This window comes from Dendrobates tinctorius, unplaced genomic scaffold, assembly GCF_039654945.1.
Source record: "Dendrobates tinctorius isolate UK_male_01 unplaced genomic scaffold, ASM3965494v1 ptg000397l, whole genome shotgun sequence".
Taxonomy (NCBI): Eukaryota; Metazoa; Chordata; class Amphibia; order Anura; family Dendrobatidae; genus Dendrobates; species Dendrobates tinctorius.
Window position 1 is genome coordinate 1,955,332 of NW_027362063.1, and position 144,179 is coordinate 2,099,510.

At 44.9% G+C, this 144,179-nt stretch overlaps 2 protein-coding genes across 6 annotated transcripts; both read right to left on the reverse strand.

Annotated features, from left to right (window-relative positions):
- Positions 1–11,719: 11,719 nt before the first annotated feature.
- On the reverse strand, positions 11,720–112,217 carry SPECC1L (sperm antigen with calponin homology and coiled-coil domains 1 like). 5 transcript variants are annotated; one of them, XM_073563769.1, is made up of 17 exons: positions 112,062–112,217; positions 85,026–85,203; positions 50,742–50,886; positions 48,824–50,403; positions 48,530–48,737; positions 46,534–46,607; positions 46,139–46,314; positions 45,883–46,049; positions 45,680–45,789; positions 43,725–43,815; positions 24,436–24,522; positions 23,752–23,911; positions 22,979–23,053; positions 22,596–22,698; positions 14,085–14,201; positions 13,901–13,960; positions 11,720–13,820 (listed from the first exon to the last, which is right to left on the reverse strand). In XM_073563769.1, exons 2-17 carry the CDS (start codon positions 85,164–85,166, stop codon positions 13,731–13,733), a joined length of 3,384 nt encoding a protein of 1,127 aa, XP_073419870.1. In that variant the 5' UTR covers positions 85,167–85,203; positions 112,062–112,217; the 3' UTR covers positions 11,720–13,730. The 5 variants fall into 5 exon arrangements, with proteins under 5 accessions (XP_073419870.1, XP_073419868.1, XP_073419867.1 ...); XM_073563767.1 differs by lacking the exon at positions 112,062–112,217 and adding an exon at positions 88,400–88,533 and having other exon boundaries at positions 22,979–23,047; XM_073563766.1 differs by lacking the exon at positions 112,062–112,217 and adding an exon at positions 88,400–88,533.
- A 10,653-nt stretch (positions 112,218–122,870) lies between these two features.
- On the reverse strand, positions 122,871–131,181 carry LOC141076340 (uncharacterized). Its single transcript, XM_073563756.1, has 3 exons — positions 130,859–131,181; positions 129,663–130,748; positions 122,871–122,937 (listed from the first exon to the last, which is right to left on the reverse strand). Exons 2-3 carry the CDS (start codon positions 130,511–130,513, stop codon positions 122,871–122,873), a joined length of 918 nt encoding a protein of 305 aa, XP_073419857.1. The 5' UTR covers positions 130,514–130,748; positions 130,859–131,181.
- Positions 131,182–144,179: the final 12,998 nt, after the last annotated feature.

The window sequence follows — 144,179 nt, forward strand, 5'->3', positions numbered from 1 at the left end:
TTGCTCTACATACCGTACCAGAATTAATCAAATCCTACAGTGACCTCCATATGACAGCAGTCTATAGCCCCATATTTGTCTTCTGCTGAACGGTTTTAAACTGATCACATGTCTGACAGCACAATACATTTATATGTAAGGCTACTTTTACACTAACCGCTTTTTTTGCGGCCCTTTCTTGCGGATCGCAGTTTTTCATTTCCATAGTACTGGGGAAAAAAAACAACGTTTTGCAAAACCAGAAGTTTGATTTTGCGGCCCCATTGATTTTCAATGGGGGCCGTGTCCGTACACCGTGAAAAAGATCAAGCAAGCTTGATCTTTTATCACGGCCGCAAATACGACCCTCACAGCTGTACTGCACACCATGGAATTTTTGCAGGCCGATTTTGCGGCCCCATAGTAATCTAATGGGGCCGCAAAATCGGCCCACAAAAACACAGTAAGTGTAAAAGCAGCCTAATTCTGCTTCAGAATTATTTACTAAAATATATATATGTCAGGAGAGCTCACTGCTCTTTATTTAAGGATGTGGTCTAAAAGCATAAAGTCTCTGACACTGGTGGAGATTGCTGATCTCTGCACTTGGCTGTTAGCATGAATCCCTTAGATGACAGAAACATCCCATGCCATTCAACTCTTTCTGGCTCCAGTCTTGGGGCCAGGGAAGAACAGGGTACACTTGTCTGATAAGGACTGGAGTATCCCTTTAAAGGGTAAACGTTTTAATTTATATTTCAGAACTCAATAGTACACGTAGAAATAAGAAACTTTGAAATATATCATCAGAGAAATCTGCTTCTTTCTCTGCCAGGACTGATCATTCAATCTCAAAATTTTCAATTCTCGGGTATAATCTGTATACAGTGATGACAGATTATTACATTACTGAGATAGGAGCTGGTAGTTACTACTGATAAGATTCTATGTAGAGGGGATGAAGAGGGAAGAGCTCTGCCTCTATGTCAGTAAAGTAATAATCTGTCTTCAGTGAAAACAGATTTTACCCATGCATTGACAATTTAGAGAATGATCGATCAGTCCAGGAGAAAGTAGCAGATTTCTCTGATATATTAGAAAGTTTGTTATTTTCAAACGTATTATTGATTTCTGAAATAATAAAACAATGGTTTCACATTGGGCAAAGATTTTGTTAAGTGATTCAACAATTCATGCACATTTAAACAATGCAATATTTCTATTTGTGATTTAAAAGTGGAGTTTATCGGTCATTAGAATCACTAATATTATATCTCCTACCACATTAATTTATCTGGTGAATGTAATAATCAGCTCTAGTTTATTACCTTTTATTTTTAAAGGGTTTTTGACATAGGATTATCAATTGTTTAAAAATAATCTGTTCAATACAACATACATTACCACATTATCACTAGATAGAGGACCAATTACCCATTATTTGCTCTAGATAGCACAGCAAATCGCACAGTACAAGCCTTACTCCTGCGTCTATATGGATGCCTTTGTTACCAGAATGTTATGCCTGGGTTTAGGGCTTCCCTGCCCATAAACAGAGCTTCTTAGCAGCTCAGAAGCAACTGTCTCTTTGATACCTCAGAAACAAAACTCTATAAATCTTCTTCCATACAATGATTTTGGGAGTCAAAATCAACAAAGGTGTGGAGACACGAGGGTCAGTGGGTGCTCTCGTACGCGGGTCTGGCTGTCTTTAGAAAGTCCGCATGGACCAGGGCTCATTTCACTGAACTCCCATACTCCTTCCCCGTGGGAATACTACACAGACAACACAACACAGTGTGGCAATACTTTATTGTATCACCAACAGTCAAAACATAGTACACTCCCAGCAAGTAGATAAGATAGTACAAATGACAGTCTCATCCTTCTGCTGGCTCGCAAGGGATTAGAACATCTGTGATTTTGGGCATCCAGGGCCAACTACTCTAACCAGTAGAAATCTGCATTTGGCGGACACCTAGAGAGATGAGATAGCGGCAAGCTTAGGAAGATGACCGAATACAATGAGGTATGTGGCCAGGTGACATGACAATCCTAGCTTGGGTTCTCCAAATGTCTTTGTGAGATCAGTGATGGGCAATGGAGCAGATCTGTATTCCACCAGTTGGTGACATGGTTTCTTGGCTGCAGTCCTGTAGAGTCTCACTGGAAAAAAAGGCAGATCCCCCTTTTATACTCCACAGCTCTTATTCAGAGCATTCTTCCACAGAATTGGGGGAAGGTAGGAGAAGGTAATCCCTCATTGTTCGAGTATTCAATTAACCTGCATATTTTATCCTCCACGGTTTGTAGAATAATAAACTGCAGGTAATCAGCAGGCATTCAACAAATCAAAATACAAGAGTCAATGTACAGGCTCATATGAATGGCCCATGTCCCTTGATCTACTGGCATAAGAATAAATGCTGTGTCGTCACATTCCTCCCCCTCTTTAATTAGCCTCGGAGTTTGCAGGACCCTGTAGATGGTCACTGTTAACGGTACCAGATGTGAAAGGTAGGGATGAGCGAATAGCTTCGGATAAGAGCTTATCCGAATAGCTATAGTGCTTACCGAATAGCTGAATTGGGAACCCGGATACCTGGAGCGCTCACAATCAGCTGTTCGACTCTGCAGCTGCATGTGTCGCGGCTGTTTCACTGTCACAACACATGTATGGAGAGCCCAACAAACAGGCTCTCCATGCATGGGTTGTGACTGTCACACAGCTGCGACACATGCAGCTACGGAGCTGAACAGCTGAACTTCAGGAGCCCTCCAGGTATCCAAGTTCCCAATGCAGCTATTCGGTAAGCTCTGAGAAAAGGACTCTGTATTCAGTTCGGCGGGACGGGGGTCTGTTCCTCTTGGGGAGTCCTTCATTTCCTTCCCATGTTCCCCGGTTTGACCTGGGAAACTTCACACATAACCAATGAGAACCAAACTCGTATCCATTGTGTCAAAACACGTTGTCCTTTACATCTCACGGATTCTGGAAGCTGATGAAGGCAAATGGTGCTGCACCATTTTCCCCACGATTCTTTAGCTCGATAGTAAGTATCCACCCGTACCAATGGAACAACTCCAGCTTCGTCAGCCGTACATTGGCTGGTAATTTGACCATGTAAATACGGCCATTCCCAGAGTACTGACCGTCAGAGAGATAGCCACTTGGTGACCTGGTAAATTGTGTTCTAGGGGAACAATATCTGTTCTGACCAGGGTTATGGAAGACCCAGTGTCCCAAGGTTCCTAGGCATCATTGACCTTGACAGGCTGGATGTGGCTATGGAGGTTGGCTGGTGTCGGGTGGTCTATCTGCCATATAGTGTAGACAGGGTATATCAGGATATATCAGGATGAAAATGATGAAATGGTAAGACAGGATGTTGAGAAGGCCAAACTTTTAAATTCCTATTTTGCATCTATTTTCTCTCAGAAAGGAAATGTAACATCAACTGTTCTTCACTGTCCTATTAAGGAAATAGAAGAATCCACAATATCTATAAACAGAAAGTTAGTGAGGAAACACTTAGCTAACCTAAATGAATTCAAGTCTCCAGGTCCAGATGAATTACACCCCAGAGTTCTGAAGGAGATAGCAGAAGAAATTTTTGAACCCCTCTCCATAATCTCTGAAAATTCTTGGAGAACAGGAGAAGTCCCAGAAGACTGGAGAAGAGCAAATGTTGTTCCTATCTTCAAAAAGGGGAAGAAGGTGGAACCAGGCAACTATAGGCCGGTGAGTCTGACTTCTATACCAGGAAAGATCTTTGAGCAAATTATTAAACAACATGTAATTACCTGGACAAGAATGAAGTGATTAATAAGTCATGTCAGACTAACTTAATTTCCTTCTATGACAGAATCACTGATTGGGTGGATCAGGGAAATGCTGTAGATATAGTATATCTTGACTTCAGCAAAGCATTTGACAAAGTATCTCACACAATCCTTATTGAAAAATGGCTAAGTATGGAATGGAAAAGGCAACTGTTAGGTGGATTCATAACTAGCTTAGTGATCGGACCCAAAGAGTGGTCGTAAATGGCTGCACATCCAGTTGGAAGAATGTCTCAAGTCAGGTACCACAGGGCTCTGTCCTGGGCCCTGTATTGTTCAACATCTTTATCAACAAATAGATGAAGGAATTGAGTGTAAACTGATTAAATTTGCTGATGACACAAAGCTAGGAGGGATAGCTAATACTAGAGGAGAGGATTCAAAAAGATATAAATAAACTGTGAGCAGCAACTAACAGAATGGTTTTTAAACAGGGAAAAATGCAAAGTACTACATCTTGGCAATAAAAAAAGCATATACAAAATGGGAGGAATAGGGCTAAGCAACAGCACATGTGAAAAAGACTTGGGTATACTAATTGATCACAGACTGAATATGAGTCAACAGTGTGATGCAGCAGCAAAAAAGGCAAATGCAATTCTAGGATGTATAAACAGTAGTATACAGTCTAGATCACGTGAAGTCATTATTGCCCTCTACTCCTCCTTGGTCAGACCTCATCTGGAATACTGTGTCCAGTTTTGGGCACCACATTTTAAAAAAGACATCAACAAACTGGAGCAAGTTCAGAAAAGAGCGACCAAAATGGTGACCGGTCTGCAAACCCTGTCTTATGAGGAAAGGTTGCAGGATTTGGGAATGTTTAGCTTGCAGAAGAGAAGACTGAGAGGAGACTTAATAGCTGTCTGCAAATATCTCAAGGGCTGTCACATTGTAGAAGGATCATCTTTATTGTCATTTGCACAAGGAAAGACTAGAAGCAATGGGATGAAACTGAATGGGAGGAGACACAGATTAGATATTAGAAAAAACTTTTTGACAGAGTGATCAATGAGTGGAACAGGTTGCCACGAGAGGTGGTGAGTTCTCCTTCAATAGATGTCTGTTCAGCCTCTGTTTGAAGACATCTGTCTGGGATGATTTAGCGAATCCTGCTTTGAGCAGATGGCCCAGGAGGTACCTTCCAACTCTACGATTCTATGACTTAATCCGCTGGTGTATCCTGGGGGTAGCGTCCCTCAAACCCTGATGGTTCATTTTGGCAGATGTTGACAGACTGGGCTGGCAGATGGGCCCCAGGCATGGTGCCCCAAACCTGGAGACAATTCTTGGCCATGTGTCCAAGGTGCCCGCACGTATAAAAGCACCGTGGGTTGGGCAAATCACTGGTCCTGTTAGTAAAACTTTGTCCTGGTGGGGTTTGTTTGATAGTGGGATAGTCCAGTTTGAATGGCTGCTGGCTGCTCGAATTCTTGGTTGAAAGGTCTCCTTGGATCTTGCATATCGGGTCTTCACCGGGGTCAAGTGGCTGTAAACTCATTGGCCAATTGGGCTGCTTGCCCTGTGGTGTTAGTTTTCCAGGCGGCTACCCACTCGTATTTCCGTATTTCTAGGGCAATTTTCTCCATAAGTTGCTTGAGCGTGAACATGTCCCGGAGGGCAGAAGCAGAGAGGGTAGCCCGACCATCAAGCAAGTGGTTGCAGTGCCATCGGAGTTGATTGCCAAGTTCTACATAGGAGACAAAGTCCAGAACTTGGTGCAATATCTCTTAGGGCCGATCGTAAAAAGGGTCCAACAAGGTGTCCTTAATAGTCCAATAGTTCAGGCAGTCTCAAGGTCCACACCGGTGAGGCAAGGTCTCAAGGTCCAAGCGACCGGACAGCTTCCTGTGCCTTACCAAACTGGTCCACAGAAATTCGCCCAATCAGCTGTGGGCACCTGGTGCATCACCATCAGGGGCTCAAAGTTTTGCTGATATCCCTCAACCTCTGTGTTGGACTCGTTATATACTGGCACATCTCTGTAGCAGAGATGATTTCCTTGGTGGTGGACCATCATGGTGGTAGGGGCCGGTGCTGGCGGTAGGGGAACTGGAATTACCAAAACTGATTCCATAACACTCCCAGCTTGAGGTCTCAATAACGATCAACAACTTCTGGATTGCTTCTGCTTGGGACTGGGTAATTGAATATAGTCAGCCAGTGGATCCTTGATTTGGCAAGCAGTTCAATTCCTCTTGGTCAACATCATCGTCCTCCACGATGTTCTGGGCATCCCAAACGACCAATTCCTGGATCAAATCTGACCTGGTGTTCGTGGCACATATTCGATCCATCGTAGCTGGCACAGCTACTGTAGTTGCAGTTTCCTTTTGAGGCTGTATATCCACTCTGGTCGTCTTCCCAAGGTCGAGCTGGTGCTGTTGGATATGGTGGCGTCTGAAACCTGCTGTGCATGCCTCACCGGTGTGGACCCCTTGGACAGTGTCTAGGAACACCATTCCCCCGTGCAGCTAACCACATCAGCCAGGCTGAGTAGTACCCCACTGATGCCACCAAGCATGGATATATGCGGGTCAGTGGGTGCACTCATTCGCTGGCCTTGCTGTCTTTGAAAGACCGCATGGGCCAGGGCTCATCCCACTGAACGCCCGCACTCCTTCCCTATGGGCAGAATACTACTTGGCAAAAAGAAAATCGCACTCACCAAATGCTGCAAAATACGTATCCTTTATTCCATTCAGAACGGCAGGGAGAGGGCAAGGAAGTAATGCAGGACAATGGCCTTTCACGCTGTCAAAGCGCTTCTATGGGTCCAAATCATGCAGTGACCTACTGCCACTTTGTTATAATAGGATGCGTACGTAACATCCGTCACTGCATTCTTTGTGTGCAAATTTAAACAACTTTAAAAATATACTCACAGGAATACAGACATATCTAGTCTGTCATTAAGTCCCAAAGGACCTTGGCCATCATGTTTTAATAATTCATTGTAATTGCCGCCTTGCGCAGGATATGTCACCTTTTCAATTCCGGGTCGGCATTATGGCAACGAATACATTTGATGAGTCAGGGGGATCCTTTTCCAGGAAGAATTGATTTAAAATGCTCTCTGAACCGCACAAAGAGAGGTCTTGTTTTCTCTATGTAGAATCTACATGGGCAATAAATTACATGTATTTTGTCTTACATATTATAAAATCATTGTCATGAATAGGGCATAGACTGGGCAATTCAGATGACAAATTTGTAACACTATTTATGACACGAGTATACGAGATGGGACTTATGTATGATTTAATGGATTTTTTCTTTGATTTGTATTTGTCTCATTCATTACCCACTATTTGACTGAATCACTTATTCTTAACCCTAAGCTTTTTTTATTGCAATGATTGGACAAATATATGATTCTCTGTTATTAATTGCATTTATGTATAAATTAACTTGTGTTTTCCTCCCCATCGGTAGTCTTCTATACTGGACCTAATTTTTTTAATAGTATGTACGGTATGTTAGATGAACCTTAATAAAAATAATTGACAATTTTAATAGTTTTTATGACTCCTGGTATTAAAAATCATTTAGGTTTTACACATGTTCTTATGGTATCTCGCTACTGACTTCAGGCTACTTTAAGTACCGTATATAACATGCAAATAGCCTCTTCAGAAAGGAAGAGGATCTGAACTTTGGAGCCACCTATTATTGAGGGTAACAATCTCAAAAGACAAAATGGACCCTTTAAGAAAATTTGCCACTAGACGTTTCATAAGCTAAATCTGACAATCCAGTTGTAGACGTGTTTTGGGGTACATTGCAGTAGAAAATGTCCACAAATTACAGGTTGTCCATCATTATTGAGCAGCACTGATTAGAATATATGATCAGAGATATTTGCCATGGATGTCACCAATTGGCATCCAGGAGCAAAAAATAGAAGTGACAATCTTATCTTGTCACTTCCATTTTTTGCTCCTGGATGCTAATTGGTGACATCCATGGCAAATATCTCTGATCATGTGTTTTGGGGTGTTTGCCACTCATCAGTGCAAAGCAGGTGGTCTGAAGAGGGAATGTTTTTCCTGGTGAATGCCTAGACAGCATAAGGAGCCTTGCAATGCTCCTCTGGGAATTTAAATATGCAAACACCCTCTTCAGAGAGGAAGAGGACAGGAACTCTAGACCCACCTTGTTGGAGAAAAGCAAATTGCCTCATTATTTGGCATTATTCAACACATCAAGGAGAATTTGTGTAAAGGAATGTGTAAAAATCCATATATGAAGCCTGCATGCTATTAATTTGATAGCCCTGATCAAAACCTCAGGAGCATTAGAATGCTTCCTTCACTTGATGTTCTTCTTGATAGCTGCTGTTTTGTCATTTGTAGCCTTCTATCCGTCAACCAAGCTCATCCTCAAGTCAATTTTTTTTTTTTTAATGCATGCCTTAAATTAAAAAAAAAAGCAGAAATCTACATTTTTTTTAATCCGCTCTGGTTTTCAGCAAGACATACAAAACAACTCTATGAAGCCTGAACGTGCAGGAGATATTATCCATAGAAAGTCCTGGGCAGACTCAATAACCATGTTGACACGTGAAAATGAAGCTTTACGTCTTTATTTTGGAAATGCCCTTTTGCATCGCAAAGCCAATGCATGTTTACATATATCATATGTAATAGATATGTAATTAATAAAATAATAAAACAATGCCTACAATACCTTGCTTGCAGAGAGAAACCTAAACGATGAAACATATACATGGATTTTTGTGAGTACTCACCGTAAAATCCTTTTCTCCGAGACGCTCATTGGGGGACACAGAGACTGTGGGTGTGTGCTTCTGCCGCCTGGAGGCCGACACTAAGTGTACAAAAAAAAAGAGTTAGCTCCTCCTCCGCCGCATACACCCTCGCCCCTAGGCCGGGCGTAACTCAGTTTAGTGCATAAGCAGTAGGAGAACGCGCCTTAAACTCAGGCAAGAAATTATACGTCTGAAAAAGGGACCACCCTGATCCTTACATAAGGATTTGTATAATTCAAAATAAACAGATGCCAACTGGCTAATAGGGTGGGTGCTGTGTCCCCCAATGAGCGTCTCGGAGAAAAGGATTTTACGGTGAGTACTCACAAAAATCCATGTTTCTCCTTCGTCTCATTGGGGGACACAGAGACTGTGGGACGTCCTAAAGCAGTCCTCTGGGCGGGATCTTAGCTCACCCAATCCATGCTAATTTGCGCCCCTGACTAGAGGTGCGCAACTGCTGCCTGGAGAATCTTTCTTCCCAGGCTTGCATCCGAGGATGCCTGGGTATGTACGTTATAATGTTTGACAAACGTATGTAAACTGGACCAGGTAGCTGCTTTGCATACCTGCTCCGCTGAAGCCTGGTGTCGTAGTGCCCATGAGGCACCCACTGCCCGTGCCGAGTGAGCCTTGATCCCTGCCGGAACCGGCGTGCCACTGATTTGATAAGCTTCTTGGACCGTCAGGCGAACCCATCTGGCCAAAGTCGCTCTGGACGCAGCGAGCTCCTTCCGCCGTCCCTCTGGAACCACGAATAGAGAATCTGTCTGGCGGAATGGCGCCGTCCTTGTCACATACCTCCTAAGAGCTCTTACCAGATCCAGGGTGTGCAAAGCCTTCTCTACCCTGTGCACCGGTGCCGGGCAAAACGAAGGTAAGACGATGTCCTCGTTGATATGAAATGCAGACACAACCTTCGGCAAGAAGGGGGGAGCTGGCCTTAAAACTACCTTATCCTTATAAAAGGTTAGGAACGGCGGTTTACAAGATAAGGCCGCCAATTCCGAAACCCGTCTAATAGACGTTATGGCTACTAGAAAAACGACCTTTCTGGACAGGTAAGGCAAGGATACCTCTTGCAATGGTTCGAAAGGGGCCTCCTGAAGGGCTCTGAGCACCAAGTTCAGGTCCCATGATTCCGTCGGCGCCTTATAGGGGGGTACTAAATGTGCGACCCCTTGCATAAACGTCCTAACCTGCCAGACGGAAGCGACTTTTCGTTGGAAAAGTACCGACAGGGCCGAGATTTGTGTTCTGAGGGAACTCGGGGCCAACCCTGCGTCCAGCCCTGCCTGTAGAAAAGCCAGTACGTTGGGGATCGAAAAAACCAGAGGAGCCACTTCACGATCCCTACACCAACGGAAGAAAACTTCCCAAGTTCGATGATACACCCTCGCCGAGGAAGGCTTTCGGGCACTCACCATCGTGGCCGCCACATCGCGTCTGAATCCTGCCTGTGTTAACAGCCAAGATTCAATGGCCACGCCGTCAAACACAGGGCCCCTAAGTTCGGATGGCAGATCGGCCCTTGGGACAGTAAGTCCGGCCGATCTGGAAGACGCCAGGGTACGTCCACCACTAGTTGGACCAGATCTGCGTACCAGGCCCGCCGGGGCCAGTCCGGGGCCAGCAGAATTGCTGGAACCTTCTCTCTCCTTATTTTCCTGATAACTCTTGGAAGCAGCGGCAGCGGGGGGAACAAGTACGGGAGACGAAACTGGCTCCACGGGAGCACCAGCGCGTCTGCTGCGATTGCCTGCGGATCGAGGGATCGAGCAACAAACCTTAGTACTTTGGCATTCTCTCTGGATGCCATAAGGTCCACGTCTGGTGTCCCCCACCGTTGGCAGATCTGCTGAAAGACCTCGGGGTGCAGGGACCATTCCCCTGCCGCGACCCCCTGTCGGCTGAGAAAATCTGCCGCCCAGTTTTCGACTCCTGGGATGTGCACCGCTGAAATTACCACGCGGTTCTTCTCCGCCCAACGTAGTACCAGTCCGACCTCGCGCATGGCTGCCTGGCTGCGCGTGCCCCCTTGATGGTTGACATATGCTACTGCTGTAGCATTGTCCGTCTGGACGCGCACCGGCTGGTGTCTCAAGAAACACTGAAAATGTTGTAGGGCCAATCGTATTGCCCGTATCTCCAGAATGTTGATCGGGAGAACTATCTCCTGAACGGACCACCGCCCCTGGGCTATGTGACTCTGGAAAACTGCTCCCCAACCTTGCAGGCTTGCATCGGTCGCAGCGGGGCCGCGGCCCGCTCCGACACACGCGGCGTGCGGAGCCCGGGTGCAACGCCCTGGCTACCGCTACTCACCAGCGCCAATTTGCGGTGCGCTCCCGGAGCAGACCCATATATTAAATAGGTGAGCAGGACCAATTCGCCGTGCAGGGGGGGGGGGGGGGGGGGGGGGTCTGGCTCTGTCGGTTTTACTCGCGGCCTCTTCCCCTGTACCGGAATCCCCGCTCCTGAGCGCTCTTACCTGCGCCTCCGATTCAACCCCCTGGACTCACAACCAAGGGGTGGACGGGGCCTCCATACACTGCTACTGTAGGAGAGGAACAACGTGGAGGCTGACCACTGGTTCTGCTCACACGCGCCCGATGAAGTCTGTGGGGAAACCGAGTCCTCTAATCAGGACGCGTTGCCCCTCTTTCGTTAAAAAATAGATGTCTGGAAAAAAGTTCCAGATGTGTCCCTCGGTGCGGGAGAGGACACGTGGAGGGTTACTCACACGTGGTCGCCCGTTGGTGATTTGGGGAGATCGGATCCTCTCTATAGGATCCGTCGCCCCTATCTTATCTTCATAGAAAAAAAGGAAGGGAAAAAAAAAAAAAAAAAAAAAAAACTAGTCTGGAACTCCAGACTGCGTGTGCCTCCATCAGACACTAAGCAAAAACTGAGTTACGCCCGGCCTAGGGGCGAGGGTGTATGCGGCGGAGGAGGAGCTAACTCTTTTTTTTTGTACACTTAGTGTCGGCCTCCAGGCGGCAGAAGCACACACCCACAGTCTCTGTGTCCCCCAATGAGACGAAGGAGAAATTATATTGTTACTGCTTCAGTAGGGTTCTATTACCCAGTTGTGGTTAAAGCTTAAGTATCAATGCAACAACGAGCTGCAAAGAAATTTTTATTCATCATGAAGGCAGTCTCTGTTTAAATACTTTGCACTTAACAAACAATAAGAATGGAAGTCATATACAGTAAAGGTTACAAAGACTCATTCTGATTCGCACTTACACACACAAAAAAAAATTTTTGGCAAAATGTTTACTTTCTACAGTTGTGCATGTGAGAAAAGTATGAAGTAACAAAACAAAATAAATTAACCTGGAAAATTTACATTTACATTATAAAATATGCCTATAGTATCCTAAGTAACCTAAATAATGGTATTTAACAATGAATGCCCTATATAACTGACCTCATATTAGATACCTAAGGCTGGCAATCAGAAGGCAAAAACTCCATTACATAATCTGACCTTCACAGCCAATTGGCAAACAACATTCAGAAATATCTGCAAAGTATGTAACTGAAAGTGGCATGGAATGTATACCAGCTAAACATGCTCTATGTCAAGCTTTGTGGACCATCATTCCTAAAGTGAATTGTGATAAATTCCTAATGAAGTAATAAAAGGTTATTAAAGAGTTTGCATCACATTAAGATATTGTAGGGAATAGCTTACTGATCGCTGGTAGTCCAAATTCCGGAACCCCCATCAATCCTGAGAATAGGGCTCATGAGGGTCCCAGTGGTCAGACCCCCAGTGATCAGTGACCTATACATAGGGGATAAATCACAGGATTAGTACAAACTGTTTAATATCCTTGTAGTGCATTGTCTGCAGCAGTTCTCTATTCTGGCTAACAGAGGCTAAACATTTAAAAAAAAAAAAAAAAAGCATTTGTGTTTTGCTAGCATAGCTTATACATACATTATACAAAGTGCTATGGCAGAGCAGACAAGGAATTAAAAATTAAAAAATTAAACACAGCCATGTTATCCAAAACTTGTGAATCTTCTGTGAACTTTTAAGTAAAAGATTTATGTTCTTCCAGTTTAAAAATGCATTGGGAAGCCACTGAAGAATTCTTTTACTTGAGCCAAAGTGGAAGTTGAGTGGAATGACTTTTGAAAACGAGAGATGGTAATGGTAAAAACAAAACCGTTCAACATTGCAAGAAAGATCAAGGGTTCATATAAAAAAGAAAGGCAAATCTACATTTTACAGGATGTTGAAATGCTGCTAAGTCCACATAAAGCATGTGCAGTTGTCCAGAGTAGTGGGAATGCTAGTATTTCATTGTGCATTGGAATGAAAAGCATCCATTTTAATACTAGAACACTGAACAACAAAAAAATTCTGAATATTAATATAACCCTCCCGGGAAAGAACCTGTGGAAGGAAACATGTACCGAGGCTGGTATGCGGCTTGTGAAGACTTTCTTAAACAAAGTTTCTTAAAGAAACATGGGATATGGAGTCTGAGGTTTGTGCAAGACATAGCCTGGGAAGATCTCAGTAGCTATATCCCAAGTGTGGTCAGTCTGCTGGAACGCTGCAAATGAACAGTTTGTCATTCTCAGCTCTGATATGTCCAAAGGCCAAGAGCTGATTGTAGCTAAACATTCGCAAGTATTGTCACTAGTGTTATAGGCACAAAGACCAGGGGACAATCAGGTATCAAAAGGCAACAGTTAAGATGTTTGCACAATGTGTGCTTCAGTGTGTATTCCTTTACTATGTATCTTGGAATTACTTCATTTGTATCTTGATTGTGGTCAGAGCATCTGTAAGGACGCACATTGCTAAGGCACTAGGAGAACATCAGCAAGACTTAAAAAAAAAAAGAAAAAACTCACTGCATTCATCTTGTTGCTTCCACTGCCTTGGCACAAGCTGCATCCTGAGATACTACAATCTGAAAATTAGATGACCCTTAGTTCACAGACGAATGTGTGTGACAGTCTGTCTGGCATATCGGTGAGACTGTGTAAGATGTTAAGCAGTTAAGACACTTCTACCACTCTTCATATGAATGGCAAATCTTGCAGCGACAGCTCCTCAAAAGACATTCCACATGGTAGAGGAGGTCTTGACCGACATAAGCAAGATTTTATTTCAGGTTTCAAAGTATTTGTAGATTGATGTAACATAAGTCATGAGACACTGCCAGTCCGGACGCTCAGTTCGTACCATTTCATTTATGTCCTAGGAAAAGAAAAATTAAATAATGAAATCATGAAGATAATCACCAATAGATTCTTTTAACCAAAGTCTCCAGAGCTCACCAGGGTAGATTTGATGCCCACACTTTCAGCTGCTTGGAATGCCAGGGTGAAATTTCTCCTCTATAAAAGTGAGGGAAAAGAATGATGAACAAGAGACGGTATGCTGAGGCATGACTGTTTTAATGGTGATAGACTGGTATTTTGTTGGACGGTTATAACCCCAATACAGCCGTCGGCTAGTTACCTTGTCTTGGTTGCTCAGTTCCTGGTATGGAATGTGGGCAGGAAGATAGGTGTGCAGTAAAGCACAGAATGCAAGCCCATCATTCCAACTGCTGCTGAAATTTGTGATATCAATATTCTGCAAAACAAAGACTGCGTAAGAATATGCACTATATTGTTCAGTTTATAGGAAAAATCCAGGTATATATGTGCTATTCTACCAGTGTGTACAAGAAAAGAAAAATTAAGAAATCAAATAAACACATTTTGGAAGGCGGATATATTGTGGACACTAAATTACTGGTGTATCCCAATACCTCTCTTTCCTTGCACTACTGCTTCAATGCTGTGAAAGATGCATACATTCAAATATTGGTCCTAATCCTTTTATACTGCGATCTTGGAAGGGCAGGGCTCTCTTTTGTTATTGAGTAATTGGACTTGTGGTAAGCTGTTATACTTGTGTCACAGCACTAAGTGCCAAGAATGATGATTTTGCTAAATGTCACAATCTTTCAGTCCAATTTCTTAAAAGAAAAAAGTGAAATATCCAAGATGTCTGAATCCATTTATTTCACTCTTTTTTTTGCATAAGTACAGTTGAAACCAGACGTTTACATACACTAGATATAAAAAGACACAGCTGAATGTTTTTATCAATATCTGACAAGAAATCAGAATAAACCTTTCCAATTTTAGATCAATTAGGATTATCATAATTATTAATATTTGCCAAATTCCAGAATAATGAGAAAGAGAGAATGTTTAAGGCATTTTTATTACTTACTGCAAAGTCAAAAGTTTACATACACTAAGATTACTATGCCTTTAAACAATTGTTGACTTCCCATATAAAAGATGTCATGTGTTTGGAAGATTCTAAAAGGTTTCCTGGCAACATCTGAGTTAGAGACACACCTGTGGATGTATTTTAATGCACACCTGAAACACACTGCTTCTTTGTGTAGCATCATGGGAAAGTCTAAATCGGCCAAGATATAAGGAAAAGAATTGTGGACTTGCACAAGTCTGGCTCATCCTTGGGTACAATTTCATGAAACCTGAAGGTGCCTCGTTCATCTGTACAAATAATTATGCTCAAGTACAAACAAGATGGGAATGTCCAGCCATCATACGAAGGAGACAGGTTCTGTGTCCCAGAAATGAACGTGCTTTGATCCAACATGTGCATATCAACCCAAGAACAAAAGCAAAAGACCTTGTGAAGAGGATGGCGGAAGCTGGCGAGATTGTGTCAATAACCATAGTGAAATGAGTACTGTATCAACATAGGCTGAAAGGCTACTCTGCCAGGAAGAAGCCATTACTCCAAAACAAACAAAAAAGCCAGATTAATGTTTGCAAATGCACACAGGAACAAAGGGCGTATATTTTGGAAACATCCTGTGATCTGATGAAACTAAAATTGAACTTTTTGGGCACAATGACCATCGTTACAGTTGAAGGAAATAGGGAGAAGCTTGGAAGCCTAAGAACACCATTCCAACTGTGAAACGCGGGGTGGCAGCATCATGTTGTGGGGTTGTATTGCTGCAAGAGGGACTGGCGCACTTCACAAAATAGATTGCATCATGAGAAAAGAAGATTATGTGGCAATACTAAAGCAACATCTCAAGACATCAGCCAGAAAGTTAAGGCTGAGGCGGAAATGGGTCTTCCAAAGGGACAATGACCTGAAGCATACTGCCAAAATGGTAACAAAGTGGCTTAAAGATTATAAAGTCAATGTTTTGGAGTGGCCATGACAAAGATCTGATCTCAAGCCTATTGAAAATTTAAGGGCAAATCTGAAAAGGCAGGTGCGAGCAAGGGGACCTACAAATCTGGATCAGTTACACCAGTTTTATCAGGAGGAATGGGCCCAAATTCCGACCAACTATTGTTAGAAGCTTGTGGAAAGCATTCCAAATGTTTGACCCAAGTCATTCAGTTTAAGAGCAATGGTACCAAATACTAATGAAATGTATGTAAACTTTTGACTTTGTAGTAAGTAAGAAAAATGCCTTAAAACATTCTCTCTCTCTTATTATTCTGGCATTTGGCAAAAAATTACGGTAATCCTAATTGACCTAAAATGGGATAGGTTTATCTTGATTTCAAGTCAGATATTGAGAAAAATATACATATGTGTCTTTTATACAGTGTATGTAAACTTCTAGTTCCAACTGTATATAAGTTACATGAAAAGATAGTATTACTGTATATCATCGTAATACAAAGGAATCTCCTTCTCACTGGAGCAGGAAGTTCCCTCCCGCTGTCCATGTCTTCTCTACCCCCGCCTGTCCTTGGGTCAAATTCATTTCTGGGAAGAAACTAAAATAATACCAATAATAATAAAGAATTCATTTCCTGACTGTAGAACAGCTGTACGTGCTGAGGCGCGCAGACACACACAATAGCTATGACCTGCTTAATCGTGGAGTCCAGCCTGAGCGTCTCATTAACCAGCAGATCCGAGGACACAGAAGGTGCAGAAATTCAGGTTTCACTAATAGTCTCCAACCTCTTGAGATCAAGGATTCTCAGAACTACCTTCCATGTGAGATAATTACAAAGGATTTTTCATTTGCATTTTTACAAATCTGAGTCTAGATTTACAACTCTCCTGTTGGAGTCTATTCACGATTGCTTTGTTCCTACAGGTTTTTTTAATTGCTGTGTATAGGAAAGGCAAAGTTTAGATTTTCTCATGAGCTGTAATCTGTATTCATACTAATAGCAGAGCATACTACAACCATTTGACAGTAAGTTGTAGGTAGCCACATAAAGGCCCACAGCTTGGTTAGGAGTCTAGGAACCAGGGTGGATAAGAATCAATGGTTTTTTTTAAAAAATAAAAAATAAAAAAATCGGAATTTTTTGATTTAAATCGGATTTTTTTTATTTAAATCGGATTTTTTTCAATAAACTGCTTTTTGAGGAAAATATTTTACCATCCAAAGGTTCTTCCATCATGAGATAAAGCTGAGTTGTTTAACTCAGTAGAATAAAGGCTGTATATGTGTAACATTCACAATGCCATGCTCTTCCAGAGGTTTCTGTAGGATTAGTGGGCAGTTTCTCTCCTATATTATCACAGACGCTCGCTTTACTTACGCAGTTCTCAAAACTGAATTTGACTCCGCAGAGGTCCCAGCCTCTTCTTCACGGCAAAAATGTTACAACATGAACAGAGTTGAGAAAAAGACCTTAATCCTATTGTTCTACAAACCTATGAATACAGAATCAACCCCTTCAGTGCCAAGTCCAAGAAGTTAGACAATATGTTTCTGATTGTTTGGAGTGGAATAGATCTGCACAACACAAGAAGAATGTGAATCTAAGTGTGAGGAGGAGGAAGGGCAAGCAGACAAGAAAATGAAAGTGAAACTTTGAGCACAATACTGCAGCATAGCCACAGACAGACAAGTCTGGATCTGTTTGTGTGCACGATCTGAGGTTTATTATATTCTTTCCTTATAATGGCAGCAGGCCGTAAAAGAGACCCAGTTTGGGAATATTTTAATGAAGCTCCTTCGCCTATCGGTAAGGCAGGCATGCGTGCAAAATGCAAACGATGCAACAAAGAGATGCAAGGCCTGGTGGCGCGAATAAGGCAACATCATGAGAAGTGCGGTGATGAAGATGACCAAAGAAACGCTTCTGAACAGGCAGGATCTTCAGGTTGGTAAACATTTTTATTGAATCCTATTTCTAAAGACTGAACGGTCATGTGTGAGAAAAATTATATTTCTTATTATTACTGCATGTTACTGTCATTTGGTACAGTTATGAAGAAAAACAAATATTCCTTTTGGGGCAGGGGCAGTGATGTGTTGTGTACAATAAGCAGAAATTGTATAAACAATAAAATAACAGCATTGACTTTTTTTGTTTAGGGGAATTCATGGATTCTGGAAACTATCCACCTCCAAGATCACCATCATCCTGTTCTACAGTTTCAGTTATCCATCCAGGATAGTGCTTCATTAGCAGCAGCAGCATCATCATCATCAGACACCCACAGCCACATATCACCATCACCCAAAAGGAAGAAAAAACCTTTACCTCCTGGAACCACCATAGATAGGTTTGTGATAAGAACTAGCAGATTAGAAAAAGAGTTGATTGATGAAAAAATTGCCCAGTTTATTTATGCAACGAACTCGTCTTTCCGTCTGACTGAGAACCCACATTTCATTAATATGGTTCAGTCACTGAGACCAGGATACAGTCCACCCAGCAGAGCTGATGTTGCAGGGAAACTGCTGGATCAAGTGTATGACAGAGAAATTGAGCAATGTGCAACAGCTCTGGAGGGTAAAATTGTTAACCTAAGTATTGATGGGTGGAGTAATGTCCACAATGATCCTATTGTATGTGCTTGTATAACAACAGAAGAAGGTAAAGTCTTCCTTGCACAAACAACTGATACGTCAGGAAATGCACACACAGCAGAATACTTACAAGAAGTGGCAGTAAAAGCTATAACGACATGTGAACAAAAATTCAAATGTCTAGTACGCAGTTTGGTCACTGACAATGCTGCAAACGTATCCAAGATGAGAAGAGATTTAGAAGAGCAGGGAGGGAATACAAAGCTGCTAATAACATATGGTTGCAGTGCTCATTTGCTGCACCTCTTAGCCAAAGACTTAAGTGTTCCAGAAATAAAGGCTAATGTTGTTGAAATTGCTAAATACTTCCGTAATAATCATTTTGCTGCAGCAGCTCTGAAAAGGATGGGTGGAACCAAGCTAACGCTCCCACAAGATGTTAGATGGAACTCTGTGGTGGACTGTTCTGAGCAGTATATCAAAAACTGGCCTATTCTGATGACACTTTGTGAAGAAAATCGAGATAAAATAGATGGCACAGTCACGGCCAAAATCCTCAACATTGGGCTTAAGAGAAATGTTGAACATATGCTGAGCTTCCTGAAACCCATCTCTCAAGCTTTAAACAAAATACAGAAAAATAGCTGTTTTATTGCAGATGCTCTTGAAATTTGGAAGGAACTGAGTGAACACTTAAAAACAGAACTACACATGGACAGAATTAAATTACAAGCAGTAAACAAACGAATGGGACAAGCACTGACTCCAGCTCATTTTTTGGCAAATATTGTCAATATCCAATATCAGGGTCAAAACCTAAGTGCTGAGGAAAAGGAGTTAGCTATGACATGGGTATCCAGCAATCATCCATCTTTAATGCCAACTATAATAAACTTCAGAGCTAAGGGGGAACCATTCAAGAAGTATATGTTTGCTGAAGATATTTTAAGGAAGGTCACACCAGTAAACTGGTGGAAGTCACTTAAGCGCTTGGATTTAGAGACTGTTCAAGTAATGATTTCACTTTTAACAGCAGTAGCTTCTTCTGCAGGCGTTGAAAGAATATTCTCTTCCTTTGGACTCATTCATTCTAAATTGAGAAATCGGTTGGGACCCAATAAAGCAGGAAAGCTTGTTTTTCTTTTCCAGATTATGAATAGGAACAAAGAAGAAGATGATGATGAAGATGACGACAAGTGAGCTACAGAGGACAGCAGGGACAGTAGTATTTAAGTTTTTCATGTGTCGGCTGGGCTGACAGTCTAAGTTTCTTAAAATATATATATATTTTGTTTAGCCAAATTAGTTAACAGACATGGATGTTTGTTTAAGCAAATAACTTATGCTGTAATGTTGTTATTGTTTCAGTTGAATAAATCTATTTAAATTGTTATTAAGGTCAGGATTATTTTTCTCCTTCCTAAGTACAACAGAACAGTGGTGTCCAAATATGAATGATTAACCCATTAAACTGGGGAGAAAAAAGTAATATAAAAAGTGATTCTAAAAATCTTCATCTACTTGCATGTTAAAGTAGCAAGAACTAGTTTAGGTAGAAACTTTGATTTAAATCACTGATTTAAATCAAGCCTTACTGACTAGTGATTTAAATCGTGATTTAAATCAGTTAGATTTAAATCAAATCCACCCTGCTAGGAACCTAAACCTCTAAGATATTCTCCAATATGTTGGATCCCAAAGTCATGCCATTGATGGCAAGATTCATAAGATTTAATAGACATTGCTGACACTTTTGGTTAAACCCAGTGTTGTATTTGCCATTCTGAATAAATCTTGTCTGAGCTACAATGTGGGAATATCTAACGACACAAATAGAGAGCAGGATAATAGGGAACAGATTAACTTTTCTCAAACTTTGAGTGGAAAAATTCCAAGGAACATCATCAAATTTCGTAAGTTATATAAGGAAGAGACGCAGACAGACAATTATCTCCGTGTTCACACATTCATAACTCCTTAGGTGAAAGTTGAAAAGACATTGAACCAGAGTGGAAAATCCACTTTAAAAGAGAGCATGAGAGTTAGGGAGTTTCTAGCAGAAGAGCAACCTAACGTGCATAAAAATACATTTTGTTTCCTTAAAGGGGGTTTCTAGGGCTTCGGTTATCTCAATTAGATTGGAGGGGGTCTGACATAGGTATCAATCAGGTTCTGCAACGGCGAAATATAAGGTGCACAAAACCGAATGACCATGGCTCTGTACATGTATAAAGGCTGTTGTCCGGTACTGCAGCACAGCTCCCATACTCTTTAGAAGGAGCTCAGCTGTGGAAACAGAGAATGGCTGCTACAGCGTGTGCAGAGCTGTGCGGCTCTGGCTCTGCACACTGTGTACATCGTACTTTAGTATTTGTACTAAATGGAGCAATGGGACTCGCACATAACTGCTCAATGCAGCGGCTACTTGTGGCCAGGCAGAAACCAGGGGCGAAATCTCCAATTCTAGTAATAGGTAGGGGACCCCGCGTGTAGCCACATGGATTTAATTAGTACCTATTCAGTGGAAAGGTTAAACATTTTCAGAGACTAAAAATGTTCCTTTAATGTGACTATCTGGATAGACATACCATTTATTGTTTGCTATACCAACAACATATGATTTTCCCACAAACTAGGAAAAGCCATAATAACTGCGTTGGTACTAAGACTTCTGGCAAAATCACATAGTACCATGCACTAACAGGGTTAATATAAGATTAATCTATGATAACCACTATTTACACATAACACAATAGAAAACAGCACATAAAATACCTAAAAAAAAATGCAGGTTTAACAAGAGCTGACCAACACATATGCAAGAGTGAATTTCTAAGAAGGAAAAATCGACAAGAACAGATTTGCGCAAATATTCTGGGACACAAAAGAAAAGACCTTGTTCTAGTTTTTACAAGACAATTGCTGGTTTACTCTGCAGGAAAGATCTAGACTTTGACAAGATAATCGTTTACGTTGAGAAAAGAGACCAGAATACATACAGAATTAAGTGCCTTGTAAACCCCAGCGCAGTGCCCACACAGCTAAGCAGGAAAAAGCTTCTCTAATATTTGGCACAAAGCCTTTATTTGCCAGGAAGTCACATTCCCTTTACACCATCAATATGGCTGTTCATGTTATAGCTCATTAATCTATCCTCGTCACACACACACAAAAACGTGTTTTAACTGGCAACAAAAAAATTATTTAGAAAAGATAAAATTCCTCGGGTCTAAAGGGACCAATATTGTGTTACTGTATGTCTATTGTCACATTAGTTTTAAAATATTGTCAAGTAAAAAGTTTAATACAAGTATCCTTCCGTTGGTTACTGAGATTGCAAGGGTAAAGGCCACATGTGCAATATTTTCCTGCTGAAAAATGAACAGCAGCAAAGTCTTCACAAAATCCACATTTTGGTGCGGATTTGCCAAGTTTGCTTGTTGCAGTGCAAAGAGGAAAAAAAAAATCACTGCAGCAAATCCACTGCTAAATGGCGATTTCCACACGGACTGTGTTTGTATCGGAATACTCGACTCGTCCACTTGGTCTCCTACCCCTCAAAAGGATATATGAGATAGTTCGCCAAGGTCAGGAGACCCAAGTATTCCTAGCCAGCCCGGGTTTCAGCGACGTGTGAATCCGGCCTTACAGCAGATTCACTGTGGTCAATTCGACAGCTTAAAAATATGCCATGAAATTAGGATGTTCAGGCCAAAAAAGTATACATAACTAGATTCCAAAGTATTCCAAAAAGCTGATTTGACATTTAGATTAGCAAAATTATTTGAAAATGGGTTATTGGATCGCAAGTGTGCTCAATCGCTGTATCCCAAGGAATGATAAGCCACCCAAAAAATGTGCCACCCTAAAAATCTACTGTTTATATTATGAAAATGAAAAAGTAACAGTCATCCAACCGGCATCTGTGTATTTAAAGAGCATTTGCTAATTCCTTCCTGGTCCTGGACAGATGGAGCAACATGTATCCCGGTAACTATCCTTCATCCGCTCCCAGGAGAAAAAGTGCTGCTTAATAACCCAGGACCTAATTAACCAACCTAACAATCTGCCTACGCTTGTTCAGGGTCAAATCCATATTTACATAATAACCCATGCAGTGCCAACACGGCTGATATGCAAGGTGACAAGTATGAAAGCGAGTCAGTCTTTACTCACCACTCCACCATGCTTACCGGGTATCCTTCAGTTTTCTTCTGACACCATTTCAGCAAAGCATTCCTCTTGGAACCACCATATTCCCTGGCAAGGGCTGACAAAGGGTCCTTCCTTTCATCCCTACATACGATGCAAACCGTAAGTGTAACACACGAGACAGTAAAATATAGAGAAGAAAATAAGAAGCGGAAATGAAAATAAGCGGAGTGCAAAAACAAGAAGCAAAGAAAAGTTATTTAGTTGATACCCCACAGTCTGTATAGAATGTGCGCTAATGATTTGCATTCTGGGACGTGTAGTATTCAGCACCAGGTACTGTATAGGAATCTGATGCAGAAAAAGCTAACTTGCCCAGAACACAGCGGAGCACAGAGTATTGCATTTTAGAAGCTCATCTAACCTGTTAAGGGAGTTTCTGTCGACTGTTTCCAATAGCAATTGTGAATGCATCTCGGGTCTATAATACAGGCTGTAACTCAGGGTCAGTACAAGAGAAGTAAATTCAATTTATTTGCACATTTACTGAAGTTTTTTTATGTAGATATTTAATATATAAACCTGTAAAATAGTGTTCAAAAGGTGAATGCACACTTTAAGCCACGTTCCAATGGGGAGTAATTGATGCAGGTTTGCATTGTGCAGTCCAATGCATGTGAGAAGGGTTTTTACAAAATCACATAGTTTTTGAAAAAAATCTGTGCAGATAAATCCAAAATGATACCCAATCGTGGATTTCCTCAAGAGTGGAAGCACATTTTACCCAGTGCAATGCATAGGGAAAAATCTGCTCCAAGACAATACATTCAACTTGTGGATTTGCTGCAAATTTTAGGCAGTAGTAGAAAATACCTGCAATGAAAATGACCCGAAGCACTTTCATTATTTAATTTTTACATATAGTACCTTATTGAGAATACACAATAAAACATACTAGTCTGCTCGTTTCTAATATCTCATGCGCTCAAATAATAAGTGGAGTCCTGTCGCCCCCAAAAAATCAATAAACATGTAAATAAAAAAGTGAGATTACTCTAACCTGCAGCAGTAAATTAGAAGATTTACACAGACTACATCAAGCATGGTGCAAATGGAAATTAGTCTAAATAATGCACCACTAACATATATACACACATATCTACAGGAGGCGAGAATACTAAGGTCGATTTATTATACCTGATGCGGCTTCGAGCAGTTGGTGTAACAGAAGCAGTGGGAGAGGAAGAAGTAAGAGAAAGTTGTGGTGAAGATGAAGTCATTGACATCAAAGGAGAAGGAGAACCCCCATCTGGCACAGTGATGTCACGTTTCAGTTCCTCACTGCTGCGGCGCGACACTGAAAGAACAAAAATAGTTACTAAAGAAAAAAAAAAAAAAAAGGAAACAGCTTTCGGGATGAGATATGATACTAAGGGGACAATCTGGAGATTTCTCCCAATTTCCAGTGTGACAGCTGACAAACATGCAGATATATTTCACTTTTACAAAGGAACAAGGTGCAACATTAGCAGATAGCATATAGTGCATTTCATTAATATGCCTGCTTTACATTGTAATCAGCGCCACAAGGGATCCCAGACAAGACGAGGAAAGGGACAGGAAATCAGTATGGAAGTTCAGGTCAGACACTTCCTCCCCAATTTTGTTTTTAATATCAGGCCAGGAAGTATAAAAACAAAAGAACAGAGTAAATTAAGAAAAAAATAACTGAACGCTAAAATACGACGTGCAAAGCGTCAGCTATTATGCCATTTATTGGTATCCTGTACACAGTCCCCATTTCCAGTTATGTACTTGGTTTATTTAAAATCTATTTTGATTTTGACATTGATAAATAGGAAACAAGTTTCTTGGCTTTACCAGCAATAGATTTGGTACTGTCCATAGTTGGGACCCTCGGTAAGGAAGATGCGGTTCTGGCACTGGAAGCCGTTCTCAGCAAATGCTCTGCAGACAATAACAGCTTTGGTTACACTTACGTAATGTTTCTACAGTCCTGATCCTCAAGAAAAAAAGGAGATGCAAATGCTGTCAGTAAAATATTTTGCAGTAGAGGTCATTGTGGATTCAGTTATAGGAATAGTTCTTCCCAGGAGAGGGCTAATGATAAGTAGTAATATTAGCTTCTTCTACTGAGAATACAACAATATCAAAACAATTAAAGGTTTCAAATAAAGAAAAAAAATGATAGGATAAGATTCACCAAGAAACGTTAAGCTAAAATATATTTAAAGGGAATCTGTCACACATATTTAGTGATATCATGTAAAGATATCACCAAATTGTGCATCCCATAGGGATTCTATTAGGATTTTTTATTCCCCCTGACCCCACACCTTTGAGGCATAAATACCTTTTTTTATCTTGTTGGAGAAGTATGCAAATCTCCGTGGTCAGTCGCCTTCTCCCAAACTTCATCTGTGAATATCACAGATAATGTTGGTTTCCGCACTTGCGCATTGTAAAGGCCTCCGGCGCCTGCGCAGTATGCTTTGCCCAACTGGGCGAAGCATATAATCGCTACTGTGCATGCGCCAGTATTTTCCAACGCGGTCTATGCACATGCGGGACACATTTCCGGGGCATAGACCGAGCTGGAAAATACCGGCACATGTGCAGTAGCGATTATATGCTTTGCCCACTGTGGGGCAAAGCATACTGCGCAGGCGCCGAAGGCTTTACAATGCGCAAGCACTGAAACCAATGTTATCTGTGATATTCACAGATGAAGTTTACGTTCAGCAAGCCGAGGAGGGGGGTGGGGGGAGAAGGCAACTAAGCCACGCCCATCAGACTGGACCGCGGCGATTTGCATACATCTCCAACAAGATATAAAAGGTATTTATGCCTCAAAGGTGCGGGGTCAGGGGGAATGAAAAATCCTAATAGAATCCTTAGGCTATGTGCACACGGTGCGGATTCTGCTGCGGATCCGCAGCGGTTTTGGCCCTGCGGGTCCGCAGCAGATTTAGGTGCGTTGTACAGTACCATTGTTTTCAATGGTAAACTGAAAAACGATGTGCACATGCTGCGGATTTTTCCGCGGGTTACAATCCGCAGCAAATCAATTCTTTGTGCGGATTCCGCTGCAGTTTCACACCTTATCCATTATGAGGTGTGAAACCGCAGGCTAATCCGCAGATAAACCGCAGGACTTTTGTCCTGCGGATTTACCTGCAGATTTTTCAACAAAATCCGCACAACCTAAAAAACAGGATTTTTTGGGTTGCTTACCGTAAAATCTGTTTCTCGGAGCCTTCATTGGGGGACACAGAGACCATGGGTGTATGCTGCTGCCACTAGGAGGCTGACACTATGCACAAAAAAAGGTTAGCTCCTCCTCCGCAGTGTACACCCCACCGACCGGCAGGAAGTTCCTCAGTTAGTGAGAAAGCAGTAGGAGAAGTAACAGAATAGATTGAAAGCAGAACAAACAACTCAACTGTAACAAACCGACAAACATAAGAACAGGAGTTGTAGAACATGGGAGGGTGCTGTGTCCCCCAATGAAGGCTCCGAGAAACAGATTTTACGGTAAGCAACCCAAAAAATCCTGTTTTCTCGTTCGCCTTATTGGGGGACACAGAGACCATGGGACGTCCCAAAGCAGTCCCTGGGGTGGGAAACAAACTTCCATCAGGCCAGTGGACTCGCCACAGCCTGCAGAATCCTTCTACATAGGCTGGCGTCCGCCGAAGCGTAGGTGTGGACCCTGTAGAATTTCACAAAGGTGTGAACCGATGACCACGTTGCAGCATTGCAAAGCTGCAGCGCGGAAGCTCTGTGGCGCACCGCCCAGGAGGCACCCACCGCCCAGGTAGAGTGCGCTCTGATCCCTGGAGGGGCCACTCGATGCTTGACCCGGTATGCCTCCAAAATTGCCGATCTGATCCAGCGCGCAATAGTGGCCTTTGAGGCTGGGTGATGAACAGAGAGTCTGACTTCCGCAAGGAAGTCGTCCGGGCTAGATAGACTCTCAATGCCCTGAATAGGTCCAGCTTGTCCAAAGACCGCTCCCGAGGGTGAGCTGGGCTCGGGCAGAAGGATGGCAGAACAATGTCCTCATTGAGGTGAAACGAAGATACCACCTTCGGAAGAAAAGAGGGCGGAGGCCGCAGAACTACCTTGTCCTGATGAAGGACCAAAAAAGGAGAGCGGCAAGAAAGTACCGCTAATTCCGACACGCGCCGGATGGAGGTAATGGCCACCAGAAAGGCCACTTTCCAAGAAAGGAGGGAAAGGGAAACGTCCCTGAGAGGTTCAAAAGGAGGACCCTGCAGAACCTGAAGAACCAAATTAAGATCCCAAGGATCCACGGGAGCTCGGTACGGAGGAACCGTGTGAGCCACACCCTGGAGGAAGGTTTAGACCTGGGGCCGGGAGGCCAGCGTTTTCTGAAATAAAATGGACAGTGCCGAAACTTGACCCTTCAAGGAACTGAGAGCAAGCCCCGCATCCAGCCCTGCCTGAAGAAACGCCAGAATAGAAGGGAGCGAAAAAACCAAGGGCGCGATGTCATTGGCCTCACACCAGGAGAAATAGGCTTTCCAAGTACGGTAATAGATCTTCGAAGAAGAAGGCTTTCTGGCGCGGATCATGGTATGAATTACCCGATCAGAGAATCCTGCCCGTCTCAAAACCTCGGTCTCAACAGCCACGCCGTTAAATTGAGCGACCGAGAATTGGGGTGGCAAATCGGGCCTTGAGACAGCAGATCTGCCCGTCGGGAAGCTTCCAGGGGGCGTTCGCGAGAAGGTTGACAATGTCTGCGAATCAAGACCTTCTGGGCCAATTCGGGGCGATGAGGATGACTGGAATCCCCTCTGCTTTGATTTTCTTCAACAACTTGGGAAGAAGAGGCAGAGGAGGGAACAGGTAGGGGAGCACGAACTGTGACCAAGGGACGGCCAGAGCGTCGGCGCCCACTGCCAGAGGGTCCCGAGACCTGGACACGAATTGTGGTACTTTCCTGTTGAGGCGAGATGCCATGAGGTCTACATCCGGGGTTCCCCACCGACGGCAGAGCAGATGAAACACCTCCGGATGTAGGGACCATTACCCTGCCGCGAGACCCTCGCGGCTGAGGAAATCGGCGGCCCAGTTGTCCACGCCGGGAATGTGAACCGCGGAAATCGTTGGAACAAAGGTCTCTGCCCATTGAAGAATTCTGGACACTTCCGCCAGGGCTGAGACACTCCGTGTCCCCCCTTGGCGGTTGATATACGCCACCGCTGTGGCATTGTCTGTCTGAATCCTGACAGGCAGGCCCTTGAGGCGCCTTTCCCAGTGGACGAGAGCTAGATGGATCGCCCGTATCTCTAGGACATTGATCTGCAGAGCTGATTCCTGAGTCGACCATCGACCCTGAACAGTGTGATTGCGGAACACTGCACCCCAGCCGATGAGGCTGGCGTCCGTAGTGACAATCTGCCAGTGAACGGGAAAAGACCGCCCCAAGAGAATGAGAGGAGACGTCAACCACCAGTTGAGAGACCGCCTGATCCGGCAGGAAAGGCGAACCGGACGATCCAGAGACAGAGCCGACCTGTTCCACCTGGACAAAATGGCCTGCTGGAGTGGCCTGGCGTGAAATTGGGCAAAGGGAACTGCCTCTATCGCCGCCACCATCTTCCCCAGGACCCTCATGGCTGACCTGAGGGATGGAAATCGTGTGATCTGTAATGACCGCACGCCCTGCTGCAGGGAAAGAATCTTGTCTTGTGGGAGAAATACCCTTGACCGACGAGTGTCGAACAGAAGGCCCAGAAACACAAGGCGTTGAGTAGGGACCAGACAGGACTTTTCCCGGTTGACGATCCACCCAAAACTGGACAGGGTGTCTAGAACGATCGCCACACTTAGGCGGGCCTGTTGAAAGGAGGGGGCCTTGATCAGGATATCGTCGAGGTACGGAAAAAGAACGAGACCTCTGATCCTCAACAAGGCCATCAACGCCGCCATAATCTTCGTGAAGACTCTGGGAGCGGTGGCGAGCCCGAAAGGAAGCGCGACGAACTGGTAATGTTCGTGAAGAATCGCAAACCGCAGGAACTTCTGATGTCCGGGAAATATGGGCACATGTAGATAGGCATCTTGGATGTCTATGGAACCCATGAATTCCTGCTCCTCCATGGAAGCAATTACCGAGCGAACTGACTCCATCCGGAAGTGGCGAAGGCGAACTCTCTTGTTGAGTAACTTGAGATCCAAGATGGGTCGAACTGTCCCGTCCTTTTTCGGCACCACAAACAGGTTTGAATAAAACCCTGTGAAGCGTTCCGATTCGGGAACGGGCACAATCACCCCGGAATTGAGAAGAGAGGCGATGGCCGAACCGAACCCCGGGACCAAGGCCGGATCCCTCGGCGGACGGGATTGTAAGAAACGATCCCGTGGAAGAGAAATGAACTCTATTTTGTATCCTGTTGATACAACCTCTCTGACCCAAGCTTCCTCTAATGAGGCGAGCCAGACGTCGCTGAAGAAGAGAAGTCGACCTCCCAATTGGAAGGGACCCACGGGAGACCGATGGTAGTCATGCGGACGCAGACCGTCCAGATCTAGATCTGGACGGTCTTCCCTGGGAAGAGTGGGACCGCCAGGACGGAGTGGGCCTGAAGGAAACCTTCTTTCTTTATCGCCTTATTGGGGGACACAGAATACCATGGGTGTATGCTGCTGCTGCTAGGAGGCTGACAATATGCAAAAACCAATGAAATTAGCTCCTCCCCGGCAGTATACACCCACCGACAGGCACCAAGCACCTCAGTTTGTGCTTAGTGTCTGTAGGAGGCGGACCGGGATCTCCCCAGATCCGCATTTTTCTTTTCAGGTTTAGTCTGAACTTTTTAATTTTTCTCTCTTTTGTCTTTTAGGTTATTTTCCATCGGGAAACAGGGTGTAGTTGTCACCCTGATTTCCCATATCATGCGGCTGAGCGAGCAGTGTGGTGTCATCCACATCGCAACTCTCAGTACCGCAGGCAGGACTTTTCCCTTTCGCCTTCCGGTGATAAGGGTTGTGGACAGGTGGCTGGTCCTTGCCGAAGCCACCTCCTCACCCCTCTCTCGGGACAGGGCTGAGAGGAAGACGGCGATCGCAGGTATTTCAAGCCGTCTTCTGCAGGATGCGGGTACAGAGGACTCCCTTCCCCCCAGCGGCCTGCCGTTTCCCCGTGGGCCCCTGTGGTCATCCTCTTCAAGGACGTCAGGTAAGTGCCTGTACGTTCCCTCCGGCCCCGCATAAGCTCCGTGAATGGCAGAAGTTGTACCTTTGTGATTTCAGGTCCACAACTTTTGAATTTCCCGCCCTCTCTGCCTGCCGCACACTCAAGCCGCTTGTTTCTCACTCCCAGGGAGACACTGGGGATTCCTCCAACAGCGTCACAAGCAGGGGAGGCAGACTTCCCAGGGCCACTGTCAGATCAGCTCCGTTATGTCGGCGCTGGCATGGAGCTGCGGCGTCTTCACTTTCACTTTCCCTCACAGTCTCCTCATCGCTGTGCTCCCTCCTCCCTTCCTGAGCGCGCTCTTTTCAGCGCGCCTTTACTAGCCCATCACAGGGCTCCTTTTCGTTTCATATGCCAGCCTCCTCCTTCGGCCATGCCCTCTCCTTCGCTGTTAACCAGTCATGGAGCGGCCGCTAAGCTCCGCCCCCAGCCTCCAGCACAAGGATTTCCTGGTTGTCTCACTCCTTCCTGCGCTGTTTGGGGGACACTTCAGCGTTTTCTGCTGCTCACAGAATCTCGGTAGGCTCTGCTCTGAGGCAAAGATTAGCTCTCCTCGGCAGTTATTCCTTAAATCCTGCGGCCATTCAGTGCAGTCTACTTATGCCCAACCCTTCAGGGGATCTCTGCTTCAGGCCCACCGCTATCTATTACGCCTGTGCGCGCTGTAAAAAGAAGTGGGCATCAGGTCAGTCGTCTCCATTCTGCCCCCCCTGCAGTCCTTCCAATATGTCAGCATCTCAGGAGCGCACAGAGTCCCGGGCGGAGGGCGCTCTTCCCTCCTCTCTCCCCCCGGAGTGGGCCGTTACAATGTCACAGTCTGTGTCTGACTTGACAAAAGTATCACAGTCGCTGGTCCAGGTTTTAGAACGATTACCTCAGCTATCCTCAGCCACCTCTGCCCCGACCACCTCTCGGGGTGAGTCGTCCGCACCTGACCGCGACCTTCAGAGAGACAGACGGGGAAGGTCTTCTAGGAAGCGGGCTCGGTCCACTTCGTCCTCGAGCTCGCAGGGCCCTTCTGCTCCCAGGCCTCCTTCTCCTTCCTCAGATGACAGCCTTCAGTCAGGCGATGATTCTCATTCGGAAGCTATCTCTGAGGGGAACAGCGTTTCTAAAACGCGGGACATGGTTGATAGTCTGCTTGCAGCTATCTTCCAAACACTAAAACTTAAACAGGATGAGGCTCCAGCTCAGGAAAGCTCGGTTGTCCTTAGACGAGCCAGACCTCCGTCCCGAACCTTTCCCAATCACAACGATTTCAATACTACTTTAGCCAAACACTGGGAGCGCCCTGAACAACGTTTCTCAGGCCGCAAGTATTTGGATGTTCTGTACCCCTTTGACGCAGAACTGCTCTCAAAGTGGTCCAAGGCTCCAGAGGTAGATCCTCCAGTATCCCGGATAGCCTCTAAAACGGTGCTCTCTCTTCCAGACGGGGCGTCGCTCAAAGATCCTACTGACAGGCAGATTGAATCTCTGGCTAAGTCTATCTTTGAGGCATCTGGCGCCTCTCTCTGCCCTATTTTCGCATCCGCCTGGGTGGCGAAGGTCATTTCCGCTTGGGCAAAAATCCTTCGCAGAGGCATCTTAGCGTCAGCTCCTCAAGACGAATTGGCAGATCTTGCAGATCAGATTAACCAGGCGGGAAAATACCTTTTGGCCGCCTCCTTGGACGCGGCCGGCTGCGTAGCAAGGGCTAACAGCAACATAGTAGCTGTACGCCGAGTCCTTTGGCTAAAGTCATGGAATGCGGACACTACTTCGAAAAAGTCGCTTACCAATCTGCCATTCCATGGCTCTAGGCTCTTTGGAGCAAAGCTGGATCAGATAATTTCCGATGCCACTGGAGGCAAAAGTACTTCGCTTCCCCAGTCTCAACCAAAACTTCCCCTCAACAGAAGGGGGTTTCGACCATTCAGGCCTTTTCGTCTCTTCTCTGCCACGGAGAGGGCCACTCAACAGGATCGGCCGCCTGCCACCAGGGAGCGGGATCAGAGGAAACCTTCCTACAAACCCGCTCCTCGCTGGAGATCTAGAGGACAATATTCCAGATCTGCAGGAGCCAATTCCGGCAGATTTTCGTCTAAGTGACGGGTCACCCCCACCTGGAATTTCTTCCAGGGTGGGCGGCAGACTTTCCTTTTTCGCGGATGCTTGGCTGTCCGTTGTAGACGACGCTTGGGTCAGAGAACTCGTCGCATCCGGTTACAAAATCGAATTTGCTTCACTCCCGAACAGACGGTTTTTCCGGTCTCGGCCTCCGCGACAGCGGGCCCAGATTCCGGGTTTTCTGCAGGCCATTTCCTCCCTTCTTTCCGCCGGAGTCATTGTTCCCGTTCCCTCAGACGAACGGTTTTCCGGGTTCTACTCCAATCTCTTTGTAGTCCCGAAGAAAGACGGCTCTCTTCGTCCTATTCTGGACCTCAAATTGCTCAATCGCCACGTGAAGATTCTCCATTTCAGGATGGAGTCTCTTCGGTCGGTGATTGCTTCCATGGAGCCCGGGGAATTTCTCTGCTCGGTGGACATTCGGGATGCCTATCTCCACATTCCAATATGTGTGCAACATCAGAAGTATCTTCGATTTGCATTTCAGGGAGACCACTTTCAGTTCACAGCTCTTCCTTTCGGCCTGGCTTCAGCGCCCCGGGTTTTCACGAAGGTGATGGCGACTGTGATGGCCACCCTTCGCTCCAGAGGGATCCTCATCATCCCTTATCTGGACGATCTTTTGATCAAGGGTTCGTCTCGCCAGGACTGTCTCCGGAGCCTTCAGATAACCCTGGACACTCTCAGCCGCCTAGGTTGGCTAGTCAACAAGGAGAAGTCCATTCTGGTCCCCACCCAGCGTCTGACCTTTCTGGGTATGGAATTCGACATGGAGCTAGCCCGTGTTTTTCTTCCAAAGGAAAAATTTACAACTCTGACCAAGTGCATCAAATCTCTCAAGAGGCCTGCTCCCATTCCCATTCGGTTCGGCATGAAGGTCCTGGGGAAGATGGTGGCCTCCATGGAGGCAGTGCCCTTTGCGCAGTACCACCTTCGCCCTCTCCAGCTGTCTCTGCTTTCAGCCTGGGACAAGACCACGATGTCCTTGGACCGTCCTATTCGGCTTCCTCTCAGAGTGAGGCAGTCTCTCACTTGGTGGCTACGGCCAGCGTCAGTTCTCCAAGGGAGGTCCTTCCTTCCTCCTCAGTGGCAAATCATCACCACCGATGCGAGCCTTCTAGGATGGGGAGCCGTGTTCCATCAGAAAGCGGCCCAAGGACGCTGGAAGCCACAGGAGTCTCTCCTTCCAATCAATCTTTTGGAGATCAGGGCGATTTTCCTGGCCCTTCTTCACTGGCAGCCTCTCCTTTCCGGCAAGCCGGTCCGCATTCAGTCGGACAACGCCACGGCCGTGGCGTACATAAACCATCAGGGGGGTACGCGCAGCAAACAGGTAATGTCAGAAGTGGCCAAGATATTCCGCTGGGCAGAACGTTACGTTCCGACAATCTCTGCCGTCCATATTCCAGGGGTGGAAAATTGGGCAGCCGACTTTCTGAGTCGCCAGGGCCTAGCGTCCGGCGAATGGTCCCTGCACCCCGCGGTTTTCTCTCAGATATGCGACCGTTGGGGCACCCCGGATGTCGATCTCATGGCATCTCGGATGAACCACAAGGTACCGCAGTTCGTAGCCAGGTCCAGGGACCCTCTAGCCGTCACATGCGACGCACTGGTGACTCCGTGGTCCCAGTTTCAACTTCCGTATTTGTTCCCGCCTCTGGCATTGATCCCTCGGGTGGTAAAAAAGATAAAATCGGAAGGCGTACCAGTGATTCTAGTTGCTCCAGATTGGCCAAGACGGCCTTGGTACGCGGAGCTGGTCAACATGCTCGCGGACGTTCCCTGGAGGCTTCCGGACCGTCCAGACCTTCTCTCGCAAGGCCCCCTTTACCACGAGAATTCTCAGTCTCTGAGTTTGACGGCATGGCCATTGAGACCGCAATTCTAAAGGAATCAGGTCTGTCCAGTCAGGTTATTCAAACTATGATCAGAGCCAGGAAACCAGCCTCTTCCCGCATTTACTATAGGTACTGGAAGGCTTTTTTCCGTTGGTGCGATGATAGAAAAGTCTTCCCAATGTCGTTTTCTATCCCGTCTATCCTAGGGTTTCTTCAAGCTGGGTTAGACGCGGGTCTGTCCCTCAGTACGCTCAAGGGCCAGGTTTCCGCTCTCTCTATCCTCTTCCAAAGAGAGCTAGCTTCTCTACCACAGGTCAAGACCTTTCTACAAGGGGTTTCCCACGTGGCTCCCCCTCATCATTCGCCAATAGACCCGTGGGATCTCAACCTCGTTCTTAACGCGCTCCAGAAGGCGCCGTTCGAGCCTCTCCAGGACATTCCTTTGTCCCTTCTCTCTTGGAAGGTCACCTTTTTGATCGCCATTTCCTCCATCAGAAGAGTTTCTGAATTGGCGGCCTTGTCATGTCGTTCCCCTTACCTCATTCTCCATCAGGACAAAGCCGTCCTCAGGCCCGTTCCTTCTTTTCTTCCAAAGGTGGTTTCCGCTTTCCATATCAATGAGGATATCGTCCTTCCTTCTTTTTGTCCGGCTCCATCTCATCCTCTTGAGAAGTCTCTCCACAAACTGGACGTAGTTAGAGCCCTGCGTGTCTATCTTGCCAGGACCTCTTCCTTCCGTCTGTCCGATTCCTTGCTAATCATCTCTGAAGGTCGCCAGAAGGGCCTTCCGGCTTCCAAATCCACGATCGCTCGCTGGATTCGTTCTACCATTCTGGAAGCGTATCGTCTTCAGGAAAAGCGGCCCCCTCCGGGAGTAAGAGCTCATTCCACCCGGGCTGTGGCAGCTTCGTGGGCTGCTCGTCACCAGGCTTCGGCCATGCAAATTTGCAAGGCTGCAACCTGGTCATCTTTGCACACCTTCACGAGGTTCTACAGGGTTCATACCCAGGCCTCGTCTGAGGCTGTGGTTGGTAGGAAGGTTCTGCAGGCGGCGGTGGCTCACCGGCCGACCTGAGCCTTTCGGTTACTTTCGCTCCTTTTTGCTGTTCCCACCCTTGGGACTGCTTTGGGACGTCCCATGGTATTCTGTGTCCCCCAATAAGGCGATAAAGAAAGATGGATTTTTGGTTCTTACCGTAAAATCTCTTTCTTGGAGCCTTCATTGGGGGACACAGCACCCTCCCTTTTTCAGTTGTACCGTGTTGGGTCTTAGAGTCCCCTGTTGGGTTGGTACATATGGTTCGAGTTTTTTCTCGTTGCTTCTCCTACTGCTTTTTCACCAACTGAGGTGCTTGGTGCCTGTCGGTGGGTGTATACTGCCGGGGAGGAGCTAATTTCATTGGTTTTTGCATAGTGTCAGCCTCCTAGCAGCAGCAGCATACACCCATGGTATTCTGTGTCCCCCAATGAAGGCTCCAAGAAAGAGATTTTACGGTAAGAACCAAAAATCCATCTTTCTTTCCTGACGTGCCTGTGGCCTTTGCTGGTTGGAAGGGTTTTCCGCCGTATTGAAACGGCGGAAAGTCCGACAGGGACGAAACTGACGCCTTGGAGGAGGTCTGCGAGACTTGGAGGGGAGAAGAGAACTCGTACCTCCGGTAGCGTCCTTAATAATCTGATCCAATTGTGATCCGAAGAGACGCACTCCCTGAAAAGGCAGATTGGTCAGAGACTTTTTAGAGGACAAGTCCGCCTGCCAGGCCTTGAGCCAAACTGTACGTCGGATTGCCACGATGTTACTTGACGCCTGAACTGCGCAAGATGCGGCATCCAAGGAGGCAGAAAGCAGATAATCCCCCGCATGGGAAATCTGATTGGCGAGATCGGCCAAATGCTCTGGTCGTGCCTTATCCAGAATGCCCTGCCGAAGGTCATCTGCCCAAGTGGATATGGCCTTTGCTGCCCAAGAAGAAACAAAGACTGGACATACCGCTGCTGATGCCGCTTCGAAGGCAGATTTTGCTAGAGATTCTATGATATTATCATTAGAATCTTTTAGCGACGCCACACCTGACAGCGGAAGGACCGTATTATTAGAAAGTCTGGACATGGGAGGGTCCACCGAGGGAGAAGCGGCCCAGTTGTCCGTGAGCTCTTTAGCAAACGGGTACAGCACGCCGAGACGCTTTCCTCTTTGAAAGCGTCTGGTCGGATCTTCTCTCTCCTTTGTAAAAATCTTTAAAAACTCAGAATGGAAGGGAAACACCCTGGATGGTGTTTCCGCCTGTCTGGACGAAACCTCCTGATCTGAGGATTTCGCAGGGGCGTCAGCGATGTCAAAGGTATGGTGAATCGCGGCAATGAGGTTTTACACCGTAACCTTCATGTTCGCATCCTGGTCCGAATCCAGCTCTAAGACCCCTTCCGATTCCAAAAGCGCTTTGCCTGACTCGGGGGAGGAGGCCCGAGAGGGAGACTGCTGGGGACTATGGGGTGAGGTAGGACGAGGGAAGGACTCCGCCTGGAGGTCCTGCCTGGGCCTCTTGCGACTGCCGCTGGCTGGCTCAGATGGGACGTCCTGAGACGTGCTGGGTCCCGCCGAAGCTCCCAAGGGCAACTTGTCCAGAACGGCTACTAGGGACTGAGACACCTTGATGAGGTCTGCCACTGACTGTGATTGAGAGGAGGCCCAACCCGGCATGGGGGGCTCACTCGCCCCTGGGGCTATGGATGGCTCCTGAGCGGCGTCGGGCTGGACGCAGAGCGGGTACGATCAGACTTAGCGTTGGACATAGTGAAAAGAGAGGCAGTGTCGGCCGGTTGGGGGACAGAAGGCAGAGAAGGGTGTCAGTCTGCAGGTGCAGAGCTACTCACGGTCCGGTGTCCCCAAGGGCGACGCTCTCTGATCTGGCTGCAGGATGAGGCCAGGCCAATCCGGCTGAAAAAAGGCCCAGCGACCGAAATCCGGCAGGGAATGAGGTCCGGCTGGCAGGCTGAGAAGATGGCGACCACCAGGGAAAGGGCGCGCTGCCAGAGGGAGAAGGGCGGAGCTCGCCGCAGAGATCCCCTTAGCACCGCCCGCTGTCCAATAGCAGGCTGGTGTGAGGCAAGGGGGCTGGGAAGGCCTAGGACGGGCGGGAGAGAAGCCCGCTTAGAAGAAAGGGGCAGGGGGCGTGGCCGAGACGCAGCGGTAGGCCCGAGATGAAGCCGGGGCCTAAATTAATAGCGCCGGCCGCCTGTCAGCAGGGGGTCGGCGCGGAAGATGCGCCGCAACCCCGGGCCGCGTCCCTGCTTCCCACAGCCCGACCCCTGTATACCCCTGCCGGGATGAAGACACGGGGGGGGGGGGGGGGGCGCAGAACAAGGCCCGAAAGAAAAGGGGGCCTTCATGGATGTGGCGACCGTGGGGAGAAGGGGGCGCGCAGGCCCTACCGTGGTCCCCTGGCGACCGCCTTAGGATGAAAACGCCGGGGGACCGCTAGACCGCATACTCACCCAGGCCGGGGGCCACAATAAAGGTACCTGAGAATCCCACGCTGTCTGTCGTCTTTATGGAATCCACGCCTCGTCCAACCGTCAGGCTCTGGTAGGCGAGATGGTGGGAGGCGGGGGGCAAGGACCGTCCGTATAGCTGGCACGCACCTGTGCGAGGCTCCTGGTCCTGCCACGGAGACCTATGAGGATACGGGGTGGCAGTACACGCCGTACTCATAGTCTCTTTGTGGGAGTACGGATGTGACTGTTCACTCCGTATCCCTCCGAAACCTGTAAAGGAACGACGCACGACGAGGTAGATAAGGGTCTAATAAAAGACCCGTGTCCACCTCCTACTGACACTAAGCTAAACTGAGGAACTTCCTGCCGGTCGGTGGGGTGTACACTGCGGAGGAGGAGCTAACCTTTTTTTGTGCATAGTGTCAGCCTCCTAGTGGCAGCAGCATACACCCATGGTCTCTGTGTCCCCCAATAAGGCGAACGAGAAACTACGTGTGCACATAGCCTTATGGGACGCACAATTGGGTGGTATCTTTACATGATATCACTAAATATGGGTGACAGATTCCCTTTAAAGGGAAGAACTAAAAACTTTCTTTTACTTTGTGAACACTGGGGTCCCCTGAAGAATGGCAAAAAGAACGCTGCTGATGGCAGTATCAAAAAGACCTACATCCAGCAAAGTGCAGCCACTGACCTTACAGAATCTGCAGAGGTTAGTGAAAGACAATGCAGCGGTACAGGATATTGATGTTGTGTACAGCTGAAAGAAACTGTCCGCCACTCAATGATCTTTCCCTGGTGGGGCAGTATTGGCATCATGAAAAAAAAGCAGCCGTAGTTAAAGAGGTATTCCCATCTTCAAGATCCTATCCCATTATGTAGTAAGTGTGATAATAATATTAGCAAATACCTCCAATTAGAAACGTAGTATAGTTTTTCTGGTTTGCTGTCTCTTTACTCATGTGCATCCATTGCAGGACCTTCAGTATCCATGGTTACGACCACCGATATAGTGACAGTTGCTAGTGGTCTTAACCATGGATACCTAAGGTTCTGCAATGCTTGCACATGAGTAAAGAGACATAGTTAATAAAAAAAAACTATACTACATTTCTAATTGGAGGTATTTGCTATTTAACCCCTTAGTGACAGCCATTTTGCAGCTTAATGACGAGGCCAATTTTTACAATTCTGACCACTGTCACTTTATGAGGTTTTAACTCTGGAACGTTTTAACGGTTCCCGCTGATTCTGAGTTTGCTTATTCGTGACATTTTACTTCATGTTAGTGGTAAAATTTCTTCACTATGACTTGTGCTTAGTTATGAAAAAAATGAAAATATGGCGAAAATTTTGCAATTTTCAAAAATTTAAATTTTTATGGCCTTAAATCAGAGACATATGTCACACAAATTTCTTATTAAATAAAATTTCACACGTCTACTTTACATCAGCACAATTGTGGAAACGAAATTTTTTTTTTTTTTGTTAGGAAGTTATAAGGGTTAAAAGATTACTAGAAATTTCTCATTTTTACAAGAAAATTTACAAAACCATTTTTTTAGGGACCATATTTTTAAAGTCATTTTGAGGGGTGTACATGACAGAAAATACCCAAAAGTGACACCATTCTAAACAATGGACTCCTCAAGGTGCTCAAAACCACATGCAAGAAGTTTATTAACCCTTTACGTGCTTCACAGGAACTGAAGCAATGAGGAAGGAAAAAAAATAACGTTTAACTTTTTTTGCAAAAAATTAATTCAGAACCAATTTTTTTATTTTCACAAGTTTTAAAAAGAGAATTGAACCACAAAATTTGTTGTGCAATTTCTCCTGAATATGCCGATACCCCATATCTGGGGGTAAACCACTTTATGGGCACACGGCAGAGCTCGCAAGGGAAGGAGAGCCGTTTGACTTTTTCAATGCAGAACTGGCTGGAATTGAGATCGGGCGCCATGTCGTGTTTGGAGAGTCCCTGACGTGCCTCAACAGTGGAAACCCCCAATAAGTGACACCATTTTGGAAACTAGGCCCCTTAAGGAACTCATCTAGATGTGTGGTGAGCACTTTGAACCCCCAAGTGCTTCACAGACGTTTATAATGTAGAGCCGTGAAAATAAAAAATTATTTATTTTCCACAAAAATGTTCTTTTCGCCCCCAAATTTTTATTTTTACAAGGGTAACAGGAGAAATTAGACCAGAAAAGTTGTTGTGCAATTTGTCCTGAGTACGCAGATACCCCATTTGTGGGGGGGAACCACTGTTTGGGCGCATGGGAGAGCTCGGAAGGGAAGGAGGAATGTAGTGTCGAAACATGTCATCCAAAAGGGACTGACTGTATGCAAAATTGTTATTGAAGAAACCTGGAACATTTTAATGGATAAATAAAAGTTATATTTTACTCTACCATTGGACTGATCGCTGGAGAAACAAAAACTAATTTCATTTATATAGATATATACATACACACTTTTTGTTTTGCAAATGGGGAATTTTTCGTTGAGTTAATTCTGTTGTGTCTGTTCAGGGGACATGAGCTAAATTTTGCTTTGAAGATTGTCACCTAGAATCCTTTTGAAAAAACATGAACTTCCTTGTTAGGGCAGAGTTGACAGAGAATGTCTACAGAAATGGACCATCTAGGTCCTGTATAAAGGAGTAACTGGTGCTGTACACAGTATTAAGCCAGTGAACACACCAGGGCTTTGGAGTCAGAGGCGGAGTTATAGTCCATTTTGGTGGTGTTCAGTATAAAATGGACTGACTCAGACTCCTAAAATATATAATAAATTGAGTACAGTAGTTCAATGCTTTATGTGTGGAATATTTTTCATAAAAATTTGGAAAATTATAAAATGTCTGTTCTGTTCCTGATCCAAGGATCTCGCTTTTAGCGGAGATGAATCTGTGCTGCACATACTCAGTAGTGAGCAGTGCTGTAGAGTCTGAGTCGGAGGTTTGCCTTACCGACTCACAGCCCCTGAATCCACAGTTGTTACTGGGTTGGCATTTATGGTGTAATAATAGCAGTGGTTGAGGCTATGATATTGTGGCCTCTAAGATCAAAATTAGAAGAGACAAAGAAAAATAAAACAGAAGACTAAAGGTACCGGTCTTATAATACCTTTTGTGGGGTGTGCATCACTCTCGGTTCTCTGGACCACCAAGGTATGATGCCATAACATCTTTTTACACCTTTCTCCTAACTTGTCCTCTATGATTTATATCAATAGTTCTATTCAACTAGCATCTGATGAGCATTTGTAGGACCCTTAGCCACTCTCAGCCTTTTGCCCAAGGAATTAAGGCTAAAATTGTCTATCTTACATTTACATGTATTGACAAGTGACTGACCATATTTCAGTCCTTTTTGGATTTATGCAGTACTTATACTTCATATTATAATACTGCTTACAGGTTATACACTTAGGACAATAGTGACCGTATATAACTTTGCCATTTGGCTTGCTCCTCTGGGAGTCTGCTGGTTCTATACTACATTTATTTTATTATTATTATGCATTTATATAGCGCCATTTATTCCATGGCGCTTTACATGTGAAAAGGGGAATTATAGACAAGTATAATAAACATGTGTAAGACAAGGGACACACAAGTACATAAGAAGAGGGGACCCTGCCCGCGAGGGCTCACAGTCTACAGGGATGGGTGAGGATACAGTAGGAGAGGGTAGAGCAGGTTGTGCGGTGGTTCAGTAGACCGAGGATCATTGCAGGCTGTAGGCTTGTCAGAACAGGTGGGTCTTCAGGTTCTTCTTGAAGGTTTCCGTTGATGGTGAGAGTCGGATGTGTTGCGGCAGAGAGTTCCAGAGTATGGGGAAAGCACGGGAGAAGTCTTGTATGCGGTTGTGGGAAGAAGAGATAAGGGGGGAGTAGAGAAGGAGATCTTGAGATGATCGAAGGTTGCGTGCGGGTAGGTACCTAGAGACCATGTCACAGATGTATTGAGGAGACAGGTTTGAATTGGAGCCTCTGGGCAATAGGAAGCCAGTGAAGGGCCTGGCATAGGGGGGAGGCTAGGGAATAGCGGGGAGACAGGTGGATTAGTCAGGCAGCAGAGTGTAGGATGGACTGGAGTGATGCCAGAGTGCTAGAGGGGAGGCCAGAGAGTAGGAGGTTGCAGTAGTCGAGGCGGGAGATGATAAGAGCATGCACTAGTGTTTTTGTGGTTGAAGAATGAGCGGATCCGGGAAATATTTTTGAGTTGGAGGAGGCGAGGGCTTGGATATGTGGTTTGAAAGAGAGTGCAGAGTCGAGGATCACCCCAAGGCACCGAGCGTGTGGGACTGGGGAAAGAGAGCAGCCATTGACATTGATGGATACGTCTGGTGGAGGGGTAGAGTGCGATGGGGGAAAGATGATGAATTCTGTTTTGTCCATGTTCAGTTTGAGAAAGCGAGCAGAGAAGAAGGCAGAGATAGCAGACAGACATTGTGGGATTTCAGTCAGTAAGGAGGCGAGGTCGGGTCCAGATAGGTAGATCTGCGTGTCATCGGCATAGAGGTGATACTGCAAACCGTGGGATTCCATGAGCTGTCCCAAGCTGAAGGTGTAGATGGAGAATAGTAGGGGTCCTAGGACAGAGCCTTGAGGAACACCGACAGACAGGGAGCGAGGTGAGGAGGTGGTGTTTGAGAGGGATACACTAAATTGTCGGTCTGTTAGGTATGATGAGATCCAGGATAGGGCTAAGTCTGTGATGCGAACAGATGAGAGAGTCTGTAGCAGGAGGGAATGGTCTACGGTGTCGAAGGCAGAGGACAGGTCCAGGAGGAGGAAAGAGTAGTGTCGCTTGCTCTTGGCAGTTAGTAAGTCGGAGGTGACTTTAGTTAGGGCAGTTTCAGTTGAGTGATGAGGTCGGAAGCCAGATTGTAACCGGTCAAAGAGGGAACAGGAGGAGAGGTGGGAGTGCAGTTCAAGATATACATGCTGTTCCAGTAGTTTTGAGGCATAAGGGAGAAGAGATATTGGGCGATAGTTAGACACAGAGGATGGGTCAAGGGAGGACTTTTTTAGAATGGGTGTGATTGAGGCATGTTTGAAGGATGAGGGAAAGACACCATTTGTAAGTGAAAGGTTGAAGAGGTGCGTTAGAGATAGGATGAAGACTGTGGCCAAGTTAGGGATGAGGTGGGACGGGACTGGGTCGAGGGCACAAGTGGTGAGGTGTGATCTTGACAGAAGGGTGGAGAGCTGATCTGATGTCATGGTGGAGAAGCTGGCTTTTGCAGAACAGGGCTGAGCGGCTAAGAGGGGCATTGGGGGCTGCGGGGCAAAGGTTTGTCTGATCATGTCGATCTTCTGCTTAAAGAAGGCGGCAAAGTCTTCAGCAGAAATAAGAGGAGGGGAAGGAGGTGCTGTGGGACGGAGTATAGAATTGAAAGTGTTGAAGAACTGTTTAGGGTTGTGAGACAGGGAGGATATGAGAGATGCGAAGTAAGTTTGTTTTGCGGCAGAGAGTGTGGACTTGAAGCTGGCAAGGGACTGCTTGTATGCGTTGAAATGCTCGGTAGAACGGGTTCTCTTCCATCTCCTCTCAGCGGCCCTGGAAACCTCTCTCAGTTCTTTGGTCAGACTGGTCAGCCAGGGCTGCCTGTTGATTGTTCGAGTTTTGCTCTGCGTGAGGGGGGGGGCAGCCGAATCAAGTGTTGCTGTTATTGTGGTGTTATAAAAAGTGGCAGCAATATCTGTGTCATGAAGGGATGCTATGTCTGTAAGAGGGAGAAGGGACTCAGAGAGTGCTTGTAAATTGAGGTGTTTGAGATTCCTGCGAAGGTGAGCGAGTTTTTGGAGCGGGGGTTGCACAGTAGGAGAGGAGAGGGAAGAGAATGTCAGTAGGTTTGGTCAGACAGGGGGAGGGGTGAGTTATTGAGATTAGTGAGGGAACAGAGACGGGTGAAGATAAGGTCCAGCGTGTGACCTTCTTTGTGAGTGGCCGCAGAGGACCATTGAGTGAGGCCGAGGGAAGCCGTGAGGAATAGAAGTTTAGAGGCAGCCGGGGTGGAAGTGTCATAAGTCTATAGTAATATCTTCCCGTACCTATATTGATATTGTCCCACAGCTAACTGAGCACCCATTATTCACCTGTCATTCACTCTTTCTCTTATGGATGCGCTATATACATTCATACATAATGTAGTAAGCACCTTATGCTCCATTCATCCTTTTTGTGCATATGCTTTTTCAGAGTGTTTTTAATCATCTGTACATCTAACTCAAGCATATTTATTACATCTGTTTTTATGTAGTGCAGGCACCCATTTTCTCCAGTGCCTAAATAGAAGGTTCTATTTTCATGACCTTCCTCTGTTCTGACCATAAGTTCAGTACTTTTGCTTTTGGGTTTTCATCCGGGTAATGTATAATTAAAATAACATTGAGAGGCAGGCAGACTCGCTTTAACATAGTAAAGTAAACAATAACTTTTTAGTCCCTTATGTTTTATGTACCTTGTACGGGTATTTCAGAATAACTTGGTCTTTTCTCCGACAGGCCTGGTAATGATTTAGTGGAAGATATAGGCCCACTTATGGAGTGTCTCTGCAAAAAAAAAAAAAAAAAAGAAAAAAAAGAAGAATATAGATGTGTTTTTTTTGCCATATAATTAATAAACTTCAAAAGAACAAGATTAAGTTCTGCCATTGAATTGATAACCAAAGTGTAACCTTCTTCATCATTCATTTTGCTTTTATTTTGGCATAACCGACAAAGTCCAACAGGATATATGAATAAAGGAATTTTTTTTATCCCAAGTTATGTTTGTTAATGGCAACAGTGTGAATGTGCACATACACATTGCACTTATACCAATGTGTTCTAGCTCATTTCTTTTGCTTTGGATTTTTTGTACCTTGCACATACAGGTACGTTGTGGCTCCCCCTTTTTGGGATGTGCTTCTTTGTCTACATAGCTTTCCACAGGCGGGTGTCAGGTCTGGGTTCTGCTCTGCCTCCTTATATTTTGAGGTCTGCTGACACATCACAAGGTGAACTACAAGAGCTAGGGTCCATCCTGATCAGCTACACCTCATCAGGGTGGGATGGCTTTTACGCTCTTTTGATCAACATAGCGTTAACTAAGTACCCTATGTTATTTATATTTACTATTTCTATTTAATTTACTTACTACAGGGTAGTTGTACAATCACAACATTTTTTAAAGTTAAGAGGTTGTCCTGGACTTTCATATTGATGGTCTACCCTTAAGATAAGCTATCAATTTCTGATTGATGAAGTTTGATACCTGGCACCCTTGCTGATCGCTGTTCTCACTGCTAGCGGAGGTCAGATGTGCTCAGTTACAGAACAGAACTACACAGCTCTGCCAACTACATAGTTCTCATGGCTGAGTACGGCACATCTGTCTCCTATTGATTCGAATAGGGGCAGATGTGCAGTACCCGGCCAAGGCCACTATACAGTTGACAGAGTTGTGTAGTTCCACCACAACTGAGAACAGCCGACCAAAAACAGTCTACTATGCGATTTCATGCATTTTTTGTGGTATACTAATGTATACCAGCCAGCCCGAATCAAAAATGCCATTCAACTCTAGGAACACATTAGCGTATAAGACAGGAGCTCTCCCAACGTACATGCTAAAAGTAGGACATTTACAAGTTGCCTTCCATTTTTGTGCACAATGGTACAATTAAAGACCTGACCAGATTAAAAGACCTAATGTCATGATCCAGTCTGGTGTTTGAGTCCTGTCTGCCCTTTTCCTGGGCTGATCATGTCAAGGGTTAACCTTGCCTGACCTCATTTTGGATTCAGGTTTGCCATTTCTTCCTGCTGCGTCCTGCAGGCCATGTCAGTTATATTTTCTGCCTACGACGTGAGTATCTGACTCTGGTAGTACCCTGATTTGTCCTCCTGCTGCTGGGGACTTTGCCCATGTCTGTTTGTCCCCCACTCCCCGCACCAACTCAGTGTTTCCCTTTCATATTTAGGACTCCCTGGGGACTCGGCTTGGACCCTGACCTGCTGTTTGTCTCTTGTTTTTGGCATATCTGTTCCTGACCGGTACTGACCCATTTGGCTTGCTTCCGACTCTGTGTTTGTTTATTCATTTGGTACTGCGCTACAGATTATATCGATTCGGCATGTTTGACTATTCTGCTGCCACCTGGTGACAGCCTCGCTGCTGCACTGGAGGTCTGCACTTGCTGTGTGCAGTCCTCCCTCCACTCTATTGCCACCTAGTGGAGTTTGCATCTGCGTGCATAGCAGCAGTGTGACACCTAACAAATTTTGCCATCTCACTTAGTAAGCATGGCAAATCAGCCGGTAAGTACGCATACAGGACTCCAAGTGTTCTATCATGAAAGCAAAGCAGACAGAAAATGCAGAATGTAGAAAGCACACACCCTGAAGCATTAGCAGAAGACTTTCCTTTCCTTACCTGCATGGGGGACACGGCCGCAGCAGGTGGAGTCTTCAGTGGGCTAGGACTGAGGGGTGTGCGGGGGATTGAAGCTGCTGCAGCAGCAGCTGCTACTGCTGGACTGGGGGCTATCGAGAGGGGATAATATGCAAGTTACACTACACATTACTACTGATGATGGCACATTACACTTGTTTGCCCGATAACACCGATAACTGTACCTTGTGAAGATGCGTTGTCAAACGATTTGATGAGAGTCTTGACTGTAGGCGTAGGCTCAGAAGAGGTGGAAGACCTACGACTAAGACCCATTCCCTGTCTTAGCGCTGCCAGGTCTCTCTCCACTGCATTCATATAATTATACACCCGACCTCTTTCTTCTTCTTGCCTAGAGAGATTGGCAGCTTTAGTATTCATACATAATTAATTGCACACTTCTACATATTTCCGTTCCCCAATACAATTTGGTGGCCTTACTTGCGGGATGCAGCACTATCTAATTCTTTTGCAAGTTTTTCATTCTTCTCCTGTGCCTCGTGCAGCCGTCGCTTTAAATCGCCAATTTCTTCTTGTGCTTCTGACTTGATATCATTAGCAATTACAACCGCAGTTTGTAAATCAGCTTGAAACTGACGCCACTCAGCAGACTCCTCCTATTTGGCCATCAGAAGAGGGTAATACACTTTAATAGGTCTGACATATTAAAATATATGTACAGCTTTTACAGTGGTGTATTGCTCTTAATCGACACTCTTCTCACTATTCATTGTGAAAGTTAGGACAAGAACAACCAGGGGACTTTCCTTTCAGATATTAAAATGGATTAACAATTGAAAAAAAAAAAAAAAAAAGAAGAGAAGGAGAGTCCTTACCCGCAACTTCCGATTTAATATTTTTATCTCACGCTCCATGTCATGTTTTTGATCTTGCAGCTTTTTTACTGTGTCTGTAAGATAAACGAGACTTAGTATTGAGGCGTGAGACATATATGGTGAATGAATTAAGGGCACAATTCAGGACATGATCTAGAACACTCATTTTAGAGGCAGTAAATGATGGTTTTGTAGTGGTTAAACCCTGAGGATGTATGTGGAGCAGAGGTATGAAAGGAAATGAGAATAGTCACATTTAACAGCTGCACGTGAGACATGTTCCCTAGATAAAGCGCAGTCTTAACACCTACTCTGGGTAAGTGCTGCAGCCTTATTGTCTGAGACAGGAAGATAGAGGAGCTTGAGGCATCCAGCACGTACATGACAGGATGCCACCTTAAGGCTGTCTGTAACCATGTCATTAAAAAGTCACTTTACTCATGAAGGGTTTAATTAGGACAATTAAGCTTCTAGAGTGACAGAAAACAAACACAAGACTTCAGGATAGTCAAAACTATTTAAAATTACTTTTGCAAACTTTTCTCCTCCTTTATTTTTCACATATTTGGCTTGACATGGCATCACTAAAATCCATTTCATGCATTGTATTTAGGCGACATTTTTGGTTCTGCAGCTATATAACTTTTTTTTCTCTTCTAAAGCACTACATGTGGTGTTTGGCATATTTATGTCTTTTTTGTCAGTGAATTATTTCTTCTTCAGCAGAATTATTGGACTGAATGTCTGATGCCTGCCGATCGATCATCAATGGGTGGCTGTGCTTGTTAGGATTGTTTTTGTTGTTTACTTCTATGACAAAATCTTAATGGAAAAACAAAACTGTATATTATGGCTGTGGTCACAACTAACTAAAATTTGCAGTGTGCACGGCTACGGAGAATTTCCCCCCATTCTATGAGGCTTCACTGCATCTGGGTCCATTTACACTGCGTGATGAGCCACATTAATCGAATGAGGACCGGCGGTCGTTAATAGCCTGTTTAACAGGCTCCCCCATTCTCAGACCACAGAATGGTAGAGTTGGAAGGGACCTCCAGGGTCATCTGGTCCAACCCCCTGCTCAAAGCAGTATTCACTAAATCATCCCAGACAGATGTCTGTCCAGCCTCTGAAGATTTCCATTGAAGAGAGAACTCGCCACTTCTCGTGGCAGCTTGTTCCACTCATTGATGAGCACTAAATATGATCAGTAATAAGTGCATTCAGTGCGCATAGGCTCCTATTGTTCTTGGCAGCAGAGGACCTGTTTACCACAGGCAATGTGCTACTGAGAACGATGATCATTTGTGCAAACCATATCATCATTTCACCTGACGAACAAGCATTTTTTCTCATTCATCGGGTAACTGGCAGCCTCGTTACACTGCCAAGATTATGATGAAACTAGCATTTCTAGGAAAGCTCATTCATGATAACCGTGTTCTGCAAATTCTCCTTAATCTGCCAGGTAGGTTACCATGTGAAATCAGTTTGGAACAAATAGCATGTTATTCAATAAGAAATTTGTTCCCATGCACGCAATCCAGTTTTTACACAAATTTCATTAGGGCACATACTAGAAGACTGCATCTGAGTGTAAACACTGCTACACTATTCCACACTTAGAACTTTTTGTTTTTTAAACTTCTGGGATTTATTTATTTTTTTTCTTCAAAAGAGTGGCAGTTTTGTTTTTGGATGCAAGTGTATAAAGTTTCCATATTTCAATAGTGCAAGAATAAGAATAGACTAATACACTTATCAAAATTAACTATATAAGAATAAGTAACAATGCTCTGCGAAGAAATTTGCATACACAACAGAAACATTCCCATGATCCTGTATGGGTGAAATACTCCTAACACTAAGACTTATTTTCTTTTATCTTCCTTAGTTTGCAAAGGGCAGAGTGGTCTCACTGCTGCTGCAATTGCGTGCATTTGTAACATGGGTTGTGTCATATCGCCATCTGCTGGGAAAAATGCAGGACACTTACTCTCTAGATCTGAAATTATGAGGTTGTCATGCAGCTTGACAGCTCTGTGCTGCTCAACTTCATCCTCCAGTTCAAATATGGTCTCTTTCATGTCACTGCGTTCCGTCTCTTTTTCTTCCAGCTCACTCCTCACCTTATCCAGTGCCAGGGTCAATTCCGACACCTGCTTTTGTGCCTCCTCACGGAATGCTCTATATTCATCTTCCAGCTGTAAAGACCATTAAGAACAGAAAAATTAATCAAATATGTGTAATACATTGTTGAAAATAAGGTATCCTTTATATATCAAGTCACCTTTTCATAGGCATCTTGCATTCGTCTGAGGTCACTCTGTAAATGTAGCAATTCCTCTTGTAGGTTCCCGGCCAGAGATTCTGCTTTTTCTTTATCGGAACGCACACTTTCCAGTAAATTCTGGATATGAGATGCATCTCCAGAGCTGTGTATAGAGTACAACTCTGCTACTCGTTGCTTTTCTTGTTCCAGCTGCGTTTTCAGACGTGAACATTCGGCCTGTTCAGCATTTAGGGAAACTTTGTATTCTTCCAGAGTTGCAGCAAGTGTCTGTTTGGCATGTTGCTCGGCCTCAACAATGCGCTCCATATGGTGGTTTCTCTCCTTGAGGGCTCTAATAACCTCCTGTGCATCTTTATTGTCCTGCTCTGCCATTTTAAGAGTATTGCTCAAATGTTGCTGAACGCCCAACAACTGCTCTCGTTCAAAACGGCCACTCTCAGCCAATTCCATATATCTTTGCTCTAGATCTAAATAACGGCTACTCTTCAGGTCCTCATCTAGAGAGTAAGACACATGGTGCTCATCAAGAAGTGCCCGAGCATATTCCAGCTGACGGCTAAACAACTCTAGCTTGTCACTCTGCTGGCATAGGGAGTCCATTAAAATGACCTTTTCTTCTCCTAGCCGCTCATTTTCACTGTTCAGCTCTTGTGTTATCTGCTGTAGATCAGCCAGTTCTTGTAAAGTGGCTTGTAGCTCCTCAGCTGTACTATGTTGATTCTCTTCCATTTGATGTATACGCTCAGTAAGACAAGCTACAGACACCTCACTTACATTTCCACTACTACCTTTGCGGGAGCGATCAGTACTAGGAAGACCTTCTGACTCAGAGGATGAAGATGGAGCATCAAGAGCATCATCACTTGAGGTGAGAGGCTGGTAAACTTCACTACACTCACTGTCCAAATTATCCATGGAGCTACTTCTCCTCTCTCCCGTCAGTGTACTCTCATCCTGGCTCAAGAGGTCTTCCATTGAGCCAGGTGTAGAGCCCTCCACAGATGAAGCTAAAGTGCCTCCGCCACAGTCACTGTGGATTCCAGTAGCAATATCCATTGATTGGTAGCCAAACAGTTTCTCTGTAACATCTAGCTGCTGACCCAATGAAAAACCTAATGCATTTAGGCGGTCTTTTAGCATGCGGTTTTCATTTTTCAACTGCTGTAATTCTTCTCGTACCACAGCATTCTGCTCCTGCAACTGCACTAATGGGGCTTCTTCAGGACTCTTGTCAGAAAGATCTTCTCCTAATTGTGTCTTAATGTCCCTCAGCTCTGTGCGGAGGAGCAAAATCTCAGCATCCTTACTTTTGGCCAGGCTTACCAAGTCCTTTACCTTAGCTTCAAGAGCAGCACGATCACTGATCTGATTGTCAGATTTGGATTTGCTCATACGAAGAACATCAGACTCTGCACGGACTCGAGAGCGTTTAGTTGGGGCAGATGTCTCTCCTACACCAACACCTGAGCCCTGGGTTTTTTTACTTGCATTCAGACGTGACCGCTCCCGCACTCTCTCTCGAGATGATCCTGCTTCTTTGGTCCCCGAGGAACTACTTCTTTTGGTGCTCGTGCTCCCTATACAGAGTTTAAAAAAAGCAGCAATGATTACATACATATATACAGGATATATGCTAACTTTGGTGTATGTCCAATTATTGGGACCCCAACTCATCTAGAGAACAGGGTTCTGGAATGCTGTGAATGAGCATATCACCACTCCATCCAGTCTCCTTGTGACTGCCGGAAAAAGTCAGGCGCTGCACTCTATCATCTCCAGCAGTCCCATAGAGAATGGATAGCGCAGTAGTGTCCCTGAATTCCAACAGGAAATTTCAACTGTGTGAATGAGATCATTTTCAATGTTGGGAAAAACAGCCAAGAGGATTTCACGGTGTTAACTGAAACAGTCCTACCTGTGTTGCTCCTGGTTTTGCTATCTGACCCACTCATTGCTGCTCCAGAACTGGGATTTGATACGGCACTGCTTTTCTTCAACTTCACACCATTACTTGCAGGCCCGCCAGCCATTCCAGCTAGAAGGTCATCATTACTTTTAGCCTGAAGAAAAGTGAGGTAAAATAGAAACAATTAGATTTCCATTTACTGACTGTTCTGTCACGTAAGGCTATGGCCACAGGACAATATAAATTTACACGTCTAAGACTGAATTGTTTCAGAAGGACTTTCTAACTTGTGGCCCATAAGCCCCATCATACCATATCATGAATGTGTCATATTTTAAAAATGCTATTACAAGGAATAAAGTCTTATATATATATATATATATATATATATATATATATTTTACACATACAGCACACAAAGGCCATAGAAGAATCGAGACAGAGACAGACCCCATCTCCTATTATGCTGGAGGCATATATAATGTAAACGGTTCATGTTCTATGACATGCAATTTACAGTGTCACAAAAGAGTGAGGGAACCAATTCCATTTTCCTGAAGTAAGAAGCCATTGCCAAGTTAATGAGGTAGACACCCAACAACGGCTTCCATTGCTTAAAGTCACGGTGAAGCCCAGGTGGGTACAGTCAGTACCTGGCAGGGTCAAAGTGAAGATTTGCAGGAGGCCATAAATAGTAGACCTGGTAAATGTATGTTTTATATGATAGAATATATTTCTGGACTATAAAACACTGTATAGCAAGAAAAAAAAATCTCGCTAACAATTGCATGATGTTGACACTGGGGGTTTTTGCTGCAATTTTTTATGCTTTTTTTATGCTAATTTTCAGCTGCTTTTTACAATACCAGCAAAGTCTATGAGATTTCAGAAATCTCGTGCACACACATTGTTTTTTTTTTGTCATCAGGATTTTGTGCTTTGTTGATTTTTTTTTTTTTTCATTGTGCATGTCACTTCTTTCAGCGCTTTTGTAGGGTTTTTCACCCACTGACTTGAATGGATGGTGAAAAAACGCTGCAAAAACGCAGGTTGACTTTTTTTGCAGCGTATTTGACCTCACACTCGGCTCTGCTACATCTAAATAGCAGGCTGCATGGTTGCATGATGCGACCATACAGCCTTGCATCCAGCAGAGACACTGAGCAGTGGACCCGAACCCCATTCACTCGAACATATAGTGTTTGCCACACGGTCACGTGCATGACAGCGCAGTAAACACAGCTTGTGATCGGCAGTAAAATCATCCCTGCTGATCAGACAACCGCGGTTCCCACATTGTCAAAAGACAGCGTGAGCCAGAAGCTATGATCGGAGGTATAAAGTTTACCTCCGATCACTGGTGTCAGCTGATGGGACTATTACTCCCCTGCTTCCGCTAATAACAGTGAGAGCAGGAGTGGCTGATGGGAATGTTCATCAGAGGGCTCCTGCGCTGTAAATAAATCATTTAAAAAAAAAAATGCTTGGGTTCCCCTGTATTTTTGATGACCAGCCATGCAAAACAAAGTTGGGGTCTGCAACCCTCAGCTGTCAGTTTCAGCAAGGCTGTTTATCAAGAATAGAGGGGTCCCCATGTCGTATTTTTTTAAATTGTTTAACCCCTTACCTACAATGGACATAATATTCCGTCCATGTGACCCTGGACCTAATTACCATGGACGGAATATTACGTCCCAGCGATCAGCGGCGCCCACGTGATGAGCGCCGCTGATCGCGGCCGGGTGTCAGTTGATTATCACAGCTGACACCCGGCACAATGTGTCACGGGCGGTCACGGACCGCCCCCGACACGTTAACCCCTTGTACACCGCGATCAAACGCGATCGCGGTGTACCGGGGGTTAAAGGGAAGCATCGGCAGGGAGGGGGCTCCCTCCTTGCTTCCCTGAGCCCCCACAGCAGCGCAATGTGCAGCGCTGCTGCGGGGGTCTCTTTCCCTACAGGCCCCCGGATCCAAGATGGCGACGGGGGCCTTCGGAGGCCTGTAGGGAGCTGACTTCCTCACTGCCTGCAAAGCGCAGGCATGAGGAAGTCTGCAGAACTGCCTGTGACAGATTGCTGATCTGTCACAGTGAGCTGTGATGTGACAGATCAGCGATCTGTCACAGGACAGTGATGTCCCACCTGGGACAAGGTAATAAAGTAAAAAAAAAAAAAAAAAAAGTGTTAAAAATAATTTTTAAAAAAAAATCGCTAAATAAATTAGTAAAAAAAAAAAAAAAAAAAAAAATATTCCCCAATAAATCCATTTTTTCAAAATAAAAAAAAACAAAAAACAATAAAAGTACACATATTTGGTATCGCCGCGTCCGTAGCGACCCGCCCTATAAAACTGTCCCATTAGTTAACCCCTTTAGCGAACCCCTTAAAATATAAAAATAAAAAACGAAGCAAAAAATAATGATTTATTATCATACCACCGAACAAAAAGTGCAATAACGCGCGATCAAAAAGACGCATATAAATATCCATGGTACTGCTGAAAACGTCATCTTGTCCCGCAAAAAACGAGCCGCCATACAGCGTCATCCGCAAAAAAATAAAAAAGTTATAGCTCGCAGAATAAAGCGATACAAAAATAATTATTTTTTATATAAAATTGTTTTCATTGCAAAAAACCGACAAAACATAAAAAAACGACCTAAATGAGGTATCGCTGTAACCGTACTGACCCAAAGAATAAAAATGCTTTATCAATTTTACCGCATGCGGAACGGTGTAAACGCACCCCCCAAAAGAAATTCATGAAACGCTGGTTTTTGTTCATTCTGCGTCCCAAAAATCGGAATAAAAAGCGATCAAAAAAGTCACGTGCCCGAAAATGGTAATAAATAAAAACGTCAACTCGTCCCGCAAAAAATAAGACCTCACATGACTCGGTGGGTCAAAATACGGAAAAATTATAGCTCACAATATGTGGTGATGCAAAAACTATTTTTACAATAAAAAGCGTCTTTTAGCGTCTGACAGCCGCCAAACATAAAAACCGCCATAAATAGTAAATCAAACCCCCCGTTATCACCCCCTTAGTTAGGGAAAAATAATAAAACTAAAAGAAAATGTATTTATTTCCATTTTCCCATTAGGGTTAGGGTTAGGGCTAGGGCTCAGATTAGGGCTCAGATTAGGGGTGTGTTGGGGTTAGGGCTGGAGTTATAATTGGGGGGTTTCCACTGTTTGGGCACATCAGGTACTCTTCAAAGGCAACATGGCGTCTGATCTCAATTCCAGCCAATTCTGCGTTGAAAAAGTTAAATGGTGCTCCTTCCCTTCCAAGCTCTGCCATGCGCCCAAACAGTGTTTTACCCCCACATATGGGGTATCAGCCTACTCAGGACAAATTGCAAAACAACTTTTGGGGTCCAATTTCTCCTGTTACCCTTAGGAAAATAAAAAATTGGGGGCAAAAATATAATTTTTGCGGAAAAAAATGATTTTTTTATTTTCATGCCCAGGCGTTATAAACTTCTGTGAAGCACTTGGGAGTTCAAAGTGCTCACCACACATCTAGATAAGTTCCGTGGGGGGTCTAGTTTCCAAAATGGGGTCACTTGTGGGGAGTTTCAATAGTTTAGGTGCATCAGGGGCTCTCCAAACGCACATGACACCCGCAGACCAATCCATCAAAGTCTGCATTCCAAAAAGTCACTACTTCCCTTCCGATCCCCGACGTGTGCCCATACAGTAGTTTTCTCCCACATATGAGGTATCAGCGTACTCAGGACAAATTGGACAACAACTTTTGGGATCCAATTTCTCCTGTTACCCGTGGGAAAATAAAAAAATTGGAGACTAATTGATCATGTTTGTGGAAAAAATACGATTTTTTTATTTTCATGCCTGGGCATTATAAACTTCTGTGAAGCCCTTGGGGGTTCAAAGTGCTCACCACACATCTAGATAAGTTCCTCAGGGGGTCTAGTTTCCAAAATGGGGTCATTTGTGGGGGTTTCCACTGTTTAGGTACATTAGGGGCTCTCCAAAGGCAACATGACACCCGCAGACCATTCCATCAAAGTCTGCATTCCAAAACGTCACTACTTCCCTTCCGAGCCCCGACGTGTGCCCATACAGTAGTTTTCTCCCACATATGGGGTGTCAGCGTACTCAGGACAATTTGGACAACAACTTTTGGGGTTCAATTTCTCCTGTTACCCTTGGGAAAATAAAAAAAATGGGGACTAAAAGATGATGTTTGTGGAAAAAATACGATTTTTTTATTTTCACGCCCGGGCGTTATAAACTTCTGTGAAGCACTGGGGGGTTCAAAGTGCTCACCACACATCTAGATAAGTTCCTTGGGGGGGTCTAGATTCCAAAATGGTGTCATTTGTGGGGGGTTTCCACTGTTTTGGTACATCAGGGGTTTTCCAATTGCGACATGGTGTCCGATCTCAATTCTAGCCAAAAACGTCAAATGGCGCTGCTTCCCTTCCGAGCTCTGCTATGCGCCCAAATAGTCATTTACACCCACATATGGGGTATCAGCGTACTCAGGACAAATTGCACAATAACTTTTAGGGTCCTGTTACCCTTGGAAAAACAAAAATTGGGGGTGAAAAGATCATTTTTGTGGAAAAAATATGATTTTTTAATTGTACCGCTGTACGTTATAAACTTCTGTGAAGCCCTTGTGGGTTCAAAGTTCTCACCACATATCTAGATAAGTTCCTTGGGGGGGTCTAGTTTCCAAAATGGGGTCACTTGGGGGGGTTTCCACTGTTTAGGTACATCAGGGGCTCTCCAAACGCGACATGGCGTCCGATCTGAATTCCAGCCAATTTTGCATTGAAAAAGTCAAACAGCGCTCCTTCCCTTCTGATCTCTGCCATGCGCCAAAACAGTGGTTTACCCCCATATATGAGGTATCAGCGTACTCAGGACAAATTGCACAATAACTTTTGCAGTCCAATTTCTCCTGTTACCCTTGGTAAAATAAAGAAAATTGAACCTGAAGTATTTTTTTTGTGAAAAAAGTTAAATGTTCATTTTTTTTTTTAAATATTCAAAAAATTCCTGTGACGCACCTAAAGGGTTAATAAACTTCTTGAATGTGGTTTTAAGCACCTTAAGGGGTGCAGTTTTTAGAATGGTGTCACTTTTGGGTATTTTCTATCATATAGACCCCTCAAAGTGGCTTCAAATGTGATGTGGTCCCTAAAAATAAAATGGTGTTGCAAAAATTAGAAATCGCTGGTCAATTTTTAACCCTTATAACTTCCTAACAAAAAAAATTTTGGTTCCAAAATTGTGCTGATGTAAAGTAAACATGTGGGAAATGTTATTTATTAAGTTTTTTGTGTGCCGTATCGCTGTGATTTAAGGGCATAAAAATTCAAAGTTGGAAAATTGCGAAATTTTCAAAATTTTCGACAAATTTCCGTTTTTTTTCACAAATAAACACAAGTTATTTGAATGCAATTTTACCACTAACATGAAGTACAATATGTCATGAGAAAACAGTGTCAGAATCACCGGGATCCATGGAAGCGTTTCAGAGTTATGACCTCATAAAGGGACAGTGGTCAGAATTGTAAAAATTGGCCCGGGAGTTAATGTGCAAACCACCCTTGGTAGTGAAGGGGTTAAAAAATTTACAAAAAAAAAAAAAACAGCATGGGTTCCCCCCCATTTTTGACAACCAGCAAACTAAAGTTCACAATTGGGGGCTGGTATTCTCAGGCTGGTAAGGGCCTGTGGATATTGGTCTCCCTCCAGCCTAAAAATAGCAGCCTTCAGCAGCCCAGAAAAGGCACATCTATTTGATGCGCCAATTCTGGCGCTTTGCCCGGCTCTTCCCACTTGCCCTGTAGCAGTGGCAAGTGGGGTTGATGTCACCATTGTATTGTCAGGTGACATCAAACCCACGGAATTAGTAATGGAGAGGCATCTATAAGATACCTATCCTTTACTAATCCTATAGTTATAAGGTAAATAAAGACACATCAAGTATAAAAAGTCTTTTATTTGAAATAAAACAAAACACTTTCACTTTTTTTATTTAAAAATAAACACAATTATACTCACCTAACGCCTGATTCCACTGAATCCCTAGTCTCATGTAATAAAACAAAAATATAAAACAACAATATCTCTCACCTGTTCGTCGTTCTGTCTGACGCCTTAATCCTTATCTGGGGGTGCGACCGTCCAGGCTGAGAACCACTGGGGAATGAGCCGCTGCAAGTGTAACATTAGTGACTAGTGGGCTGAACTGCGGTGACCTCGATGAGATAACTGCTAGCACCATGAGAAAGTCGCACGGTGCAGAGGCGAGTTCACCGCAGTTCAAATTCACTGAAGGTAAATTCTCCCGGTGAACTCGACTTTCTCACAGAGTTAGCGCAGATCTCATCGAGGTCACCGTCCAGGTTGAAAACCATTTATCCCACAGACATTGATTATGACGACGTGGGACATCGATTTTTATTTTAATTCTCTTGCAGGAGACAATGGTGTCATTGGAATGGGCGATACTGCAAGTATGGTATAATTAAGATTTATTGAAGGAGTCTGTGTCATTCTTTCAATTAAAGGACTTTATTTTATTTGCATTTAGCAATGAGAAATAAGTATTTGATCCCCTACCAACCATTAACCCTTTTACTCCCAAGGGTGGTTTGTATGTTAATTACCAGGCCAATTTTTACAATTCTGACCACTGTCCCTTTATGAGGTAATAACTCTGGAACGCTACCATGGATCCCGGTGATTCTGACATTGTTTTCTCGTGACACACTGTACTTCACGATAGTGGTAAAATTTCTTTGACATTCATATAAAGGCTCCTGAGTGAGTGTCCAGTTCCGGCTGCAAATTACAGAGTGATGTATATAATTTTAAATCTGGATTGTTTGGTACCCAGAGGAAGGTGGAAAATGTGACTGCTGTCTAAAGGGGGGGGGGGGGGGGAGAGACAAAAATCTGTTAAAATGCCTAATTATATGTTATTGGGTATAAGTTGTATTTGATTTACCTGTTGAATAAAAATGATATTACTTGAGTTTATTTGTGAAAAAAAATGGAAATTTGGCGAAAATTTTGCAATTTTCAAACTTTCAAATTTCATGCCCTTAAAACAGAGAAATATGTCACACAAAATAGTTAATAAATAACATTTGCCACGTGTCTACTTTACATCAGCACAATTTTGGAACCTAAAATTTTTTTTCGTAAGAAAGTTATAAGGGTTAAAAGTTGACCAGCGATTTCTCATTTTTACAACACCATTTTTTTTTTGGGGGGGGGACCACATCACATTTGAAGTCACTTTGAGGGGTCTATATGATAGAAAATACCCAAAAGTAACACCATTCTAAAAACTGCACCCCTGAAGGTGCTCAATACCACATTCAAGAAGTTTATTAACCCTTCAGGTGCTTAACAGGAATTTTTGGAATGATTAAATAAGAAATGAACATATAACTTTTTTTCACAAAAAATTTACTTCAGATCCAATTTGATTTATTTTACCAAGGGTAACAGGAGAAATTCAACCCAAAAAGTTGATGTACAATTTGTCCAGAGTATGCCGATACCCCATATATGCAGGTCAACCACTGTTTGGACGCATGGCAGAGCTCGGAAGGGAAGGAGCACCGTTTGATTTTTTCAACGCAGAATTGGCTGGAATTGAGATCAGACGCATGATGCATTTGGAGAGCCCCTGAAGTGCCTAAACAGTGGAAACCCCCCAATTCTAACTCCAACCCTAACCCCAACACACCCCTAATCCTAATCCCAAACCTAATCCTAACTTTAGCCCCAACCCTAAGGCTGTGTTCACACACATTTTTTTAGCGGTTTTTACCGCGGTTTTCACTATAAAACCGCTAAAAATAAGCTTCCCAGTCATTTCTATGCATTTTGCACTTTTTGTGCACATTGATGCGTTTTTTACCGCAAAAAAAAAACACATCGCGGTAAAAACCGCAGCATGCTAATTAATTTTGCTGATTCTTCTGCGGTTTTGGCTTCTTCCATGCGGTTTGAAACCGCTGCGGGAAAAAACGCATCAAAACCGCGCAAAAACCGCTGCGGAAAAATAGGTGCGGTTTCTGGGAAGGGATTCATGTTTTTGAGCAGAAATTTTCTGCAACGTGTGCACTTAGCCTAATGGGAAAATGGAAATAAATACATTTTTTTTTATTATTTTTCCCTAACTAAGGGGGGTTGATTTACTATTTATAGTGGGTTTTTATGTTTGGAAACTCACACACAAAGGGTACGTGCACACGCTGCTGATTCCGCTGCGGATTAATCCGCACGGATTTTGCAAAAACCGCAGATAATCCGCAGGTCCAAAGACCTGCGGATTATCTGCGGTTTTGCCTGCGGTTTGGTCCTGCGGATTCACTATCTCCACAATGGTGGAGATAGGAACCCGCAGCGGTTTCCGCAGAAAGAATTGACATGCAATTCTTTCTGCGGATTCAAAACCGCAGCAAATCCGCACAGATTTTTCCGCAGCGTCGGCACAGCGGTTTTTTTTTTCCCATTCATTTGAATGGTACTGTACACCGCAGCTAAAACTGCTGCGGGTCCGCAGCGGCCAAAACCGCTGCGGAAACGCAGCGGAATCCGCAGCGTGTGCACACAGCCTAAAAGACACTTTTTATTGCGAAAATAGTTTTTGCATCACCATATTTTGAGAGCTATAATTTTTCCATATTTTGGCCCACAGAGTCATGTGAGGTCTTGTTTTTTGCGGGAAGAGTTGACGTTTTTATTGGTACCCTTTTCAGGCACATGACATTTTTTGATCACCTTTTATTCCGATTTTTGGGAGGAAGAATGAACAAAAAACAGCAATTCATGAATTTCTTTGGGGGAGGGCGTTTATACCGTTCCGTGTGTGGTAAAATTCATAAAGCAGTTTTATTCTTCGGGTCAGTACGATTGCAGCGATACCTCATTTATATCTTTTATGTTTTGGCGTTTTTATACAATAAAAACTATTTTCTAGAACAAATAATTTTTGCATTGCTTTATTCTGAGAGCTATAACTTTTTTATTTTTCCGGTGATGGAGCTGTATCGGGGCTTGTTTTTTGCGGGACAAGATGACGTTTTCACCACGTTTATTTATATCCGTCTTTTTGATCGTGTGTTATTCCACTTTTTGTTCGGTTGTATGATGATAAAGCACTTTTTTGGATTTTCTTAATGGTGTTCACTAAAGGGGTTAACTAGTGGGACAGTTTTATAGGTCGGGTAATTACGGACGCGGCGATACTAAATATGTGTACTTTTATTGTTTAGATTTTTTTTTATTTCAATATTGATTTAATGATGGAATAAATATAGATTTTTTTATTATTTTATTATTATTATTTTTAATATTTTTACAATTATCATATATACTCGTGTATAAGCCGACCCCCCCCCCTTACTTTTGACACAAAAAACTGGGAAAACTTATTGACTTGTGTATAAGCCCAGGGTGGAATCCATAGACTATGGGGCAGCATATGGGGGTATATTCTATGGAGCAGCATATGGGGCATATTCTATGGAGCAGCATATGGGGGCATAGTCTATGCGGCAGCATATGGGGGCATATTCTATGCGGCAGCATATGGGGGCATAGTCTATGGGGCAGCATATGGGGGCATAGTCTATGGGGCAGCATATGGGGGCATAGTCTATGGGGCAGCATATGGGGGCATAATCTATGGAGCAGCATTTGGGCGCATAGTCTATGGGGCAGCATATGGGGGCATAGACTATGCGCCCAAATGCTGCTCCATAGATTATGCCCCATATGCTGCCCTATAGAATATGCCCCCATATGCTGCCGCATAGACTATGCCCCCATATGCTGCTCCATACAATATTCCCCATATGCTGCCCCATAGATTATGCCCCATATGCTGCCCCATAGATTATGCCACATATGCTGCCGCATAGAATATGCCCCATATGCTGCTCCATAGACTATGCCCCCTTATGCTGCTCCATAGACTATGCCCCCATATGCTGCTCCATAGAATATGCCCCATATGCTGCCCCATAGATTATGCCCCATATGCTGCCCCATAGATTATGCCACATATGCTGCCCCATAGAATATGCCCCATATGCTGCCGCATAGACTATGCCCCCTTATGCTGCTCCATAGACTATGCCCCCATATGCTGCTCCATAGAATATGCCCCATATGCTGCCCCATAGATTATGCCCCATATGCTGCCGCATAGAATATGCCCCATATGCTGCCGCATAGACTATGCCCCATATGCTGCTCCATAGACTATGCCCCATATGCTGCTCCATAGACTATGCCCCCATATGCTGCTCCATAGAATATGCCCCATATGCTGCCCCATAGAATATGTCCCCATATGCTGCTCCATAGAATATGCCCCATATGCTGCCCCATAGATTATGCCCCATATGCTGCCGCATAGAATATGCCCCATATGCTGCTCCATAGACTATGCCCCCATATGCTGCTCCATAGAATATGCCCCCATATGCTGCTCCATAGAATATGCCCCCATATGCTGCTCCATAGAATATGCCCCCATATGCTGCTCCATAGAATATGCCCCATATGCTGCCCCATAGAATATGTCCCCATATGCTGCCGCATAGAATATGCCCCGTATGCTGCTCTATAGACTATGACCCCATTTGCTGCTCCATAGACTATGCCCCCATATGCTGCTCCATAGACTATGCCCCCATATGCTGCTCCATAGAATATGCCCCATATGCTGCTCCATAGACTATGCCCCATATGCTGCTCCATAGAATATGCCCCCATATGCTGCCCCATAGAATATGCTCTCATATGCTTCTCCATAGAATATGCCCCCATATGCTGCCAAAAAAAATAAGCCATAATCACCTCTCCTGGGTCCATCGCCGCTGTCTGCCGCTTCTTGTGTCAGTGACTGTTCAGCCAGCAGAGGGGCGGCGCGCACTAACCACGTCACTGTGCCCCCTGCTGCCTAAACGTCACTGACACAGGATGCAGCAGAGACAGCGGTGAGCAGCGATGGACCGGGGGACAGGTGAATATCGCTATACTCACCCCATCCTGCCGTGGTCTCTGCAGCCTCGCTTCTCCACTGTCTCCCTTCCTGTCTTCAGCGGTCACGTGCGCATATTCATGTGTGTAATGAGCGGTACCACGTGACCGCTGAAGACAGGAAGGGAGACCGTGGAGAAGCGAGGCTGCAGAGACCGCGGCAGGACAGGTATGATCTCTGACACCGTCGCTCCCCCTCCCCCGCCGACCCCCAGGTATATGCCGAGAGGCGGACTTTCAGCCCAAAAAATGGGCTGAAAATCTCGGCTTATACACGAGTATATACGGTTGTTGTTTTTTTTTTTTTTTTTACATTTTTTATTTCATTCTCACTTTTACACTGTGTCCCACAATGGAACACTCATTTTGTGCAGGCTGATCGCTTATAAGGCATGCAGATCTGCATGCCACATAAGATGTCAGCGCTGCACTTTGTGCACACTGACTTCAGAGACTTCCTGACATGCACTGCGCATGACAGGAGGTCTCTCCGCTCTGGTAACCCGGATATTGTCATCAGGTAACCATGGGAGCAATTGGGACCCCGCGTCATGCCGCGGGGTCTCCGATCCAAAGGCAGAGGGGTTGTCACAGCTGACAGCTCTTCTGCCTTCTCCTGGTACACTGCGATCATGTTTGCTCGCAGTGTTCCGGGGGTTAAAGTGCCGTGAGCGGTATGTGACCACTCCTGGCATTTAGTGTCGGGTGTCAGATCGCATATGACGTACTATCCCGTCCATGGGCATTAAGGCCCAGAGCTCATGGACGGGATAGTACGTCATATGTCAGAAAGAGGTTAAGAGTTCTGGCTCCTACAGACCAGTTAGACGCTCCAAATCAACGCGTTTCCTGCATTAAAGACAGCTGTCTTACATAGTCACCTTTATAAAAGACTCCTGTGCACAGACTCAATTAATCAGTCACTCTAACCTCTACAACATGGGCAAGACCAAAGAGCTTTCTAAGGATGTCAGGGATAAGATCATAATGTGAAAAATGAGGATGAATGAACTCATGGAGATCAACATCCAAAACTGTGGAGACACCATCACGTTTCTCAACGCAGTGATTCTAGAGCAATGCCCCCATCCCTTATGGGAAATATGCAAAAACATGCAAAACACAAGCTGCGGAGACACAATCACATGTTTCTCAATGCAAGCAATGACTAGCCAGGTCTTTCCCCGGGAAGGAACAACCACGGAAAGGGCAATCTCCAATGAAGGAAACCACCTATGCCAAAACATGGTATCCATACACAGACAGCTGTTTCGGGGGTATTGCCCCTCATCAGTGTGCATATTTCCTATAAGGGCTGGGGGCATTGCTCTAGAATCACTGCGTTGAGAAACATGTGATGGTGTCTCCGCAGTGTTGAATGTTGATCTCCATGAGTTCATTCATCCTCATTTTTAACAGTCTTTTACTAGGCATTGCTCCTACTAGCCAGTTTCCTACTCCACACTGATTAGGGATAAGATCATAGACCTGCACAAAGCTGGAATGGACTACAAAACCATAAGTAAGACGCTGAGTGAGGAGGAGACAACTGTTGGTGCAATAGTAAGAAAATGGAAGAAATACAAAATGACTGTCAATTGACATCGATCTGGGGCACCATGCAAAATCTCACCTCATGGGATATCCTTGTTCATGAGGAAGATGAGAGATCAGCCTAAAATTACACAGGGTTAACTTGTTAATGATCTCAAGGCAGCACCAAGAAAACTATTGGTAACACATTACGCCGTAAAGGTTTTAAATCCTGAAGTGTCCGCAGGGTCCCCCTGCTCAAGAAGGCACATGTGCAGGGACGTCTGAAGTTTGCCAATGAACACCTGGATGATTCTGTGGGTGATTTGGAGAAGGTGCTGTGGTCAGATGAGACAAAAATTGAGCTCTCTGGCATTAACGCAACTCACAGTATTTGGAGGAAGAGAAATGTTCCCTGTGACCCAAAGAACACTGTCCCCACTGTCAAGCATGGAGGTGGAAACATTGTTTTGGGGGTGTTTTTCTCCTAAGGGCACAGGACTACTTCACTGCATCAATGGGAGAATGGATGGAACCATGTACCGTAAAATCCTGAGTGACAATCTCCTTCCTTCCGCCAGAACTTTAAAAATGGGTTGTGGCTCGGTTTTCCAGCAAGAAAATGACTCAAAACATAAAGCCAAGGCAACAAAGGAGTGGCTCAAAAAGAAGCACATTAAGAGGCTTAGCCAGTCTCCAGACCATAATTCCATAGAAAACTTATGGAGGGAGTTGAAGCTCCGATTTGCCAAGCAACAGTCTCAAAATCATAATGATTTAGAGATAATCTGCAAAGAAGAGTGGACCAAAATTCCTCCTGACATCTGCGCAAACCTCAACACCAACTACAAAAAAAGTCTGACTGCTGTGCTTGCCAACAAGGGTTTTGCCACCAAGTATTAAGTCTTGTTTGCCAGAGGGATCAAATACTTATTTCTCACTGCAAAATGCAAATACATTTATATAATTTATACAATGTGAGTTTCTGGATTTTATTTTTGATATTCTATCTCTCAATGTTAAAATTAATCTACCCTTAAAATTATAGACTTTTCATGCCTTTGTCAGTGGGCAAACTTACAAAATCAGCAAGGGATCAAATAATTATTTCCTTCACTGTATGTGCTGTAATTGATGCTTTCACTTGGGGGTTCACTTATAAAGCCCACCAATAATTTGTTATCCTTTTGTGGCGCTAGTGCTGTCTATAATGCAGCTCCACATGGTGTGATAACGTAAAAACATTTACACACATGGACAAAATTATTGGCACCCTTCTGTTAAAAGGAAGAATCATTCATAATGGTCACTGAAATAACTTGAAAATAGCAATTTTCAATTTAAATTTACTGAATATCAACTACTGAAATCCAGACATCACTTCTAAATTGTGGTTCATTAGAAAAATAAATAAAATAATGAAAATTGGTGGACAAAAATGAACACTTAAATTAATATTTTGTTGCAAACAAAGGATTTCTTTAACTCTTAATAAGACTTCTGCACCTGTCCACTTCTAGTGAGCAAACTGATCCTTGTGTCTCAGGTGTGAAGGTTGCCTTCTCTAGACAGCATGTTTCAGATCCTTCACAGATGTTCAATAGGATATAGATCAAAGGTCATAGAAGGCCACTTGAGAATAGTCCAATGCTTTGCTCTTAGGCTAGGTTCACATTAGCGTTTGGGCATGCGGATGATACGCTGTGCGCACAGACGCAAATGTGAAACCAGCCTTAGCCATTCTGGGATGTTTTTAGCCGTTTCTTGGGTCATTGTCTTGCTGGAAGACCCATGACGTGCGACACAGACCAAACTTTCTGACACTGGGCAGCACATTTCACTCCAGAATGCCATGATTGCCTTGAGATTTCATTGTACCTTGCACTGAATCAAGAAATCCTGTGACAGATGCAGCAAAATAGCCTCAAAATATAATAGAGCCTCCTCCATGTATCACAGTAGATAAAAAGTTCTTTTCTTTATATGCTTCTTTTTCACATATGTGGCAGGCACGGTACTAATTAAGGAACGTGCATCTGATTGCAGAGCACATTATAGCTAAAGCTAGAAGAAAATACTGTTTGGTACCCAAATACCCCCTTCCACCACTCCTCAGGCAATGCACTAATTGGGACGCCCAACTGACCAATAGAATTTAAGGGAAAGGGGCGTCTAGCCCCACCTACAGTTGTGGCCAAAAGTATTGACACCCCTGCAATTCTGTCAGATAATACTCAGTTTCTTCCTGAAAGTGATTGCAAACACAAATTCTTTGGTATTATTATCTTCATTTACCGTATTTTTCTGACCATAAGATGCACTTTATTTCCTCCAAATTTGGGAGGAAAGTGTGGGTGCGTCTTATGGTCGGAATGTAGCATATGGGGAGGGGGCAGCGGTGGAGTGGGATCGCACTGGGATCACAGGAGGCAGGAAAATGTTGCCTGCTGCAGGAATCCAGCGCTGGGGAAACCACGTGGTCCCGATACTTAACCCCTTAGGCTGTGTGCACACGCTGCGGATTTTGCTGCGGTGTACAGTACCACGATTCCCTATGGGAATCGAAAACCGCAGTGCAGACGGTGCGGAATTTTCCGCGCGGATTATCTGCGGTTTTCAATCCGCAGAAAGAATTGACATGTCAATTCTTTCTGCGGATTCTCCTGCGGTTTGCCATCTCCTCCATTGAGGAGATGAAAAACCGCAGGGCAAAACCGCAGAGCAATCCGCAGGTAAAACCGCAGGTATTTTGACCTGCGGTTTCACCTGCGGATTTTACAAAATCCGCGCGGATGAATCCGCACCTAATCCGCAGCGTGTGCACACAGCCTTAATGACCAGGGGTATTTTTGGTTTTACATTTTCATTTTTCCCTCCCCTTCTTTCCAGAGCCATAACTTTATTTTTCTGTTTTTATGGCCATGTGAGGGCTTATGTTTTGCGGGACGAGTTGTACTTTTAAATGACATCATTGGTTTTAACATATCGTGTACTCGAAAACGGGAAAAAAATTCCAAGTGCGGTGAAATTGCAAAAAAAGTGCAATCCCTTGTTTTTTCTTGGCTTTTTTGTTAGGTTCACTAGATGCTAAATATCACCTGCCATTATGATTCTCCAGGTCATTATGAGTTCATAGACACCAAACATGTCTACGTCCTCTTTTATCTAAGTGGTGAAAAAAAATTCTAAAGTTTGCTAAAAAAAAAAAAAAAAAAAAAAAAAAATTGCGCAATTTTCCGAGACCCGTAGCATCTCCATTTTTCATGATCTGGGGTCGGGTGAGGGCTTATTTTTTCCGTGCCGGACTGACGTTTTTAATGATACCACTTTTGTGCAGATACGTTCTTTTGATCACCCGTTATTGCATTTTAATGCAATGTCTTGGTGACCAAAAAAATTCTGGCGTTTTTAATTTTTTTCTCGCTACGCCGTTTAGCGATCGGGTTAATGCTTTTTTTTATTGATAGATCGGGCGATTCTGAACGCGGCGATACCTAATATGTGTATGTGGGATTTTTTTTTTACGGTTTTATTTCAATTGGGGCGAAAGGGGGGTGATTTGAACTTTTAGGTTTTTTTAAAATTTTTTTATTTTTAAACATTTTTTTTTTTTTTTACTTTTGGCATGCTTCAATAGCCTCCATAGGAGGCTAGAAGCTTGCGCAACCCGATCGGCTCTGCTACATATGGGTGATGAGCAGATCGCCCATATGTGGCAGATTTACTGCTGTGCTTTCAGCGCCGACCACCGGGTGGCGCTGAAAGCCATATGCCTGGAACAACCATAGAGGTCTCATAGAGACCTCTGGTTGTCCAGGCAACATGACGCCGACCCCCGATCACGTGACGGGGTCGGCGGTGACGTCATTTCCGGCCCGGCGGCCGGAAATGCTATTTAAATGCACGCTGTCAGCTTTGACAGCGGCATTTAACTAGTTAATAGGCGCGGGCGGACGGCGATTCCGCTCGCACCTATTGCGGGCACATGTCAGCTGTTCATAACAGCTGACATGTCCCGGCTTTGATGCGGGCTCAGCGCCGGAGCCCTCATCAAAGCAGGGGAAATGTCTGATGACGGACTGTGTCCGTCATTGGACATTAAGGGGTTAAAGTGAAGTGAATAGTCAAGAGCCACTTCCCGCTCTCCTGTCAGCTGAGCAGTGAGCGGGGAGCAGCAAAGGACAGACCCACATAGTTTCCCCAGCGCCGATTCCTGCAGCAGCTGAGGAGATCTGTGTCCAGTGGAGGAGGGGGCAGGAGCAGAGTGCAGCAGGAGGGATAATAATAATAATAATAATAAATTTTATTTTTATAGCGCCGACATATTCCGCAGCACTTTACATTTCAGAGGGGATTTGTACAGACAATAGACATTACAGCATAACAATAATCACATACAGTAGATTATAACAAATACCAAGAGGAGTGAGGCCCCTGCTCGCAAGCTTACAGTCTATGAGGAAAGAGGTAGACACGAAAGGTGGGTGGTAACAGTTGCCCTGATTGTATGGACCAGCCATAATGTTAAGTGTGTAACAGTACAGACACAGAGGGCTAATGGATGCATAAAGCATGTGGGAACATGATGCTGGGAACCTGGTTATGGTAAAATTTTTGGCTCTGCCACACAGGGATAGGTTAGGTTAATGTGTTGAGGCGATAGGCCAGTCTGAGGGATAGCCACATACCTGACAGGCAGCATAGCCAGGGCTGTGCTGATGCAAGGGGAATGCTCCTGTGGAGGACCTGTGGTGAGGTCATGAAGAGGGCGGGCTGGAGCATCACATGACCGCACAAAGCCCTGCCTCTTCACGATGTCATCACAGGTCCTGCAGACAACGCACTACAAACTGTGCAGCATCCTCTTGCATGACCTGTGGTGAGGACATAAGAGGGCTCTGTGCAGCCATGGGATGCTGCATTACCTCACCACAGCATGGCTAGCTGCAGGACCTGCACTGAGCACAGTGAGCAGCAGCTTGTACAAGAATGAGTTATAAGGTTAGTAATTACAGCATATAAAAAGCACTCTGACATCCTGTGGTGAACTATAACTCCCAGCATGCCATAGGATCTGCAAGACATGCTGGGAGTTATAGTTCTCCCATGGGATCTTAAAGCAGCACTCCAGTGTTATTTTTCAGTGCTGGAGTGGTGCTTTAAATATAAGCCCTGTGCCCCCATTCTTATACTCACCCTTCAGTACAATCTTCTACCTGTAGCTCACAACATAACATACTATATGTGGTGTTAATTATATATATATATATATATATATATATATATATATATATATATATATATATAATAGTATGTTATTAAATATTTTACCACTTTTTTTGGTTCAAACATATTTTTCCCCTATTTTCCACCTCTAAAACCTGGGTGCGTCTTATAGTCCGAAAAATACGGTAATTTGTCTTAAATGAAAAAACACAAAAGAGAATGAAGCAAAAAGCAAAACATTGATCATTTCACACAAAACTCCAAAAATGGGCCAGACAAAAGTATTGGCACCCTCAGCCTAATACTTGGTTGCACAACCTTTAGCCAAAATAACCGCGACCAACCACTTCCGGTAACCATCAATGAGTTTCTTACAATGCTCTGCTGGAATTTTAGACCATTTTTCTCTGGCAAACTGCTCCAGGTCCCTGATATTTGAAGGGTGCCTTCTCCAAACTGCCATTTTTAGATTTCTCCACACGTGTTCTATGGGATTCAGGTCTGGACTCATTGCTGGCCACCTTAGAAGTCTCCAGTGCTTTCTCTCAAACCATTTTCTAGTGCCTTTTGAAGTGTGTTTTGGGTCATTGTCCTGCTGGAAGACCCATGACCTCGGAGGGAGACCCAGATTTCTCACACTGGGCCCTACATTATGCTGCAAAATTTGTTGGTAGTCTTCAGACTTCATAATGCCATGCACACGGTCAAGCAGTCCAGTGCCAGAGGCAGAGGCAGCAAAGCAACCCCAAAACATCAGGGAACCTTCACCATGTTTGACTGTAGGGACCGTGTTCTTTTCTTTGAATGCCTCTTTTTTTCTCCTGTAAACTCTATGTTCATGCCTTTGCCCAAAAAGCTCTACTTTTGTCTCATCTGACCAGAGAACATTCTTCCAAAACGTTTTAGTCTTTTTCAGGTAAGTTTTGGCAAACTCCAGCCTGGCTTTTTTATGTCTCGGGGTAAGAAGTGGGGTCTTCCTGGGTCTCCTACCATACAGTCCCTTTTCATTCAGACGCCGACGGATAGTACGGGTTGACACTGTTGTTCCCTCGGACTGCAGGGCAGCTTGAACTTGTTTTGATGTTAGTCGAGGTTCTTTATCCAACATCCGCACAATCTTGCGTTGAAATCTCTTGTCAATTTTTCTTTTCCGTCCACATCTAGGGAGGTTAGCCACAGTGCCATGGGCTTTAAACTTCTTGATGACACTGCGCACGCTGGACACAGTAACATTCAGGTCTTTGGAGATGGACTTGTAGCCTTGAGATTGCTCTTGCTTCCTCACAATTTGGTTTCTCAAGTCCTCAGACAGTTCTTTGGTCTTCTTTCTTTTCTCCATGCTCAATGTGGTACACACAAGGACACAGGACAGAGGTTGAGTCAACTTTAATCCATGTCAACTGGCTGCAAGTGTGATTTAGTTATTGCCAACACCTGTTTGGTGCCACAGGTAAATTAATACATCCGGATCAGTCTGGATTTATGCCTAACAGGTCTACGGCTGTGAATCTGAGAAGGCTTTTCATGAATTTGCAGTTACATGCAGACAACTGTGGCCAGAGGGTTATCGCATCGTTAGACGCCCATAAAGCATTTGACAGTGTAGAGTGGGGTTATTTATGGCAGGTTTTGCATCGTTTGGGGTTTGGCCCGCAATTTATATCGTGGGTTCAATTATTGTACACACAACCGTTGGCTAGAATTAGGGCGAATGGGGTGCTTTCTCATACTATTGACTTACATAGAGGAACGAGGCAGGGGTGCCATCTCTCACCTCTTTTGCACTTTTGTTTGCTCTGGCTGTGGAACCGCTGGCTGCAAAAATATGACAGTCTACAGAGGTGTCGGGTTTCATATACGGAGTGACTGAGGAAAAAAATAGCGCTCTATGCGGATGATATCTTGTTATTCCTCAGTGATTCACAGACATGTTTGAGAAGTGCTATACGGCTCATTGAGGGGTTTGGTTCTCTGTTGGGGCTGGTGATTAATTGGAGTAAATCAAATTTGTTTTATAAGACAGTTGATGAAATGGATAGTAATGTGGAAGTGAGCAGAATCAAAGTAGTGAAACAATTCAAATATCTTGGGATATGGATATCGCTGCCGATTACGGACTATTTACATAAAAATTTGACTCCCATATGGGGGACCCTTAGGCCAAAGGTGGGAGCATGGAATAAATTGCACCTGTCGGTAGTGGGCCGAGTCAACCTTATTAAAATGATTCTGATGCCCAAAGTGCTGTATATCTTACACAATGTGCCTATATGGATTCCTCAGGGGAAATTTAAACAAATAAATTCTTTATTCAGAGAACTGGTTTGGGGGAAACATGGATTTTTGTGAGTACTCACCGTAAAATCCTTTTCTCCAAGACGCTCATTGGGGGACACAGATACTGTGGGTGTATGCTTCTGCCGCTAGGAGGCTGACACTAAGTGAAAAAAAAGAGGTTAGCTCCTCGTCCGCAGTATACACCCTCACCCCTATTGCGGGCGGAAATCAGTTTGGTGCCAAAGCAGGAGGAGGACAACAAATCAGCCTTAATACAGGTACAACATGTCCAAAGGAAAACACCACCCTTATATCAAATAAGTAAACACATATTCATTTAAACAAGAGCCAACTGGCTAATAGGGTGGGTGCTGTGTCCCCCAATGAGCGTCTCGGAGAAAAGGATTTTACGGTGAGTACTCACAAAAATCCATGTTTCTCCTTCGTCTCATTGGGGGACACGGATACTGTGGGACGTCCTAAAGCAGTCCCTGGGTGGGAGATTGACTCACCGATCCAAGCTACATGCACCTCCTGTTTGAAGGTGCGCCACTGTTGCTTGGAGAATCCTTCTACCCAGGCTTGCATCCGCCGAGGCCTGAGCATAGATATTATGTTTGGCAAATATGTGCAGGCTGGACCAGTTTGCTGCCTTGCAAACCTGTTCCGTCGAAGCCTGATGCCGAAGCACCCAAGAGGCGCCCACCGCCCGGGTAGAGTGCGCTCTGATCCCTGCTGGAATCGGCGTGCCTCTAATGCAGTAGGACTCCTGAATAGTCAAACGAATCCATCTGGCTATGGTCGACTTTGAGGCAGCGAATACCTTCCTGCCTTCTTCAGGAAGCACGAACAGCGTGTCCATCTGAGGAAAGGGTGCCATCCGCGACACGTACCTCCGGAGGGCTCTTACCAGGTCTAACGTGTGAAGAGCCTTCTTCCACACGGTGCACCGGTGCTGGACAAAATGAAGGCAAAACAACATCTTCATTGATGTGAAAAAGAGGACACGACCTTCGGCAGAAAAGGAGGGGCTGGTCTGAGGACCACCTTATACCTGTGGAAAGTGAGGAACGGAGCTCGGCAGGATAGAGCCGCCAGCTCTGAAACCCGCCTGATGGAAGTGATGGCCACTAAGGGAACAACTTTCCAGGAAAGGTACCTCAAAGTGATATCCTGAAGCGGTTCCAATGGAGCTTCCTGCAGAACACTTAGGACCATGTTAAGAACCCAGGCATCCATCGGCGCCATATAGGGAGGTATCAAGTGGGACACTCCCCGGATGAAAAGTTTTCACCTGCAAATTAGTAGCAACCCTGCATTGGAACAGGACGGATAAGGCTGACATTTGTCTCCTGCGGAAACCTGGGGCAAAGCCCGAGTCTAATGCTCTACCGACTGAGCTATCCGGGCTCTCTGAGCCAGACTGGAGAAAAACCAAGATGCTGGAGATCGAGAATCTTAGCGGAGAAACACCGCGGCCTCGACATCAAGCAAAGAACACCTTCCAGGTGTGATGGTAAATTCATGCTGAAGCAGGCCTCCGGGCACTAATCGTTGTAGCGACCACCTTGCTCCCGAACCCTGCCTGGGTTAGAATCCAAGAGTCAACGGCCCTGCTTTCAGACACAGGGTCCCTGAGTTCGGGTGGCAGATTAGCCCTTGAGACGGTAGATCTGGGCGCTCTAGCAGGCGCCCAGGAACATCGGCGAGCAGCTGCCTTAGATCTGCGTACCACGCTCAACGGGGGCCAGTCTGGGGCCAGCAGAAACGCCAGCCCCCCTTCCGTCTTGATCCCTTTGCTGACTCTCAGGAGTAGTGGCAGTGGGGGAAATAGATATGGGAGGCGAAACTGGTTCCATGGCAGAACCAACGCGTCCACCGCGAATGCCTGCGGGTCCCTGGCCCGAGCGGCATATGTGGGCACCTTGGCATTCACTCTGGAAGCCATCAGGTCCACATCCGGAGCTCCCCACAGTTGACAAATCTGTTGAAGAACTTTGGGATGTAGAGACCACTCTCCGGATGCAAGACCCTGCCGGCTGAGGAAGTCTGCCGCCCAATTTTCCACGCCCGGGATGTGGACAGCCGAAATCACCGAGTGGTTTGCTTCAGCCCACTGAAGAACGTGCTCCACCTCGCGCATGGTTGTTCTGCTGCGGGTGCCCCCTTGACAAATTATGTAAACCACCGCCGTGGCAATGTCTGATGGAATCCGGATGGGGCGGCCTGCTAGAAAGTGATGAAACTTCTGCAGAGCCAGCCGAATTGTTTGTATCCCCAATACGTTGACCTGAAGGCGTGCCTCCTGTGGCGACCACCGTTTCTGGGTTGTGTGGTGGCAAAACACCGCTCCCCAACAGAGGAGACTGACGTCGATTGTCATTATCAGCCCATGACATGGGGGGAAAGGTTTCCCCTAGGCCAGAGAGGAACTGGTTATCCACCATCCGAGCGACTGCCGGACTTGAGAGGACAGTTTGCACCGCCGATCGAGCGTGAAAGGATTCTTGTCCCAGGCTGACACGAGGCGTGCTGCAGGGGGTGAAGGATGGAACTGGACGAAAGGTATCGCTTCGATTGCTGCCACCATTTTCCCTAGGATCCTTATCGCGGATCGGATGGTGTGAGGGACTGGTTGGCGTAGTGTCCGGACTCCCTGCCAGAGACTAGCGCCCTTTCCTGAGGGAGAATTATCAACCTTCAGCAAGTCTCGAAGATCATTCCTAGGAAGGAGATCCTCTGAGCTGGCACAAGGGATGATTTCTTTGCATTGACCAACCATCTAAGCGGCAAGAGTATCTAGCGTGATGTTGACACCTTCCTCACATGCCCGTATTGACGGGCCCTTGACCAAGAGGTCGTCCAGATAAGGCAAGACGACTATGCCTCAAGAATGCAGTGTGGCCCTGACAATTGCCATAACTTTTGTGAACACTCTGGGAGTCGTGGCTAGCCCGAAGGGTAGCGCTACGAACTGAAAATGCTGAACGCTGATGGCGAAGCGTAACCGCCTCTGATGAGGAGGAAAAAATGGGAATATGCAAAAATGCGTCCTGGCTGACAATTGAGGCCAAGTATTCTCACTGCTCCATGACCGCTATGACTGAATGGAGACTCCATCCGGAAATGTCTGATCCTGATGAATTTGATCAGAAGCTTTAGGTCCAAAAACAGGCCTGACAGACCCGTCCTTTTTGGGAACCGCAAAAGGTTCCAAAAGGTTGGAATAAAACCCCTGAGCTCTTCCGTGTTCCGGCACTGGAACAATGACTCCGTTGTGCAGGAGCGACTTGATGGCTCCCAATAGAGCCCTTACCTGGGTATCCACTCTGGGAAGCCGGGAAAGAAAAAAACATCTTGGAGGGTATCTGACAAATTCTATTTTGTAACCTGGGGACACCAATTCTTTTACCCATGCGTCGTGAGCGATGCTGGCCCAGACGTGGTGAAAACAGAGTAGGCGGCCGCCCACTTTGCTGGTGTCGTCTGGTAAAGACCTCGAGTCATTTGGCCGATGATCCTTAGGATCTGGGTCTCCTCGATCTGGCCTGTTGAGCACGCATTCTCCCCAATGGATTGGATCTATATGACCTGCCGCTCCCTATCCTGATTGGGGCGGCCTGAGGTGGCGGAATTGGGCCCCGTAGTCCACCCGGAGTCTTTTAACGCATGACCTCGGACCGGTCTCCTATTCGGGTCCCGGACCAGACTCAGGCTGCTTAGCGGCCGCCACCTGACCAATGCCGTCACGCCCAGCCTAGAATGGCCGGTGGCACTGCAAAAGGCCTGAAAACGTGCCTGAACCGGGTGACGAATAAACAATTTAACCTTCTGTTGAGGGAGAAACCCGCTCTTTCCTCCTGTGGAGTCGGAGATAAGCTGATCCAAAAATAGGCGGCCGCACTGATAAGGCAGGGAAGTCAAGGACTTCTTGGAAGTAGAATCGGCCCGCCATGTTCTCAACCATAGGGCTCTTCAGATAGAGATTTCATTAGCGGCAGCAAGTGCTGAACAATTGGCCACAATCAAAGACGCATTCAATACATAATATCCGGCTATCGTCATCTGACATGTGACCTCCGAGATCTCTGCAGGTAGATCCTGCTCCTGTGCGACCTTGTTTATTGTTTCTGACTATGATATCATAGCCTTGGCTATCCAAGTTGCTGCGAACGAGGGAGCGAGTGCAGACCCTGACGCCTCATATACTGAACGAGCTAGACTCTCAATAAGGCAGTCCGTGGGATCTTTAATCGAGGAAACCCTAGGGACAGATAACAGGGTCTTAGTGGCCAGGCGTGAAACCGGAGGATCCACTATCAGGGATTCCATCCATTGTTTATGGAGGTCCGGAGCAAACTGATAACGCGTTTCGAGTGCCCTTTAACCCGAGAAAAATGCCGTTTTGGACGTTCTATGTGCCGCTGCACTAAGTCCTCAAACTCAGGGTGAGAGGAAAAAATTCTGTGCGGCCGCTTCACTCGTTTACATGCCACTTTATGCCCCGTAGCCGCTGCGGTATCATCCTCAATCCCCAGGGTCTGATTGATGGCTTCTATGAAGCTGTCCACTGTTTCACATGACTCTGGAGTGTCCAGGTCAATGGGCTCGTCTGAGTCGCAATCTGAGGTCTGCTCGCTATCAACCACTGGTGACGGGGAGCGAGAAGCAGATCTTTCGGATGCCGAAAGCACCGGATGGACTGGGCGACACCGTGTGGATTCGTTTCCCCCGGGTCTGCCTGGAGTGAGGGCGGCCCCTGCAGGCCGGAGGCTCCTGTGAGGTGGAGGTTCCCTCTAAAGGCGGCGAGACACTGTCCCTGCCCCTATCTGGGGCTTGAAGGGATTCTATTGCTCTCGCAAGCGACGCCATGTACTGTGACAGTGATCGGGCCCAATCCGGGGGATTTGACACATTGGTCGCGGTCGCAGGGGAGGGCTCCTGGGCGCGTTTGGATTCGCAAGCTTCGCATAAATGCTTGCTCTGCGCCCGCGGAAACGCAGCCCCACAAGAGATGCATGCCGCGTTAAAGAACGTGTGCGCCTTTGCTTTTTTCGGACATGCTGTATCTGTCCGCTGCTGGGGATATGGGGAAGAGGTAGCCCCTCGTTTTTCCCTGTAGCGTGGCCTCTCGGGCAGCACTTACCCCAGTCCTGCGCCCCCCCGACCTGGATGCTTCCTTTAAATCGCACGCCGACATCTGTGGCGCACACCAGCCTGTAAAATCGCTCTAGGGGCGGTACTCCCACTTTGCGGCCAAGCCCGTGCTCCGAAGCCGGGGCCTCGATTTTTACCGCCGCCGAGTGCGGGGCGGGCTGCCGGAAATGACACGCGGCCCCGAGGGCGGAACTTCCGGCCTCAGCCTCAATTTTTCCCCTACCCGACCGGGCTGGGGGGGGGGGCGCGGTACCAAAAGTGTCGCTATTGACCGGCGCAGCGTTCCTGTCCTGACGGATCCAGCCCTTCTCTTGCATGGCTAGTGGACGCCGCAAGGCGTGCTGCGGCTGTGGGCTCCAGCCCAAAATCTTTGCAGGAGCCCTCCTCGACCCTCTCCTCACAGATGATCATCTTCAGCCTGAGCGCAGGTATGTGAGGGGGTCTTTGATAAAAAATAGGACGGTGCAGGCACCCTAGCTCCATCTAACCCCTTCAGGGGGTGAGGAGAGGGACCGTCCGCCACCTTGCAGCACGCCGTCTAGCGTTGGTGGAGCAGTGGAGGCCGCACAGACTAGTCTTGTGCCTCTGTGCAAGCCCATGGTTTCAATACCTAGGGGTGGACAGGGCTAAGTCTGGCATAATGTCCCACGTCGCGGGAAAGGATAAGTGGAGGGATACTCGCACGTGCTTGCCCGTTGATGGTTTGGGGAAATCGGATCCTTTCAATAGGATGCGTTGCCCCTGTCTCATCTTCATAAAATAACAAACAAAAATAGAAGTCTGGGGAAAAGTCCCAGATATGTCCCTCGGTGCGGGAAAGTATACGCGGAGACGATACTCAACGCGTGCTCGCCCGTTGATGGTTTGGGGAGATCGGACCCTTTCAATAGGATCCGTCGCCCCGGTCTCATCTTCATAATAAACTAGAAAAAAATAGTCTGGAGAGATCCAGACTGTGTGTGCCTCCATAGGACACTAAGCAAAAAACTGATTTCCGCCCGCAATAGGGGCGAGGGTGTATACTGCGGAGGAGGAGCTAACCTCTTTTTTTCACTTAGTGTCAGCCTCCTAGCGGCAGAAGCATACACCCACAGTATCTGTGTCCCCCAATGAGACGAAGGAGAAAAAATGTCCCCAAATTAAATTAGAGACCCTTCAGCGTCCCAAGGATGATGGGGGACTGGCTTTGCCTAATTCAGGAGTATATTTCCTAGCCCCTCAATGTCAACATTTAAGGGGCTGGGCGCATGAGGCGACCTCCAGCACGGTACAACTTATATTGGAAGAACTGACGAATAGACGCCCTGTGGTTCAATGATAGGAGGATGGTTTTCTGGGGGCACTTGGGAAAAGATACCCTACACTGTCTCTGATACATAAAGTATGGGGGAAGGTTAAATACATTCGTGGGGTTACCTGCTTGACTCGGTTCTCGCCGATATGAAATAATATTAATCTTCCAGAGTTCAGGGCCTTGGGGGGTTTGACGGAATGGCAGACTAAAGGGATTCAGTATACTTACCAGGTGATGGATCTGCAGGGGTTGAAAGCTTTTCCTCAGTTGCAGTTAGAGTTTGGGCTTCGAGCCTCGGGGGGTTTCCAGTATGCACAGATGAAGCATGCATTTAGGGCTCAGAATAAGACTGGACATCTAACTATTAAGGGGGATATTGTGCTGGATTATATATGTGAGAATGAGTCCACTAGTGGGGTAATATCCACATTATATGGGGATTCGCTACACACCTTTTTACTTAAATTTCCAATAAAAGCCAGGGCTAGGATTCTGCCCTGGAGGGGATACCGAGACTGTCGCTGAGTGAGCCGAGTAGGCTGTCTCAGCTTTATATAATGCATAGAGTTTAGGTCCCCGGACGTACTATTTAAGGCGGGCCTAAGATCTAATTCGTAATGTCCCCGCTGCATATACCATATGATGTGGACTTGCCCAAGACTGGGTTAGTGGTCCTGAATCGCATAGAAGGGGCATATGGATGTGTGATCCCTAGGGAGACGGTGGTTTGTCTGTTGGGATATGTGGAGGAGATAGCGATAGACAATGCATTGAAAGAGGCAATTGCCAGACTACTTTATATGGCCCGGAAAATGATTGCTAGAAGTTGGATAAGGGAGGAGCCGCCGTCTAGGGGAGAATACCTTCAATACGTGAAACATATCATTACATTGGAGAAGGGGATTTATAAGAAAAGGGGGAAATTTGCCCTATACGAAAAATTATGGACACCATGGTTGGAGTATGGATAAAAGACAGGGTGATTAAGGGTATGTGCACACGGTGCAGATTCTGGTGCAGTTCTGCAGCAGATTTGGCCCTGCAGAACTGCAGCAGAACTGGAAGTGATGTACAGTACCATTTAAGGCTATGCAAGACAAAAACCGCTGTGCACATGCTGCAGATTTTTCCACGCAGATTTGGTGCAGATTTAAAACTGCAGCATATCACTTCTTTTGTGCAGTTCTGCAGCAGTTTTTTATCTGCTCCATTATAGAAATCTTCAGGAGAAATCCGCACAAAAACTGCACTAAATCTGCACTAAAACTGCAGGTAAAACGCAGGTCATTTTACCTGCGGATTTAGCAAAATCTGTGCGGAAAATTCCACAACAGAATCTGCACCGTGTGCACATAGCCTTAGGGGAAAGGTCATGGGTTATTGTCTGCAAGAGTAACAAATTACACTACTGTATAAAGGTACTGTCACACTTAGCGATGTACCAGCGATCCCGACCAGCGATATGACGCGGTCAGGATCGCTGGTGCATCGCTAAGTGGTCGCTAGTGAGCTGCCACACAGGCAGATCTCACCAGCGACATCGCAGGGGACGGGGGTCGTTACTTACCTGTCACACTAGGCGATCCTGACGTCCTCCCGCCCGGCTCCACGCTCGTCTCTCCACAGGGAGCGCCGCAGGAAGCTGACGATGAGAAACAGTCCAGCCTGTTCTCGCGCGATCAGCGATAACCAGCGGGGGAGCGGGTCGTAGGTAAGTATCAGACACAGCGATATCGCTAGCAATATCGCTATAACGTCACAAGTTATAGCGATATTGCTAGCGATATCGCTTAGTGTGACAGGCCCTTAAGAGGGAATACTGAAATTAATCCTCATGTTGTAAGGTTGAGAAATGCTTGAATGTTAATATGAGCTGTCTAAAGGGGGGGATGGGGGTGGGGGTGGGTGATGTTCTGGACTAAAAGGGGTTGGCTTTTTGGAAACCGATTGTATTTTGTCAGACCATTTTATGCTTTATTTATCTTTAATAAAAATCTATTTGAATTAAAAAAAAGCCATAGACCGTGCAAGGAGAAAGATCAACGTGTGGATGGCAAAATTTGTGATGGGAAGATGTGGTATTGTGGTTCACCACCACCAGCTGGAAGGAGATAACGCGGCATTATTAAAACTGGATGGAGTTCACCTCACGGATATTGGTCTTGACATATTTTTGTTTGTGTTACAGGGCAGAGTCGAACAGGGCCTAATGTTGATGGCTGGGTGGGGGTCGGAGTCCTGTGTAGGTCATACACATGATCTTCCGTGGCAGAAGATGTGGAGATGGGCAAAGGTTCGTAACCGCTCATTGGCCTGCGTAGTACATATAGCTGAAGCTAGAAGGAAATACTGTTCAGTGCCTAATTCCCCCCTTCCAAGACTCCCCAGGTGATGCACTAATTGGGTCGCCCAACTGACCAATGGGATTAAAAGGGACGGGGCGTCTAGTCCCACCTACATGGGTTAAATTCAGGTGCTATGGGTCAGTGCCTTTCTCTTTCTCCCTGGCTGACCCCTGGAAGCTGTTGTCCCAGACTCCCTCCCTTATATAGTCAACGCTGTTTTATATTGGCATAATAAATATATAATAATTAAAAGAAAAAAAAAACTTGTTGACGATTTTTAAGTCACAGCGGAAGATGTGGAGAAGGGCAAAGGTTCGTAACCGCTCATTGGCCTGTCGGTCGCAGACAGGGCCTTCGGCGATAAGCCCGTTATGACATGTAATTGCCTCTCTCTGCTTATGTAATTAATAAACTGTGACCGACCTGTTTCAACTCATCTAGGCCTGTCCGTGTTTTCATTACGGGTATGGTGGGAGGAAGACACTGTTTGAGACACGAGGGTCTCAGCAGTCGGAACATACAGCTGATGGGACTAGCCAAAAAGCTCCAGCTTTGTTTCATCTGTCCAAAGAACATTCTCCTAGAAGCTTTGTGCCTTGTCAATATGCATTTTTGCAAATTCCACAGATATACTTTGACAGTTTAGTTTTCCGCTGATCACTTTGGAAGTTCTTCTGGGCTCTTTGGTTACCTTTTTTTTAGCAGTCTTTTTCATTTGTAATCAATTTCCTCTTGCAGTCACACCAACGAGAGTTGACCTTACATTTCTGAATATGTGCAACTGAAGTAATAGGAACATCAAGCTGTTTGGAGACCGTTGTTTTACCTTTACCTTGCTTATCTATCATTTTCTTTCTAATCTCCTGAGACAACTTTCTCCTTTAAGGGCCTGTCACACTAAAGCGGGAGTCACACATAGCAAACTCGCTAGCGATATCGCTGCTGAGTCACAACTTTTGTGACGTAACAGCGATCTCACCAGTGAGATCGCTGTGTGTGACAGCGATCAGCGAGCGGCCCCCCTGCCGGTATCGCTGATCGCTGTAAGAAACCTCTGGACATTTTTTTGGTTGCTGGGCTCCCGCTGGCCAGCACGCTTCGCTGCGTGTGACAGGCGGGAGACCAGCGATCAGCTGTAAAAAATAGAATTAAAATAAAAAATATTGTTATTCTCACCTTCCGACGTCCCGCGCAGCATTTCCGCTTCTCTCCACGCTCCGGTCCCAGTGATCCTTTGCAACAATTACTGCGAGACTTCGCGATCCCGCGAGAACGGACGTCATCGCGGTCATTCTCGCAAAGGATTACTGGGACCGGAGCGTGGAGAGAAGCGGGAATGCTGCGCGGGACGTCGGAAGGTGAGAATAACAATATTTTTTATTTTAATTCTATTTTTTACAGGGATGGCAAGCGATGCCGGGCACTCGGCATCGCTGTGCTGATCGCTGATGAAGCTGTCTGTGTGACAGCTCACCAGCGATCACATAGCGACTTACCAGCGATCCTGACACCTTGATATCGGTGTCGGTATCGCTGGTAAGTCGCTATGTGTGACTCCAGCTTAAGCGATATCGCTAGCAATATCGCTATAACTTGTGACGTAATAGCGATATTGCTAGCGATATCGCTGTGTCTGATACTTACCTACAACCCGCTCCCCCGCTGCTGATCGCGCGAGAACGTCCAGGACTGTTTCTCGTCGTCAGCTTCCTGTGGAGCCAGGCGGGGGGACGCAGGATCGCCTAGTGTGACAGGTAAGTAGCGACCCCCGTCCCCAGCGATGTCGCTGGTGAGATCTGCCTGTGTGGCAGCTCACTAGCGACCACTTAGCGATGTACCAGCGATCCTGACCGCGTCAAATCACTGGTACATCGCTAAGTGTGACAGTACCTTTAGCCTTCTATGATCTATGTTCAGTGTGGTACACACCATGATACCAAACAGAACAGAGACAACTTTCCACCCTTTAAACAGGCACTCTGACTGACACCACATTTGTTGACACCTCTGATGCCAATTATAGGACACACATTAGTTTAACCTGTCCCTATGGTTTATTATTGTTGAAATCTTTTTAAGAGGTACAAGCACTATCATTAGATTTTTTTTATATTTTTCTGTTAAAACACAATTGAAAAGCAATGTCTGATTTTCATTAGTTGACATTCAGTAAATTTAAATTGAAAATTTCAAGTTATTTCAGTAACCATTGTGGATTTTTTCTTTTGTTAACAGAACACTACCAACAATTTTGTCCACGTGTGTAATATACTAATCAAAGAACAACTATTTTAGTCAAAAACAAACATGAGAAGCATGTAACAAAAAATTCTTGGTGGTCCTGGCTGAGTACATAGAATGCCTCAAAGGACATTTTTGTTACTTATTTTTAGAAAATTTTATGATATCAAATTATATGGAGCAGTTGTAATTTATAGACAGCTTTACTGCAACAAAAGGATAAGAAATTATTAGTGGTTTTTTGAAACGAGCTCGCTGGCGAGATCGCCGATTTTGTGACACATCAGCGATCTCTCCAGCGAGATCGCTGTGTGTGACATCCAGCAGCAATCGACCCTCCCGCGGGGTATCGCTGATCGTGCTGGATCATCCTGGCCCGTTTTTTCATCGCTGGTCTCCCGCTGGCCAGCGATGAGCGACGCTGCACGCTGGTTACCAACGTAAACATCGGGTTTCTAAGGGCCGCGGGGCCCTTAGAAACCGATGTTTACCCTAGATACAAGCGTGCATTGCAGGCAGGGCGGGAGGTGGAGGCAGAGCGACGCACAGACCGGAGTAGCTCTGCCATCTGCTAATCCAGTCTGTCAGACCGGAGTAGCAGATAGCAGAGCTACGCCGGTCTGTCTGCGCCGCCCTGCCTCCACCTCCCGCCCTGCCTGCAGTGCACGCTGGTATCTAGGGTAAACATCGGGTTTCTTAGGGCCCCGCGGCCCTTAGAAACCCGATGTTTACGTTGATAACCAGCGTGCTCGCTGGTTCTGATCGCTGGAGGGGCTGTCTATGTGACAGCTAACCAGCGATCAGCTAACAATGTCCCAGCGATCCCATCCACGTCGGATCGTTGGTGGGATCGCTGGGACATCATTGTGTGTAACGGTACCCTAAGTGAAAACTTGGATTACAGCATCTACCTCTAGCAAAGTTTTCAGGAATATATATTGTAAATCAGCCATTTTGTGGTATTGAGCGGAAAACCCATTCAGATTGCGTACAAAGAGCCCCAAAGGACAGACACTCAGACCTGTTAACAAGGGACAGTGTTGAATGGTCAATTAATAAATTAAAACTAATCTTATCTTTGCCTTGCACAAGTTTTGGAAAACGTTCCACCATAATATCTAAAACTGAAGCGTTATGCTTTGTGGCAATGATATCAGGAACATGTTTCAGAGCAACTAAAAAGTTTCAAAGAGGTTTCCCACTATTTGGACATCCCTTTCTTAAATACAGTGTTCACCAGCTAACGTCGGTTCTCCCAGATCTCGTATAACATGGTTGTTAACACTCAAGGGCTGCAGCCAATGTCTCGTGATGACTGGTAAGCCTGGTGCCGGCTTCACTTGACTGGCACAGGCGCATTACACATTGCAGTATAGTATTTAAAAAGGAATTGTCCAAGTAGTGAACTCATCCTTTAACACTACACTGGTCCAAAATACTAAAACTGAATTATACAAAATCTTCTTAACCCCTTAATGACAGCGAATACGTCTTTTAACTGACATGAGATATAAGAGATCATCATCCCCATACAAGTAACAATCCATGAGCTGTTGGCTGTACACCTATAGCTGACAACTTTCTGTATCACCAACGATCAGTGTTGGCACCGTTCATACCTGTTTAACCCCATAGTTGCTGCTCTCAAAAGTGACATCAAATAAATGTTAAGATTATGAGGGCTTCCGCTTTAATCTAATTGACACACCAAGATCATGATTGTGTGGTCCTGATGTTTGCCATAGCAGTTCATGGCCAAATAGCAGCCTTAGAGTCTCCCGGATATAGCGGTCAGTTCAGAAGTTAGCGACATTTAGGTGGTAAACAAACATTTTTTCAATCCTGCTATACCACTTTGCATTAATTCCTGAAAATCACCTGAAGGGTTAATAAACTATCTGACAGCAGTTTTCAATATGTCAGGGGGGGTGCCGTTTTTACAATGGCATCAAGTTTGGGGTTTTCCAATATATAGGACCCCCAAAGTCACTTCAAACCTGGATAGGTCCCTCAAAAATTTTTTTTGCAAATTTCCTTGAAAAAATGAAAAAAAAATCACTGCAACATTTTTAAACCTCCTAAAAGGCTAACAAAATTAATTATTTTAAAAATGGTGCTGATGTAAGGCAGACATGTCAGAAATGTTATTTATTAAAGTTTTTGTGTGGTATGACTATCTGGATTAAAGGGATAATCATTCAAAGTTTGAAAATTGCAATTTTTTTACATTTTCATCAAGTTTGATAAATTTTTTTATAAATAAACAAAAAACATATCAACCTAAATTTACCATTATCATAAATTATAATGTGTCACGAAAAAATAATATCAAAATCACTGGGATTTGTTGAAGCGTTCCAGAGTTATCACCACATAAAGTGACATTGGTCAGAATTTAAAAAATTGGCCCCGTCACTAAGGGATTAAAGGGGTTTTCTACTATTCATATCACCATGACCTCCCCCACAACCCATATAAAATAAGATCTATACTCACACTCCCCTCTGGTGCAGGAGCAGTTCTAGCGGTATCGGCAGTGGCTCTCCCAGGGGTCACATGATACTTATGTTAAGCAAACTCAGCAGTCAATCAGCAGCTGATTCACTCTACCCTCATTCAGTCAAATCAGACATCTGGAAAAAGTGAGAGAGCAGCCGAGGCTCTCACGCCTACCAGAAGTCAGGTAGGTCTGAAGGAGGAAAGAGTGAAGCAGCCGCAGTTTAGCTGGCAGGGCTCACATAACTTAATGTCACGGGAGCCCAGGAGAACAGGTGTCAACACTGCTGGAATGGCTCCTGTACAGTTATTTTATAAGGGGGAACATTGCCATTGAGAAGGGATTGTCTGAGTAGTGTACAACACCTTTAAATATGACAAGGGGAGAATTTTTTAGTCAAAAGATATAGTGAGACATCTACTATACACTTGGTAACACAATCTGTGTGAATTTTGGCCTAAGTGGAGACCTCAGGGACTACGGTGTATGATCGTCGCCATTTGCGGGAACAGGAACTAGGACACCATGCTTCTTTAGCCTCTCACTAGCAATTCTAATACTTCTGAAATGTCTAATGTCAAAATCACTAGAATAAAATACATATATAATATATTGTATTAAAGTAAATGAGAGTTTTAAGTAGCAATTTTTGCAAGCACTAGACCTTACCTTTGATAAAGATGATCCTGGTCGAGATGCCCTGGATGATGTAGGGGCACTGCTGTCCGACTTAGCCTTCTCACCACTCTGTGGTCTGTTGGTGACCGGTACTTTTGGCGCAGAGCCTGCACTCCTGCTTGCTTTCCTCATCCTGGGCGGCCTGTTTGTGATGCATTTACAGCTGAATCTGCCAAATAAGAATAGGACATCAATATGTTAGATAGAATTTCTTTTTGCACAGGTCTGTGGTTATGGCAAATGATACACTAAATACACAGCAAAATGGTTTCACCATCATTTTACAGTTTTAAATAACCACTTTGGAGAGGAGAGGTGGTATAAACGCGAAATTACAAATATTGGTCTAGTCCTGTTGGGCAGGCAGACGTACAGTGGCTAATAGAGCACAATGGGGCTGTACGTAGTCCATGAGCCATACATTTAGATTGTGAGCCCCATCGGGAACAGTGATGATAATGTGCGCAAACTGTAAAGCGCTGCAGAATATGTTGGCGCTATATAAAAATAAAGATTATTATGATGATGCCTTATGCAGCAAGGCATTCTGAAATATTCTCCCCTAAACACGTTTCTAGAGGAAAACACCCCTGTAATACAACATTCAATTTACTATACCATGTTTGTCATTTCAGATTCATATACAAGCCAACAGAAAAACCATGCATGTCTCTATATGAGATAACAGGGACATTATGGACACTTCTACAGGTGCAGAGAAGTACATCATAGACACTTCTCAACTGTGCAGAATTTTACTACCTGCTGAACATACATTTCACAGGATTAAATAAATAAATATCTATACAGTGTATATCTATCTATATATATATATATATATCATACAGAATATTCTGTATATCCCATCACATCAGCTCGATAAATACATCTGCTTGTGATCAGATACACTGCTATGTAAGCCAAAGGAAGCTGGAGGCAGCGAAGACTTTTGTGCAATTACAAAAACCCACCCACATTATACTGAATATCTTAATGCGTCCTTATATACTTATTACAATTACTACATACCTGTCCATAACTTGCTAGAATGCATAAAGTGTGTCCTTTAAGTTACCTGCTGTTAAGCTGAAGGCTTCTTGTAGAACACATGGCAAAACGGATCTCGACTACGTCACATATCGAAACATTGCAGTGGTCTAGGATATTTATAGCTTTTGATGCCCGCCCGTGCTCCTTTCAAAAATTGCTGTAACCCAATGAGCGGCAGAGCATCAGACATCAGTAAGCGCTCTGGATTCTTTGCCGACATTGCATCCAGAGGGTCAGAGAGGTAACGGATTTAGATTTAAACCCCGCAACTGATGTGGAGACTGCGGCTCGTATCCCGGGGACAAGTCTTCCTTATTTGGAGTCTCTCGCAGCACTGCGGGGATCTGACAGACATTAAACGCTCCTAATATTTGGAATTCCATGGAAATGACAGACAAGAGAAAGTTCATACGTGCCCTGCCCCCATCTAATGGCCAACGTTGAAGAAACAGAATATGTTTAACTACTACTATTCATGATGAAATATATACATAAGATGGTTAGTTACCATATTTTTCACACAACAATGATCTATCTATCTACCTGTTTGAAGTGAAAGGTTAAAATACCAAATTAATTATTTTCTATGAGGTCTTCTTCCAAAGATACTATTCTATGCAAACAGTGAGGTGAACAGACAGCTCTTAAAAAAGTTTCGACCTCTGGTACTCCACTGATCAGTCCACAAAAGGGGACGTGCTGCTCCTGTGGGAGTATTTGGTCCCTATGCTACACCAGGAAGCCAAAACCAGGAGTGGGTGATAAATACAGAAGTGGTGACATCTTTCTATTATACTTTTCTTGCACTTGTCCTACTCCTGGTTTTGGCTTACACACATACTCAATGTGTGAACGTGGCCTAACACAGATTCTTCCATACAGGCAGCTGTCCCTTTCACTGGAACAGGACTGAATTGCAGCACCAAGCAATAGTCTCCTGCGGCATAAGTGTCTGACAGATGGGAGTCCTACCATAGTTCACATTAGGTGTTTTTTTTGTGGGGGGGTTTATGCTAATTTTCAGTTGTGTTTTACAGTACCAGCAAAGCCTATGAGATTTCAGAAATCTCATCATGCACACACATTGTTTTTTTGTCACCTGTGTTTTGTGATTTACATGTTTTTTCACTTTTTTCAGTGTTTTTTCAGCACTTTTCACCCATTGACTTGAATGGGTGGTGAAAAAAACGCTGGAAAAAAACTGCACCAAAAATGCAGGTATAATGTTTTGCTGCGTTTTTTTGTGGCAAAACCTGGTTCTATGGAATGGGACCACTAAACTTTATCAGCATGCACAGTAGACAAATCTAGCATTCCAAGACCACCGCAAAAAAAAAAAAAAAAAAACAGCAACAAAACAAAGGAAAACATGCTTTTTTCCTGCTGAAAAAATGCACAATGTGAACCTACCCTTAAGGCGCACTGAAAAATGCATAGCAAGCGCACGTCAATTTTCAGAACGCCTATAAAAACTAATAAAAAGAGCTGGACCCACGCAGCCACCTTTCCTCTTACAACGAAGTGCTAAAGAGTGATCGGTGAGACCTGCACCTAACCAAGTGTACTAACGGGAGCATAAAAGCACAATAGGGACTTAACCGATACAACAGGTGTGTTAGTAGGGAGTGCTTGCTCACCTGATGGGGTTGTGTAGCCCACAATTGCAAAGCTTTGGTAGACCAGTGTACAAAGTCAGGTCCCAAGGATAAAGGGTTTGTTATTGTATCGGTGGATGAAACAGTATGGAAATTTTTTCCAGAAAGAAGATAAACTTTTCGTTGATTTTTTGTTCATGCCTGACAGGGCCCCAGCACACAATGCATATTTGTCCAGCTGGTAGGAAGGTATGCATCCCAGGGGGTGCAGCTTCTTTTAACGCCACCATTATACCTGCTGCCTTGTGGCCACATTAGCCAGTCCAGCTGTGTTGATACTGTTAGATCCAAATATTCAGATCACAATCACACCGAGCTTCCCAAGCTTTTTTTACTTACTTTTGGCAATTATCAGTTGCTTATTGTGCTTTCTCTGCAGTTTTTGGAGATCTCACAGAAATAAATGAAGACAGCTGCTGCGCATGCACAGATACCCCTCTATTAGTGAGAGCGCATACGAGGGGCAAGTCCTTAAACCAAATAGGTCAAGTCTCCTGACTGTTCCCAACTGCTAATATAGAAATATGGGTGTAGATTTCTTTAGTCTGATAAGGGGCCATATTAATGCTGTAGTATTTGAAAAATTACCCTGCAACAATGTATATGTTACAGAGACAGAACTAGCCCCAGAGACAGTCTCTTTCCTTAGACTAATCTTACCTTGGATAACAGAAATAACACTCCCTGGGTGTGATAGAGCCTGGATAAAATTCTCGCCATTGTAGGACCATTAGGTAGGCTGTCAATCCCGCCCAGCGAGCCCGTGTCATTTGAAGGTCTGAGGGAGGAATATTCTGGGGGAAAGAGATGCATTGCCGAAATAGTCCCGTCTTATTATCATATTTGATTCTTCAGAATTAGAGTTCATTTTCCAAACATTGCAGTGCTAGTAATCCACATCAAACACCTCATCAGTAGTGATGAGCGAATATTCTCATTGCTCGGGTTTTCGAGATTTAGTTTTCGTTGTCTCAGCTGCATGATTTGCGACTTGTAGACAGGCTGAATACATGTGAGGATTCCCTAACAAACAGGCATTCCACACATGTATTCAAGCTGTTTACAAAACGCAAATCATGCAGCTGAGACGACGAAAACTAAATCAATTAGATTTTATTCAGAAAAGCATATTAGGATACATATTTTCCGAAAGCAATCATTTTTCATATTAACAAACCGGTATAAAAACATTTCCCACCCAAACCCTATTAGACCGCTTGTATGGTCCATATAATCTTCATCTGCAGAGAAAAATAAAGGATTTGTTACTGTGTGAGGAGGGCTTCTTCATGTGGACGGGGAGGGCCTGTAGCTATGGAGGGCATGTTTTTAGTACAGTAGGAGGAAACGACCAGTTCTCATTTCAATGCCATAACACCCCCCCCTTGGAGGTTCTGTTCAGAATATCTAGAAAACCGTGCAAACTGGTGACATAAAGTAAAATACTTATTGTCATTATTCTGCAGCCCAGATATGCACTGAGATTATGTGAAAAGCCCGGACAACCCCTTTAATATAGATGTGAGTCCCAGGAGTGAGATTTGCATCTATCGGAGAGTAAAAGGTTTCCATCACAATTAATATTTTCACAAACGCTGCATTTCACAATCATATCTATGAAACATATGTCAAGTACTTATTTATTTTACTCTCTTGTGTAACGCAATTAATTTACACACATTATCAACATCACTGTCCCCACTGTGGCTCACAATCTACCGTAAATTCCCTATCAGTATGTCTTTGGAGTGTGAGAGAAAACAGGAGTACCGGAAGGAAACTCATGCAAACATGGGGAGAACATACAAACTCTTTGCAAATGTTGTGCTTGGTGGGATGTGAACCCAGTACACAAGTATTGCAAAGCGACAGTGCTAACCACTGAGCCACCATGCTTCCCTTCTAACTGGATGCTGTGAAACAAGAACTCCAATCAAAGTTTTTATCTTCTTAACCCCTTCGCGCCGGAGCTCATTTTGGTTTTTGCGTTTGTTTTCCGCTCCCCTTCTTCCCAGAGCGATAACTTTTTTATTTTTACGTCAATATGGCCATGTGAGGGCTTGTTTTTTGCGGGATGAGTTGTACTTTTGAACGACACTATTGGTTTTACCATATCATGTACTCAAAAATGGGAAAAAAATTCTAAGTGCTGTGAAATTGCCAAAAAACGTGCAAGCCCACACATGTTTTTTGGGTTTTATTTTTCACCATGTTCACTAAATGCTAAAACTAACCTGCCATCAGGGCTGTGGAGTCGGTAAGCCAAACCTGCGACTCCGACTCCTCAATTTCCCTTACACCGACTCCAACTCCACGACTCCCACATATATTGCTTATATTTAAGGCCTGTTTCACACTTCCGTTTTTGTGTCCGCCAAACGGATCCGTTTCCGTTTTTTTGACGGAAACTGATGCAAACGGATCCGTTTTTTTAAAAACGGATCCGTTTTTTTGACGGATCCGCGGTAACCGTAATTGAAGTCTATGGGACAAAAAAAAACGGATCCTGCAAAAAATGGCGGATCCGTTTTTTTACGGAAAACAACGGATTTTGACGGATTTGAAAAAACGGAAGTGTGAAACAGGCCTAAGTGAAAAATTTATTGTAGTACAATGTGAACATCAGACATTTAATCATTTCTATGATACAATAATTAAGATATTTAGAACATAATATATATTTATTGGAATACAACTTTAGAACACAAAAAACTGTAATAAATTGTAAATATGTAAAACACTATGTAATATCGATTACATATATACAGCACAGGCCATAAGTTTGGACACACCTCATTCAAAGAGTTTTCTTTATTTTCATGACTATGAAAATTGTAGATTCACTCTGAAGACATCAAAACTATGAATTCACACATGTGGAATTATATAATTAACAAAAAAGTGAGAAACAACTGAAAATATGTCTTATATTCTAGGTTCTTCAAAGTAGCCACCTTTTGCTTTGATTACTGCTTTGCACACTCTTGGCATTCTCTTGATGAGCTTCAAGAGGTAGTCACCGGAAATGGTCTTCCAACAGTCTTGAAGGAGTTCCCAGAGATGCTTAGCACTTGTTGGCCCTTTTGCCTTCACTCTGCGGTCCAGCTCACCCCAAACCATCTAGATTGGGTTCAGGTCTGGTGACTGTGGAGGCCAGGTCATCTGGCGTAGCACCCCATCACTCTCCTTCTTGGTCAAATAGCCCTTACACAGCCTGGAGGTGTGTTTGGGGTCATTGTCCTGTTGAAAAATAAATGATGGTCCAACTGAACACAAACCGGATGGAATAGCATGCCGCTGCAAGATGCTGTGGTAGCCATGCTGGTTCAGTATGCCTTCAATTTTGAATAAATCCCCAACAGTATCACCAGCAAAGCACCCCCACACCATCTCCTCCATGCTTCACGGTGGGAACCAGGCATGTAGATTCCATCCGTTCAACTTTTCTGCGTCGCATAAAGACACGGTGGCTGGAACCAAAGATCTCAAACGCTGTGTGTCAATGTAGCCTTAGATCAGGAATTGAACAGCCATATATAGGACATTTCATAACTTTCCCAAATTCCTGTGAAAAAATATTCAGCACATCCTGCATTGAACTATTGTACCCAGTTTATTATATATTTTAGGTGCCGGTCCATTTTATACCGACTCCACAGCCCTGCCTGCCATTATGATTTTCCAGGTCATTACGAGTTTATAGACACCAAACATGTCTAGGTTCATTTTTATTAAGTGGTGGAAAAAAATGAAAAACTTTGTTAAAAAAAAATGCCCCATTTTGCGATACTCATGCGTCTCCATTTTCGTGATCTGGGGTTGGGTGAGGGCTTATTGTTTGCATGCTGAGCTGAAGTTTTTAATGATACCATTTTGGTGCAGACACATTCTTTTTTTTTTTAACAATAAATTTTTATTGAAAGTTTACATTTTACAAATAAGGTGATAGCAAATCTCAATACAGAGCTGTATTTGCAATATGCATAAGAGAGCATGTAAACGGTTGACAAACAAACAGACAAACTAACAACAGAGTAGGAGGTAAAGTAGGGGAGGGGGGAATCCCGAGGAGGGGGGTATGTTGTGTCCAATTATCGTTAATGATTCAATCAGACAGACACATTCTTTTGATCGCCCGTTATTGCACTTTAACGCAATGTCGAGGCAACAAAAAAAAAACGTAATACTGGCATTTTGAATTTTTTTCTCCCTACGCCGTTTAGAAATCAGGTTAATCCTTTTTTTTTTTTTATTGCTAGATCAGGCGATTCTGAACTCGGTGATACCAAATATGAGTATGTTTGTTTTTTTATTGTTTTATTTTGAATGGGGCAAAAGGGTGGTGATTTGAACTCTTGTATTTTTATTTGAACTTTTGTGATAGCGGACCTGAGCCCTCAAATTAGGAGTCCCAGTGAATCCGTGATGGTTGGAAGCTATGCGGGTGTTCTAGTGCTTGCTAGCTTCACCCCATTAGTGCTTATAACTGGATCAAACTGTGGCTTTTCTAAAGCAGCGCTCTGATGGTTGGTTCATCTAATCACTGTGTATACTGCACATAGAATATAAGAAAGATGTCTGGCACATCACATGGCCGACCACTCACATAGAGAAAGGCGGTGTGTCTCACAGCAACAAGATGGCTGGATCCTAGGTTGGTGGATAACTAAACAATTACCATTTTGAATACGTCGCCACTAATTAGCATCCCATCATTAACCATAGGGCCACGTGTGCAGGCAGCTGTATAAGGAAGCATGGAGTACTGTGCCGTTCTGTACCTTAAAAGTACAGGGGATTGTGTGTTGTTGTACCACGCTGTGTAACTGCAAAGCTCTCTTAGGCCAGTTTCACACATTCTGATATTTCGAGTACCGGACATGTCTGTGTTTAATACATGCAGTACGTGTGGCAACCGTGTGCCGCATCAGTACCATATGCGGCGGCGCCAGGAAAGCAGCAGTACAATTGGCGCTGTTCTCCAGCACGGGATGCTGAAGACGGTTCTCATCATTCTCCCATACTCTGCCGGTGATCAGCGCGAACAGGGGAGAATGATAAGTATGAGAGCTATATTGAAATGATAACAGAGACAGCAGGCGGCAGCTGATAGGAATATTTCTCCCATCAGCCTGCACCTGCTGCCGTTAATACCTACGAGAGGAGACAGTTGATGGGAGTACATATCACCCGCCGCCCTGCACTATAAATAAATAACAAATAAGACGTGGGTTTCCTTGTATTTTCTATAACCAGCTAGGCAAAACTCACAGCTGGGGGCTGCAGCCCTCAGCTGTCAGCCTCAGCAAGGTTGGTTATCAAGAAGAGAGGAGGTCCCCACGTTTTTGTTTTTTTAACTTTTTTTATAAAATTTAACATGAAAGAAAAAGACATATACAGTTATAGAATGCTCATGACATTGAACAGTAATCCTGCCCTTTCCCTTATCCCTCCCCCTCCCTTTCCTGCGAGTGTCAAGATTTGAAAAGTTTCCTCATGCTTTTTTTTTAATTATTTAATTTTAAAAAATGGCGTGGGATCCCCCCCATTCACTTTTGACAACCGGCCTTGCTAAAGCTGACAGCTGGGGGCTGGTATTCTCAGGCTGGTAAGGGGCCATGGATATTGACCCCCCCCCTGCTTAAAAATAGCAGCCTGCAGCCACCCAGAAAAGGCACATTTATTAGATGCGCCAATTCTGGCACTTTGCCCGGCTCTTCCCACATGCCCTGTAGCAGCGACAAGTGGGGTTCATATTTGTGGGGTTGATGTCACCTTTGTATTGTCTGGTGACATCAAGCTCATGGCTTAGTAAGGGAGAGACATCTATAAGACACCTATTCATTACTAATCCTATAGTTGTATTGTAAATAAAGACACAGCCAGAATAAAGTCCTTCATTAGAAATAAAACACACTTTTCCATTTTTATTTAAAAATTAAAACCGTTATACACCTCTAACGCCCATTCCAATGAATTGCTCATCTCCTGTAATAAAACAAATATAGAAAACAATCATATATATTCCTCACCTGTCCGTCGTTCTGTCCCACACTGTAATACATATCTGTGGGATAAATAGTTTTCAACATGGACGGTGCCAAGATGCAACCGTCCAGGCTGAGAACCACTGATGAATGAGCTGCTGCGAGCTCAGTATCAGTGACTGGCGGTGACATCATTGAGGTTACCGACGGTCAGTGAGGCTGCGTTCCCAGGCTGAACTGTGGTGACCTCAATAACGTAGGAAAAAGTAACTGAGTTCACTTCAGTTCAGCTCAGTGAGGTCATGGCAGATCACCATTATCACGGAGGCTGCTACTGCACAGGCGGCGCCATCTTGCTAGAGAAAAAAAAAAATTGTCTCTACAAAGATGGCGCTGGCCATGCCAGCGCTTTAGCATCTATCGGTGATATGATAGATGCTACTGCGCAGGCGACGCCAACTTGGAGGAGACAATTTTTTATTTTCTCTAGCAAGATGGCACCGCCGGCACCTGTGCAGGAGCAGCTGTTGGCTCGCCAATAGCTGCTACTGCCATTTTCAAACTAATTTTTTATTTTAATGAATTTATGGATACCAACAAAAACAGATGCGATCACGCTTCAGAGCCAGAACCTGCCTGCAGAAGGGGGGGATAAATATTATTCATTATGTAAACTACGGGGCAGTTCAGTGAGGGGTCAGTGACCTGTCAGAAGCCATACAGATGAATGCCTAAGCAGAGCACAATCCTGCTGACAGGTTCCCTTTAATACTGAACTCGTGTCAAATTCTAGCTGCCTACATCCGACAATACTGTGTACCCGGACTAACCTGCCTGCCTATTCCACTATATATAAGCTAGCTTGTACATTGTGGGGAGGAGAATTTGGTTTCTGTAAGCGTGCTAGTAGGAAACCACAGGGGATTCAGTTAATAGGAAGTATGCGGCTAGGCGTTTTTTGTGCTGGAGATCAGATTGTGAGGGGGAGGTTTGTTCTCCAAAAGCCACTTCAAAGAGCTTGGGGAAAGACTGGCAGGGACACATTGCAAAAAAACTACAGAAGAATTATTGTTTTCAGCCTCTCAGAAACCTGCGCAGAAGACACGCCAACGTAGACCTTATAGAATAACAGGCGTTCCTCCTTTATTTCTCGTAAACCAAACAGTAATATCAGTGACTGTACAGAAGAGACCATCATACCATATGTGCACACGGAAAGTTCCCAAACACCAGGCTCTATGTGCAGCGGTGACCCATTCCTCAATATCTGTGCCGACAGTAAAAGAGGCCACAGGAAAATGACTCTACTATACCTCAATTTAGAAGAATCTGGCACTCTTAGATGGAAACGTCACATAATAACACTGTATACTGGAAAACAGAATTACAAAGTTCCGAAATTCATCTAAGAGCACGATTCTTCTATATTGATATTTATCGGATAGGACCCTATTGGAGCACCAAAAATCTCTAGGAGTGGCGTATTTCAAATAGAGATCATATGTACTACACGTCAATTTGTAACAGTATGACTTTGCCTACCAAACATTGTGAGCATGATGGGCTTTTATCTTATTTAAATGAATTATTTAATCTAAGAATGAGAAGAGTCTGATGTGCACACGGTCACAATTCCCATATACTCCATGTGCGTTTGGGCATCACGTGACTACACACATCATTTCATACTTGTGGTCACGCGCTGACTATTCACCTGGCTTTTCTCAATAAAAAATAGAGAAGCGGGATGAGGCTAATCGTTACTTGACCTCAAGTATGCAAATCACATGCATGCAATCACGTGACGCTCACCTACACAAGGAATACAGGGGAATGTAACAGGCACACTGTCAGGATTTGGCAGTCTGAAGTCACAGTAGACCTTTAATTCCTACCTGGATAACCCCTTTAATATAAAAGGGGCCACATACACTAGTGGCCAAAATTGTGGATACACTTGAAGTTTTTAATAATTTTTGAGGCTTCTGGAACTTTCAGCGATCTTACTTGCTTTATTACGTAATTATATTTATAGCCCAGGCACGCAATCTGTTACTAAAGATATCGGGAGACTTGTTTTTGATATTTTGTCGGTAGTTTTTGACAAGAAATACTGGACTTCGTTCCATGAGTAAAATTCATAAATAAATTCATAAATTTTTAGCTATATGTTAACTTTTCTTTATGCCCGCATTAAAATAAAAATAGTGTTTTAAAGCTACAGTCGTCACTTGATCCTTTCAGTATAGGTCCTACAGGCTTTAATTTCTTTACAAACTCTTGAGAATTTTTATTTCTTGTATTTTATTAATATTTAAATTTAATTTTTTAACTAAATAATTATAAATGTCTATTTTGAACTCACAAATTACTGAATGATTGTTTTTTTAAGAATTTAATCATGCCAGCCACAAAGAGGACTGATTGGTCTCCAAAAAAGAGAGCTACAGCTACTGTTTTGAGGAAGAAGGGATAAAGATTCAAAGAAATTGCTAGGAAGATGGGTGGTGGAGTCACTGCTTTTGGAGTGCAAAAGCTGTGTTCACGTTTTGCTGATAGTTGCAGCATCAAAACTAAAAGCGGAAGAGGAAGGATAAAGGCAACAACTCCAAAAACAAACGGAAGAATTGTTAAGTTAGCCTTGCAAAACAGAAGAGCATCAGCCAAGGAACTCAACCAGTTCCTGCATGATGGAGGAGTTTTGCTGTCGGATAGAACAGTATGTCGCCGATTACTTGATGCCGGTCTGAAAGCACGAACACCAAGGAAAAAGCCATTCCTAAATCTTAAAACAGAGAAGTAAGAGAATTTCCTGGGCCAAAGAACATCTTCACTGAACAACTGAAGAAAGAAAATCTGGAGCGATGAAACGAGAATATCAAAATACCAAAGGAAGACTGTCTTTCAGAGTGTATGACAGCTTAAATGAAACATCCTGAGAGTGTTGTGATATTCATGATGCCCTTAAACCAAAGCTCAACCCATCAATTCATGACTTTGGCAAGGAACAGACAAATTATTTTTCAACAGGATGGAGCACCATGTCACACTGTAAGGCAATGTCTAAAACGGTTTGAAAACAAATTTCTGTGCTTTCATGGCCAGGAAACAGTCCTGATCTGAACCTTATCGAAAATCTGTGGTCAAGATTAAAGTGATTGGTTTCCAGTAAGCGTTCGAGCAACAAACAGGTATTGATTGCAGCCCTGAGAAGTCTTGTTGAATTAATGCCAAGGAGATTCAAAGCTGTTATTGATGATAAAGGATACCCTACATGCTACTAAAGAAAGAACACATAGGGATAGCATGAAATTAATGTATTAGGATGTGATATTTTGATTAGGCCATTCCATTGTACTTATAGAAGTAATGAGATATTTTGTACTATGGTAACCTTTTTTCTATGTAGAGGTGTTCTAATCTACCTTAGAGTACTTGTGGCATTATTGTTATAAACACTTTGAATGATTGCATGCTAAAAACTTTAAAAAATGACAAAAATTTGAAGTGTGTCCACAATTTTGGCCACTAGTGTATACACAGATACTTCTTCCCTACCACACCATTATTTAAATTCATAAAAATCCAGACGGATAATGAGTTTTAGGACACGTAGGTTTAATGTCCCATAAGTGTTTCTGGGGTAGCTGAGGGCTGGTATTGTTAGTCTGCGACAGGGCAAATAAGCACAAAAAGAAGGAATTGATCAAGGAAATTACATCACAAAACTTTTTTCCTTTTCTCAAACTTCTTTACTTAGCTCCAAAAGGTATTTATTACTGTTCAAAAAAAAACCTGCAAAAATGCATCAAACACGTGCTTTTTTCCCCCGCCAAATTCCAAGAGATGCAGAAACGTTGCAGAAATTTCTGCAACCCAAAATCTGTTGTAGGATGAATCAGAAACCCCACCCCCCCCATATACAGGGTCTTTAAACCTAGCTCCATCACACACTTCAAATACATATCCCATGCACAAGACATATTACATAATCAACCAAAAAGTCAGAATTCAAAGCAATGTTTACATGCTGGCAGATTACCAGAGTTCCAAGTTCATGAAGTTACCCTCTTATAATGTGATAGCATCTTGGTAGAATAGGCCATCACTATACGATCGCTGGGGATCCAAACTCTGGAACTTCCATCAATTTTCAGACAGGGAATTTCACACTTGATTATAACCTTAGGCCTCTTTCACACCTCAGTTTTTTGTGTAAGTTAAAATCCGCCAAAAAGGCGGAAAAGCGGATCCGTTCCTAACTGAAGTGAACGGATGCCACAGGATCCGTTTTGTGACGGATCCGCAAAATTTTAAAGGAACCGCTGGCCGGGAAGGAAAGAGAGAGAGAAAAAGAGAGAGAGAGAAAAAGAGAGAGAGAGAAAAAGAGAGAGAGAGAAAAAGAGAGAGAGAGAAAAAGAGAGAGAGAGAAAAAGAGAGAGAGAGAGAAAAAGAGAGAGAGAGAAAAAGAGAGAGAGAAAAAAAGAGAGAGAAAAAAAAGAGAGAGAGAAAAAGAGAGAGAGAGAAAAGAGAGAGAGAAAGAGAGAAAAAGAGAGAGAGAGAGAAAAAGAGAGAGAAAAAGAGAGAGAGAGAGAAAAAGAGAGAGAGAGAAAAAGAGAGAGAGAGAAAAAGAGAGAGAGAGAGAAAGAGAGAAAAAGAGAGAGAGAGAGAAAAAGAGAGAGAAAAAGAGAGAGAGAGAAAAAGAGAGAGAGAAAAAGAGAGAGAAAAAGAGAGAGAAAAAGAGAGAGAAAAAGAGAGAGAGAGAGAAAGAGAAAGAGAGAGAGAAAGAGAAAGAGAGAGAGAAAGAGAGAGAGAAAGAGAGAGAGAGAAAGAAAGAGAGAGAAAGAAAGAGAGAGAAAGAAAGAGAGAGAAAGAAAGAGAGAGAAAGATTTTTTTTCGTCCACCAGAAAGGATTTCAGGGTTAATTTTCTCCCTGAGTTCCTTTCTCCGGGCATGCGCAATGGAAAATGCGGATCCAACAACAAAAAAAAAACGTTGCAAGGTCCGTCCAGGCATGCCGGCGGACGAAAAAAATTTGGCGGATCCTCACAAAAACTGATCCAACGGATGGCCATCCGTCAAGATCCGCCAGTAATGCAACTCAATGGGGAAAAAAACGGATCCGCAAAAAAAAATGGCGGATCCGTTTTTTTCAAAACCTGGCGGATTTTGACTGATGGTCAATAACGGAAGTGTGAAAGAGGCCTTAGCCTGCAATCACCTTATGTGTCACAGACATCTAGTGATTTCAACTTCTCAGACTTTCTGACTATGCCCACACGATATGTTCGCGATGCATTGTTTAAATAAATAAAACAGGACATTTTGCAAAGTTTTTTGGGAAATTATGACCAAAAAAAAAAAAAAACAGTACTGCAAAAGCTCGAGTCTAATGTAATGATCCAAATCCCTTAGATCACCTAATGACTCCTACACAAAAGGGAGGGGAAGTCGTTTCCATCCCCGCTGAGATGCCAAACGATGACAGAACTTCTCAGACACGGGGGGCGTGGCCTGGATCTCACACAGGGAGGACGTGTTTTATGGCAGCTCCCGCTTCCAGCCACAAATCCACTTTATTTGGCCCAGACGAAAGTGGCAAAAACGATTTTTGAAGTACCCCGGGCTTGGAGGAGAAGGTGAGGGGCGGTGGGGAGAAGAGAGGGGCTGCTGATCTCTGCCGTGACACCGGAGCGCAGAGCGGCCTCGTGGGGGGTGCTGCAGCGCTGGAGAGAGACGGGCGCCATCTTTACATACCCCTGAGCACAAGGCCTGGAAACCGGACCGCAGGAGACCCTCGATAGAGACGTGAGACCGCGGAATAAGGAGCGGTCTCGCCCGTTGGAGTAAAAGGCGGTGAGAGGGAGCCCCCGGTGAGCTGTCTGTGGGGCCTGCGGGGATCATTATCGGTACGTGCGGTGGAGGAGGGTGCTGGCTCTGGGCCAGACGGGTTGTTGGCGGCCCCCTACTTTCACTGAGACATTTCCCAGGGACTGAGTTGTTTTTTGAACAGGGGGTATCGCTCTCCCCACATAGAGGAGCTGCTGTCAGCAGATTTATGAGCCATTGGTGAGGAGGACATTGTGTCTTTTCTGAAGCGCCACGGTGGGGAGTTGGTGTTACCTTATCCCTACCGGCTCCAGCAGATCCCCACGGATGTTTCCATATATTAACCCCTCGCCCTCCAAGTTGCATGGGGCTATTTTCATATAGAAAAATGCACTACTAGACTTTTCTTGACGCACGGGTGGTAAATTAAAGGCGCGCTTCAATCAAGCAAAATGGTCAAAACTAACAAAGAGCGTGCAAAACCGTTGGCTGCAGAGGCGTATAGAAGCAAACAGGGTGAAATGGATAAATTTTTGAGAAATAAATCTGCTTCCTCTAAACCTAATGCTAAAAGGCTCCCTGCAGAGGTTGTGGAGGAGGAGCATGTCGAGGACTCAGACTCCAGTGATGATGCTTCAGGCAGCGATGTCACTCAATCAGATTCTGGGAAGCTTTCTAGATCATTTTTTAAAAAATTATTAGCACAAGCTATAAAACCATTAGTTAATGAGATATCTGGTATGAGAACGGACTTGCTACACATTGGTAATAGAGTGGAGTCTTTGGAGTCCTCTCAGTCCTCTATCATTAGCCACTCCAATGCCATGAGAGAGCATCTGGACTACCACAGAACACAACTTAACAACTCTTTTCTGGCTCTCGAGGATCAGGAAAATCGGAGTCGCAGGAAGAACATACGGATAAAAGGCTTACCTGAAAGTGTTTCCACAGAAATATTAGAAAAATCTACGAAAGAGATCTTCGCCCTCTTAATCCCACAAGAAACATGTGATCGAATTATAATAGAAAGGGTGCACTTAGACCAAAGCCGAAGCCAGCGGAACCTCCGAGGGATGTGATTTGCGGCCTATTGAGCTATTTGGATACAAATGCTATTTTGTCTGCCTCAAGAGACATTAAAAATCTTTCTTATGAGGGATCTGCTATTCATCTTTATCAGGATGTTGCGCCGTCAACCCTTGCAAAAAGAAGAGTCCTGAGGACCCTCCTGGAGGTGTTACGCTCACGTAAAATCTTATACAAATGGCTGTTTCCGTTTGGTATATCTATACAAGGAGATGGTAGGCAAATAATGGTTCGGACCCCTGAAGATTTAACCAAAGTATGGGACACTTTTGGCATTGCCCCTATGGATATTCCTTCCTGGCTACCTCTGGACATGGATCATCGCACACCTCCCCCTGTCCATGCCTTTACCGGAGGGCAGGGTGATTGGGTCTTGGGAAAGAAACGCTCGACTCCTAAAAGAGGGAAATCTGGAATGGAAAAGGAGATACCCCCCTGAGCTATTTTGTGCTTCTCTCGGTTGCATTTTTCCAATACTGGAGCCAGACCTCTTGGTCCACTCGGACATGATCTATCTTATTTCAGCTTGCTAAGCTTGACATTTACTCATGTGTTGATATCATTCAATTGCCGTATAAGTTAATATGTGCCACTTGTGTGTCGGAAATGTTATTTCCTGCTCTGTTATGGGAGGTATGTTTGACCCCCTACCTCTGCTACAGGCAGGTAGTTGGTTCTTGTTATATTTTTCTTGTTTTATCTTAATAATTTTTAAGGTTTTTGTTCTTTTTTTCATCTCTTTATTTTTTTTTAATTTCGGTGGTTTGATGACAGAGGAATCTTTATTATTGCTTCCTTTACCAAACTATGGGTGACAAGGTAACCTTCGCTACTATGACAGTGGCCTCGTATAATGTAAAGGGCTTACGATCCCCAAGTAAGAGAAGCCAAGTAATGAATCTTTTGCATTCAAAGAAGTCTAGTATAGCTTTCCTGCAGGAGACACATTTTAAAAAAGGGAGAGTCCCAGATATGTCTAGATCTCGCTACCCGACCTGGTATCACAGTGCGGGCGGTTCAGCGTCATGTGGAGTGAGTATTGCTATAAAGAAAAATGTTCCCTTTATTTTGAGTGATTGTTTATCGGATTCAGAAGGCAGGTACATTATAATTAAGGGCTTTTTGGCCAACACTAAGATTACCCTATGTAATTTATATGCCCCAAATAGGAACCAGATAGGTTGGCTGTGTAAAACATTGAATGTTCTAGAACTTTTTGCTGAGGGTCTGTTGTTGGTGGGAGGGGATTTTAACGTATCTTTAAACCCAACTTTAGATACTTCAACGGGCAGGTCAGCTCTTTCTCAAAGGGCGCTGAGAAGATTACACCTTTCGCTACAAAAATTGCATCTGATAGACCCTTGGAGAACACTTTTTCCTTCGGGCAGAGATTACACTTTTTATTCCCATCCGAACAATAGCTATCACAGAATTGATTACCTATTGATACAAGCAGTTAATCTCCAATTAATTAAAAAAGCTAATATAGATATCATCTCTCTCTCAGACCATGCTCCCATTTTTCTTGACATAGAGATAAAAACTTTACCACGGCCGGCTGGGTCATGGTCACTGAATGAGACACTGTTGGACTCGGATTCACACATTGAAAAACTGACAAACACTCTTGACTTCTTTTTTCAAAATAATTTGCACTCAGGCCCGCCCTTGCCTATGGTATGGGAATCACATAAAGCAGTAATGAGAGGGGAATTTATAGCCCTAGGCTCCCATTTGAAAAAAGAGCGAACAAAAAAGGTTGTGTCTATTCTACATCAAATTAGTTCCTTTGAGAGATTACATAAGAGATCTCAGGTAAATAAAACATTATCTGAACTGACAGATTTGAGAACCTCATTAAAAAACCTTTTAAACATTCAATCAGCGAAAATTTATATGAGGAGTAAGCAGAAGTTTTATCTCCATGGCAATAAAAGTAGTAAGCTTATGACATCCCTACTTAAGAAACAAAAAGATAAAACGTTTATTAGACAACTCAGAGCTTTGGATGGCTCTTCAATTCTCGGGACTGCAGATATTGCCAGGGAGTTTAAAACCTTTTACGAAAATTTATACAATTTAAATACACCGGATAGCATGCAGGAGCCAGTCACAGCCTTGGCAAAAATAAAAGAATTCTTGACCTCACTACATCTCCCTAAAATAACTCTTGAAGGCCAGTCCTTGCTGACTGCTCCAGTTACCCCCAAAGAAATTTTAGACACTCTTTCTACTATTCCGAACGGAAAGGCACCAGGTCCAGATGGTCTTCCTATTATCTATTATAAAAAGTTTATAAAACCACTGTTGCCTCGCCTGGTGTCTCTGTTTAATTCCTATCTAGAAGGCCAGCTCCCTCCTAGACAATCCTTAAAGGCATACATCACAGTCCTCCCTAAGGAGGGTAAAGACCCCAACCTGTGCGCTAGCTACAGACCAATATCACTGCTTAATGCAGATATTAAGATGTGGGCTAAAATATTAGCGGGCAGATTAAGTAATTTCTTACCTAAGCTAATTCATGCAGATCAAGTTGGTTTTGTAAGAGGCAGGGAAGGGAAGGATAATTCTACTAAAGTCATTCAGTCTATAATGTTTGCTAAGACTCGGGGTATACCTTTGATGCTTCTGTCGACGGATGCTGAGAAGGCTTTCGACAGAGTGAGCTGGAGGTTCATGGAACAAGTAATGATTAGGTTTGGCTTCCCCCCTCAATATATAACAGCAGTTCTCTCGCTTTATTCCCAACCGACGGCCAAGGTTAGAGTCAACGACACCCTGTCAGATAGTTTTGGGATTAATAACGGGACTAGACAGGGTTGTCCCTTGTCGCCATCTTTGTTCATTTTAGTTGTAGAAACTTTGATACAAAGCATCAGACAAGACCAACGTATAGAAGGGGTTGTCGGTGGGTCAAGGGTCACTCAAAACTCTAGCTTTCGCGGATGATCTGCTTTTCCTTATCTCCAATCCATCCCGAGCATTCCCAATTATCCTTCAGGCCTTTCATCATTTTGGTCTCCTTTCTAATTTTAAAATTAATTTGTCAAAGTCTGAAGTGCTGAACGTTGGTCTCCCTCACTCTCAGACCTCCAATATTCGTACGCAGATTCCATTTTCTTGGGCTACTAGTTCTATTAGATATTTGGGAATAACGATAACTAGAGATCCCGCCAACCTATTCCAAAATAACTACATTCCCTTAATTCAAAAGATCAAAGGCCTGATGCAGAAATATAGCATACCCACTTTATCCTGGATGGGTCGTATTAATGTGTTTAAGGCATATATAATGCCTATTATACTATATACCATGAACATGGTTCCGATTCGGATTCCCCTGGCATTTTTTGGAACGTTAAAATCCCTTATTGGAAGATTTATTTGGAAATCTAAAAGGGCTAGGTTACCATATAAGTTTCTCTCTCGCCCTATCTCTTCTGGAGGATTGGGGGTCCCAGACCTTCTTTTATATTATAAGGCTATTCATCTCAGTAGATGGTTAAAGGTGGTGTCCTATGCTGGAAGAGAGGAGGGGGATAGTGTCGACTGGGCTTTATTGGGCTCGAGGGGTTTGCCGTATCTTTGGACTAGGGCTACACCGCCGGCCTCTCTTAGGTTGGATGACATAACTACAACTACGTTGCGTATTAAAAGATTGGTAATGGGAGAGTTCCCGGAAGATACCTTCCCCTCAATATTGACACCGATCGGCTCAATTCCCTATTTGTTAGAGCTAGATTTTCAAGACCCATACAATTTATGGTCCAACCTCCCTAGAGAAACTTTGAATAGTTTTTATGGTAATAGCACCTTGCGGGAGGGGTCTTGGCCACAGGGCGCGTCGACTCAACCAACAAATTTTCTTCAAAAACAACACATCAGACGTACACTTTTACAGTTTAGACGGAGATTCCCGTCTAAATCTAATAGGTCCTGGTTAGATCTTATGGTTAAACGTCCGTCCCCACGGCTAAAAATTATATCTCGCATTTACTCGCATCTCATCTCTCCGACTGTACATTCTAAACCCTCGTTTATACACTCTTGGGAAATGGAACTTAACACCACGTTTACAGAAGACCAAATATCTAGAATGCTGTCAAATGCTCGGGGTTTCTCTAGATGTGTACTTCTGCAGGAGAATTCTTATAAAATATTGACTAGGTGGCATTTAACTCCAGCTAAATTATTCCAGTTAGGCCTCGTGGATAACGATGAATGTTGGCGATGCCTCAATTCTAGAGGACATCATTCACATATATTCTGGGACTGCCCTAGATTGGGGGTTTTTTGGGAGGGAGTTGAACTAGTTCTCAAAAAATTAAAACTAATAAAGGCTGATCTTAGAGCCACAGAGGCTCTCCTTTCATGCCCACCTAAAGATTTTTTACCAAAAAAACATGGGCTTCTTCCACTGATGTTGAGTGCGGCGAGACAGTTGATAGCTGCCCATTGGAAAGATGTAGCTCCTCCCACGTTGGGAGAATGGTATACTAAAATAAATCAAATCTCTCGCTTAGAGGAGCTGTCTAGCTGGGAAATTTATAATCATAGGGCTTACGTGTTGACTTGGGCCCCTTGGAATAGGTATTTAGAAGACAACCCTCTTTAAGGGCATTTTAGAGTTTCTCAAGTTTAAGTTTAACTGAATTAGACGGCTTCTGTTCTGGGGCTCTTAGCCTCATTGCCTCAAACTAGATAGCCCAAATGTAATGTAGTGCGATGCATTATTTTCCAAAAGTGCACCCATTTATTAATTGTGCTCCTGTTGTCAACCACATGATGTTGATGTTAATGTTGTTGATACTGTACATGTATATGTACCCTTTTTCCCCTCCCCTTTCTTTTTATCTTTTCTTTTCTCCCCTACATACTTCTCCCTCATTTTTTCCTTCCTTCTCGCCTTAGACCAACCCTTACTTAACATTGCGCCAACTGTACCTGAGAACTGGTGTTGTGTTTAATGGTGTTGTGAAAAATTTCAAAATAAAGAATTTACAAAAAAAAAGAACTTCTCAGACACAAACTGGGTCAAAATGTTTGTTTTTAAGTAGTGCAACTCCTTTAGGCTATGTGCCCACGTAGCCATTCTGAAGCAGAATAAACCTGAGCAGAATCGCACACCCAGCCTTTGTCAAGCGTTTTTGCATGCGTTTTCCTAAGCGTTTTTGCCCATGTAAAACGCGATTCTGCAAAATTAATGAACACGCTGCATTTTTAATCGCTAAGCGTTTCCGCAGCGGTTAAAAACGCACCATTGGTACAACATGTGCGTTTTTCATTAAAAATCAATTGGATGCTTTTCTTAAGCGTTTCTGCAGAAGAATCGCTTGTCTAAAAGCGCTGCAGAAACGCTTAAAAAACGCTACGTGGGCACACAGCCTTAAAGAAACAATTGATATCCCCTAGAGCTTTCTAAATATGCATATCACTTATTGAAGTTGTATTAAAAACATAAAAATGAATAAAACCTTACTCATCACGATGTTCACCAGTTTCCAGTGCCACTTTGGTCCTCTTCTATGTCAAAAAACTTCAATTCAGATGCACAAGATCACACAAGGGTTTAGGTCTGGACCAGAAATCCCTTTCACTGTAAGACTATGGATCCTTGTCTGAGACTTTATGGGCTTACATAGACGAAAGTAGCACAGAGTCGCACAACGGTTCATGTGTGAGCCTGCAAAGATGAGGAACGCTCACATGATTCAGAAGAGGACCGAAGCGGCGCTGGAAATTGGAGAAGGCGATCGGTAATTAGTTTAAAAGAACTACACTACATGACATACATATTTAGAAACGTTTAGGAAATAACATTTTTTGGCCACAGAGCTTCTTTAAAGCAAGCATCCTCTCGATTTTTCAACTCAGCTAGCATATAAGAGGTTAATCTTTTCAGCATCTGCACAATTAGAAAATAATATGCCAAGCATACGTTCATATATCAAGAAGGGATCTCAGTAGTGTAAGTGGTCATTCACTTCTTATATAACAGATTACAACATAGCATGCATGACAAGCTCAGCCAGAGACCCGACAGGTTTTACTAGCATTATAGAAATAATAAAAATGAAAAGCGCTGCAACTCTGATATATTTGGCGTTTCAAATTCTCAAAGGTTTCAAGATCTCTGATTGCTATCAGGGAATGGATTCATTCAGGAACTGGAAACTGATCTTAATCCAGAGCTAGTCACGCAATGCACAGCTTACAAAGTCTCTGTTTCCTCTTCAAATGCGCCAACGAATATCACAGGATCATGGCAATTAATTCAACCACAAATTTGCAAAACTTTACATTAGACAATGAATATGGAGAATTTCCATAACACTAATTAATCTCTTTACTGTATGGTACATTACTAGGAATGTGGATGCAAGTACAGACTCTCGGAATGGTGGCTTTACAATCGCAGACTGGAAATTATAGAAACTGTAAAATATACATATTCTGGGTTTAGAGGATGACATCATTTTTTTAGATGACCTGGGGAAACAGGACAATTGTTGTACAAACATTTAAAGGGCTTGTCCACTACTACAACCCCTTATTAATGGCCCCAGAGTGCTGTATAAACAAGCCTACTACCAAAGCAAAGTGAACCTTTCAGTGGAACCCACTCAGAGGTTTGCCATGACGTGGCAGTGAGCTTATACATTCTGATCAAAATCTATTAAAAGGGTTTGTCCACTTTTAGGGAAATTACTACTTAAAACACATGTACGTGAAATTAAAAATCATACACCGCTCAAAAAAATAAAGGGAACACTAAGGGTGTGTGCACACGCTGCGGAATCCGCTGCGGATTAATCCGCACGGATTTTGCAAAAACCGCAGATAATCCGCAGGTCAAAAGACCTGCGGATTATCTGCGGTTTTTCCTGCGGTTTGGTCCTGCGGATTCACTATCTCCACAATGGTGGAGATAGGAACCCGCAGCGGTTTCCGCAGAAAGAATTGACATGCAATTCTTTCTGCGGATTCAAAACCGCAGCAAATACGCACGGATTTTTCCGCAGCGTCGGCACAGCGGTTTTTTTTTCCCATTCATTTGAATGGTACTGTACACCGCAGCTAAAGCTGCTGCGGGTCCGCAGCGGCCAAAACCGCTGCGGAAACGCAGCGGAATCCGCAGCGTGTGCACGTACCCTTAAACAACAGAATATAACTCCAAGTAAATCAAACTTCTGTGAAATCAAACTGTACACTTAAGGGGGTTTTACACTAAGCGATATCGCTAGCAATATCGCTAAAACGTCACTGGTTTTGTGACGTTATAGCGATATTGCTAGCGATATCGCTATGTGTGATACTTACCAGCGACCGGCTCCCCCGCTGTCCATCGCTGATCGCACGAGAATGTCCAGCTCCATTTCTCGTCGGGCGCTTCCTGCTGAGACTTCCTGCTGTGACAACGAGCGACGCTGGACGCGGGCGGGAGGACGTCAGGATCGCTGTGTGTGAATGGTAAGTATCGTGCGCTGCGTCGCTGCTGCATCGCTGTGAAGTCTTTCTGTATGAAAGCTCACTAGCGATCATTTAGCGATGCACCAGCGATCCTGACCGGGTCGGATCGCTGGTCGGATCGCTGGTGCATCGCTAAATGTAAAAGGGCCTTTAGAAAGCAACACTGATTGACAATCAATTTCACATGCTGTTGTGCAAATGGAATAGACAACAGAAGGAAATTATTGGCAATTATCAAGACCGGTGAGGACCACAGACCACATCTCAGTACCAATGCTTTTTCACTGATGTTTTGGTCGCTTTTGAATGTTGGTTGTGCTTTCATTTCACACTCGTGGTAGCATGAGACGGACTCTACAACCCACACAAGTGGCTGGGGTAGTGCAGCTCATCCAGGATGGCACATCAATGCGAGCAGTGGCAAGAAGGTTTGCTGTGTCTGTCAGCGTAGTGTCCAGAGGCTGGAGGCGCTACTAGGAGACAGGCCAGTACACCAGGAGATGTGGAGGGGGCCGTAGGAGGGCAATAATCCAGCAGCAGGACCGCTACCTCAGCCTTTGTGCAAGGAGGAACACTGCCAGAGCCCTGCAAAATGACCTCCAGCAGACCACAAATGTGCATGTGTTTGCACAAATGGTTAGAAACCGACTCCATGAGGATGGTCTGAGTGCCCGACGTCCACAGATGGGGGTTGTGCTCAAATCCCAACACCGTGCAGGACTTTTGGCATTTTCCACAGAACACCAGGATTGGCAAATTCGCCACTGGTGCCCTGTGCTCTTCACAGATGAAAGCAGGTTCACAGTGAGCACATGTGACAGAGTCTGGAGACGCCGTGGAGAGCGATCTACTGCCTGCAACATCCTTCAGCATGACTGGTTTGGCAGTGGGTCAGTAATGGTGTGGGGTGGCATTTGTTTGGAGGGCTGTGCCAGAGGTAGCCTGACTGCCATTAGGTACCGAGATGAGATCATCAGACCCCTTGTGAGACCACATGCTGGTGCAGTTGGCCCAGGGTTCCTCCTAATGCAGGACAATGCCAGACCTCATGTGGCAGCAGTTCCTGCAAGATGAAGGCATTAAAGCTATGGACTGGCCCGCCCATTCCCCAGACCTAAATCCGATTGAACACATCTGGGACATCATGTCTCGCTCCATCCACCAACATCACGTTGCACCACACACTGTCCAGGAGTTGGCGGATGCTTTAGTCCAGGTCTGAGAGGAGATCCCTCATGGCAACATTCACCGACTCATCAAGAGCACGCCCAGGTGTCGTGTCGTAGGGAGGTCAAACAGGCACGTGGAGGCCACACACACTACTGAGCATCATTTCCTTTTCTTGAGGCATTTTCCAAATAGAAATAACATGTTGTGTTCCTGTGCGGTCGGCGGGCACGTCAAAACGTCGCACAAGGACACATCCACATACAACGCATGTCCCTGCGTACCCAATGTCAAAGATAGGTATGCAGGATGCATGCGGAAATAGGCGGAACTTAAGGGAAGAAGTACGCAGCCATACGTAGACCAGTCAAATGTGAACCTGGCCTAAGCCAAACCACCAACTCCACAGCACCGCCTCACTACCAAGCATGTACATAAAGTGCAGCACAGATTCATCTTAACTATTGTAAAAGCAGATATCCTTAGAGCAGTAACACAACAGACATTTATAGGATATTTCATAACTTTCCTAAATTCTAATGAAAACATTTACAACACATCTTGCATGGTACTACTGAGCCCAATTTATTATATATTTTAGGAGTAAGACTCTGTCCATTTTAAACCAATTCCACCAAAATGGACACTGACTCAGACTCCACAGCCCGGGTATCAGTAGTAGTAATGCTGTGTGCGCAGGCTTGCAGAATAAAGTTAACCTGTGAATAATACTGTACAATGAACACCATAAAAAATTTAATGAAAAAAAAAGTCCCTCAGAAACACCTCTATTCTAGCATGTCACTGGCAGAGGTATAACTAGTAGCAAGGGCAAAAATATCATTGGTGCAACCTGGGGCTCGCAAGGTAAGGGAGCCCAGGTCCAATTCCAAAGCAAGAGGAATTATCCACTGAGACTTGCAGCGCTGGGGTCCTAGGTTCAAATCCCACCAAGGACAACATCTGCAAGGAGTTTGTATGTTCTCCCCGTGTTTGCGTGGTTTCCTCCCACATTCCAAAGACATACTGATAGGGAATCTAGATTGTGAGCCCCATCGGGGACAGCGATGATAATGTGTGCAAACTGTAAGATGCTGCGGAATATGTTAGCGCTATATAAAAATAAAGATTATTATCTATTATGAAGACTTGAGATACAAAGGTCTCATGCATTGTTTTTGCACAAGCAAACTTTTTCTGCCTGTATCCACCAGGGCTGTGGAGTCGGTAAGCCAAACCTGTGAATCCGACTCCGGACTCCTCAATTTCCCTTACACCGACTCCAACTCCGACCCCACGACTCCGACTCTGACTCCCACACATATTGCTTATATTTAAGTGAAAAATTTATTGTAGTACAATGTGAACCTCAGACATCATTTTTATGATCAATAATCAAGATATTTAGATAGAACAGAATATATATTGGTGTACTATCCGGTTTTCATTCTTTTTGGTACAGATACGATATGGATAGACAGATATGGATAAATGGATAGATAGAGCAGATTTCTAATCTGCTTTTGCTATTGAAAACATTATCTATGAGCTCAAAAACCTTTCAGGTGATGCAGTTTTTTAAAAAGATGATCAGCTTTTGCAGCTGAAAAACGTATCCTCAAAAAACACAGGAAAAACGCTGTGTGTGAATGTAGCCTTAGATTAGGAATAGAACAGCCATTTATAGGACATTTCATAACTTTCCCAAATTCCTATGAAAAAATATTCAGCACATTCTGCATACTGTACCCAATTTATTATATATTTTAGGAGTCGGTCCATTTTATACCGACTCCAACTCCACCAAAATGAGCACCGACTCCGACTCCACAGCCCTGGTATCCACTACAGTCTAGGGGCACTGGCTGTGAGCAATATCCCACTGAAGCATGAAGTCCCCCATACTCCAGATACCAAAGGGATACTGATGACAGCAAGCAGCAGCTGTAACAACACGTCCAATAGACAGGACGACGACCATCAGCTAAAATACCACAGCTCATCTGCAGAAAGCAAGACTGAACATGAAAAAGACAATCATACTACTACCCGGCCGCAGACATAACTGGGGAAGTCCAGATGTCACCCTGAAGCCAGGCATCGATATATGGAAATGCCTGGATAGCAAAATCAAAACAGACAAAAAAGACTTCAGACAACTCCCATCCAGAATAAGGCATGGTCCTAATTACAGACACTTCCTATTATTATGTAACCGCAGTTACGTGATGTCCTACTTTGTCTGCCAGTATGTATGGCGCCCGTGTGTACAACAGTCACCGCAAGACTGACCCCACTATACATGTTGTCATTGGAGATAAAATCATCACATAGTAATATACACACACTAGGATGCATATATAAACATTATACAGTAATATATGTATATACACATGAAGATAGTAATATATATAATCACATAGTAATATATACACATATATTACTGTATAATGTTTATATATGCATCCTAGTGTGCGTATATTACTATGTGATTATATATATATATACACACACCTTCATAAGTGTGTGTCCGTCTATACATAATCATCACATAGTAATACACACATTATATACATGCACACGCCAGGATGCATATATAATTAAACATCACATAGTAACATATATATTATACACACTCCCACGGAGGCGCCTGCAGTGCCCGGGACACCTGGCAGCACTGCACCGTCAGTAATACATGGTGTAACGCTAGCTGGGTGGACGCGGCATTGGATGCACGGGCAATGACAATTCTACAAGAGACAACATTTGGACGGTGTACGTACGGTGTTCATCCCGTGTCCCAAATATGAAGAGACTGCGGAGCTCTGGGTCGGGATAGGTCCCGGGAGCACTTCCGGTTCCGGAGCTCACGGACTTCTACAAGACACGGCAGCGAAAAAGCATAGCGCATGCGTATTAGTTCTCAGCCGTAGCTCGCTGGTTTGCCCGCGTCTCGCCGGGAGCATTGCACTGCGCATGCTCGGATAACGGATCGGCTGAAGTGAAGAAGGTCGTGTGCGTGTGGGCGAATACTCCTCTCTGCTCTCCTCATGTGTAGTGATGTGCAGAGCCAGACAGCGGCTTTACCTGAAACATGCCCGCCTGGCTTAGGAAAGACCACTCCGGCCTCCACTATTAGTCTTGTTTATACAGAGTTTTCAACCGATCAGAAATGAGTTTTTCATGTGGAAACCATCTCGGTGTCTGTGCACGGGACGTCTTTCTCAGGCAGTCACAGCTGGCGAGTTTTATTAAGGGTGGTTCACACCTGGGTGACGCACCCTAATAGTGGAAGAGAACCTCAGCAGATGACAGCGCTGTTACTGAAAATAATCTCTATACAAAGACCAATATTGATATATTACTGCGCATACGGTCAGTGGTAGATACCACCAGTCCTACAGAACATAGAAGAGATGACTGCACAGTTAGGCTGGAGGCACACTAGCACACCTCCCAACTTAAGAAGAAGGGAAAGAGGGACAAAGGTTGCGGTCACGCCCCTGACCACACCCATTTCACAACTAGTCACACCCATGTCCCGCCCCAACCACACCCATTTAGCACTGCTGATCACACTGGTATTGAGGGCACAGTGGCTGGCATTATGGGCATAGTGACTAGTACTGAGGAAAAGAAAGAACAGAAAAAAGAAAACAGAGAAAGAACAGAGAGAAAAAGAGGGGAAATAAAGAAAGAACAGAGAAAGAGGGGAAAGAACAGAGTGAGAATGAAAGAGGGGAAAGAGAAAGAACAGAGATAGAGAGAAACGGGACAGAAAAAAAAGAACAAAGAGAAATAAAGAAAGGGGAAAGAAAGAAAGAGAACAGAGGGAGAGAGAAAGAAAGAGGAGAAAGAAAGAACAGAGAGAAAGAAAGAACAGAGCAAAAGAAACAACAGAGTGAAAGAAGGGAAAGAAAGAAGAACGAAAAAAAAAGAGTGGACAGAAAAAAAGAACAGAGAAAGAAAATAAGAAAGAGGGAAAAGAAAGAACAGAAAGATGGAGAGAGAAAGAGGGGAAAGAAATGAAGAGAGAAAGAAAGAGTGGACAGAAACAAAGAAGAGAGAGAGAGAGAAAAAAAAAGGGGAAAGAAAGAACAGAGAGGGAGAGAGAGAAAGAAGGGAAAGAAATAAAGTGCAGAGACAGCGTGGGTGCAAGGTAGCACAGAGCACAGATTGGGCACTGGCTAGCTGGTCGGGCTGAGAGACAAGAGGGCAACACTTTAGGTGAGCACGGCTGAGGCACAACAGACGGACACAGCTAAGGCCTCTTTCACACATCAGTTTTTCGCCGTCAGGCGCGATCCGGCTTTTTTTTGTAAAACCGGATCCGGCGAAATGCAATGCCGGATCCAGTTTTTCCCCATTGACTTGCATGAGCGCCGGATCGCGCCGGATGGCATTGCGTTTCATCCGTTTTTTGCCGGATCCGGCTACTTGTCTCATTCCGGCGTCTGGAAAAAACGGCTACTGTAACGTTTTTTGTCTCCGGCGAAAAAGCCGGAAGCGCCGGATCCGACGCTTCCGGCTTTTTGCCACAATGAAAGTCTATGGGCGCCGGATCCAGAAAAAGACGGATCCAGCCACCGGATCCGTTTTTTTAAGTCTGCGCATGCTCATATCCAATTGGCCAGCCCCCAGGAAACAGATATAACCTGCTAGACGGATCCAGCAGAAAAACGGATCCGTTTCTACAGTTCTCCAAAATTTATGCCGGATCCGTTTTTTCTAAAAATAGCCGGATCCTGCCTGACGGCAAAAAACTGATGTGTGAAAGTAGCCTAAGGCTACTTTCACACATCAGGTTTTCGACGTCAGGCGCGATCCGGCGTCGTGCCGGAATGCCGGATCCGGCAAATGTTTTGTAAAACCTGATGTGCCAGATCCGGTTTTCTGCCGGATCAGTCTTGTTCTTGACAGACAAAACCGGATCCGTCTCATCCGGTTCATCCGTTTTTCTATCCGTTTTTTCGACGGATTACGCCGGATCCGGTTTTTAAAATTGACCCTTGTGGCCCCTCAAGGCAGAGTACACTGGCAGGATGACAGAGTGTGAAAGATTTGTGCCCTAACCAAACTTGTGTACCTTCTGGACCAACAGTATATACCTTTGCCAACCAAAGTTGGCTATCTTGTCATGGTCTTACTATTTTTAGCTTTAGGCCACAGGTGTGTACCTGGTTGTGTTTTATGCAAAGTATTTCACCTTTTAACAAAAGTTGTGTACATTGTTAGGAAATCACCAACAATAAACACAACTTTTTAGGTGAAATACTTTGCTTCAAACACAACCAGGAACACAACTGTGGCAAAAAGCTAAAATTTACCCACAGTTATATACCTGGTTTTGAATACCTTTTTACCTTTGAAATACCCTGTATTTAACCTTTTTTTTAAACATAGTTCGCCGCAGAAAGAAAAGACAGACAACCATTGCGAAACGATAATTTAACTTTTATTTAAAATTTTTTTTTTTTTTTTTTAATTTTTTAAAGTGCAAAAAACTTTTTTAATAAAGGTTTTAAACCCAATGGGCATTTTTATTAAAAAACACACATTACAATTCTGTGTATTGTGGGGTGGAAATACTGCTGGAGGGGCTGCGGGACACTTCGACACTGGGTGTGTGGAGAGAGGACTGGGATCGTGGTGGGGAAGGAACAGTTAGAGGTGAAGGTGTGGAAAAAACTACAGAATGGGTGGACATGTGGGAAGCAGAAGAGGTGGTGGGTGGTGGAGTGGAGGGTTGGGCAGGGACTGTAGGAGCAGATGATGTTGAAGGAAAGTTGTATGGGGAAGGAGTTTGGTACGGGGAAGGAGTTTGGTACGGGGAAGGAGTTTGGTACGGGGAAGGAGTTTGGTACGGGGAAGGAGTTTGGTACGGGGAAGGAGTTTGGTACGGGGCAGGTTGCTGGAAGTGGGGAGATGACTGGTACTGGGGAGGTTGCTGGTACTGGTGAGGTTGCTGGTACTGGGCAGGTTGCTGGTATGTAGTAGGAGGGGGAGGATGAAAAGTGGCTGGAGGGGGTGCAGATGTAATAGGAGGGGGAGGATGGAAAGTGGCTGGAGGGGGTGCAGGTGGAGGAACTACAGTGGTGGGAGGTGGAGGTTGGGAGGTAACCTGCTGTAGAGCACCGTGGCACGAATGCATTACATGCATCTGCTGGGCAGGAGAGAGCGTTTCCATGCGCTCCACAACAGACCTGAAAAAGGTGTGGTTTGGCGAAGATCTTGCTTCTGAATGCATGGTTTGCAGAAGTGTCTTCACCTCCAGAATGCTGGAGTTGATCTGCTGAAAGCCTGCGGAGATTTGCTCTGACAAGACTTTGAGACAGTTCTGGAAAGATGCATTCAGATGCAATAACTCTTGCGCATAACTCTTTTCCTGACCCCTCTGCCGCTGCTGCCCAGTACCCGCAGGTGTACTAGAGGCGGCAGGGGCAGAAGGGTGGGGTAAAGGGAAAGCGATCTCCTCACCAGCAGCTTCATGTAATGTAGGCGGCCACGATGCTCCTGTGCTGGTGGATGGGACAGATGGGTCGAATGTGTGGGAAGGCAGGGAAGGTGCAGATGTACCGGGCGGTCGAAGTGTCCCTCGGTGCCGGTCTCCTCAGGGATCGCCTCAGAAGGGTCCAATCGTGCAGGCTCCCGAGTGCTGCTCACCGTGCTGTGGAATAAAGAGAAAAAAAAACAATTAAAATACTGACATGGTATGGCCCTGGCTGAAAAAAAAAAGTTACATCTTTTTCACATGTGGTGTGTAATATTTACCTTCTGGTGAGCATTGTTTCCCGGAGGAACGACAGGGCTTGTGCGTACTTGTACTTGCTCCTGCGTCCTCCAGATCCACTCGGGGCCCGCATCTCTTTATTGAACTCCTTCTTGAAACGATCCCTCACAGACCGCCACCGATTCACAATTCTGTTCCCTGAAACGAGAAAGGAGTGGTTAGTATACAACATCAGTGTTTCACAAACTCCAGTCCTCATGGTCCCCAGGGGTCATGTTTTCAGGATTTCAATAGTAAATAGAAATCCTGAACACATGATCCGTGGGGACCACGAGGACTGGAGTTCGGGAAACACTGGTTTACATCAAGCAACCGTTACTGTATATACTTACGCTCTTTAATCTGGTCCCGAGCTTCGAGGTCCTCCCAGCGGCCCACAAGGAGAGAACAGATTTCCTCCCAGAGTCGTCGGGTAATGATCAGGTCAGCGTGGCGGCGGTCAGCCATATTCCAGAGCGACTCCCTTTCTCTGACGAGATCGATGAGGCGGTCCACATCAATCCCTCCATCCTCACCGTCAGAGTCGGGAGCACGCTGTGAAGGCTGTTAAAGAAAAAGACAAAAATAACATAATTAGCCTCCACAAAAGAAATGAAATAAAAAGTGCAAAAAAACAAAGCAAAAATATTTATACTTACACGCTGGTGACCGCCGCGTTGCTGTCGCCGACGACCCTGGGAGGCACTGCGAGGACCTCTTGGCCGAGCACCAGATTGGGAAGACTAGAGAAGAAAACAAAAAATGTTATGAGTTTGGATGTAGGCATTTGTTTGCTGTGTGTGGTCTGCAGAACATTGTTTTCTATGTGTTGTGTGTAGTGTGATGTTGTGTTTCTGCGTTTGATGCAAAAAACTTACGAATTGTGAGCCCACTCCAAGCGTCTGTCCACCCCTTCCTTCTTCTGGGAGCTCCTCTTCATCTTGTGATTCCTGTTTTGAAATAAAAGGCAATGAATAGACATATATTACAGAGATGATGGATTTTGGAAATAAAAACTTACCGTCAAACGCTGACGATGCGAGGGAGGGCTCCCAGAAGAAGATGTGCTGTCCTGTTGATGGCCAGACTCCATGGCTGTGGGTATTGCTGCTGCCAGTGATGCCATTTCTGCTGCTGCTGCTGCATCTCTTTGGCGGCTGTTGAATAAAGAGAAACAAAGGGCCAATGAATATCTTGATATTCCATGGCCCTAGTTTGGAGGAATGGGGGATTTGATAATTACCGTCTCTCATCTGCTTCTGGACTCCCCTCCCGTTCAGCATGCTGCTCCATTTGGGGTGGTGCTGATGGTGCTGCTGCTGCAGATGTCTGCTGCCTTCTCCTGCGCCTGGTTGCTGTCTTGGGTGGCATGTTGGGTGTGGCTGAGGGTCCCATTGTCTTGCTTTTATTTATCTCCTGTGGGCAGAGCTACTGAGCATGCTCAGACCAAAAAAACCGGATCCGGCCACCGGATCCGGCTTTCGCCGGATCCGGCGCATTGCGGCGCTCATAGGCTTTCATTGTGTGAAAAAGCCGGACGCACCGGATCCGGCGTGTCCGGCTTTTTCGCCGGAGACAAAAAACGTTACAGTAGACGTTTTTTCCAGACGCCGGATCGCGACACATTGCGACACATTGCCGGATCCGGCGAAAACCGGATGAAACGCATGGCCATCCGGCGCGATCCGGCGCAAATGCAAGTCAATGGGGGGGAAACCGGATCCGGCATTGCATTTCGCCGGATCCGGTTTCTGTCAAAAGCGACGGATCGCGCCTGACGGCGAAAACCTGATGTGTGAAAGAGGCCTAAGTCACTGCCATGACACATATCCTCCATCACATAGTCACTTGCACATATACCATCACACATATCCTCAAGAACATAGTCATGCACTCATATACCAATGACAAGAAAGTTTAACGTATCAAAATTTTTTATTAACAAGAAAAAAAGCATGACAAGCATTGTCATGCCTTCAAAATGTATAAATAAATTATGGTACAAAAAGTTGATATTTGTGAATATCACAAATTTTTATAGGACGATCATATAAACAGATATCCTGCAAGTTAATAGCATTCCAAAACTGCCCAATTGCTGCACTGAGAGCCTTGCTGCCAGAAAGAAATTAACGTTATTCCTCCCAGCAGCCTCAGGCATTCAGTTATAGAGGTGCAGCTTAAGTCACCGCTCAGTACATAGTGACCGGCAGCTATAACCACACCCTGGCACAAACTGACAGGCGGTTATTTACTGATGCTGTGCTGCGTCAGCTGTTCCGTCAGTGGCAGGGTTGTGGCTACAGCCGCTGCTCACTATGTACTGAGCCGTGACCGAAGTTGCGCCTCTATGACTTAAAGCCCAAGGCTGCTGGGAGGAATAAATTTAAGTTTCTCTCAATAGTTGTGCTTTCAGTACAGCGGCCGGGCAGCTTTGAAATGCTATTGACCAGCAAATTAACCCAATATCTGCAGGTTAAGTGTTTTTAGACTTGCCATTTCCCCTTTAAGTTTTTGAATTTATTAATTTTATTGCTGCCATCTGATGGCGGCGCAGAGAGGTCAGTGGGATTATGGGCAGGGGAAGGAGTGACCATTCATTTACATATGCACAACTATATATTTTCCAGGGCTAAACAGTAACACAGCGGGCAACATACAGCAATAAAATTTAGATGTCTGGAAAGGGATGCTCAAGGCCTACTTCAGGATACTATTAGAATGGTCCACAAAAATGACCAGATAGATGCCTTTTAAAAAAAAAAAAATTGATGGATGACAAAAGGACTTGTTCTCCTGATATCCTGAAAAATGAGGCTATGATAATGTGATCAATCATTGGTTGCAGGAGGTTGTCAGCAGAAAAGAAACAAATTGAAAATGTTATTGAGTCCATTGCCTTGTGGCAGCTATAAAGTTCTGGTCTACCGGTAGCAAAGTAGTCGTCACATTTCTTATGATCCATAATCCCTCAGTAATTAACAGAAATTGAAGGGCTTACTATCATTCCCGTCCTTACAGAACATGTGAGAAAGGTTAACATTATAACTAAAACCAACTGGGTGTCTCCACAACATAGGATTATAAGTATTGATACTCTGGGCAGTATTAGTATGCATATGATGCTGAGGGTTCTGAATTTAATGGGGCTGGTGTTGAGGATCCAATCCTTTGGGATGGTTCAAAGTTTGAAGGCTGCTGTGGAACTTGTGTGGGCCGGAAGAGTCCGAAAAGACCCATGAGGATGTTATTGTATGGAGCGATTGGAGCAGGGTCCTCCAAAGCTGTCAGACTCATCTGTGCCAGGTTCATAAAAACAAACTGCCTATCCGGCGTCAGGGAGCGAGCCTTATTAGCTATCGTTAACGCAAAAAAGTCAAATACATCCTCTGAAGTTGTTCTTTTGAGCAACTCCAGAGTCTCTGTGGCGGTTTTTACAGTTTTATCCTCAACTTGTTTTTTTTATTTTTTCTTGTTTGGCTCACCTCTCACCGGATAGGCAGCTTTTTCTGTAACAACCGCTTCTGTGGAGACAGATGGGCCAGCTGCTGCAGATGGGCCAGCAGCTGATGAAGAAGTTGCCCCAGCAGAAGCGGTTGCTACAGATGGCGAAGATCTGTCAACAGCTCCAGAGGAACCTGCTCCATCTTCGGACTCTTCCTCTGCTGGACAAATGTTCCCCTCAGTACTGTGGAAAAAAACAAAACAAAAAATTATTAGGGTATGTTTCCACGCTGCGTCTGACCAACATTTTTTCCGCATAAAAAAATCACGATTCGCCAATATTGATGACCACTTTTGTGTTTGCATAATGATTGTACGCAGAGTGGCTGCGTGATTTCCCAAAATCAAAACCCACTTTGCTGTAACATCTTGACACTGCGGATTGAACGCTGCAGCTGTACGCAGCGTTCAATAGCCAGCCAATTGTGGTAAGCCATATAGAAGGGTAAAGGATACATATCAATACCAGTTTCCTTTTTTTATGGGAAATAGTTACCTCCGCAATGTCCGGCCGGTTATAAGGAACTGCAGCTCTTTATAAAAAGGAAAATTGTGCCTCCTAGGTGGCAAAGATTCACTTTTTTGCAGGCTGGAAACGTATTTATTAAATCGATCCCTCACGGACCGCCACCTCTGCTTCACATCTTTCTCTAAAAAAAAAAAAAACCCCAAAAAACATTAATTCACTATCCCTTTCTTAACAAATGTCATATAAAGTGTCAAATAACATTATAATTACCGATTTGCAACTGCTTAGAACTTGGGAATGAATGCCATTCCGGGTAGAGATCCACAAAGATTTTGTTCCAGCATATTAGTAACCGTCTTTAAAGCTGTCCTCTGCCTGGTCCCATATTGTTAGATATTCACGGACCTACAATGTATACAATTATGTCATTACATACTATATCAAACACGTAAATAATCAAAAAACCTTCACCAGAAATATCTATTTATATACAACCCCTACCCAAACTCCATGCATAAACATAACCCTAACCTAACCCTAATGGCCACACTTCGGGCCTCGGTAGGGAAGTATTGACATTTTGGAATGCATATTTTTATGAAATGGTCTGCGGGTGTAATATTTGCATTTGTTGAACCATGATGTGCGTAAACATTAAAAACCCAAAACTGACCCAATTTATTAAATTACACACACCAAGGAGCATAACTATATGTGGGGTGAGCACTTTAAACTCCCAGGTGTTTCACAGAAGTTTTTAACAACGCGCAGCTGTAAAAATAGTAGAACTTTTTGATTTTTCAATTTTTTAAGGATAATTTAGGCACACAAAGTTTTTAGGTAATTTTCACGGAGTACACTGATAACCCATATGTGTGGGAAAACACTATTTTGAGCACAGCAGAGCTCAGAAGGGAAAGAGCACAGTTTGATTTTCAATGGCAAAAATTCGTGGAATCAATGGGGCCACCATGCTGTGTTTGGAGACCACCTGATCAGCCAATATACTAGAAACCCCTCTATGAAAAATACTACCCTAAACACAACACATCCCTAACCGTAACCATAATCACACCCTAACCCTAATCACAACCCTTGGCCTCAGCAAAAATTTAAATTATGGTTACCCAACACCAAAAAATGACCTTGGGTACCACTATATTTTAGGCCAGAAAGGCTAGGCAGACAGCTTCGGGCTGATATTTAGAACCTGGCAAGGGGTTAATATCAATGGCCCCTTTCCCAGGTTAGGAATATCTGGCCGCAGTGGTCTGCATAGCCTTTCTGGCTCTAAAAATAGGGTTACCCGCACAAAAAATGACCTTGGGTACCACTATATTTTAGGCCAGAAAGGTTAGGCCAGCTTCGGGCTGATATTTAGAACCTGGGAAGGGGTTAATATCAATGGCCCCTTTCCCAGGCTAGGAATATCAGCCCGCAGGTGTCTGCATAGCCTTTCTGGCTGAAAAAAAAAGGGTGACCACCAAAAAAAAATGATGTGGGGTCCCCCCATATTTTCGGGCTAGAAAGGCTACGCAGACAGCTGCGGGCTGATATTCATAGCCTAGGAAGGGGTTAATATCAATGGCCCCTTTCCCAGGCTAGGAATATCAGGCCACAGCGGTCTGCATAGCCTTTCTGGCACTAAAAAAAGGGGGACCCCAAAAAAAGATGGCGTGGGGTCCCCCCATATTTTTGGGCCAAAAAGGCTACGCAAACAGCTGTGGGCTGATATTCATAGCCTAGGAAGGGGCCATGGATATTGGTCCCCCCCCTGGCTACAAATATCACCCCGCAGCCGCCCCAGAAAAGGCGCATCTATAAGATGCGCCAATTCCGGCATTTAGCACCTCTCTTCCCACTCCCGTGCAGAGGTGGGATGTGGGGTAATAAAGGGGTTAATGCCAGCTTTGATTGCTAGGTGACATTAACCCTGGTTAATAATTATGAGGCGTCAATAAGACGCTGATCCATTATTAATCCCATATAAAAAAAAGTTAAAAAAACACAGACACAATTAAAAAAAAATTTTTTTAATGAAATAAAAAACAATGTTTTTGACCATTTTTTTTATTATACCGGTACTCCATAGCGAAGCCCTCGATCACCTAGAGAAAAAGGAAAAAAACAAACCAATTATATACCACCTAGTCCGACGCAGTCCATTAAACGAGTGTCCCACGACGATCTTCCATGGAGAACAGTCACATCAGGTGATGTGACCATTCTCCATGGCTGCAGAAACACACTGACAGGAGCTAAGCTCCTGCAGTGTGTTACTGCGCATGCGCCAGAGTTTACCGGAGTTCAATGACTCCGGTACTCTCGCTTTACGGCATTGCTGCGTGGGAATTTTCTCACGCAGCTCAAAGCCGGAAAGCGACATAACGGAGTGACAGAATTCCGGTAAACTCTGCAATACACGGCAGGAGCACCGCTCCTACTAGTGTATCGCCCGAGGACAGAAGAGATCGCCACGGGACACTCGTTTTTTGGATTTCGGCGGACAGGGAGTATTTTGGTGCTTTTTTTATTTTAATTTTTCCCTAGGTGATCGATGGCTTCGGGGACCAAGATGTGCTCTATGGTGAGTATGTATTCTATGTTGTATGTCATGTCTGTCATGTATACATGTATTGTATGTTGTATGTCGTGTATGTGTTTTGTTAAATGTTTTAACACTTTGATTGAGCTCGGTCGCCGCAGGGACTACTCTCCCATCCTATAGGTGGATGGGAGCAGCAGTCCCATGCGGTGATTGAGCACAATGGGGGGGCCTACCGTCGCATGGAGACTCAGGACACAGACAGACACACACAGACAGATGCACACACATACATACATACCATGTCAATCAAACACCCCGACGTCTATATCCACGCGACGGTATCCTTCCATGATGGCGACGGCTTCTTCCCTACACAAAAAAAAAAAGAAAGAAAAGGCACCACTGCAAGGAGCGCACACTAAACTCAATAAAATAGAAATGTTTATTGATGCAAAAAAGATATTAAAAACATGCTAGAAACATGATAGGCAACCCACAATAATACAATATATGGTTGAACATGTATGACATATGTATCTCCAATATGATAATCCATATACCGTCCAACCTATATAAGAATATCTCAGCAACCACCCTAAAGTAAGGCTCATGGGGACCACCAGGCCCTAATACGATGGAGTAACCACCAATAATACACTCCACATAATCATAGGTATTCTCTATTCAAGGCAATTGGACCACAATAGGCCTCAGACCAGGAAGGCCAGATTCCACCACCCAGTATACCAATTGCCACACCGAGCACAATAAGCGGTAAAGCTATAATGAAATAACAAGAGTGGGTGCCCAACCCAGGACCATACCCCACGCGTATCGCCACAACCCGTGCGGCTTCGTCAGGGGAAGTGAGCTGGTTAGGGTCCAGATTGTTTAAATACCTTACTGAGGCCAGGTGTATGTAATTGCGCGCCGAAACGGAGCCCCCTCCATCAGGAAAGCCCTTCTCAGAGACCGGCGTCTTCCCTACACTACACTCCGCCCACACACTTCCTCTTCCCGCTGACATCACTTCCTTCTACAGCGGTTTTGGCCCCCCAAACCGCAGCAAAAACCGCAGATCTTTTTTCATCTGCGGTTTTGCTGCAGAATCCACTGACTCAATGCAAGTCAATGGGTGAAAAACGGCTGCAGAACCGCCAAAAGAATTGACATGCTGCGGAAAAAAAAAAAGGTGCTTTTCCGCACGTTTTTTTCCGCAGCATGTGCACAGCAGAATGTAAATCCCATAGGCTAACATTGTACTGTACAGTGTCTGCGGAAATGCTGCAGATCCGCAGGACCAAAACCGCTGCGGTTCCACAGCAGAATCCGCAGCGTGTGCACATGGCCTAATAAAACAGACATATCTAATCTTTCGCTTAAACCTAAAGGACCTTGGGCATCAGTGTCTATGATCCATTTGGCTTGCTTTTTTTTTTAGAGGTAATCTATTGTAATCTCCTTCTTGTGAGGGACAATATAAGTGTTACCAGTCTATGTATTTAGACAACGTTTCAGTGACCGATCCTAGTCCAGACACTATGGGCCAGCCCGGGGGTGTTGCTAGTGACTTGTGTACTTTTGGAATGTGATACCAATGCAGTTTAAGCGGGAATTCTGGTAAAAACGCTCTTAATTGGCATAAGTGTTTATTGGATGGATTGGTTTTTAATTTTATGTAGGTGTTGGTATCAGATAGCTGTTTCAGTGAGTACAGCTTGGCGAGGAGTACTATATTATTACCTTTATCCGCCCTGCGAATAACTATATCTTCCCATGACTTAATCTCTTTTATAGCAGTAATTTCTCCTGAGGTCAAATTATTAAGGAGTGTTCTTATAGATTTTATATCTGTAACCACTCCATCATAAAAAAAGAGTCACTACATTTCCTGGATTGGTAGGCGGAATGTAGGTAGATTTTATTCCGCCTTTGAAATGCGCTTTTGCTGTAGTGGTAGAAAAGTTACAGAAGGATCATTTAAGCTTAATAATGCCTCTATGACTGAAGTCACACACAACGTATAAAAATACGGTCCGTTTTCTACGGCCGAGAATTGCAGAAATGTTCCCTGAACAGTGATCCGTATGTCATCCGTGTGCAATGCGAGGATGCGATTTTCTCGCATCTAAGCATCCGTGTGACATCCGTATGGCATCCGACCAGAGAGATACAGTCTATATCTATATATATATATATATATATATATATATATATATAGATAGATAGATAGATAGATAGATAAAGCTCAATGTGGGTATGTGTGTATGTGTCCGGGATTGGCATCCGCACCGTCGCAGCTACAGCCACAAAATTTGGCACAGTCACACGTCTGGATCCCGAGAACGTCATAGGCTATGATGTGAAGCAAAATTTTAACCCCGCGCGTTCCAGTTCACCAATTTTGCCGCTATCTACATAATGGGGAAAAAGTGTATATAAGTATTGGCATCTGCACCGTCGTAGCAACAGCCACAAAATTTTGCACAGTCACACATCTGGACCCCGAGAGCATCATAGGCGAAATTTTAACCCCGCGCGTTCCAATTCACCAAACAATTTTGCCCCTATCTACATAATGGGAAAAAGTGAAAGGAAAAGTGTTGGAGGCAAATTGACAGCTGCCAGATGTGAACAAGGGGAACGTAAAGAATGAGAGCGATGGCGCCAAACAGTATATACCATACAGTTGCTAAGGTGGGGCCCTGACATGGGATACACACCACACATGGGGATATGAACACACACACAAAATGCGCCACACACTACCACGTGCTCAACACATATACCACCCTCAGCACACATTTCACCACACATACACCATCCTCGCTACATAAAAGTCGAAACTCAAAACTCGCCACTCAAAACTCGCCACGCTGTCCCAGAGCGGTTTAAAAGATGAAAAATGAGCTGTGATTGGTTGCTATCAGCAACAGTTTTCTTTGTAGACAGTTGTGGTAACTGAGGCCTATTATTCTTATCATTTCTATGGTGTTATCGTCCTTCTGTAAAGCTGGAAATAACACAATTTATTACCGTGCCAACACAGACCACCCTCTGACACAGACTGCAGGGGGAGCCCAGTATCACACAGGATAGAGTTAGATACACGGCTCAGCAGTCAGTATCACACAGGATAGGATTAGACACATGGCTCAGCAGTCAGTATCACACAGGATAGGATTAGATACACAGCTCAGCAGTCAGTATCACACAGGATAGGATTAGATACACAGCTCAGCAGTCAGTATCACACAGGATAGGATTAGATACACAGCTCAGCAGTCAGTATCACACAGGATAGGATTAGATACAAAGCTCAGCAGTCAGTATCACACAGAATAGGATTAGATACACATCTCAGCAGTCAGTATCACACAGGAGAGGATTAGACACATGGCGCAGCAGGCAGTATCAAACAGGATATGATTAGAAACACAGCTCAGCAGTCAGTATCACACAGGATAGGATTAGATACACAGCTCAGCAGACAGTATCACACAGGAGAGGATTAGACACATAATAATGTTAGTAGTATGTGTGTGTGTAAATTTTTGGAGCTGTAGGTGTTAAATTAAAGGATTAATTCACGGAAAAACTTGCGTGGGCTGCCGTGCAAGTTTCTCCACCAGAGAGGGTAAGCAAGTGACTGAGGGCAGAAATTAATAGCCTAGAGAGGGACCATTGTTTTTGCCCCTCCCCCTGGCTAAAAAATCTGCCCTAAGGCTAGTTTCACACTTGCTTTTTTTTGCAGCGCGTTTTTCCCGCAAAAAAACGCATTGAAAAAACGCATACAAATGCATACAAACGCTGCGTTTTTTTCAAGCATTTTTATGCGCATGCAGGAAAAAAACGCAGCGTTTTTGCGCGTTTGTATGCGTTTTTTGTGCGTTTGCGTTTTTTTACAGATTTTGGAAAAACCCCACAAAAAAGAAAAAACAACCATTCAACAACACACAAGACCAATGGGACTTCATTGTGGGTGTGGTATGTTAATATATAGACCCTGTCTACAGTATTCTTCACATTTGCTTGATTCTTCTCGTGACCATGGATCTGCGCTGGAAGAGTTTTCACTTCAACTTAGATTTGGACATCGCGATGGCTCAGGCGTATGCAGTTGCTTGCCATGAACAAAGGAAGAGAGAGAGGCAGCGAAGACGGCGGCGTATGTGGATACATCCGATTGTTGAACTCCGGGAGAGCCGTGGGGCATACCACACCCTCTACAGCGAGCTCCAGTCAAACCCGGAGAAATTTACAGATTATATCCGGATGTCCCACGAAAGTTTCATGGATTTGCTTGCTCATGTCCAACAATCCATCCGGAGACAGGACACACAGCTCCGTCGTGCGATTCCTCCTGAGGAACGGCTACTGGTGACATTACGGTATGTTTTAAAAACCAAGGGGTGCGGTCTGATGTTTTTTTTTTAAATTTAGTATTCAAAACATTGGGTAATTAGTTTTCGTGAATGTACTAATATTTTATTTTATAGTTTTTTAAAATAATATACATAAATATTAATTTACTTCTTTGTCTGTTCACAGATTCCTGGCGACTGGAGAAACCCTATCTTCACTACACTTCCAGTACCGTATTGGAATCTCTACCTTGTCTGGAATTGTTGCTGACACCTGCCGGGCTCTCTGGAATGTTCTTTGTCCAGAATTTATGCCCCTGCCCACCGCTGAAAAGTGGATGGAAATTGCTGACAAATTCTGGACAGTATGCAATTTTCCCAACTGTTTGGGAGCTGTTGATGGTAAACACATACGGATCATCAAACCCCAAAGAACGGGATCTGAGTACTATAATTACAAAAAGTACTTTTCAATAGTACTCATTGCGATTGCGGATGCCGGATGTATGTTTGTAGCAGTGGACATTGGAGCATTTGGCCGTGGTAATGACTCACAGGCTTTTAAAAACTCAGACATGGGCCGGAGGTTGTATGGCAACCAATTTAATTTCCCTATGCCACGGCCTCTTCCTCACACCGAAGCTCCGCCTCTGCCCTTTGTAATGGTTGGCGATGAGGCTTTTCAAATGTGCGGAAACTTACTGAAACCCTACTCCAGCCGGGACTTGGACCACACCAAAAAAATATTTAATTACAGGCTGACCAGGGCCAGAAGAACTGTCGAGTGTGCTTTTGGGATTCTTGTCTCCAGATGGCGAATTCTTGGCACGGCCATTAATCTTAAACTTGAAACAGTCGATGAGGTGGTGAAGGCCTGTGTGGTTCTACATAACTTTGTGATGGCTAAAGAGCACCCGACCTTTGAACTGGACGATGATGCTCCTAACCCATTGCCTGAATTCACTCAGCACACTCTCAGGTCATCCATTGAAGTTGGCCAAATGAGGGACCAATTTGCGGCCTACTTTATTTCTGATGTAGGACGGGTGCACTGGCAAGATGAAATGGTGTAATGTTTTTGTTTGTTTATGGTAATAAAAAACCTTATTTGATACCATTACTGAGTGCACTATATTTTTTAAACTCCAATTAAATAAAAAACTTCCCATGTATAACTGAATTTTTTGATGTTCACACACCTGGGCAGGTAAATACACATATGAGTTAAAATGCAGCATTGATAGTCTGCGTGAAATATATTGGAACGAGCAAAGCTGCAGGCCATGAATCAGGAAACCAAATTTTTTTCCAGAGAAAATTGTGCAACTAGTTGAAAAAAAAGTATGTGATTTTCTCAAAACACAACCCTCAAAACCCAACCCCAATGAAAGTCCATGGGGAATACAAGTCAGCATTGAGTGGATGAATGTAATCTGCTCCATTCCAACTTACAAGTTATTACACTAGGCCTTGGAATGACTATACTAGGCCGTGGTATTTCAAATATGAGTATAGTAGGCCTTGGGCCTACTAGTATAGTCATATGTGAAATACCACGGCCTAGTATAGTCATACCAAGGCCTACTCGATTTTTACCAACTAGGATCTTGTTTCACGAAAAACAAACTGGTGAAACTTGACAAGTTTCAACAGTTTGTTTTTCATGAAACTAGATTCTAGTTGGTAAAACTAGAGTTATTACACTAGGCCTTGGAATGACTACACTAGGCCGTGGTATTTCAAATATGAGTATAGTAGGCCTTGGGCCTACTAGTATAGTCATATGTGAAATACCACGGCCTAGTATAGTCATACCAAGGCCTACTCGATTTTTACCAACTAGGATCTTGTTTCACGAAAAACAAACTGGTGAAACTTGACAAGTTTCAACAGTTTGTTTTTCATGAAACCAGATTCTAGTTGGTAAAACTAGAGTTATTACACTAGGCCTTGTAATGACTACACTAGGCCGTGGTATTTCAAATATGAGTATAGTAGGCCTTGGGGCTAGTAGTATAGTAATATGTGAAATACCACGGCCTAGTATAGTCATACCAAGGCCTACTGTAATAACTCGATTTTTAACAACTAGCATCTTGTTTCACAAAAAACAAACTGGTGAAACTAGAAAGAAACTTATTTTTAAGACAAGTTTCAACAGTTTGTTTTTCATGAAACCAGATCCAAGTTGGTAAAACTCGAGTTATTACACTAGGCCTTGGTATGACTATACTAGTCCGTGTTATTTCACATATGACTATACTAGGCCTTGGGTTGGTTTTTAACATGTATTTACCCATCAGTGTGTGTGAGCGGTGCAAACAACATTAATGAAACTTTGTAATGGTGAACCACAAATGTAAATTTATTTTTAATCACAAAAATAAACCAAAAAATTATTTTTTCCGGCGTTTGGGGGCAGATGGTTTCAATTTGGGGGTGTGCAGGGAATATGCAACACTTGCAGTTGAAGACGGTGTTTGAGGGGAAGGGGCAACAAAACTTGTGGGGGAAGGTAGTCCAGTTAAGGGAATTAAACTAGGAACACTTGGAGGAGAGGAAATCTGTTCAGGTACATTAGTTGTAATGGCATGTCGCCGTAGGCTTGTGTGCCTGGACCGACTTTGGCCCAATGCCCGCCTTGATAGATTTCGCCTTGAACTAGGGGCAAATATTGAATGTAGGTCCCCCGTCTGCTGGTGTGGCTGCTGCTGAGGTGGCTGCTGCTGCTGCTGAGGTGGCTGCTGCTGCTGCTGAGGTGGCGGCTGCTGCTGCTGAGGTGGCGGCTGCTGCTGCTGAGGTGGCTGCTGCTGCTGCTGAGGTGGCTGCTGCTGCTGCTGAGGTGGTTGCTGCTGCTGCTGAGGTGGCTGCTGCTGCTGCTGAGGTGGCTGCTGCTGCTGCTGAGGTGGCTTCTGCTGAGGTGGCTGCTGCTGCTGCTCTTCGTTGGCAGTGCTCGTCCTTGCAGGAGGACTGGTGGCGGCAGTGATGGTCCAGGTTTGCAGAGTGGTGGTGGCAGGGCTACTACATGTTGTTGTAGCGGCAGGGCTGTTCCATGTTTGCCTAGTGGTGGCTGAGCTCCACGCATGCATGGGAGTGGCGGTGGTGCTCCAGACAGGAGCAGCGCTTGCCATGGTGGTGTCGGTGAAGTGACCAGCTGCACTCAGACTTGTGGTGGTGTAACGGTGGGTGTCCTGGCTTTGAATAGAGGTGTCCGTGCAGTGGTATGCAGCACAAGTCGGTAGTGAGGTGAAGCGAGTCAATGGTGGCACAGGTGGAAATGACACCACTGACTGCTGACCGTACCGATTATGCTGCAAAGCCTGCAAGAAAGCATTGTTGCAGGCCTGCAGCACATTCAGCTGTTGCTCAGGACTAAGGTGTTCCGCCATGCCCTTTTCAATCTTACTAAAAAAATGGTGTGCTGGTCTGTTGAGGTCGGCCTCCAGAAGGTCAAGGCGCTGTTCTACAGAATTGAAGCGGTGTTCAAAGTGGTTAAAACCACGTTCCATGAGTGCAAAACCGCTTTCAACTCTGTCGGACAGTGACTTGAGGCTGGAATTAAAGGCCTCGCTCAAATGCATAAACTCGGGCAAGACATTCCTGTCCAAGGCCCTCTGCCGCTGGCGGGTAGTGCCCGCATAACCAGTGGCAGAGACCTGGGACAGGGGAACACCTGATGGCCCAGCTTCCTGGTCACCAGCTGTGTGTGTGGTTGACCTGCAAGGTGCTTCCTGTCTGTCGGATGGCTGGGACGGGTCAGAGGACGTCCGAGGAAGGACCGCTCCAGGGCCAGGTTGCAGGGTGCTGCTCCAGGTGCTGTGGAAGAAAGGAAAATCATTACTACCATGCCTTTACAAGAAGCATCAGCTGTGGATTAGAAAAACACAGATTAATAAAAATAAAAACCCAAAATTTATAATACTTACGATCTCGTGGCAAGGACCGGTCTTAGGAACTGCAACGCGTGATAGTGACGGTATCGAGTTCTGGTCCTTGACGCAGATCCACTGCGAACCTGGCCCTCAGCACGAACATCACTGTTGAAGCGGTCCTTGATCGAACGCCAACGTGTTCGGACTTTGTCCACTGTTGTTAAAAAAAAAACAGTGCCGTCAAGGACAACAGTCACTGCGGCACAATATAGCAATACAATACTCAAAGCAGTCACTGTAGACCCCGATGACACTGTTGGGTTTCCTGCTAGAATACACCTAGCACGAAACCCAACAGTGCCGTCAAGGACAACAGTCACTGCGGCGCAATGTAGCAATACAATACTCAAAGCAGTCACTGTAGACCCCGATGACACTGTTGGGTTTCCTGCTAGAATACACCTAGCACGAAACCCAACAGTGCCGTCAAGGACAACAGTCACTGCGGCACAATGTAGCAATACAATACTCAAAGCAGTCACTGTAGACCCCGATGACACTGTTGGGTTTCCTGCTAGAATACACCTAGCACGAAACCCAACAGTGCCGTCAAGGACAACAGTCACTGCGGCACAATGTAGCAATACAATACTCAAAGCAGTCACTGTAGACCCCGATGACACTGTTGGGTTTCCTGCTAGAATATGCCTAGCACGAAACCCAACAGTGCCGTCAAGGACAACAGTCACTGCAGCACAATACAGAGCAGGGAAATACTCACTAAACGCCTTTTTGGAGGATGCTGTGGCGCTGTCCCAGCCATCCATCAATGCTGCGGCCACCTCATTCTATAGCCGCCGGGTCACCACAATGTCCTTGTGCAGCCGGTCACGGCTGTCCCACAACGGCGAACGCTCCTGGACCAGGCTGATGAGCTGCTCATTATCCAGGTAGACGTCTTCATCCCGTTGTGGAACCTAGACAAAACACATTCATTAGAATAATCAAATTTAAATTGAATAAAAAGTTACAAAAAAAGAAACATAAAAAAGAGTAAAAATAGAAGATAAAAAATAAAGAACATTACAAATCATTTGATACATACATTCCGTATCACCACCGGGACTTGGCTTCGCTGCTCCTGCTCTTCGCCCTCACTAGTCCCGTCCGCAGAAGTAGATGATGATGACGATGTCTTAAAAAAGTTGAAAAAAACTTAAGAGATTTGGAGAAGCAGCAGATATACTTACCAGATGCACGAAAATAATCACCTCACGGTCTGCTTGCGCCAATTCCTGCCGCGATGGGGAATACTCGGATTCTGAAGACATACTGCATGTAAAAATAATAAAAATCATTAGTACATACATAATTTAAAAGGACAGGCATATAATGTAATATACTCACATTCTTCGCTGATAGAAGATGGTTTCCTTATTGACTGTCTGCTCTCCAATCTGTCAGTGTAGTAGTGGCAGAGTTTTGGCAGGCACCTCCTTTATATAGCCTTTTTTTTTTTTACTTTAGAAGATTATAACTAGTACAACAAGTGGACACTACCAAAAAAACGCAGCGCTAAAAAAACGCATACATGAGCATGCCAGTGCGCACGTATGCGCATCCATAGGCTATAATGGCCATTTTTAGCGCAAAACGTGCGCATACGTGCGCATGCGCTTTTTTGCAGGGCCAAAAAATGCAACATGCTGCGTCTGTAAAATACAAACGCACACCCCAAAAAAACGCAGCGCATGAAAATCGCATACGTGCGCTTGCCAGCGCGCAGGTATGCGCACCCATGTTAAATATAGGGGAAAAAACGCATGCGCACGTATGCGTTTTTTTCCAGCGCAAAAAAACGCAAATGTGAAACCAGCCTAAGCCACCCCAGAAAAGGCGCATCTGTAAGATGCGCCAATTCTGGCAATTACCCTCTCTCTTCTCATCGCCCTGTAGCTGGTGGCATATGGGGTAATAAGGGGTTAATGTCACCTTGCTATTGTAAGGTGACATTAAGCCTGGTTAATAATGGAGAGGTGTCAATAAGACACCTATCCATTATTTTAAATCAGATGATTTTTATTTAAAAGTTGTCAGCATGAAACTTTGACAATACATTTAACTTTAGCATATAATATAAACCATGTTCAACCTGACAGGCGATATAACTGTACTTACATCCTAAATCCCCTACCCTCCCCCCATCCACCCTAACCCCATCCCTTTAAATCATTGGACTTATCACAGACCATGTCACATTTTGAATCTTTTTTCGAGACAGCCACTTAAGATCCCTGTTTAAAGTACCAACACAGAGGGTCAAGGTAGACGCATTCTTTCTCTCATAAGAGCCTCCGAAGCCAGGCCTGGGCGCTCCATCCAGCCACCCCACACATTCTCAAACTGCATGTATTGACCTCTTTTCGCATATATGTTCTGTTCCATCAAAATAATAAAGTTAACCTTATTAATCAGTTCCTGTCTAACTGGCGGTTTGTCATCTAACCAGTGGGCCGCAATGAGCTTTCTGGCAGCATATAGGATTCTGGCTATGGTCAGCTTCCCCAACTCATCAACTGCAATATCCTCCATGCATCCCAATACACATGTCAGCGGGTTCCTTATAAGATCCACTCCCATTACCTCCTGAGTCAAATTAAGTGTTTGTACCCAAAAGTTCTGTAGGGCAGGGCAGGACCACATATGTAGGAGATCTGCCCCATCCTCAGAGCAACGTGGGCAGCAAGAATCTCGCCTCAGGCCTGCCCTCTTCATCCAGACCTGGGTCCTGCATACCCTATGTATTAGGTAGAGTTGTGAGACTCTCCTGGCTTCGCTCATAGAGACCTTGGGGATGAATTGTAATACGCTCTCCCACTGAGAATCCGAGATTGGTCCCACATCCTCCTCCCATTTTTCTCTGGACTTAGCCGGGTGCCTTACTAGGAATGAATCCAAAAAAACCCTATATACGAGGGAGATGAAACCCCTAGTGCCCCTCAGTGACCCTATAAGATTCACAATCACATCTGATTACACCACTATTCTTGATGTTTTAAGCAGTCGATCGACTGCATGCCGCAGCTACAGATATTGAAACACCTATCCATTATTAATCCACTAGTCTGAAAGGGTTAAAAAAAACACACACATTAAGAATAAAGAGTTTTAATGAAATAAACACATTTTTTCCATCTTTATTTCACTCCCAATCCAATTGAAGCCCTTGTTCTCCTGTAAAAAATCCAAAATAATAGCAACAATAGCAACATACCTGTCCACCATACAGTCAAGTCCCACGCTGCAATCTATCTGAAGGGGTTAAATAGTTTACAATCGGGAACGGCGCTAATGCGACCGGCCCGGCTGTAAACCATGGAGCAGTGAAGGAAGAGCTGTCTGCGCAGCCTCCTCGCCTGACCGGACATGAACTGATTAGCATGGGAAAGTTTCTGAACATTTTCCCACGCTGTCAGTTCACCGTGGGTCAGGTCGGGAGTCAGCGCAGCCTCAGTGACTACCGCTGATGTCACTTAGGCTTCACTTTTAATTTTAATATATTTTATGCAAGTGTAATTTACAAATAGATTTGAACAGATCTATTTTAAACCAAGTTATACCGAACTTGTCCTTTACACAGAAATTGATTCCTTTTCTTAGCAAATTCAGGTGGTTTTGATTTGGTTGGTGTTCAGTCAGGTTGATGATTTCACCACCTCCAGGTGTATTGTCCATTATCTCCTCCAGGACACTTGTTTTTGCATCGTGCCTGTGTTTGTGTTTCCACCATGCTCCTCTTCTCCTGGAGCGCCTTCTAAAGGGGTACGATTAACTTCTTTTGTCTTTGGAGTGGGAAAATCTGAGTCTGTGGTCCATCCTTCTCGATCTGTGCATCTTTTCTTTCTCATATTATTTGTGGAATGATTTTTTTGCTCATAAAAATTGTTTTAGTATTTTTTCCTTTGCAATTTGTTCTAACCAAAGATATTATTTGTTTCATTGTCTTTTTCTATCTCTCATAAATTTCTTTTTTTTTTGTTTTGTTTAATTTCTGCATGTAAAGGGACTAATTTTGTGTCCAATTTACTGACAAAAGTTTTTTTTATTGACTGTCCGTCAACTGTATTTTCAATTCTTCTTTTACTTTTTCCAATTCATGATTTTATCAGGATCCTGTCAGCGCCCACGGACTGCCACGGCTGAGCAGGGTCACTCACCCAGACTACGGGAGGGCCCGGGGTCCGAAACTGCAGGGAAAGTTCTGAGCATGGGACCTGCGACACTAAAGGTAGTATAGAGTACCAGGACCTACGATCATGTGACTACAGGGGGCGTGGCTTAGCATCCTGCTGTTCTATTACAGGAATCCTGGAGTGAATATTAGGGGAACTCAGGTCAGACAAGCGGGGGGGGTCATACACAGAAAGGGCAGAGTGGTACCAGAGGAGCAAGCAGAGAATAGTCAGAACGTAAGCAATGAGTCATACACAGAGATAGCAATGCAGTACAAGGGAGGCAGGCAGAGAGTAGTCAGGTCCAAGGCAAAAGAGTCATACATGGGAATTGCAGAGCAGTACAAAAGGAACAGGCAGAACTCGTAACAGGGACAGAACCGGGTCAAAACCAAACAAGCATAAAGTATCACAGTCACAAAGCACACCGGGGTCACAAACACTCGGCCAAGGATCAGAGTATAAGCGACGAGGAATGAGTCCACAATGAGGCAATGAAAAGCCTCCCAGAATCTCAGAGTGAGGCAGTCCAGATTCACCTCTGAACTACCTAATCCCATTAACTAAGCAGATCATGACAGATTTATCGTTGAGAATTCATCTTCGTGTCTTATCAACACCATATTCAATAGTTTGTGTCAACACTCCAAATGGGCTTGTTCCCATTTGTTCTGAAAATCTTTTTCTTCACGGAACTTAGAAATATCTTTGTATACATGCAATCCTTGTGGGACTTGATTAGAATCCACGTAATATTTCAACGATTTTACTGTCCAAACAAACTAATTTCTTTTTCTGATAATGGTGTAATTTTATTTTCTAGTGTCCTGATGCCCATGACGTGTAACTTGTCTTTCCAGGTCACCACCTGACAGCACGCTGGAGGACGTCCTTCTAATCCACAGTGGGACAGGAAACCACGAGAGTTTAAAAGGACCCTTCCCTCACCACCCATCAGTGTTTTTCCTGTCCCACTGCGGATAGGAACGACGAGAGGATCCGACTGTTCCGAGCAGATGGTGAGGATCGGGGGGGCCCAGCCTTTCCCTTCCCACCTCAAGAATTCTGCGGCTGACACCCACCTGAGGGTCCCTCAGCACACCCAGTGCAGCGCTGCTCCTGGGAGATGGGGTCGCTTCCTCCTGATGGGGGCTCTCGACTCCAGGTGTCGCCTCTGATGTGCCTCAGCCGGGCCGCCTTTACAGCGCTCCAGCCAGTAAGCGGTCCAGGCAGCAGATCTCCGCCGCAGGGCATCTCCGCAAGTGAAAACACAGCATCGGCTCAGCCAGGTGAAGCGGGCGGATCGCTTCCAGATCGCGGCATCGCACGCCAGTCGACCACGTCATTTCCAGCTTGTGCCCGGCTGACCGCATCACTTCCGGGTTGTGGCCCGGGCGGCCGCGTCACTTCCGGGTCGCGGCTCAGAGGAGCGCAGCCTATTCAAAACGGAACGCACGCTCCCGGATCGGGCCAACAGCAGGCAGGGCGACGTCTCCGCTAAAGGGGTTTTCCTCGGAGCAGGTCGGACATCGCGGTGTACCAGTCCAGGTGTGCGGTCATCCACAGGCGGTACAGCAGCCCCAGGCAGCCCTTCCTACAGGAGCATGGAGGATTAGGCTAAGACCGAGACGGGGCAGGAGAGCCAGGGTCACGTGAGTACCTCAGATAAGGTCACTGCAGTGCCCTAAGGAGGCAGATCCCACAGGAACACATTCTATGTATTCCAGGGGACCCCAGCGGAGAAAAAGGAGTCCAGCAGGAAGGAGAAAAAGTGCCCAATTTGCTCTAAAAAACTGAAAGACACATGGCAGAAACCCTTATGCGATGCATGCACCAGACACATATTGGGGGAAGAACAGGCCACTCTCATGTCTAACATGAGAGCTGTCATAAGGGAAGAGGTGCAGGCTTCAGTATCAGGCCTGGTGTGTCCCCAGACCCCGCAGACGATCCCCCAGGTATCCGGTAAAAGGCCAAGGGAATCAGACTCCTCGTCGGAGGGGGCCCTGTCTGAATCAGAGCTAGAGGAGGAGGAGATGAGAGAACCCCCAGAAAAGGGGAAAAGATATCTCTTTTCATCCGGGGATACGGACGAACTGTTGGGGGCAGTAAGACACAATATGCAGATCGAGGAGCCCCCAGCGACTCTATCGGTACAGGACGAGATGTTTGGCGGACTACGGTCGCAGACCTCAATGGTCTTCCCAGTTAATACACATATACAGGCAATGATCCTAGAGGAATGGGAAGAAGCAGAGAAGAGACTGACTGTTCCTAGAGATTTTAGACTGCGCCTACCGTTTGACCCTGAGGAGGTCTAGGTCTGGGAGGAGATCCCCTGAATAGATATCCCGGTAGCAAAAGTTTCTAAAAAAAAACAGCCATTCCCTTCGAGGACTCATCCAACCTAAAAGAGCCCATGGATCGAAAGGCGGACGGCCTCTTAAAGAGAGCCTGGGAGAGTTCGGCAGCAGTCATACGGGCAAATATAGCTGCAACATCTGTAGCGCGCTCAATGCACCTGTGGGTGGATGATCTGGAGGAGCACCTTACAGATAGAACCCCTAGGGGTTCTATCCTGGAATCCCTTCCCTTATTGAAATTAGCCATGGGGTTTTTAGCTGACGCCTCAGCGGAGACGGTCAGATTCACGGCCAGGGGGTCAATCCCTGACCAATACGGCCAGAAGAGCTATCTGGCTAAAAAGTTGGTCAAGGGATATACAGTCAAATAATAAGCTCTGCTCAATCCCCTTCTCGGGGGGTAAGGTTTTCTGACCTGTTCTTGATGATATCTTAGAGAAAGCCTCTGATGAAAAGAAGGGGTTCCCAGAAGAGAAAAGCAGAAAATATCAGCTCTTTCGTAGACCCCGTTTTAACCAAAAAACGGACTACAAAGGGAAGGGAAAATCGGGCAGATGGAGCTACCCTAAGGGAGGAGAGAACAGGGGTAGAAATAGAGATGCCATCTTCTCTGGCTCCGGGTCAGGCTCCCGAAGGAAATGACGCCACCAGAGTTGGGGGCCGACTGCTTGGGTTCCTAGAGGGGTGGCAACAGATTTCCAGCAGCCCCTGGGTGCTACAGGTAATATCTCAGGGGTACAGGATAGAGTTCGACTCCCTCCCCCCGAACCGTTTTCTGCTAACCAGCTCCCACCTCCATTCAGCCTCCCCTATGTGGTCGGATATTCAGGACCTCCTGGGGATGGCCGCGATCATTCCAGTACCCACTCGAGAGGAAGACAGAGGGCACTGCTCAAACTTCTTCTCGATAAAAAAGTCATCGGGGGAGTCCAGAACCATAATAAATCTCAGACCCCTAAACAGGTGGCTAAGGTACAAGAAATTCAAGATGGAATCGATAAGATCCACGATTCCCCTCCTCGGGAGGGGGGTGGTAATCTGCACTCTAGATTAGAGTGAGTAGTACCACGTTCCCATCCACCCAGACCATCAGAAGTATCTCAGATTTGCAGTCAGGAAAAAGGACAGGATCTATCATTACCAGTTTCGCTGCCTCCCCTTTGGTCTAGCATCAGCCCCAAGAGTCTTTACAAAACTGGTGGTAGAGGTAGTGGCCTACCAGAGAATTCGAAACATCACGGTGATCCCTTATCTAGACGACTTCTTAATCGTAGCAGATTCAGTTGCTCAGCTCAGACTCGACTGTCAGTCTTTAATCTCCACGCTGCACAGACTAGGTTGGATTATAAACTGGTCAAAATCAGATCTAATACCCAAGCCAAGTATAAGATTTCTGGGAGTAATGCTAGACTCGGAAAAAAGAATGTCGTACCTTCCAAAAGAAACAGACCAGCACGGAAAAAAGGATTCACCAGTTCGCAAGGAACCGGGTCTCTATCAGGGAGGCCATGAGGATTCTGGGCCTGATGACCTCCTGCATTCCCTGCGTCAGATGGAGTCAATTTCACTCTCGAGAGCTACAACAGGCAGTCCTAACTTCCTGGGACAGAAGACAAAGCTCGCTAGACAAAAAGATTCGATTATCTCCCCGAGTCAGAAAATCCCTGGGGTGGTGGACCATTCCGAGCAATCTACGGACCGGAGTCTCGTGGGTCCAGTCTCCAGAGGTCATAGTCACCATAGACGCAAGCCAACAAGGTTGGGGCGGTGACGTCCAGGGACGATACTACCAGGGACGATGGAGTCGGGAAGACAGCAGGGGACTCCAACTTCAGGGAGCTTCATGCGGTATGGAAGGTACTTTCGTCCGCCTGGTCCCTGCTGAGAAACAGGCACGTCAAGATACTCTCAGACAATACCACGACAGTCGCCTTCCTCCGTCACCAAGGGGGTCCAAGACACCCAGCACTGCAGCGCCTAGCAGAACAGATCTTCAGGTGGGCAGAGAAGGAGGTTCTATCTATCTCAGCAGTACACCTAGAAGGTACCAGAAACCAGATCGCGGACTTCCTCAGCAGGAGAAGAGTAGCCGCAACGGAATGGGAGCTAAACAACGAAGTGTTCAACGACCTACGCAACCGGTGGGGAACACCAGAGATTGACTGCGAACAGGTCTATCAGAACACAAAGGTCAGGACCTTCTACTCTCTGAACCCTCTGGGGAACCCAGCAGTAATCGACGCCTTGTCACAGTCATGGAGCAGAGGCCTGTTGTACGCCTTCCCGCCTCTCGCACTCATTCCACGAACCCTCAGGAAGATCGACGAAGACAGAGCCAGAGTCATACTAGTAGTGCCCTTCTGGCCGAAGAGGAGTTGGTTCCCCTTGCTCAGGAAGATGGCAGAGGAAGAACCCATTATCCTACCAGAAAGAAGGGACCTCCTCCACCAGGGTCCGGTTTGGCGCCAGAAGCACTCCAGTTGTCTGCCTGGATCCTGAGCGGCAGGTCTTAAGATCGAGGGGCCTGTCAGATGACGTCATCTCTACCCTGCAAGCGAGTAGGAAACCTGTAACCGCCGCGATATATAACAAGATCTGGAAGAGATTCTGCAGCTTCTGTGGAGAGGCGACAGTTGAGACTGACCACCCCAACATCCCAAAGATTCTGGACTTCTTACAGGCAGGGTTCAAAAAGGGCCTTAGACCCAGTACGCTAAGAGTACAGATCGCAGCCCTTAGCGTGTTCTATGATTGTGTTCTAAAGTGCTTTATTCCAACTGGTTTGGACATAAATTTGGCAGCATGCATGTGCAAGGGAGCAAGATGAGGGGAAGAGGGTGGACAACGACCATTTCGCAGCTATCCAACGCTTCTATGGGTCCAATCTAAAAGTGACGTGTATGCACTTCCTTTTAAGGGCGGTAACATACACAAGATTAACAATACTATACATAATAAAACATAGTAAAAACATTATAACAAAACAGACATATCTAATCTTTCATTTAATCCTGAAGGACCTTGGGCATCAGTATCTAGGATCCATTTGGGTTCCTTTTTAGAAATCTATTGTAATATCTTCCTTGTGAGGGATAATTTAAGTGCTCTATTCTGCAAACCGCAGGGTATTTGGATCAGCATTGTGGACATTGTGAATATGTTTAATAAATTTAGGTGAACTTTTTTGATTTCTATCGAATGAAGGGGAGCATATACAAGGATATGAGGGCATATACATGGATTGGGGAGCATATACAAGGATGGGGCCATAGACAAGGATGGGGGAGCATAAACTAGGATGGGGAACATTAGAATAGGGGTGCACATACTAGGATGGGGGAACATATACATGGATGGGGTATATAAATGAATTGGGTGTTATATACATGGATTGGAGGAGCATATACATGGATGGGGGCTTACACATGGATTAGGGGAGCATATACCAGCATGGGGGTGCATATACAGGGATAAGTGCATGTATACCAGGATTGGATGCATATACTAGGATGGGGGGGTGTATATCAGGATGGGGGTGTGTATATCAGGATGGGGGACATATAGCAAGGTGAAGGGCATATACCAGGATGAGGGCATATACAGTACAAGGATGAAGTGCATATACCAGGATTAAGGGCATTTATCAGGATAGGAAGCATATTCCATTATATCTGCAGTGTAGTACTCCTGCTCCTGTCTGTGGCTGCTCTAAGTAGCCCCTGCCTGCTCTCTGTTGCCCCACCCTCTCTGAATGAGTTGTTTTTTTTTCCAACTAAAACCTCAGTAATCAGGTTAAATTGCCGTGTTGGCACTTTGCGATAAATAAGTTGGTTTTGGGTTGCAGTTTGGGCACTTGGTCTATACAATGTTAGCCATCACTGGCTTAGGGCCTCAGTTTCTGGTGAAACTGCTAAGCTCCAACTTCCACTTCCATCCCACTATGAAGTAGACCCCAAGGAGAGCTGCGGCTTCATTAATCAGTGTCAAATCCAGTTCACACTCATCTCTTTTATTCAGACCAGACCAAGATAGCATTTATGGTCTCTCTGCTGTCTGGACAAGCCCTAGCACGGAAAAATCCCATTTGGAAGTGTGGTGGTCCAGAGACCTACCATGTTGAAAGGTTCCTGGAGATGTTCTGAACGGTATACAAGATTGGAAGCCGCAGCTCTTCAGCTGCTTTGTCCCTTTTGTCTCTAAAGCAAAGCACAAATACCATGGTCCAGTATGCCTTACACTTCCGTACCTTAGTGGCAGAGCTGGCTTGGAACGAAGAACTCCTGGTGGCGACCATCTGGCATGGCTTGTCCAGTCATATCAAGAATAAGTAGGCAGACAGAGGCCTACCATCTTCGCAGGATGCCGTTGAACACCTGGCCACTAGAATAGATCTCCGCTTCCAAGAGTGTGTAAGGGCAGGACAGGAATGTAGTCGTGACCTGGATGTAATGAATGGAAGCGGAGGCACAGGTGATGAAGTTCACATTCGTATTTTATTTTTAGAGTGGAACTTCGGGACCACGGTCCGGGGGGCTCCGAAGGGGGCGTGACTAATGAGCCCTAGGTACCTGTAGTAAGATCCCTCGAACAGGACCAGAATGGGATACCTGGGGGACACCGGTGCTACCTCCAGTTAGACCCCGGACACGTGGCAACTGTCCCAGCGGGACAAACGGGTAAACAGATATTACATATATGGTGGAGCTGACTGGCAGATAGCAGGTATATGAGATGAAGCTGGCTCTGGAGAGGATAGTCAGGTTCTGGGTAGATAAGAGGAAGCTGGCTCCAGTAACTTTAGTGTAGTCCAAGGGTTCGGATGGCGGAGTGGTGGAATGGGACGGAACTTGAGAGTAATGGTACAGATGTCGTCTAGGATACCTGAACAACTGGTCACGGATATTCTGTGGAGACAAAGAGTGTAAGCAGAGTGCTAAACGGAATGCTATAACAGCGCAGGCAGAAAAGAGACAGAACCAGGATTAGCAAGAGTAGATACTCGTTGCTTCGACATCCTCCCTATGGCAGAGGGGCTAAAAATAGTAATTAGTGCGTTGCCATTGGTTAATTGATATTTTCAAAAAATGCGCGCTGTCTCTTTAAGAGACCGGGGGTCAGCGCGTGCGTCCTAATCACTCTCCCTGCTGGCAGCGTGCCAGGAAGTAGAGGAGAGAGAAGCAGCAGCAGGACGCCGAGGGACAGACAGAGAGCGAGGATCCTGGCAGAGACCTCACAGAGGTACAGGGGCAGTGTCAGGAGCACGAGCACGTGAGGGACCAGAACTGGAACCAGCGACAGAACCGGGTCCAGAACCGAGTGTAACAGTATCCCCCTCTTTACGCCCCCTCTTTTTCAAGCCTGCGTGGAATTTTTTAAGGAGAGGGGCCTGGATGTTCTCTTTAGGCTCCCATGACCTTTCCTCAGGGTCAAAGCCCTTTCAGTCCACCAGATAATAAATATTACTCCTTACTCTCTTAGTAGCCAAGATATGCTCTACGTCAAAGACATAATCCTCAGAAACAGGATCTGAAGTGGTACCCGGATCCTTAAAGGAGGAGCTCAAAACTACTGGTTTGAGGAGGGAAACATGAGAAGAGTTAGGCACATGTAAAGAAGCAGGCAATTTCAGTTTGTAAGAGACCGGGTTGATCTGTCTCAAGACTTCAAAGGGCGCCATGAAACGGGGGCCTAATTTGTAGGAAGGCATCTTCAGGCAAATGTACTTGAAGGAGAGCCATACCTTGTCTCCGGGGCGAAAGGTAGGCGCATCCAGATGTCTATTGTCCGAATGCCTTTTCATACGTTGCGAGGTTCTCTCCAAAGCAGACTTGGTATCTCTCCAAACTTTTGAGAAAGAGGAATTCCAGGTTGAAGTCCAAACACATTCTGAATGGGAGACTTTCCTGAAGATTCACTTACTTGGTTGTTGTTGGCGAATTCTGCCCGGGGCAGCAACTCTACCCAGTCGTTGTGGTGTGCGTTGACGAAGTGGCGCAGGAAACCGGACAGGATTTTATTGGTCCTCTCCACTTGTCCATTGGATTGGGGATGGTATGCCGAAGAAAAATCCAGTTCTATTTTAACCAGTCTACATAACGCTTTCCAGAACTTTGAGGTGAACTGAACACCACTGTTGGACACAATGTGGAGAGGAAATCCATGGAGGCGGAAGATGTGCTGAATGAAGTGATCCGCAAGTTCAGGAGCAGATGGAAGACCAGGTAGTGGAATGAAGTAAGACACTTTAGAGAAGCGGTCCACCACTACCCATACCACTGAGCAGCTGGAAGAGATGGGAAGATCCGTGACGAAATCCATCACGATGTGCTTCCAGGGAGTGGACGGAATCAGGGGCTGAAGCCGACCGGCTGGAAGTTGTTTAACAGTTTTGTTAAGGGCACACGAAGGACAGACAGCGACATACTCCTGGATATCTTTACCTATGGTTGGCCACCAGTAGTAACGGGAGATGAGTTGCAGTCTTTTTCTGACCGGCGTGACAAGCCAACTTGGCAGAATGACCCCATCGAAGGACACGATTACGTTCCGAGGCGGCCACGAGAGTTTTCCCTGGGGGAAGCCGGGCAAGATCAACAGAGGCTACTGAGACTAACCTTGCTGGTTCAATGATATGCTGCGGTTCTTCTTCCAGATCAGGGGGCAGAAAGGCTCTGGAGAGTGCATTTGCCTTGACATTTTTGTCAGCTGGACAGAAATGAACAAAATTAAAACGAGCAAAAAACAAGGCCCAGCGGGCCTGAAGGGGATTCAGCCTCTCTG

What these genes read in the sequence shown, in the direction of transcription:
- SPECC1L (XM_073563766.1), bottom strand. Translation starts at nt 88,509, where the DNA reads ATGACACGGGCTCGCTGGGCGGGATTGACAGCCTACCTAATGGTCCTA. An exon ending in CAAAACCAGGAGCAACACAG is followed by an intron (nt 50,404 to 50,741) that starts GTAGGACTGTTT and finishes AACTCTGTATAG; the next exon opens with GGAGCACGAGCACCAAAAGA. An exon ending in TGGGCATCAAATCTACCCTG is followed by an intron (nt 13,821 to 13,900) that starts GTGAGCTCTGGA and finishes TTCTTTTCCTAG; the next exon opens with GACATAAATGAAATGGTACG.
- LOC141076340 (XM_073563756.1), bottom strand. Translation starts at nt 130,513, where the DNA reads ATGCATTTGAGCGAGGCCTTTAATTCCAGCCTCAAGTCACTGTCCGAC. An exon ending in CAGCAGCAGCCACCTCAGCA is followed by an intron (nt 122,938 to 129,662) that starts GCAGCAGCAGCC and finishes TTTTTTGTGTAG; the next exon opens with GGAAGAAGCCGTCGCCATCA.